Source organism: Anopheles coluzzii, chromosome 3 (assembly GCF_943734685.1).
Source record: "Anopheles coluzzii chromosome 3, AcolN3, whole genome shotgun sequence".
Classification (NCBI taxonomy): domain Eukaryota; kingdom Metazoa; phylum Arthropoda; class Insecta; order Diptera; family Culicidae; genus Anopheles; species Anopheles coluzzii.
In genome coordinates this window covers 5,079,282-5,200,502 of record NC_064671.1, presented here as the reverse complement: position 1 = coordinate 5,200,502, position 121,221 = coordinate 5,079,282, and the positions used below count along the sequence as shown (strand labels likewise).

The window sequence follows — 121,221 nt, the reverse complement described above, 5'->3', positions numbered from 1 at the left end:
GCCACCGAAATCGGAGCTGACCAACGGAGGGGACGGACTTCGCTGCCTCCCCGTTCTCTTGCTTCGGCGTGTGGATATGATCGATGCGATATTTATGCTGCGAAGGGGGAGCATCTGCTTTTTTTCCCATCGCTCACACACAAACCATCGGACCCGTTTTCGGTCATTTAAGCCACCGCTGAAGGTGAGTAATTATTGGATCGATCGGGACCAGTCCGGTTGCGGAAGGAAAACTCAGGCAGATCGAGTTGCGGGTGCGAGTTTCGATTTTCACATCGTCAAGTGAAAACCGGCATGCAATCGCTTTCGAGGCATATTATTTAAATAAGGTGTTGGAGTATGAACAAAAAAAAGCACGTGGGTCAGTTTTTTGTTTCTGTGTTACGCCGTGTGAATGGTTGAGCTATGTTACTGTTTGAAAGGTTGCCTGTTTTTGTTATGGGTGCATATTTTAGATCATTTGTTTCGATGCACCTTTAAAACGACGACTTTGGGACGACTCGGCAGGCCAATTTTCTATTCATTCCGGTATGCGCTTTTACATAACAAACGTCATGTCGTGAGCACACAAATGATCAATAAGTATCAGGATTGCATGTGCATTTGGTATGCAAAATTGTTGTAGGAGTTTAAAGCGTTTTATGATGATCGTATCTGGTTGCGACACACGCGGAAGGCTTTAATATTAATACACATTTGCTTCATAAGTAGGTTGTGTGTGTGTGTGTGTGTGTGTGTTGTTTTTGCAAGATTTAGCCAATGATGCGCGTTTGGCTATCTGAAACTAATAGGTATATGGGTATATGGGTAGGAACGAATAGGGGCTTGGTTTAAATGAGGCTTGAACCCATGACAGATATGTTGTTTAGTTGTACAATTTGATGAATGACCACGGGATTGGCCAAGAGCCTCAAAATGTTTCAATTATTAACGATATGTAAGTAAAATATGTATATAAGTAAGACTAAGATTAAGTAAGATATTAGTAAGATTCCAATAAATATATAAATTGAAATTGACAATGAAAATTTTTCATCAAAATGTAACAAAACCAATTTGCATATTTGGACCGTTAGTCCTGAATAAAAAAAAAATGTATATTAAAAAAAACGGTAAAGAGCATAGTTTTGCACAACACTGTTTTCATGCGATGTTTTTGAGCGATGAAGTTCGTCTACACTGTTCAACACCTCACTTAAAATCACAAGGATTGTAATTATTTCACATAAAACAACGCTTTCTTCTACATCATTTCATTAACACGATCAATTCTCTCGAAGCTAAATAATAAAATATATGATATATATTTCCCAAATCTGTAAATTGCCGTAAAACTCGTGCAAAGATACTACGCACTCTCGGCTGCTTGTCGATATCGCGCTACAACCGAGACGCACTGTACCCTTGTTTGACAGTCGACATAGCTGTCACTCGACGTTCCATCGTTTTTGACCAGAGTGACCAGAAATACCGATTTATCTGTATTCCTACCGATTTTTTATATGCCTAACGATTCACAGATGACCGCCCTAAAACTACCGATTTTCCATTTATCCTACCGAAAATCACAGATATTTCATTTTCCTATCGTTTAAGCTTAATCTGTGGCGCTTGGAATGCTGTTTCAAGGATCGCTATCCTTATTTGTTACTTATCGCGCAAATGCACATTTGTTTGCCTGGCACGTGAAAATTGATACATGCGTTTTAAATTCAAAATGTTATCCATTAAAATTTCACAATAAATTAAATGTTCATCATAAGCAGCAAATGCCAGTTGTGTGGATTCCGAGAATTGCTCTTCAAAGAAAATCATTTAAATTTGAAATTGAATTTCACCGTTGGCGGATAAAGCTTAACAAGAAATTGATCATTAAAATAATTGATTAAATTTAAATTGTTTCGTTCTCAACAGTGCTCCTGCCGAAATCTGCCAATATAATCTGGCCACACTGGTTTTGACAGCTGCAGAAACCTCACGTCGCAAGATCAACAACAAACAGTGTGGTCTTTCTCTGCGTTTTACGTCCGTGTGCATTCACTTTTTGTGTGTTTGGTTTCGTGCATATATTGAAAGTATAGATCCATCCCCCAACGAGAATCTTCTACGCACGGTTGAGTGAACAGCAGCGCGCACACGAAACGCTCCCTTTCGCTCCGTCCGACCTGCCCCGTCCCGTCCACCGAGCACGGCAGCAACAGTGGCGCTGACGGTGGTAGCTGCGGTGCAGCCGATAGCAACGTTGCTGACGGCCGAGGAACAGCAGGAACAAGCTCGCGCTCCAACGGCAGGTCGCCAGCGACAACGCAACATGGTAATGTGTACAGTGCTTTTCCATTTCCACAGCAGCGAGATGCAGCTGCACGGCGGCTGCAGTTGCTCTCGATTGATTTGTGTCAGATCGCGTTAAAAATAACGCATGCTCTCATCGCCACAATGTGCTTACACGGGATTGTTCTTTTTGTTGTCGTTGTTGCTTTCTTCCCTTCCCTTTCTCCGGCGGCGGGTGTGTGTGTGTGCGTCGTGTGTCCGCGACCCTTCGCTTCCGTGCGCAGTCAATCACCGAGTTTCTGAAGGATCTACCGTGCCACAATGAGGAAAACTTTTCCCTGTTCAACACGGAAAACGGCGTGAAGACATCCTCGAAAAGGCCCTCCGTGTACATCCCCACGGTGGATATACCTTCGGAGCAGGGTAAGTGGGTGAATTGTGGTGGTGTTGCTGGCTGGCTGTGAATAATGGTTCCCGTCTCTTCCGCGTCCCACACAGTGATAGTTACCGACAAGAAGAATATTCTGCTCCGCTACCTACATCAGCAATGGGACAAAAAGGTAAGTTGTAAAGAACCGACTACGCGAAACAAAGAAACATTCTAATGAACTTTTTTTTCCGCAGAATCCACCCAAAAAGCGTGAGCTCGAGAATGCTTCCAACGATCTGCTACGGAAAAGACCCCGCCTTGAGACGCGCGACAATAACAACACGTAGATGGGGCGGTGCGCTGATTTGCGCCAGGAGCGAACACACGTTACATTGGCGTACTGGAAATTTACCAATTAAGCATGGGTGTCAGGTCAGGTCAGAAATGGAACGGCAGAAGAGGGGAGATGTGGGGTTGTCTCATACGTTTGTTGGGAAAATATGGGTGGGGTGATCAGCCAGGAAATCAAAGGTCCCATAGTAAGATAGCTTCAAGAATGTCTCACTCACAAGCAGGAAAACTGGATGGAGTATTTCCATATGGAGTTTCCGTTGTGTGTCCGTAGGAAAGCATGAAGCACCACCACGCTCGCTGCAGGTTCGATTATTTAATATCAAAAGATCAAAACAACAGTGCTCCAAATTCATCAAGAAACCCAAAAAATGAAGCATTTACGGTAGTAACGCCGTTAATTGTAGAACCAAATCTACAGCCAATTATTTTCACATATATATTTTATAGGACCTTGATGCAGGCTCGCGTAACATTTCGACGTTTGTCCCATTTTCTTTGTGTGAGTTTAAATTTCGGCAAATTTAAGCTAGGTTTCTCAGCTTCGCAGAACGAGGCAAAGCGTGTCTCACCTTGTATTACAAGTGTTTCATAATTATGTAGGAAAGTGAACGATAAGATTATTACACTCCAGGCTAACCCACCCTCATACCACCTCCCTGTGAAGTGATGCGTTCCCCTTTTGTTCGTAGCCATGTAACTGTCACTCTGAACCCTACAGCAAATATCCACCCATTTTGTGCGATTACAGAAACATTTTCTCCCCTATCGGGTGTCTATATCTTAGCGTAGAAGAAGGAACAAAAAATGTAGCCGTAGCAGAGTCCCCCCCCCCCCCCCCAAAATGCCCGGAATGGATTTTTTTTGTCCTGTTTATGTAAAGCTAAGTTTGAGCAGAAAAACGTTGCTAATATCCACCGGCTGCCAAGCGCAATGCTGCAAATGCTGCAATTGCAAACGGTTTATTTAGAAAACAAAACCCCTCTTTTCAAAACCACCACAACACAAATGTTTCATCGAGAGACCGTAGAGTAGAGCGGGATGGAAGAGTGTGGAATGATGAACACCTCCAAAAATGGGCGTATGTGTCACAAGAAGCTCTTCTTCAAGCTAACTCATAAATAAGAAAACCTCGAAGCATCGATACCCTATACTGAAACTGAAAAATGCGTTTTTGCTTACCTTTACACCGAAATGGAATTAAGAATTTGGTACTTCAAAGTTAAGAGGTGGGTGAAGCACACCCTGTTCGCCCTTATCGCTGTACTGCAACGTATAGAGCAAAGCCCGGAATTAATGCTACAAATTGGAGGGAACATTACTTCAAAGCGCGTGGAAGTTGTTAATGAATCTGAAACTGCATCCAATGTGCAGATGAAGTATATCTAATCCTACAAAAGTGTTTCATATGCTTCCCTACTTCATCAACCACAGTTGTAAAGCAGACCGGACAACTCACTCACAGACAAGTGGAAGCCGAACGAACGACACAGCCGTCCTGTGTGTGTGTGTACACATCAAAAGCAGTGCTCGAGTAACTTTTCGGTGAACAAATTTGCATCGCGGGTGGTTTTATGCATGAAGCGCAGGGGCGAACAGTCGCTACCATCCAAAACTTTCCATCTCCAATGTGTGCGAGTCCATGTGTGGTTCGGTTTGTGCGGCACGGTGCTGGTGCGATGAATTCGTGCCGATAAGTGTGCCGTAACCGCTCACATGCTGCAAAGGTGGTGTGAAGTGTGTGGGACAAGGAATGATGAGTACGATTTCCCTTTTACAAAGCCATTTCCATTCCCGGTCGCTGCGGTCGCTTACGTAATGCTTTTGCCGCTAAAACCGAGCTGCACGTGAAGGAAACCGAGCGCTCAGAGTTTAAGAGTTTGATTTCCGCTGGAAAAAGACACCATCCACTGCCGCCCGTCTGTAATCGGAGTGGTGATCATCGCCTGCGAGCTCGAACCGCCAGCAGTTTATTTGCATATTCTCATTACACAAAAGCCCCAGCATCGGCTTTTCTCTCATTTACAGGCGGCGGAGTCCCACTTGAACAACACTGGAACAAGTGGAAATAAAGATGAACCGGGCACGCGTACTCTTCCCGCTGTCGCCGCGGCTTGGTCGCTTGGTGTGGAAGTTTCGTGAACACAGTGCCACACATCCCGCCCATCGCAGCAGATGTAAAGCAGAAATGCCGCCTCGGTGAAACTCGGTGCGCAACACAGGGGTTAACGGACACCGCTCTGCGGTCGCTCTGCTCTGCCCGAATTCGCCCTGGTGGAAAACAACGCCCACACCCAGTTGAAACTGAACTCTCGGCGCGGGGAGGGGTTGGGTTGGTGGACAGCATGATCGGTTCGGAAGCGTAACAAAAGACATAAACATATGCTCTCTCTCTTTGTCTCTCGCGTTTATTGGCCCCATCGAGCGTTCGGTGAGAGAGAGAGTCACTCATTTTCTCACACTGTCGAGGATGTGGCACTCATTTTCTGCAATTATCTTGTGGCATTGCTCTCTTGCTCTCTTTTCTCGCACACACTTTCTTTCTTGGAGCTCACGACGCACACACACCGACATGTGGAATTAGGTTCTTTTATGCTTGGCTTTTTTGTGTATGAGCTTTTCTCGCCAACTTTCCGGCATTGGAGACTGGTTGGTTGTTTGTGTGAGCAGCGTAAAGATGACGACGACGACGACGGTTATGGGTGGCCTCTAACGAGTGACAAACAGGTGGTTAATAATAAATACCGACGCGTAGGGCAAGGTTTGGGAGTGCGTGTTATGGGGGAAAAGGTCTCCTCCTTTGCTCGGTTTCGATGTGGCATTGTCCAAAACATAAACCAACATAGAGTTTGTTTTGGTTTCGAAGCAGAGATAGAAAGCGAGGGGGAAATGAAGATTTTTTTCTTTCCTCCCGAAATCAAGCAGATTATTGTTTTATGTGTATTTTATTTTATGGCTTTTTAATGTGTTTTTTCTGTCTCTTCTGCATGTTGATGAAGCAATCTAATTCCTCGTCGTTGTATGGGTAAATCCTTTCCGGAAGAAACCGATGCGTGCAAAGCTCTCTTTTACAGTGTGGCTGTATTGGTGGTCCCGATGCCGCTCGCGTGCGTTTACGGTGGAAATCAGCTGAAAGGCGTACCACAATTACGTATGTATGTTATTTATTTTACTTCTCGAACAATTTCCCGGAGGTCATGGTTTCGCGTGAGCAGAGTTTGAGCTATGGTGGGAGGGGTGTAGGAAATTTGAGAACGCTCTGACGGTGAATGGTGTCTTGCTCCGTGACGCAGATTACCATCATAAGCATCTCAATGGACAAAAATTGTAACAAATTGCATTTGGGAGTAATTTGAGTAACTCCATCCCGGACTTTACAATTGATACTGTCAATGACCCACAAAGTATAGCTTTTGTTGCACGAAATAGTTCAAACTTTGACCTAGATCATGTGCATACCGAACACCACTCCGATAGCGACATAACAAAAAGAAGGAAGCGCTTCCTGTCCCAAATTCATGCGCCAGCACCCTCACCATCCCCAACCCGCTTCTAACTGCTCTTCGCGACGGACTGTTTCGCGACTGGCGTCCACGTGTCGCCTCCGGTCCACCGAACACATATACACTCCCAGACAGAAACCCACGACTGGTGTCGCCGATTTTTTTTTTGTGTCCTCCCCGTTCGTCTCACCCGTCCCATTTATTGCCACCCTCGCGGGCGCACATTCATAATCATTTCTCGGACGTTCCACAGGCACGAAATACGGAACACGAGGAAAAGGATTCTCATCCAACGGGGTTTTTGTTGTTGTTGTTGTAGTGAGCACCAGGCTGAGCCAGCTGTGTGTGTTTTGAGAGCGCGTGGATGTCCTTCGCACGGTGTGAGCAGCATCTCTCACACAAAAACCGACCGATCGAGACGGTTGTGCTCTGTACTGAGAAAGAGAGCGTGAGAGAGAGAGAGTGGAGCAGCAGCATGCTCTGATGCTGGTAGTAGTAGTAGTAGTAATAGTAGTGGTGTTTGTTGGACGGAAGATTTTCCCGTCGCGTTTTCTGGTGATGGTTTCGGAATCTTTTTCCACGCACTCCGCACACGCTCACTCAGTAGATCGTGAGTGTTTCAATGCGTCGGACGTGCATCGCAGTGTCGCGTTACGCCATTCCCGGCACTCGGAACAAGGAGCGTTAGCCACTTGCAATTGTCATCCAGCAGCAGCAGCAACAGCAGCAAGGAAACGGAGTGTACTTACACAGCAAAGCGAGGCACCTTTCCTCCAAAGCAGACGTTGCCTCGGCAGAGTCAGAAGAACGAAGGTGAACGAAGAAGTGTTGTGGCTGTCTATGGGATGCTTTTCTTCTACCAACCGAGAGTGATTAGAGCAGCGTAGAATCCATCTGCGTACTGTATGCGTGCGTGTATGTGTGTGTGTGTGTGTGTGTGCGGTAACAGAATCAGCCAGTGTACCTGACCACGGACTCTCCGATATTTACGGCTCAAGGATCCCGGCTTGCCAACAAGGGTCTAGTAGGTGTTGTTTCCTGCACACATCATCGAGAGACGCCTTACGTACTAGATTGAAAGTAATTTTTTAAATGCAAAAATGAGAAGAAGTACCAGGTCACACAGGAATTTGCTCTCGAATTGCTGCCTCCCGTCGAGCTGCTCTTCTGCTTCTGTTCTGGTTGTATTCTTCCCCAGGCTCTACCAACCTGCTTGCGTGTGTTGACACGTTTGACTCGTTCTGTTATGTGGCGGCACCATGTGGCGGCACCTCATTCGTTCCGCAGTTGGCAAGAGCACATTCCTTGCGGTAGAATGCTGCCTGCAAAGAGGGGTTTTTTTCTTCCTCTCCCTTGAATGCGTGTGTCGGGCGCGTTGAGCAGTGCGCTAACATACAATACGAGGGCCAAATGGGTGTATTAATATGTACCATAGCACGTGTGCGCGTGTGTGTGTGTGTGTAGGTGTCCGTGCCTGTTAGAAACACTTTGGAAAACATCTTTCATTCATCTTCGTTCCCGTTTTGGGAGCGGAAGGGGGTGAAAAAGATGGTGACACGATTTAAGCAAGTGTTTGCGTGAAAGCCACGGTGGAAAAAAGCACACTACCCGGTAAACTGTCAAATACTGTGCTAGTGCATGTGTGTGAGTGTATCCGTGCGCGACAACAGGGGGGGTATCTTTGTGCAAGACGAGGATTAGTAACCATCCCCTCCCCATTCGAATGTTGTTGTAATTGTAGTAGTTTAGTAGAAATGTCAAAACTGACAGCTCACAGTTCCCAAATGTTAGTGAGATACACACAGATGGACTTTATTAGTGAACAGTTCGCAAACAATCGATCGAGTATTCGTTCGTTCGTAACCGATCGTACAGTGTGGTGCATGAGGAAGATCTCCTTTACGGGTGTGTGTGTGTGTGTGTGCGTGTATTTCGTTCGTAGTACACACCGAGTACGAGTAGCTGGTGTTGTGGCCCGGTTTGAATGCGGGGGGGGGGGGGGGGGGAAACACACAGAGAATGAGCAAACCGTAGACGCGCATTTCTATAAATACCATTCGGCCTTTTCAAGCGTGCCCTGTCCCGACCATTTTGCCTAACCGTTCTGCCGCGCTGCTGCGAATGCTGATCCGAAGTGCCAGATACATCTAAAGGCACAGATCTTGTTTGCCCCATTAGTCGCTTTTATTTATTGGGAGTTTTATAAAGCCAATAACTTCCCGTTGGATGAGTTCAATATTTGCGCTGAACACTTTAACTTACTGTCGACATGAATTGTTCAATGCTGAACAATGTTTGAGCAAATACCTCTTGAAACATGTTACAAACAATTTTCTCTTACTATATTTACTATCACTTGAAAAAACGTCCACTTGATAGCATCATCTCTTTGGCGCCAAATGTGCGTAACCCTAGGCATTGCCATCTTTCTCTGCCTTGTCTTTTCTGAATTTTCATAACATACACACTAATACCCCGCATGCCACCCCGTTCTAATACTTCCGCACAGTCCTCCCCCCCCCCCTCAAAACCATCGGAAGCAAACTTTGATCGAATGAAAACCAGAACGACGACGACGACAACGACGATGTTCGCTGACGATGGCGATTGCAATCGAAAGTGAAAATATTTGTTTTTACCCCCTGTGTCCCACTTCCCTTGGCATGGCTGTGTTCCCTCCCCCTTTCAGTTCACGGATTTTTTGCTAAGCCCCTCTTCTTCTACCCACCATCTCTTCCTCCCTGCTTTTTTCTTCTTCTCGTCTTCATCTTCCGCTTCGTGTTGGTGGGAAATCCCCGGGAAAAAATATTTTCGCGATCCGTTCATCCTCAGCCCTCCACGATGGCGTGCGGTTCGTTCGTGTATGCTCATTTTTCCTTTTTTACCACCAAGAGCAAACTCTGTGTTTGCTCTTTCGGTAGTTTTGCTTTTCTTGTTTGTGCGACCACCTCTCGTTTGCTCTCTAGAAAGAGAGAGACATGGTTGGAGAAATCGTCGCTACGAACGATCGCGTGAAGGGTAATTAATGTTATTTTCCCTAGAATTGTGCATGAGTATTAGATCGAGAGCTGTCGTATGGTTTTGTACTTTTGTATGATAAATAATCAAGAATACGTAGAACAGGGAAAGGCACTCAACGAAAGGTGGAAAACGTTTCCAAGAGAGCTGGGACGTATCAAAATTCAGAGAAGAGAACGATCGTACGCCAAGAGCGAAGTGATCTTCGCGCGCTCCGCATCGTTCTCCGGAGAGTGTCGGCAAAGGTTTCGGTGTGTAACATCAGCTCCCATTCGAGCAGTAGTAGGGTTTTGCTGCTGGCTGGTGGTGTGTAAAGTTCACTATTCGAAGCGGGTGAGTCGCGTGGTCAGTACATTCGCTGAATGAAAAATTAGTTGGTGGCGCTTGCGGCAAAAAGGGAAAAGTGTCCCCCTCATTTGTCGACCTAACAGGGGCGTCACAGGTGTTTAATCGGAATTTTATCTAACGCAGGCCAAACAACCGTCAGTGCAGTGAGGTGACAGTGGAAACAAAAGAATACAATACTAAAGAAGGTGATATAGAAAAGAAAGCAAGTGTTTTATATATATTTAACACAAGAATACTACTGTGCGTGAGTGCAACGTTTAGTGAAGCTGTTTTTTCCCCGCGCGGTGGTACGTGTCTTGTGTTTGCCTTTAGCACTCACGCTCGCTCCCCAAGCTGAGTGTAGTTAAATTAGTTTCTGGGGGTTTATTTGTCTTCAAACCCGTGCTTAGAAGTGTCCCACCAGCAGGTGTGCAGCGAAGTGTGTTTGTGTTTGTGCGTGCAAGTGCGTGCTAGTGCTCTCCGTAAAGGGGAATGGGCATTTTAGTTTGCATCTCAGCGTCGGAAGTGAAATAGATTCGAAAATAGAGTGCAACCAGTTGTGTTAGAAAGCAGTCCACAGAAAACGGGGAGGACCACCCTTCATTTCATCACCACACTCTAGGCGACGTGACTGAGCGTCGATCAACGGCCGAGCAAAATGTATGCAAAACCAATATTGTGTTGTGAAAGCATTTCACCTCCTTTCGTCACCTTGTGCTTTTGTTTACTGTTGTTGTTTCTTTTTTCCTCCTCCCCCTTTTTTGAATTGCTTTCTTGTCGTTCGTGATCGTTATTGTTCTTTCGTTTCTTTTCTTTATTTCTTTCTTGTTTTAATTGATTGATCTCCTTTACCGTTTTGTCATGTTCTACTTGTAGCCTTTTCGATTGTTTCATTACTTCCATTCTGCTACTTCAAGAACGTTCACATTATGATGTGTTCAAGAAAATGGCCACCTTTTTCCACTCTTGAATGGAAATACGAACCTGTGCATTCCGAGTTACCCAATGTTTGCAACACATGTTACGGTCTCGTTCGTTTGTTTCTTGTTGTGCCCGAAAGTGCTTTCCCTCTTGTTGTTATTGTCTGTTGCTTTACTGGTTCCATATTGTTCCCATGCTGGGTGTAAGTGTTAGGTTTGGAGGTGCTTTCGTTATAGTTTACTCCTTCCAGAAGCTTAGCTTGTGTCAGTTTCATTTTCATATCTTTTAGTTCAAATTTAAATATTTTAGTTAAGAGTTTGAGACCACTGTCAAGAGAAAAATAGTCTATTAGAGGTTATAAAGTATACTAGAGGTTCAAACGCAGGGAAATATCCTATGAAAAAAACCATACATAGGATTTCCCCCAGGTTAAGCCTGTATCAGCACTATCTGCAGTACACTTTATCCTAAAAGAGCGACCTTTTGTTCCATCTACATTACCATAATACATCTCGTGCCTACCGGGAGCCCCAACGATGATGCTACCCGTGGAGTAAATCCTGACAAATGTTCTGACAGCTAATCGAATGATAATGTGTTCCCATCGCGGCCTTGATCGGATGAAAGCTTTTTCGGGAAACTTTATCACACACACACACAGCGCTGCCGCGCCTTGGGGCGAAACGATGGCGACCTCCGTCCAAAGCAGCGACCACATAATCCTACCCCAAAACAATGCGCTCTGCTTGTACGTTCGTGTTTCATCCGTGAGCACCACCGTGTTGAGGTTGGTTGAGCCTCCGGATCCTGTCCGCTATATGTGGCTGTCCTTTCCCATCGATACGGCAAGAGGACGGCCGAACGGAACAAACAAAAAAAGCGAGCCAACGGCGAATGAACGGTGAACCCAACCCCAACGGGTTCGATATATTCACATGCAAATGTTTCCGCTTACATGTGTCGTAAAAGAGCATAATACGAAATCGATCAATTTTGTCGATCCGCGCTCTCGCCCCACACACCCGGTGGCCGGTAGCTTGGTCGCGTTCAATGAACTCGTCGTGGGCGCGAGGGTTAAGCAATACACAGAGACCCGCCCGTCCCGCCGCCAGCTAATGGCCGCCCGGTCGGCCCCCCAGGATCGTGTGAAGGCCACCCGATTGAGTCATGGAAAACTGGTTTCGATTTTCCACTTCACGTCGTTTTGTTTAGAGAAGCGATTGGTGAGGGGGGGTAAAGTTGTTTAGGGACCTATGAGTGTGTTTCGATACATGGAAAAATCCGTTTTCCAGCCTCTCACTCTCTTTCTATCTCACTCATGCTCACACGAAGGTTCGTTCTGGCGGTGCTGGCCAATTTGGGTAGCCAAATTCGGCAGCGAAGATGGCATCTTGAATCGCTCAATTTCGACGAACGACCATAAATCTTCCATTTCGGTGCGTTTTCGTAGCACGGCGGCGGCGGCGAGTCGACATTCCTTCCGGAATGACGCAACGGACGGGGCAGGGTAGTACTACTGGGCAGAGAAGAAATCGCCGAACCGCGTGGTGTTATGAATGTAGATTGTGTCTGTTCCTGGAAATGGGGGAAACGAATAAATTCTGTTGCAAAAATTGTTTGCAGTGAAAAATGTGTGCAAATAACTGCAATTGGAGGACAATGGATAGGGAGAATTGTCTTTCCACTTGCCGTTGTTCTAAATCGGCAAGATTTTTCGGTGCTGACTTAACGTTGCAAAGCTCGTGACTTGCTGTTTAAAAATGAGAAAAAAACGCAAATGGCAAAGTAAAATTAGCATAATATTTGCATGCCTTTCGTAAATAGAAATAACACATTGACTTCGTACCTTAGAGAGCCGTTTTTGGAATAGATTTATTTTTGGAACCACTCATTTTCATCGTCAATGGATGGCTCGATCTTTCCATGCCCATAATTCCGATGTGTTCACATATTTACATAAGCATAAAATTCAATTTATTCTCCACGCTTGATAGCATTTTATTTTTCCGATCTTTTTTGCTGTTTACTTTTCTTTGCCACTATCATGTATGTGTGAGTGCGTGTGTTGCTTTCAATCCACCAAATGCTGAGCTTGATCTTTCACAAAATGTCAGAAGCCGCTTTTGTGCAGTTTATTTGCTTTGCGGAGTGGATATTGCACATTTCGCCCTTGCGCGTATGATGGTTGCGCGTGCTGCGTGTCATCCACCAGGCGTCTCCATCGGCATGCTGGGAGCAGTGTTTGGGAAATTTGTTTATTCCCTGCACACAAATAAACGCTTTCTGTATTGTTTATTTATTTCAACTTACTTGCTTTTTGACTCAAAATTCTAGTCAAATTGTAAAACAAATTGAAACTGTTTTTCCACGTGCGATGATACAATTTGTGCGCGCAAACGCTCACAATCGCCATACGGGTCATTATGCTGCTTGATTGTTCTATTTTCAACTACACGTTTTGCCTCGTTTTGAGCACCCTTTCCTCTGCGCTTCAGCACACACACACACACTACAGCACGCAGTGGCAGTTGTGCTAATCAAATCGTTCCCCGGATTCGCTGATGGCTGTCACTTGTCACATAATCTTTTTCCCCTGATTTTCCGCATTCTTAGACCCGCTAAATGTTGCCTTCCCTTTTATTTCTTGCGCTTCTGCTTATCTTTCCTACTCACTCCTTCTCTCTTGCTTGCTGCTTGTTGATTCAAACGGAGAGAAATGAAACAGGAAAAAGAAACGTTTGATGCTAGATATTCTACACACAGACACCCGTGATGCTTTCTCTTTTTTCCCACCTGCTACGCTATTATTTTCCTCCTAACTAAACAACATGGCGAGTAATGATTTGAGGTGGTGCTGTCGTGTGTTGAGGTTTGAGCGATAGCAACAACACCACAAAAAACACACAACCCAGTTGCGTGTCGCGCACACGTTTGTACCCTGACCTAGCACGCTCAAAGCGCACATGCATATTTTACAGCACAGCAGCTACGGCACAGTTTCGTACGTCCCTACGGGGCGCAGCCGTTTGGACAGCCGGTTGGTTGGAATTTGATTTTCCAATCGGTCATCGGTGTGATGGCGTGCTGGTGGAATAGAAGCGCAAGCGGACATGGCAAGCGTGCGGCAAAACGTGACATGACAAATTTGATCAATGTCAGGATCTGATTAGCTTATTCAGGAAGCAATTGTTGTACGGCAATGGGGGAGTTGCATAGGGGTTACTACTTTTTGTTGTAGTATTGTGCATCCCAAAGCAATTCAAATTTTGGTCAAAAGTGAACGAAATGGTTGTGACGGTTTTCGGGGCAATATTGTTGTGAGATATGTCGGTGCGGTTGTTGTGGGGCCAATTAAAATCAGTGACACAATTGGTACACATGTTAGGGCGTTGGGTTGTGATTTGTTTGCTGAATAAGAGAGTGAGAAGAGCCACCATTCCCAAAAGCTTTTTACTAAAAGGTTATAAAATGGCAGCTAAAGCAATCAATAACATTCACCTTTACCCATTAATTTCTCCTTTCAATCAACGCCTGTCCATTGAACTCTACTGTGTAGCTCTTTCAACGTAAACAGTTCATCGTCTTGTGTGGCTGTGTCGCTTGATTCTTTGTTCCACGTCACAATAACTTGTCCGCATCTTATCTTACCATCCATCTGCTCCCCGGCTGCATAAGAATGTCACCTTTAAGCTCTCGAAAATGGCGACGATGAAAATAAAATCGCCATGAAGGCATCTCCCTTCTTTACAGTACTTTTTTATCATAGACCGAAGAAGACAAGCGACATTCCCTCCTGTACCCCTGCTGCTTCCTGTAGCGTAATTGTTTATTGTGTGTTTTTATTCCCACCTGCCCCTGGCCCCCGTTTTGGGCGACGTGCGTTCTCGTTCGGCAAATCCGTTTTCACTGATTTCTCTCAACGGCGAAACGCAGCGCAGTTAAATCGTTGGCAAACGGAAAGCCTTGCAAAATCTCCCCCGTGTCCCATCAGCGCACGCTGTTCGATATTTTTGTCAAATATCATCAGAGCAATTTGAGCAGCAGGGGAGGGGAGATTTAAAACAGCAACAATCCTTTCCTGCCCGTCTCACCATCTAGAGCTGGTACATTAACTACTACCAGTAGCAACACGCAGGCAAACCGGCCCACTGGGCACTGGGCTGGCTGGCTCAACAATAGGCGGGCAATTTTGCAAAGATTTATTTCGAGTTGTTATTTTTAAACTCGGCTTCTTGGTTTGTTTTCCCTCTTTTCCTTTCAAAATAATGTCGCTCGTCACTCGTCAGCTTGTTCTTTTGTGATTGAAGTGAATGAGTGTGTGATCTTTTCTCAACCGGCGAGTAAATTTTAACTACATTAAACCTGCTCGTTCTCTATCCAATTAGTAGTGTAATCGTAGGATAAGTTGAAGCACACACAAAAAGGGCCATCTCATACAGCAAAGACCTATTAAAGACCGATTTAGTCATTAATCCGCTTTTAATCATTATACGTACGCTGCCGCTTCAATGGATTTTGGTTTTGGTGTTGGGCTCAAAAGTCAAATGGAAAACTTTGTCATCTTCTCAATCTACATGCACACTGTGTATACATGTGTGTGTGTGTGTTGGTAAAAGGGAGTAGAGCAAGGATTAAGGCTTTTCCATTTCCATCACCCTTACCCCTCCTCCTTTCGGGTGTGCATGACCCGAGCAAAGCTCAACAGGTGGTTGTATTCTACTGTGCCGTGCGCGGGGCTTTTGCACAAAATGTCGGCCTATTCATAACGCCACCATCACCACACGCCCGCCGATTCATTCATCTGCCCGGGAGCAATTGTTGCTGACACACACACACACACACACACACACGCGGAAAATGGTTCGCCTCCCGATATGGTTCTGCCAAAACTCGCCCATTCAAGCCGAATGGTTTGGTTCAAGCCAAGGTGTGTTCTTTTGCCAATATTCAGAGGGGAATCAGGGCGGAAGGTGTGTGTGTGTTGAATCGGCACGTCTGTAAATGTGTATATCAGGTGGCCCAATCAGCATTATAAATTTGTGTTTTGCCTGTGCACGAACGCTTCCAAAGCACTGTGCCGATTGTATTTGTAATGGCATTTGTTTGAGTTGGAAAACAAATACGGTTTGTGGCGAGGTTTCGGATGGCTCCTGTTTAATGTTGTACTTTTAAATTGAGTTGATAACAAATACTATGCAATCAATGTGATATTTTATTTGAAATTAATTCTTAATCATCACGAGAAGTTAATTGGACGAATTAAAACCCTCCCTTGCTCGCGAGATAACAACTCAACTCATTTGAAGCGAAACAGGGCCAACCGGGCGGCACTTGAACTCGCCGTATGGACTGGCGGAAGGTCTTTCCCCGAGTCGGGGTCACATCCTGCACTGCTCCCTCTAGTACAGCTTCCTCACATGCACGGTACGCCGGCCATAGTTACTTGCGTGGCACAAGGATTTGTTGTCGAAACTATTTTTAAACTTGCTAATCCCACGAATTATTCACCCTGCCGGCTGCTGCTTGTTGGACCGGATGCTGCTGCTACAAACCCCCCCCCCCCCCCCCACCGTTGCGACATCTTCCACTCCTGCTGCTGCTGCTGCTGCGGGAGAAGGTGTTCCGTTCTTGTTGCAAGCGATGCGATTTTTGCCCGTGCGATCGTAGTGTGGAGGTCAGCGTGGTTTTTATGCAGGTGGCCGCTTGCGGTACATGGCGCACCGTTTGCCAACTCGTACGACTACACCGTCAGTCGTTAAACAATGTTTTCCACCAATCCACCAGGGAGAAAGAGAGAGAGAGAGAGCTACATACGCTTTCATTATTATTATTATTATTATTATTATTATTATTATTATTATTGTTGTTTTAAGACAAAATCTCTCCGTTTTTGCATCATCCGTCACCGCGTCGGTGCCGTGTTTGTGCATCTGGGTTGAAGGATGGATTGTTGTCGCGTTGCGTTGCGTTGCACGGTTTCCGAGGACCGAGGGTGTCGACGGATTGATGTGGAAACATAGTCCCCCCCTCCCCCCTTCCTCGTCGCTGCTGTTCCCGTCCGCCCCACTGGTTGAACGTTCTAAGAATAGTCACGGGGCGGTTTGTCTTGGTCAAAAAGACCAGACAGCAGACCCAAGGCACCTGCAAAAAAACCTCTTCTCTCCGCCCCAAAGAGGGTAGGCTACGGGCGTCTGGGTTTGATTATTTTGCCTCGTAAGCAAATAAAACCGCGAATGCGTTTGGGCGGAACGACGCTTTGTTTTGGTGTAAAAATTGCCCAAGACCGATCGGCTTTTACATCTTGCAAGTAATTAAACGCGAAGCAAAATAAATAGCGCAGCAGCGCAAATGCTTAAAGAGTTAGCTCACTGATGAAGATCGTCAAGGGAAGGAGCCCCTTTTCTAATGCCATTGACCGTGACCTCCCGGTGTAATATGTTCCTAGCAGCAACGCAAGATGATGCGTCTTTCGCTTCTGACGCACACCGTTTCGAGAGAGAAAACAAAACACATCCTTTGTTGTGTGCTGTACGTGCGCTAAGGAACGGTGTCTTGCATGCGCTGGGCAGTAATGCTGCACAATGGGTGTACCATGACGGAGCACTGTCACCTGAAACTACTTGAAATGGGCCCTACCCCCCCGGACACAGACCTCCCACTGGTGCAGCTCCTGCTTAATGTCTATTCCGTCCCACCAGCAGCACAGTTTGGGTGGGACAGTTTTCTCACCTGTAAATGTTCACACTTCTCCACCGGTCCGAAAGTCCTCGAAAGGTGGGTTTGTGTCTGTGTGTTTGCACATAGTGTCCCATCGTTGCTTCAGGTTGTTTTCGTACATCGAGCCCCCCGTGGTCCTCGCATCCTCCTTCGCCCCGCAGGCTACAAGCTCTTCCACAAGCGCTACCATCGACTTTGACTTCCTTCCGCTTCACCAGCGCCGTTGTCGGTTCGGCGGAAGGATGAGTGCCCGTGGAGGTGTGAAAAAGGACTCTCTGGCAGGGGATCCACCCACCCACCCAGAGTTTCAAAAGTCGGTGCTTGGACACGGAAAAGCGACACACACACATCCATGGTCTTACCAGCTTGAAGGGGTGTAGCGGTGGGTAAATTGTTGTTTCTATCGCAGCGTGAGTTTTGCTGCGATGCTTCTGGGTCGCCCGGTTTTTTGGATAAATTATGAGCACCGCACCTTAACTATGTTGTGTACCACCATTTTCTCACCGTAATCAGTGTGGGTTGGCTGTTTTTGGGAGCTTTTGTGAAACGTGGCACAAAGTAATGTAGAGCATGGGGTTTGAAATTGTCATGTCGTCTTCTATTTCACTTCCATCGATGCAGGAGACAGTTTTGATGAAAGAATATGCCATTATACTGTTGTGTTTTAAGTTCACAGCAAGAGCATAAAATGTTAAACATCAGCACACACACCTCTCTAAACCCGGCGCGAGTGTTCACACGAAAAATCAATCTGGTGCCTGTTTCGCGGCAAAACGATTCACTCCGATGCTACCAGCCACCCTCCAACGTGGCAATATATCTCTTTCGCCGACAGTAACAATCTTCCCTCGAAGCCAAACCCTCCGGGGACCTTTTAAAGGGAGTTGCGAATAGTTGCGCCGTTGTGTGTGTATGCCGCACAAGCCACCTTTGCCATAAATTTGCAGCCGGCCAATGTTTGCTGCTGCTGCAGCTGGAAAGTACGAAAGAAAATCACGAAATACACACGTTCGCTTCGTTTAGTTTTGGTGAGACGTGGTGTAGCCGAGAAAAGGAGAACGGTTGGCGAGAATAGGGCGATAGGATATTTATGGGGCGTGAGTTTTTTTTTCGTTATTTTGGAGAAATGTAGACAAATTAGCAACGGCCTTGTTTCGACGGCCAAGCGTGGGACTCATTTTAATGATTTACTGTACATGGGTATCTGCGAATGGGGTGGATTGGTTCGACTGGGTGGTGGGGCATGTCTTTTGAACCGTAATGAGGGGTTCTTTGTCTAGCTAATTTAACGATTTACCACCAGTGCTTATTGGAAGCTAAGTGTTTGATTTATAGCAGTCAAAGCAGTGTTTTTTTTTTCAATCTTAAAGCGACGAACTTTAGCTTTAAAAGCCCGATTTTTTCCCGAAGTCGCACACACCTACAAACACCCGTCCCAGCAAGTGAAAAGTTTGAAGCTTGAAAAGGCTGAGTTTGAGATATTTTTATTACATTTTCATAAAGCCAACTTTTGTTTGGCAACTCCTCGAGGCAACATTTGCTTCTCCTTCCTCCTTTTCTCCATCATCGAAAGCTCATATGGAAAGTTTTGCCCGCCGCTGCACAAAATAAGTCTACACCACTGGGACAGATTAACCTAACGGTTTGTACTTGAACCCCCCCCCCCCCTTCCCTCCCCCCCCAAACTTACGAGATGAGAGCTGTTTGCAATTTATGCGCGCTAACGCGATTGTAAACTGTCATTTTCACAAAACTCCACTGCAACTCCCTATGGTTTAATGCGCTGGGCAGGAAAACGGCAACACGCACCACCGCTTTTAAGTGCAGGCAAACAAGTAATGGATTTAAAATAGTGATCAAATTAATTCCCATTTCCCATTCCCGTGTCAGCATTGCTTACATTCAATTGCCCATTGCGCAGGGTTCAGGGGCATTTCGCACCGGATGCAACTGTTCGGCGCGCTCAAGGTGCATCGGGTATGGTGCATTGCTGATATATTACCTGTCCGAATGCGCTTTGGAAGCTCGAAAACAAAAAGGCTAACAAATAAACCATCCATTACACCGAAATCGGATACATTTCGTTAACTGCTTTCAATGTAACTCACACACGCAAATGGGCGAGTGGAGCGAGTGGCAATAATCCGATTAAGCTTAGTCGTTGAGTGAATTGAATGTTTTAAGCGAAACATATTTCCATCAAATCGGATAGTTTGTTACGTGGGAATGATGACCTTAACCGATCTTCTAAATTGCATTAAAATATTAGTCAAATAAACCCGTTTTTGCTGCAACAACGTTCATTTTAACACATCAAGCAAATATACCTCTTCTGCCTTACATTAGACGAGATAAATGATGTGAAAAACATTTGCTCCCCGTACTTGCAATGGGTTAAGGAAGACATAGCAAGGTCTCCTCTACCAGCTCGCTCACATGTGTTTGCATTCAATCTAGCGCCGAGTGAGCAAGAATAAATTCAATAGAACTTGTGTTTGCTCAATTTCACGATCCATTTCGTAAAAATAGCATCCCTGCACCTCGATACCCTCGCCATCCTTACTCGGCGGGAATGATTCACTTGACGTACGTACAATACGCAGTATCGATTGTAGTTGTTTCACAGCAGGCACAACAAGCAGCAGACAAGTATGAATGAAGCAGATTAGATCTTATGCGGTAATGCGTGTGTGCGGGGAAAGATAGACGTTCGAGAATTCGAGGATGAATAGGAAACAGGATGAAGGAGCACTACAAGCAGAGAAAAATAGAACGGAACAAAGCAGGGTCCCTCCCGTCTTACAGAGATAGATTTATTCATACATAAGCAAAGCAACACATTTGACTGGATATTGAGGCGCACTTATTGGCAAAACAAACAAACGATCGAACTGTATATTGTTCTTGTGACTTTTCCCTGGTGGGAAACCTTTCCCGGATGCCTCTGTTTACGTATTTCTTCTCCTTCTGTGCCGCCTTTGCTCTTGCATTCTCATTTCGAGTGTTTCGTCTCTTTCTCTTCTCTTTGTTTTCCTTTGTTTGGTTGGATCGTTTCCGGTCACACATTCCTTCTGTCGTTGCGTGGAACACTCGGGCGTCGTTGCATTAATTGAGAAGCAGTTTTAATGGAATAATTTCGCTCGGAATATCTTCTAAAACATTCCAATTTAATAGAAGTAGAGAGTTCCAAAAGGAACAATACTTTCTATACGAAATGTATTAATTATTGCCGCTAACAAAACGCTGTAAATGCCCCGTGTCGTGTGTAAAATGAAGCACAAAGATAGCGATAGAATGCGACGAAAACTTCCGCCCCGCAGTTTGGCCGACGTTCAGGCTAGACCAGTGTCGTAATAGCGCCAGTAACGATAGTTATTAACCGGTTGTCCTAATTTTTCGTTCCCCGTTTTCTCGTTCCCCCCATTTTGCATCGACCATTAGCGCCGCGCTAAACGAGCCAAACCGAGGAGTGCCAGAGAGGTTATAGCCCGAACGGTGCAAGCGATAAACGGATTCGCGGAGGTTGCGTTGACTCGTTGACCTCTTTGTCGCTCGTGGATCGGGCATACGGTGCACCGAAGAGTCGACCGGTAAAACACACACACACAGAAATTGCACATAACACGAAAGCACACAATCGTATCCTTTCCTTCTGGTAGGTTGAAGGGCGGCAGTGTACAATAAAGTGTACCGAAAACAAAACCGAAACGATTTAAAACGGAAATAATCCAATCCCAATCCCTGCAATCTTCGTCCGTTCGGAAAGCTTCGGAGTGGTGAAAAAGCAAAAAAGGGAAAAAATAGTTGATAACTCTTTAACACAAAAGCTCCAATAGTGGCCAACGGGCCACTCTCCCGCCAGACACGTGCAGTCGACTTCCCCACGTTTCACTTCACCAGCGTGTTCACTGTAGTGAGTTGCACAGAAACCACCGAGTCTCACACATATACAGTCTTACACACTCACCCATAGACAAAAGCGCGCGCGCTCGAGCCCTCCATCTCCACCTTATCTCCCCCGCACGAACCATCGCGTTTCAAAATGTCCCGCTCGACGGCATCCAATCAGCAGCGACGGCAAAGATCAAGGTAAAGGAATGATTCAATTTACTACTTTTTCATATCATTTTTTGTTCATTTTGTTTTGCTCCCTTTGCTGTTAACTCGTTTTTAATCTGTTTTTAAAGTTTTTTTCTTTCCTGCTTTCTGAATGTCTGTCTATTTCATATTTTTGATGTTTTTATGCTCGTGCTTTACGTTTTGTGTATATTTCGTCGACTTATTTAACAGGTTCATGTGTGTTTTTTTGCTTGTTTCAGCTTGCCTTTTGTAAATATTATGTGTTTAGTGTTGTATTTACAATCTGTAACACATTGAAGAGCTTTCACATAAAGTTTCTTTTTGTGACCAAAAACCAAATAGCGAACCCTTTTTAAAGGGCTTCTTAAATCACGAATGATTTATTCATGCCTGGTTTTGGTGGGCCCTTTTGAAGGTTTTTTGCCCTGCTAGCTTTCCGACATACGTTCGGGCTACTTAAAAAGACCTTTTAAGGGCTGCCGATTAGAATCGATTAGGTGTGAGCAGCTCATGTTGCACAAGCGAATGGTTAAATGTATTGCTGCCCCTCTCTTTCCCGGTTATCAGTAGACCGTCTAATCGTTTCTTTCCCGTGCCTTTGCTACGCTCGCAACGGTTCAATGATTTTCACCTTACTTTAGAGCACGAAGCACGAAAAGGGAAAATCAGCATCAAACAAACCCTACGATACGATGAAAGCGAAACGAAACATCATTGGATGGACGCTTTTTCTTCGCGTTGTGTTTCAGCCGTTCCCGACAATCAAACGGAAGTTTTGTTTTTTGCCTCTACACCTCTGGCCGGCTGATCAAATTTCGGCTCGCATACGCAGAGTTTAATGGAAAGTTAAAGAGAACAGAAACCGTAAACTAGGACCCAATGCACACAAAAATGGAGGTATTCGAATCAGATCGAACAGTGGCAACGCTTTTTCATCTCAAGCATGGCATGCGGCATGAGCCTGCCTGCCCGCAAACAGCAGTTAGTGCTGATTTGCAGCGGAACACAGCATTTTCACTCCACCGGATATCGATTTCGATCGAAGGCTCTTCAGCGTGAAGCTAAACTTTCACTTTACCGAACCGCTTCCATGGTCCTTAGCCAGCGCGGCTCGGTGCGGCTGCTTCCCTTCGATCGATGGTTCGATGCTTTCGATGTCCGCTCATCCATCCGAGGGCCATTTCCGGTTCATCGGATATTTTGCAGCACAAAGCCGGAACACCGGGACGACGAGGGTCAAGCAATTCACTGCCATTTTCCGCTGCCGCCACGCCTTCCAGCCTTGACTGTCCCTGGACACGGGACAGGCGCTCCAGAAACGCCTCTTCTCACCACGGAGACGCAGTAATGGGGCAGAGAGAGAGAGAGTGAGAGTCTCCACGGTAATAATATTATTGTATCATTTTTCAACTCAAACAAGCGAAAGCGTCCGGGAAGAAAATGGCTCCACACCACTCGACTAGATACTTTCTATCGAGACCATCGAGACTCTACGGGGTTTCCCTTCGCGTACCGTATAGATATAAAATCATTGTCCCTGTCCGTTGCGTCAACAAATTCTTGGCCGTTTTTTCTCTCCTCTACCTCCATTTTTCCCCACCAATAGTGTCGGCTCATTGCCCAGCAGCTCCATGCTGCTTGGTTTGGTTGCTGCTTTGCCGTCCATTTTTCTCCCGGCGCCTTTCGCACTGCCAGCCACACCATGTTGCCCGTGACGGTGACGCCAAACGAACGAATGAACGAACGCTCTGCTTTGATAGTCGATAGTTCCGGTTTGGGTAGGGGAGATCGAAAAAGCAGCAAAGAAGAAAAAAAGGCATTTAGTAATGAATGTGTAGGGCGTAGAGAGAGCGAACGCGAAAAAAGAGCTAACTTTGGCGGGCTTAGTTTGCCCAACATAAATACTGGCAAGTGGTCGAAATGCAAAAAAAAGAAAACGAACAATGCACAGGAAGAAAACACATTGCACTCCGCGAGGAAGCCTAGGCAATATGTGTTGTGGGGCGAGTGTGTGTATTGGTTTTTGCTCAATACACTATGAAACATATGCGCCAAGAACAACAAACGCCGTCGAGGGAAAAGTGATGAGCGTGTGTGGGTTTGTTTGCATCCAGCGCGATAAAGCTGATCGATGAGGCGTTCGCTAACGCACCTTGCTCATTTCATCCTCATGAGAGTTTCGTTATTCACGTTCATTAATTTTTCATAGAGGAAAAGATAGAGAAAAAGCTTCGAATATTTCTTAAAAGTATGGATTTAGGAGAAGTGCTTTGTTATGAAGACTTTAATGAGTTGCTTGTGTTAAAACCGTAGCAGGTTAGCTTATATCCTAATTGAAAGGCTGCACGGTTTGACGCCTTTTTAGTGTGATTGTCAACGCGTAGTGCAACAACAAGCAAATCATCGGTTCGATTCTCACGTAAGCCAGATCTCCTTTACGCTTTTCTAGTTTATACTTTAACGGCTTTTGTAGTTCATACACACATACATACTCTTTGATGACTGCGTCTCGGTAAGCGTTACGATCGTAAATTCAACGCTGACTCGACAGAGTTACCTGGAATTACGAAATTAAGCTGTCTGCCACTACCCCGTGATCATCACGGGAGTTGAGGGGCTTGGGTGGGACTAGATGTTATGGCTGAATTCAAAGGAAGCATCGACGTTCTACAGCCGTCGGCGTGACAAACATAACTCCCCTGCAACGGGCTAGTAGATGATGTCATATTATGGCGTTTGCCGCTTTGAACGCTCGATTGTGACACAATCAATATCCTAAGCCAAACGAGTGCCTTGATGACTACACACAAACACTTACACACACACACTCACATCACACAAGCGCACACCGTTTGCTTCAAATTATCATCTTTATCCGTCTTCATTATTCATAGCTCGGGAACAATCTTAAACGACTTTCGTCCCGTTGTTCGATCACGGATGAACCAGGCAGTGCAGCAAGGGCCGGATTCTGGGGCCTGAAAGCGACCAACATTTCATATCGATCGTAATTTAATATTTTCACTTCTGAAGATTGGAAAAGTTTGATGCTCCGTTGGGTGAAGCGATGCTTTTTTCTACTCTCGTTTGCCTTGATTTTCCTCCAACACACACACTGTACGCGAAGCTTTGTTTTTTCGAAGCGAAGCTTTCCGAGCGAGGAACCGCTTTTGGTTTTCCTTTTAAACCTTAACTCGGCTTGCCTTGAACCACCGACCTTGGCGAATGGCTTTGTTTTTATATGACAATGTTTTCCCTTGGCTTCCGCCTCTTAACACTCTCGAGCGCGTAGCGTCAATTTCACCGCTTCCTGTCCCAGCTGCGAGTCCCACGTGCCTAACCTTAAGTGCTTCACGCAAACTGTGGATAGTGGCAGAGCGTCTTAACGGTTTTACCAGGGCCCAGCACCGTGGAACCCCCGGATCACAGTGCAGTGCGTTCGGATAATGGAAAATTGCGTCTTGTACCAGGTAGCCTGCGGCGAAGGACATGAGGCGAAGACTTTACGACCGCACTGTGCATTGCCGTGCAAAGCTCCCGGTCGGTCGTCAACGGCACAGGCAGACACATTGTACTAGCTACAGCGGTTGGTTCTGCTGCTTCTGCCGCTGCTGCTGCTGCTATGCCCATTGGGTATTGTAAACGGGTACAGTGCGGCATAATTCATTCGGAACTGGATTTAAGCGGTCGCTCGTAAGTGCAGATACTACAGAAACACCTGTGCAGATGGCATAAACAATCCAAAGTGAAAGTAATTGTCGCTCGTGGATCGGGCATACGGTGCACCGAAGAGTCGACCGGTAAAACACACACACACAGAAATTGCACATAACACGAAAGCACACAATCGTATCCTTTCCTTCTGGTAGGTTGAAGGGCGGCAGTGTACAATAAAGTGTACCGAAAACAAAACCGAAACGATTTAAAACGGAAATAATCCAATCCCAATCCCTGCAATCTTCGTCCGTTCGGAAAGCTTCGGAGTGGTGAAAAAGCAAAAAAGGGAAAAAATAGTTGATAACTCTTTAACACAAAAGCTCCAATAGTGGCCAACGGGCCACTCTCCCGCCAGACACGTGCAGTCGACTTCCCCACGTTTCACTTCACCAGCGTGTTCACTGTAGTGAGTTGCACAGAAACCACCGAGTCTCACACATATACAGTCTTACACACTCACCCATAGACAAAAGCGCGCGCGCTCGAGCCCTCCATCTCCACCTTATCTCCCCCGCACGAACCATCGCGTTTCAAAATGTCCCGCTCGACGGCATCCAATCAGCAGCGACGGCAAAGATCAAGGTAAAGGAATGATTCAATTTACTACTTTTTCATATCATTTTTTGTTCATTTTGTTTTGCTCCCTTTGCTGTTAACTCGTTTTTAATCTGTTTTTAAAGTTTTTTTCTTTCCTGCTTTCTGAATGTCTGTCTATTTCATATTTTTGATGTTTTTATGCTCGTGCTTTACGTTTTGTGTATATTTCGTCGACTTATTTAACAGGTTCATGTGTGTTTTTTTGCTTGTTTCAGCTTGCCTTTTGTAAATATTATGTGTTTAGTGTTGTATTTACAATCTGTAACACATTGAAGAGCTTTCACATAAAGTTTCTTTTTGTGACCAAAAACCAAATAGCGAACCCTTTTTAAAGGGCTTCTTAAATCACGAATGATTTATTCATGCCTGGTTTTGGTGGGCCCTTTTGAAGGTTTTTTGCCCTGCTAGCTTTCCGACATACGTTCGGGCTACTTAAAAAGACCTTTTAAGGGCTGCCGATTAGAATCGATTAGGTGTGAGCAGCTCATGTTGCACAAGCGAATGGTTAAATGTATTGCTGCCCCTCTCTTTCCCGGTTATCAGTAGACCGTCTAATCGTTTCTTTCCCGTGCCTTTGCTACGCTCGCAACGGTTCAATGATTTTCACCTTACTTTAGAGCACGAAGCACGAAAAGGGAAAATCAGCATCAAACAAACCCTACGATACGATGAAAGCGAAACGAAACATCATTGGATGGACGCTTTTTCTTCGCGTTGTGTTTCAGCCGTTCCCGACAATCAAACGGAAGTTTTGTTTTTTGCCTCTACACCTCTGGCCGGCTGATCAAATTTCGGCTCGCATACGCAGAGTTTAATGGAAAGTTAAAGAGAACAGAAACCGTAAACTAGGACCCAATGCACACAAAAATGGAGGTATTCGAATCAGATCGAACAGTGGCAACGCTTTTTCATCTCAAGCATGGCATGCGGCATGAGCCTGCCTGCCCGCAAACAGCAGTTAGTGCTGATTTGCAGCGGAACACAGCATTTTCACTCCACCGGATATCGATTTCGATCGAAGGCTCTTCAGCGTGAAGCTAAACTTTCACTTTACCGAACCGCTTCCATGGTCCTTAGCCAGCGCGGCTCGGTGCGGCTGCTTCCCTTCGATCGATGGTTCGATGCTTTCGATGTCCGCTCATCCATCCGAGGGCCATTTCCGGTTCATCGGATATTTTGCAGCACAAAGCCGGAACACCGGGACGACGAGGGTCAAGCAATTCACTGCCATTTTCCGCTGCCGCCACGCCTTCCAGCCTTGACTGTCCCTGGACACGGGACAGGCGCTCCAGAAACGCCTCTTCTCACCACGGAGACGCAGTAATGGGGCAGAGAGAGAGAGAGTGAGAGTCTCCACGGTAATAATATTATTGTATCATTTTTCAACTCAAACAAGCGAAAGCGTCCGGGAAGAAAATGGCTCCACACCACTCGACTAGATACTTTCTATCGAGACCATCGAGACTCTACGGGGTTTCCCTTCGCGTACCGTATAGATATAAAATCATTGTCCCTGTCCGTTGCGTCAACAAATTCTTGGCCGTTTTTTCTCTCCTCTACCTCCATTTTTCCCCACCAATAGTGTCGGCTCATTGCCCAGCAGCTCCATGCTGCTTGGTTTGGTTGCTGCTTTGCCGTCCATTTTTCTCCCGGCGCCTTTCGCACTGCCAGCCACACCATGTTGCCCGTGACGGTGACGCCAAACGAACGAATGAACGAACGCTCTGCTTTGATAGTCGATAGTTCCGGTTTGGGTAGGGGAGATCGAAAAAGCAGCAAAGAAGAAAAAAAGGCATTTAGTAATGAATGTGTAGGGCGTAGAGAGAGCGAACGCGAAAAAAGAGCTAACTTTGGCGGGCTTAGTTTGCCCAACATAAATACTGGCAAGTGGTCGAAATGCAAAAAAAAGAAAACGAACAATGCACAGGAAGAAAACACATTGCACTCCGCGAGGAAGCCTAGGCAATATGTGTTGTGGGGCGAGTGTGTGTATTGGTTTTTGCTCAATACACTATGAAACATATGCGCCAAGAACAACAAACGCCGTCGAGGGAAAAGTGATGAGCGTGTGTGGGTTTGTTTGCATCCAGCGCGATAAAGCTGATCGATGAGGCGTTCGCTAACGCACCTTGCTCATTTCATCCTCATGAGAGTTTCGTTATTCACGTTCATTAATTTTTCATAGAGGAAAAGATAGAGAAAAAGCTTCGAATATTTCTTAAAAGTATGGATTTAGGAGAAGTGCTTTGTTATGAAGACTTTAATGAGTTGCTTGTGTTAAAACCGTAGCAGGTTAGCTTATATCCTAATTGAAAGGCTGCACGGTTTGACGCCTTTTTAGTGTGATTGTCAACGCGTAGTGCAACAACAAGCAAATCATCGGTTCGATTCTCACGTAAGCCAGATCTCCTTTACGCTTTTCTAGTTTATACTTTAACGGCTTTTGTAGTTCATACACACATACATACTCTTTGATGACTGCGTCTCGGTAAGCGTTACGATCGTAAATTCAACGCTGACTCGACAGAGTTACCTGGAATTACGAAATTAAGCTGTCTGCCACTACCCCGTGATCATCACGGGAGTTGAGGGGCTTGGGTGGGACTAGATGTTATGGCTGAATTCAAAGGAAGCATCGACGTTCTACAGCCGTCGGCGTGACAAACATAACTCCCCTGCAACGGGCTAGTAGATGATGTCATATTATGGCGTTTGCCGCTTTGAACGCTCGATTGTGACACAATCAATATCCTAAGCCAAACGAGTGCCTTGATGACTACACACAAACACTTACACACACACACTCACATCACACAAGCGCACACCGTTTGCTTCAAATTATCATCTTTATCCGTCTTCATTATTCATAGCTCGGGAACAATCTTAAACGACTTTCGTCCCGTTGTTCGATCACGGATGAACCAGGCAGTGCAGCAAGGGCCGGATTCTGGGGCCTGAAAGCGACCAACATTTCATATCGATCGTAATTTAATATTTTCACTTCTGAAGATTGGAAAAGTTTGATGCTCCGTTGGGTGAAGCGATGCTTTTTTCTACTCTCGTTTGCCTTGATTTTCCTCCAACACACACACTGTACGCGAAGCTTTGTTTTTTCGAAGCGAAGCTTTCCGAGCGAGGAACCGCTTTTGGTTTTCCTTTTAAACCTTAACTCGGCTTGCCTTGAACCACCGACCTTGGCGAATGGCTTTGTTTTTATATGACAATGTTTTCCCTTGGCTTCCGCCTCTTAACACTCTCGAGCGCGTAGCGTCAATTTCACCGCTTCCTGTCCCAGCTGCGAGTCCCACGTGCCTAACCTTAAGTGCTTCACGCAAACTGTGGATAGTGGCAGAGCGTCTTAACGGTTTTACCAGGGCCCAGCACCGTGGAACCCCCGGATCACAGTGCAGTGCGTTCGGATAATGGAAAATTGCGTCTTGTACCAGGTAGCCTGCGGCGAAGGACATGAGGCGAAGACTTTACGACCGCACTGTGCATTGCCGTGCAAAGCTCCCGGTCGGTCGTCAACGGCACAGGCAGACACATTGTACTAGCTACAGCGGTTGGTTCTGCTGCTTCTGCCGCTGCTGCTGCTGCTATGCCCATTGGGTATTGTAAACGGGTACAGTGCGGCATAATTCATTCGGAACTGGATTTAAGCGGTCGCTCGTAAGTGCAGATACTACAGAAACACCTGTGCAGATGGCATAAACAATCCAAAGTGAAAGTAATATTTTTGAAGTTATCCCTGTCGTTTTGCATGCACACCGACGTAAGGGGCTAATATCAAAAGCCATACTTTACCAAAGATTAAGGCTTCGAGTATTTATTTTCCTATCAGAAGCCACGCTAAATCGTATCCTTATAGTGCAAACAGATTCACCGAATGGTGGGAGCGTCTCTAAAAGAGATTTTCCGAGTTTGTTTCAGCGAACAACAAATCCCAATATCAATCAAACGATTTCTCTTCCGGCAGTTGTTTTCTGTCACTGTGCCGCATATCCGCCGTCCTCTTGTGGCTGGCACAGATGTGTTGTCGCTAAAAGCTTTGCTATGCTAGAGCATCAAATTGCACAACATTTGCTACGTTTGGTACGTTGAAAGCTGTGCAAGTACGCGAATAAGCAAACAGGGCAGAGCAAGAAGCAACTGCCGCCGGTCTGTTTGTGTGTGTGTGCTTGTTGTGCTAAGGTTTTGCTCGCGGTTATAAGCCCAAGGCGTGCTGGGCAGGCATGCGAACTCCCATTAGCATTCGACGATGGGGTCTGGGTAACGCTCGAGCTCGCCAGCCGACAACCGATGATGACGGTCTTAAGACGATGAGAAGGACCCTTGCCTTACAGGACACACCACGGCAGGCAGGCAGGCAAGCAGGCATGGTCATATGTTGCGCTAACATATGGTTCAGTTTAATACAAACAACAACAGCAAGCTGCTTTTGCCGAGGCTTTGATAGTACTTGGAATGTTGCCTACTGGGTTGTCCAATCTCGCCACTAGTGACACTCGCATCACGATCAAGCCCGCCGAAAGACGGGCAAATCAAAACACTGCCAGACGACAAACGCACACATACACACAGTTATGAGTGGGGTTCAATTTGCATGCCGGTATTTGCGAGATGTCGCTTGTCGTACAATTCTCCGTTGCGTTTTTGGAAGTAACCAAGAGAAAGAAGGCCCACATCAAAGGGCACCTTCAAGAGAAGGTGCTGTTTCCTGGCCGGCCTACGGTCCGTGTCTGTGCGGTGTCTCGCAAGCATTGCAAATAATACAGCTCGCAAGAAAGGTTGCTTCATCCATTATTGAGCAGCGACACATTGTTTGCGGTTGGTTTGGAGGCCGCCGTGTGCAATATGTTTGTCACAAGCAACGAGCTTCAATTTATCAGGGGAGTGCGAACGTATGTAAATAAGGGTACAGATTTATATGCTTCCTTGTGAGCACAGGGTTTCTGTGGAGTACAAATCCACAACAAAATACGAAGCTTTAATGATCCTTAGACAACTTTTCATATGCTTGATGACTTTTTGGTCCAGAAAACCTGACAAATCATTGAAACTCCTTGTGAGATTGAAGCCTCAGTTGGGATATTGTGTCAAGGCTTCCTGGAGATCGAGCTGCTACCGTTCCGTGTTCTAAGAAATGATAGCTATAAAAATTTAAATGGGTTCTACTTTTTCTATTTAATTCCCTTCGCATTTCCTGCCCCCCCCCCCCCCCCCCACAACCGTACACGATAGCAGTAAGGCCCAGATTTATTTTAAGCTTTCTAGGCACAAAAACCGTCCCCACTTTTTACTAGATTAAGCTGGTTCAATTTTCATGACGCATTACCTTACGCCACCACAACCAAACAGCTTGCCACGCTTGCCAGATGTTATCCGGGTTCATTTATATCGTACACAATGTGTCCTACTACTGTCCCGTACACAGAGCAGCGAGGGAGAACAAAATCTGTCCCAAATTCGGTCACCCGTTTCCCCCCTTACACAGCGTCGGCTCGGTAGTATCAGGTGCTTTGTCATTTTCATCCCGCTCATCAGTGACAACGGTGAGAACATTACGCGACAAAGCCCCACCGCACGCCACACATACCATCCATCGTGCGGGGGGTTTCGGCATGCGTAAATCATTTTCTTTTCACCCGAGTTACTGCGAGGAAGTAGGTTACTGCTGGTTGGAGTAAAAAATCGCGCCTCATTACTCGCTTTCTTGGGGTCGGGGGGAGGTGACTTTGGAGTTACTAGCGATGAACTTATCATGAAGTGAGGTGGCAGCGAAATTTGTGGCACGCTGGGGATCGATTGCTGGCAAAAAAGTTGAAATTGAGATGAGGCTCGGTGGTGTCGATTATCGGGTGTCACAGTGATAATCGGTGAAATGACACACATGTGCTACGGGTACAAATTTATTGAGCGGTTGTTCCGTGGAGCTTTCGAAAGAACGAAACAATAATCTGCTCTGTACGATTTGTTTTTCGACTGCAACATGTTCCGTACAAGAGGACACAGAAAGAAATCGCTTTCCAGGCAACAACTTCACCGAGTTGATTTAGTACGACCATGGAAACAATAATACAGCTGTTTTCGGAAGTGTGTTCCTGCTCGAGTACGCACGAAAACGAATCATCCCCCCGTGGAGGAGAGGCATTGGGTTTCCGATTTAATCGACACGCCGAGCGTTGATAGACCGCGCGCGCGAGAACGTTCGGTACGTGTCTGAGAAGTAATCCACTTATTTAGAAAGATATTTCGGCACTCTTGTCGGGCGAAAGTTGTTTGTTGCTTTTCCGTTGACTCGTGACATTTGCCGAGTGGCGAAGATTCAGTCCCCCTTTCCACGCTCCAGCTTCTTGTGGGGCGGGTCGGAGCTCAAAGAATATTGAAAGAGTAATTCCGCCAGGAATTCTGAAAGCTCTTGCTTCGAACTCCTCCGCAACAGAGTAACCTCGTGAATCCTGAAATCCAGCACTTCGAATCTAAATGTATACAATCAATAACAACCGTCGTTCGTCACATCTCGAGGCCGGAAGTCCTCGGACGGCCGGTTTGTGTGTGTGTGTGTGTTGTCCCTGGAGTTCAGAGGTCCGGATTGGGGTTGTTTATCTTTCGCCGATTCTTTCCGTGGCACGTGGAACGTCACGATCCGGTGACACACCAGACCAACGCCCCCCGCGGCCCAGAAGCGTTTGCCTTGAAGAAGGATTAAACGAAACTGGCCCCCCGCACACCCCAAAACGTGCCCTCTTTGACCGATGATAATGTGGTCCGCGGGGAGTTTGTGTTGCTGCTGAAGGCGAGACGGACATCCTACACTCGCTCAACCCTTCGAAGAAAGCATTCGAGTACCCGTGGGCGTTCATGTTTACACTCACAAGCTTCAGCACTCGTCGCTCTTTCCCCTTGCTTGTCACTGGGTAAAGTGCTGAAGGCTTTATAAAAGGTACGTTAATATAACCGGAGCCGTTCCATTGCCTTTCCGGACACTCGCACAAAAAGCCTGAGCACAAAAGCGTAGTAGTGTTTCTTCGATTCTGCTATAAATCCATGACCCCTTGTGCCCCGCGACCTTTTGCCTAATTCCCAGCTCGTTCGCCATTCACCGGCCGGCTCGGGAGCGTTTGAGGTTTCACCTCACGTAACACATTTCGTTCGGTTTACTCTTCACTTTCACGCGCCGGAAGTTTGGCTTCGGCTTCGGCTATGACAATGGAACACACGGGCACGCACCACCTGTATCCCACCATTCCACACCTGAGCAGTGGCACATCCGTGTGCCAATCGAGCGCCAATGGTTTGACCTGTCGACCGTGTGTGTGCGCGCGCGCAAAATGAATGTTACATTTGGGGTCTATTTAGTTAAGAAGCGGCATCGGTGCGGTTGGGGCGAGCTAATATCCGGAAGAAAAGTGTACGGTCACTGCACAATCCTTGCCCCGGTGCGGACATGGTCTCTCCAGTGACACACAGACTCACGCGCACGTCAATCTACAGCTCGGCAACGAAAGTGGTCGAAAGCCTTTTAAAAAGGAAACCTGCGAGTCAAGTTTGCCGCAGCTCTGGGGACCTGCCCGGCGACCGGAGGAAAACCACTCACCCCGAACCAGTGCGGTGCGGTTGTTTCATTTCCGCAATGCTAGAAAATGCTCTTAAACATTTAAACAGGTCCAATGGGCGGGCGAGTCAGTAGCGACCATGTGCTACCACACACTCACACACACTGCAGACCGGTCGCTGCAATATGAAAACGTGTGGTTGATTGCTTTGCGGTTTGGTGGATTTCGGTTCATCAATCATTCATCGGTTTTCGGATCCGATGTACCGAGGCCGCCGAGCGCCGGAAGTTTGCTGGACATGAACTTTGACGTACGAGAGCGTACTGGGGACGAACGCTTATTAGATTCGACACGCGCTTCTAATTGACCATTTACAATCAGTTCGATCGATTGCAGGCGATGCTGACGAAATAATTCCATCAACAAAGCTGAGTTGGAAACGTTTGATAAGAATGCAATTAGCGAGGTGTTTCAGTTTAAGAACAATCTAAAGCAATCATGTTTTAGCCCTACGGGCAATATATTTTTCATTTTAAGCTCTTCCTTGTAAAGCACACTCCAATTTCAATTTATCTTCCACGAATCGTGAGAAATCACAGCACCTGTGCAGCTAGATTGCTTGTTGTTCCGTATTATAATAATTATAAACGGCTGAAACGGTTGGCTCTGACTACCCCCACGAACGATGTGCGCTGGTTCTGACGGCGTTCAAGTTAGGGCGTTTCATGCAAGGCAAAGCGAAATGAAAGTCAAACGTACTTAGGATCATACCGACGCTTTCTAAGAATGAAAATCCTCGCCCCGCTGTCTGTCGGTGGCCAGGAAGCTTTCCCGTACAGAGCAGTTTGATTTTGCTTCCCGGTTGCTGCTGACGGTAGGTTGCGTTCTATCAGTGCTTTGAACTACGATGTAATGAAAATTTATTATCTTTATCTTGAACGCTTCCCCCCCCGCTTCTTGGCTCGAGCCTCAAACCGTTTGCATTTTGCCTGAAATCATGACGATGAACCATATCATCCCCGTCCTGCTGTGCGCTACCAGTGCAGTGCAGTCGGTGCGGTTGGCGAAGGTAATAAAAAGGCCAAACAACATGTGAGTGGGAAAAGCCCGTGTTACACGGATCGTGCTGTCTTCGCAATACCGTGCACCATACGCAACCGAGGCATCATCGTTGGCGGATTTGTGCCCACGTGTACCTGCGCTTGGGTCCTTCTATTGGTCGTTTTTTAAAAGGCGAACATTTTTGTTCTTCGCAAGTCTGTGCTTACGGAAGGCACAAATCTTTGCACATTGCTGTGGAGTGGAGTGGAGTAGCCGAGCAAAAGAAGAACCATGAAACATGGCACGAAAGAATTGATCCAAAATGCGGTTTTTCGCGGAAAACCACATCACATCATGGGAGGAATTTTTCGCTGATGTAACAGCGTTGCAAGCAAACGAGCACAACACCGGGCTACCTTTGGTATGCGGGCAGGCTTCAAAGTAAGCGTTTCTTTCGGGATATTGGGTTTTGGCGAAGGAGCCGGTCTACCATTCAATCTGTAACCTGCGCATTTGAAAGCAAAAGAGTTATTGCTAGGAGCAGCCCGAACGGGGGCGGAAGAGGATTTGCATGCACTTTGTTGAAGCGCAGTCTTGGAATATCTCCGATCGTTCCGTTTCTTGGAAAGGATAGCTCCGTTCATTGCTGGAATAGTTTAGATACTTTGTTGAAAAGACCCCCGCTTAACGCTGAACTCCATCAGTTTACGTAACTGCAATGCTCTAATCTCCGCCACTGTGATCACCGCAACAACGAAAATAGGAACCCCCGAACACAAATTCGTGAAAACATAGACACGAAAAAGAGCTTCCTACGCCAGGGACGAGTTATATACGGAGGCCGAGGTTATGGGGGTCAGATAAAATTTACCCCAATTGGATTACGCTAAGCGAAGGCGAAGCTACCCCTGCTAAAAAGAGCGAGAGAAAGAGAGAGGATCAGCTCGGTCGTTCGGTCCGGTAGCCATTGTCGTCGCTAACCACATTAACTAACTCGTTTATTGTAATGCTCGACGCAGTTGGTCGATTTCTTCGGATGGCGGAAGTACCCGGGCCCGGGATTTGCCCGCTCGTTGATGTAGTTATTGTTATTAAGATCATACCGGGTTTGCTCCAATTTTTGCGTAACCTAGCTCCCCCCAGCCCGGCATGCCGTATGAAGATATCAGTAACGCAGCTAGCAAGCCTTCATGCCAACCACCGTAGTGATAACGTTTTACGAAGATTACAATCGTGGTGCGACGATATGTGTGCTTCCCCGAGTAACGGTAGCATCCTTTCGAAGCTTACTTTGAGGATTTGCCAGGCATGGTCGGTTCATATTTTGGGCCCGGTCCTGTTTCTTCATCATTCCATTTAGCCAAACGATGCCAACTTTATGCGTAAATGCAAACGCAATCGTCCTAACGCAGAAAAGGCTGTCATAACTGACTGTTGAGTGTGATTTGGGAAGCGACCGAGCGACCGAGAGCAATGAATGCGGTAATAGGCATGCACTGACGTACGGCGCTGACACGCCACCGTGTGATATTGTGACATCTTGCCAGCTCCAGTGGCCCCGGTGACAATGGAACGACGTCAGCCAGCAGCAGCAGCATGCTAATGACATCGGGGTCGCTTTTTTGTCGCAACCGAGCGTACACTTGTAGCACGTGAATGGGAAGGTTGCGAAGGTTAAACCCAAGAACGTACCGGACGTATACCACACGGCGAAGAAGCGAATGTAACGGGATTCCCAAAATTAACCAAGTCAACGTCAACGGTGGCGGCTTACGGCGAGGCTCACATCCGGTGAGCCGTAGCCGTAAGGACGGTTTTGCACTCTAGCCCGCGTGTGAGCTGTGCCGCCTGTACAGCGGCAAACATTATGCTGTGCTGTCGCCGTCGTCTTTTCCATTACTGTCAACTGTTCTTGGCCTGCAGGCGCTGGATGTAGCAGAGCCGAGAAAACACGGAAAAGTCACTGTCAGCATTGTCCGTCTCCGTGCCCCCTCCTTAGGGACCGGTAGTGAAGTCAAGAACAAATCTCCACCCGAAGCAAATCAGCACAAGGCTTGTTTGGTTGGATGGAGCGTTTGGCATGGGCTGGACGCACCGTAAGGGACGTATTCCGTGTCCAAATTTAGCCTTGATGAATTTTTTCATTCAACGCCCGCGCCCATTGTACACCGAAGCTCAGCGAAGGAAGCCACATGTGTGTGACTAAAACAGTAAGACAGTGGCACCAGGAATAAATATAAATAAACACGAAACAAAAGGGAGCTCGGTTTTGGGCACAGAAGGAGAAGAAAAAAGAAAGAGGATAAAGAGAAACTGAACTAAACTGGCAAGGATAATCACACAAACGAGAGGACGCAGCTGGCAAAAAGCTGTCCGCCTGCTTACGGATGTGCATTTGATCATTGGCGGGCGGAGTGGCCGGGTGGAATGGCTTCACTGAAGTCAGCAGATTTTGCCTTCAGGGCTTTCATTCCACTCGGCCAGAGCAATCACGTCAAGCGGCAGCTCCTTTGAACTACATAAATAGCAGTGATAAGGAGCCGGGCTGACTGGTACAGCAGCCAAACCCGACCTGCAAAGCTAATAGAGAGGGTGAAAATTGGTTGAAGATAGTTTGTGTGTATTTATGTCTCTTTTTTCTGACATGATTATTAAAATTCCTGCTTATCTGTAGTCGGCAGTGTACATTCAAACAAGACCTGTGCTTGCAACTTTGATGCCGCTCGCCACTTCAAACGAATCCATTTCCCGTATCTGGTGGTCGATACGGCATAACGATAATTCGCGCCAGTAGCGCCTAGCGGCAAAGCGGTGTGTGAATGACAGATCCACTAATTAACTTACTTCGCTTGTTTACAGTGCCCGATTGGTGGTGGCTTTTCAGCGCAGGTGGTAGCGCACCACACCCTATCAATATGTATGCGATCGGTGGTCTGGTTCGGCAATGGCAACACTAATAATTTGCAGCTGTGGAACAGTGTGTTGGCTGCGACGTTCCGACCAAAACAGATATTTATCATATTTGTCGATAAACATTGCTTCCTACTCGATCAAACCCGGAACGTTGGGAGCTTGTAAATTGAGTTACAAAACCTCGACGTGTGCAGTAGATTGCGTCGCTGCTCACACGGTGCAACTATTTGCAATCAAACACGAACAGTTCGCTTGATTGATGTTTACATAGCAAATGCATTTAACCGGTCTTATTCGGCACTCGCGTTTCCCGGAAGTGGCAATACGTTCGAAAAAGCATGCATGCAATTAAATATTGCTCTATAATGTCTCATTTCATTTCGGGAGGTGATATTAACTTTCGAACATGATTTTTCCTCCATTCGTCAACTGATAATTATCGTATTCATCGAATCGTGACGCCGTTCTACGTTGTTGCGTTTTGAAACCGACCGACGTTACTTACACACTTACTGCTTCCGCTCTTCTTGCGCCATATTGCTGCTGGGTGAATCCAACGGCAGCAATCGTAAGCAAAACACAGTGAAGAACTTCCTGTGCGTCATTATGGCATCATTAACCATTTGCGATGAGATACGGTACGATCATCGGCATCATTAACAACATCGTCCACGGTGGATCGAAATCAACAGCCTCCAGTCGTCGGCGGACCGAAGTTATCTGCCACTGAAGAGCTAGGTGGAGAGCACAGCGAAGAAGGAAAAGGGACAGGATGATAATTTTACCCAATTTCCCATTCGTCATGGTTGACATAGCTAGTCGCATAAAACACACACACACACATAAACATTATCAACACCGTATCATGTTCACTACATGAGTTTGTGGTGGGAGAAGTTTCCTGAGGACACTAACAGGATGTCACAAGAAAATTCCACCACCAGCAGTTAGGAACAACATGTTTCACTTTTTTCGAGCCGTTTCTTCTTTTTTTTCCTTTCCTTTTGCCCCGCGGACAGATGGGTCCCATCTTCGAGCAGGAAATGGGAGAGAGAGAGAGAGAGAGTAAGATACCACATCGCCCACCCGACCCCTATGAGTGATGAAGGTGCAGGAAATGATCGATGGAAATTCTGTACAGGCTGTTCTGTCCCATTGGCGGGTTTTTTTTCGCCCCTGTCTTTTGGGTTCCAATGTCCACTGGTCTGAAGACGTCAGCAAAACCACAAAACTGATAGGTACAAACTCATCCAAACGTTGTGGGAAGGTAGGAAGGAGCCCACCGCACCTCATCCGCTACCGATTTTTGAATGACGGAGGCTTGACTCGAGTTTTGAACGACAATGAACATTCCGAAAGCGGAAAAAAGCGGAAATGCAAAAAGGACGAAGGTCATACAGTGTTGAGATCGCGCTTGCTCCTTCGTGCTCGCCGTGGCCGTCCTTCGTGATGGCGCCGTGGTGGCTAATAATAGAAGCCTCCTATTTTTAGGCGGTATCCTCCGGGTATTGCGTGGTAGGTTTTGCTTTCCTCCAGTAAATTGATACCACTCCGGCTGCCAGGTGTGTGTGGTTGTGTGTCTGTCTGTCTCTGAGTATATGTAATGAAATGTGTCTACACGTACAGACAGTAGGAAGATCGCTCCGGTGGTGATGATTATAAGTTATTCCAGGGAAAATGAGCCTCGGGCCAATGCGGATGGGCAAAAAAAAAAGAAAGGGAAAATGTCGATCACCCATAGGGCTAGACGGGAATGCAGAAGGATATTAACAGAGCAGACGGAAAATAAAATGGATCGTCCTACCGGGCGAAATAGAACAGCAAGGAAACACAACAAAAAAAGAAGAAGAAAAACGCGAAAAATCGAAGCGACTTAAGTGCCAGTCGGTGGTGGTGCCTATTTTTAGCCCAACCTATCAGGCTGCCGTTTGCTTACATGAGCAGATTATTTGCTTTCGTGTTTGCGAAGAAGCGCGAACTGTTGAGCTGCTGCCGTTGCACGGGAGTCTTGAGCCTTTTATGAGCGGGTTTTTTTGTTGTTGTTGTGTGTTGCTGCTGCTGCTCTCCCTCAGCCCCATTAGCTTTTGGACCCCGCCAGTTGGGTCCGATATTACTTGGCGTTTATTTTCGGTTTCGTGTGTCGATGAGTTGAAAATTCGAAATGAAGCTCACTGCTCAAAGGGGCTCCCATCCCGTCCACCATGGCCATCCCATAGGCGCAACAATGTTTTGTTTCAGGGTAGATTTGTTTCTCGCTTTGCATGACCGTAATTGTGATTTTAAGGCCCTATAAATAGCTCACAATGTGTTTCCTTTTTTATTGAATTCGGATTGATACCGTTTCGCACAGTTATTCAATTTTTGCGTTTACATCGAGTGTCTGCTCTTCATGTTCGGGGCAGCCAGCCAGTCATGAAGTGGCTTTGTGTTGCCTACGATGGGACGTGTATGTTTGACCGGGTGCTTATATTCTATTTGCCACCCGTTTTTATGGTTTTGGGTTTTATTACCACACGCACCGCTTTATGTCGTGAGAGAAGAGCGGGCGCAGTTAAACTATGAGTGGCGTTGGGAGTGAGGAACTGAGTGTGAGTTGTTGGGTGAAGGAAAAAAGTGGCTCAATTTGGGCGATGGAATGGGCAATTTTCAATGAGATTGTATCATGTAGCAGTCGTGAACGAGATTCCAATGAAGATAGACGATTATTTTTAGCCATAAAAAGGCTCTGCAAGTGCAACAGTTTTTTTCCCATTTCAAGGAGGGAACCGAAATCAGAAAAGAATAAGTTGCTACTGCTGGAAATAATTAATTGACACGGTTACTTCTATTATTACTCTGCCATATGATTTATTTTGCTCTCCATGACGAAAACCACCAACCTCATCGCGTACCTTTCCTTTGTGGTTATGAACTGAGGGAGCGCATGTTACCATGTTTTTTCATCGCCATTATTCGCCCTGTTGCTTCCCGGCCAATGGGCGTTACGCACGAGTGAAGTGGAGCAAAGTCATAGTCGAAATTATACCTTCAAAACACCCCCAAAACTCTTCCCAGCAGCGAACCCCCGAAGCCAGCCAAGCCATCGTACCGCGTTACGAACATTAGCGGAAAAATGTCCGGAAAAGCGGAAGCACAGCCCACCTGTCGGACCGGTGGAACCATTTTCCCGATTTTCCACGCCGTGGTGTGTTTGTGCTCTGTTTTGCTGTCCTCTATTGGTTCCTTTCGTTTCAGTGATTTCACGGCTTTACCCGATTACGGTGTTAGAGGCAAGCAGCACGCTGGGTAAAATTCAAATTATACAAATTAATGCCACGAGACAGGGAGTGAACGAGCGTCGGGTTATTGAAGATACAATGAAGGGTCTTTTTCTTGAGCGTTTCGGTTTGAATGGCACCGCATCGAATGGCGTAGAAAACGACGAAGCTCTAAATGAAGCTTACATTTTCTGATAGGATAGAAAAGATAAACCAAATATGGCGCAGGAAACAGCATTGGTTTTGATTCAAGCGCGCTGTTGTTGTGCTGTGGCAAGTGAATCAAATACTCGGCCAGAGTAATTTCATTTCAGTAGCATATTTTTCGTAAGCCGGTTTGTACCGGAACGTAGAATGCAGACTGGTACTGCTTTTAATTTCAATTACATTTTTCACCACAAAATAAGCCTTGATTCAATTTTCCCGGAATCACTGGTCTTCTGACATTGCATCACAAATTGGTTGCTGGGTGAAATGGAAAATTGAAATGGGATAATGAATTTGAAGCCTTGTTTTACTTGTTTTACCTTTAAGTATGAGCATTAAAGAACGAAAGGAAGTAAAGTAATGTTTACTTCTGTTGATAGTAAAGTTATAAGGCTGTACTGTTTTCTTACACTACAACTTTAAAGTGTCTTCAAAACATTCAACACCGCCGCCAAGGTTCATACATTATCAATTTAATAAATTGTTAATCCACGTAGCTTATCTGCTTCACAACGCAGCTCAACCGTTGCCGGTCCGAGGACCTTTTTCATCCCGTAGGAAAAGTTTCCGCATCCATGACACCTAACAAGGATACGTCGCCCTAATTAATCATACCGCATGGCAACTTTAATACCCGTCGCTTTCAGCGCACGAGTAAATTAGGAAAACTCTCATCGCCATGGCCCCCCTTGCTCCGTGAATGCTTCACTTAGCTTTCCGCTTTACTGCGTCTCAGAAAGTACGGGGCGGCTCCATCGCCTTGCGAGCAACAGCTACACTGGGCGCCTCCACCATCAACAGCAAGCAAAAGAATTAAACCGTTTCCCCGCAAGCAGGCAGACAAGCAGGCATACAAGCAGTGCATTCATAAAAAAGACAAATGAAAGGGAAAGTAGGAAAAAGTAGGAAAAAACGTACGAAATAAAACATCTAGACGCACGCACACACAAACGAAGAATGGTATACGTTAGAGTGATGTTTTATCATAAAGAAAAGCAGTAGACATTAATCTGCGCCATTGTTTAACCTTTAACGATTGTTTTGTTTTTGTTTTCGATTGCAGGCCGTACTTTTTGTGTACCGTTTGCTTACACTGCAGCCGCGTGACCAGCGTCATTCGAGCTCCTTAAATTTACGTAACACGCCGTGCCGTGAATCCTATTTGTATTCCCGGAGACAAGCGAAATGTGTTGTTCTTTAAAGCCAGGGAACTCAAATATTAGCGTACGAAAGTACAAGCTAAATTGGTACTCATACTAATGTTTACTGGACCAGGGAGAGCGAAACTGCTCCTAGGGTGTTCTGCTTTGTGACTAGAAAATGAATGGAAGGACCGTGGTTCCGAATGCTGCGGAAAGCGATGTAACATAATGAGCGTCATCAATCGACTCAATACTTCAGAGTTCAGGGAGTGTTTGACGAGAGCTGTTTGTTTTGTCCTTCTTTTAAATAACGAACCATTCGCGCGAAATGATTAAATCTGGCAAAAGAAAGATGAGCTTGAAATGAATGGTTTCGGTTTGGTTGCTTTGCAGCTTATGTTTACCCTTCCTTTGTGCATCCTTTACATCTTTTTGCAACTGTTGAAGTGTGGCAAATACTGTAATCAAACCTAAAAAGTGGAAGAGATCGCAAAAGGTTCTTACAATTCTACACTTTTGTTAGTCTTTTCGAGCCAAAATCAATCATGCCCAGCTTAGCACCGATGAAAAGGTAATCACACACATAAAAATGAACCTCTAAATTAGTCGTCACATCCAAGGAACCCTTGGCATCTTGCACTCCTTTTTCTTTAAGTAAGCAAAGGTTAAAATACGCTCAACTTCACATAATCTAGCGTGCGTCATTGAACTCTGTCAATAATGCATCAGAAAGGGGTCGAGAGCGACCAAACCATGCAGTACAAAACAATAAAATCACTTCAAAATATCAAACAGAGGTACAATATGGCGACCTAAAAAAAGAAGAAGGGACAAGCAAAAAGTGTCTGTGCGTCACAAAACCCGTTTACGGTCTGTTTCATCTACGGAAAACGATCATTAGTCGTTATCGGGAGAGTGCCATCGGGCAAGCAAATGGGACAAGGGCTTTCAATTGGGATGACAGTTGCGAAGGTAAAATAAATAAACACACGACAAAGAGAGAGAGAGAGATAGAGAAAGGGAGAGAGAGAGAGAAAAGTGTCAGGGTAGGTTCCAACGAACGCCAGCCAATAAAGAAAACTTGTTCCCCCCGTCTTGCTGTCGATCGAACATGACCTTCTGTCTGCAAGGTGCGTGGAATGGGAGAGAAGTTACGAGACGGTGGGCACCCTTCGATCAGGGTCGTCCGATATCGGCGGTGTAATTGAAAAGGAATTAGAGTAAAAAAGTGTCCCCAGCGCGTTATCGCGTTTGTTTGGGGCGGTGGTGCGTTAAAGATTGTTTCTTTCCTTCCGTTTCGGAGCGGCTGGAGCGTTGATCAAACGCCTAGGGAGCCTTTTTATCGATTGTTGATTGCATTTCTCTAGTAAAGCTTTAATAGAATGATTTTTCATCCATTCTAAGGTTAATCGAAATGGAAAAGTTTTTCCGATTTCCAACACCAAAAGCCAAAAAGCCCTTACTGGATATACGTTTGATTAACCACTTTCCCTTGAAACACAATCGATTGTAGCTTCTAGTTTAAACATTAGTCCGAACCCATCATCTTGTTGTCCTTTTGTCCCATTCTAAACTCTACCCATAGCCCACAAAATCAACAGCCTAACGATGGAAAAATCATCTGTTGCCCTTCATAACACCAAGCTCACATCCACGCTGTCCGTAGACGAAACTCACCGACACCCGACCGACCAGTGTCGATAATGACGAAAACAACGACTACGTGTCATGCGACCAATAATGGAAAATCACCCATTAGGGTGGCCAAAAACGCCCCGGACCCCACACTCCACCACCCTACTTTCCAAGATTTTCGGCCTGTCCAACCAACAGATTTTTGTGCTTTCGTTTTATATGATAGACTTCGACAAGAACGTCAAGTTTGACCAGTGCCGCCGTGGTGGTAAAATGGATGAGCAAATGGATGGTGGTGTGGAATAACCTGTGGAATCTCGGAAGTGGTGGTAGTGCCTGATGTTTATGAACACCGGACACGTTCACGCGCTGGCAGTTGAGTTGTAGTTGAAAGGCAAACCCTCTTCCTCGTAAAATTGTTTTCTCATGGGCTTGCCTTTTTCTCTTACCACCACGACGCCACGCCAAGAATTATTTATGTGTGTACGATATTTGGGCTGCGCTTAGCACAAACCGTTCTGCTTAATAGTGATGATTCATTTTGTACTTAGAACAGTGGTTGAGCGGAATGGGAAATGAAACTTTTGAAATGGAAACAGAGTGGTCTCACATATGCTAACATCACTACGCAACAATGTACCTTTTTTCCTTTCAAGAAATGTACCCAGAAATAAGCTCAAACCAAGCGAACAAGAAAAGCTTAAACTTATGCAAATTGTTTGGCTGCCACCGATGTCAACCATGCATCATCCAACTTCCTGGTGTTGTGCAATTTCAAATCACAAACTCTGTCTGTGTGTCGGGAGGAATTTTTGTCCGCGGAATTCTGCGAAGAAAATGGCGATTCTTTGCTACGCTTGCACCACATGGGACTATGCCGCAAAGCTCACACCGACACTGCAGTGCGAGAGATCGATGGCTGATTTCAATCCCTCGCTGTGGTGAAAATGCAGGAAAAAATAGCAAGGCTTAGACAGAAAATATGATGTGAAAGGGTAGCGAATCGTGACGTTTTTTGCCTGACAATCCCGGTCTGCTTCTGCGTTGCACATAATACCATCTTGTACCGGGAGGAAAGCTTCGCTAGCTTAGCTTTTTCTCCGTTTTTTCAACTCAAACACAAACGGTATGAAGGCACAATGCGTTACGAATATCCCAGAAGGTGTCTCCGTGTGTGTGTGTGTGTGTGTGTGTGTGTGAATAGAGGGGCATTAATTTCCTGTTTCGTAACGGGGCCTTGTCACTCTGTTCGGTGCGGTGTTCGCTTGCGTACGCGACAAGCTTTCGTGCGAGGAAGCTGACGTGGGTGCGAATAAAAATCGTGTAGGTTGAGAGTAGCTATAAAACATTCTGTCATTCCTTCAAACCAAACACTCAACGCGCCGCGGGAGGGTGTGAAGAGAATGAAGCAAAACTACCCGGAAATAGAAAGAAAATAAGCTTGCCACACGGGCAGGAAGAAATAGCGCGCGGTAAAGCAGCATATCGCTCTTACAAGCATTTCGAAAGCATTCTTTTCCCTTGGTGCATCGTAGCATCTTGGTGAAAGGATCGCACTATGGTTGGTTGGCTGGGAATTGCAGAGAAAAGCTACATTGCATGTGAGCGGGGAATGATTTTGGTTTTCCCTTTGTACAGGAAACTGTTCCTACAGCTCCGCTTTCCCGAGAGAATCATTTCCATTGCGATGTGAGCAAAAGCACACATTAAGGCCGGGCTACATTGATCGTACTCGCACGCGTAATTTTGATTTTCACTAGCGCATCTGGCGGCGGCTGTCCGAAGCATTTTGCCTAACAATTTGGAGCCGCTCCAGAAAATACGTTAATTTTCCATGTTTTTACTTAAATCGGAGGAGAAAAGTTTTGTAAAACGTAGATACACATGTCTTGCACGCATTGCATCCATTTTTGCAATGGAAAACGATAAAAAACTACTTAATTTTGAGATCCGGCAGGTCCATTCCCTCGATGACCAAAAAAGCTTCCACCAGCCGCCGCCAGATGCGCTAGTGAAAATCAAAATTACGCTTGCGAGTACGATCAATGTAGCCCGGCCTTTAGATTTTTTCGATAAGCATGCCATGATTTCCCAATTCAAACCGGAACCACAGTGAACCATGAAAAATAACGCTCGCCGCGTGGTACCCTGGTGAAGATCGGGAAGGTTATCGTTCCCATTATCATGATTATGCCGATTATTAGCCTCGATCCGTTTTTGCTTCCCATTTCCCGTGTTACGCTCTCCACTTTGTACGGATCTGGTTGCACGTCATCGCTGCTACAGATTGACGTCATGAGATAACGACAATTTCGGTGAATAAAAAAGACGGCTTTCGGTTTTCGCTAGAACACGAACCAACGGACAGTTAAGTATCAAATTAACGCAAAAATGTTTCACGCCGTCGTGGGGGGGATGGGTTCCGTTTGAAACGCTGCGAACCTTATCGACCGTGTAAAAGGAACAGAAAAATAGATCCATTCCAGTATGCTCATCAATGGGTCGGCGTTTTGGGAGGGACGAGGGCGTGTGAGACAAAAGGGCGCACCCCGTCGTACCCGTGAAGTTGATATTAGCATGGTCAACTTTTATGAGCAGGTTACAATTTTGACGACAACGAAAATAGGAAAATAAATATGGGCCTCACACTCCTCCCCCACCCTGCAGGAGGGCTTGTCTCACACCGTCATTCATATTGCTCACGTTGTTTGTTCTGTGCATTGGGGCGGGTGGGTTTTGGGTGTCAAAAAAAAGGACCAATTAATTTCCGTTTATAGCGAAGAAGGGCCTGTTATCTCGGTGTTTCGATCGATAGTGAGAAGCTGATTAAGTTACACGGGAACTATAGCTTTTCAAGGCAAAAAATAAGGCATTTCGCGTGAGCTCAGGGGCAAAGTTCAGTCGGAACAAACCATACCGAGAAGCTGCAGCAGAAATTATACAATAATCACTTCGGTTCTGGCAATTTGCTGCAGGTAATCGGAAAACTTTTCTAAGTACATTAATGCTATGGAATGAATTATTGGTTGTTTGAGCAGCGCTGCTGTTTTGCTTTATTTGTAATGTTGCATTGTATAACTATGAGTAAAGTTTCTCCAAAACTTGTATGCCTTGTCAATACACCTGCTATCTGAATATTATCATTCTTAGTAGAAAGAAGAACGATTTTCCCAGATTAAAGGAAAGCTATCCTTTCCCGTAACTAGTTCGATTATGCCTGGCAGCAAGAAGAATAATTCCAGGAATTTCATGGCATCCTGTCAGCATTTGCAATCAGCATGAGCAACTAAACCGGTTATATGCATATGAACATAGTCCTTCCGAGTAGTAGCACACACAAACTTCATGTGTAGAGCTTTTTAGAATCTTCAATAAATGTAAATGTAAAAGGGCGTAGAGAGGAAGCTGGCACTAATTGTACATGAAAAGGCTTCAGCTCGCTTTTCACGCATAAATGAAACGCTGGATCGTGTTCCGGGGCATGGTTCCAAATTCTTGGTAAAACACGCTTCACTTGTTTTTGATTGCATGCACGTGCTCTCTTGCAACAGTAGCTACGGACCACCGTCTTCTCAAACGAACACGATTGATTAAACCCTGTCTAAGGGTGCAAGTGCAGATTGCACTCCCTTCACGCGCGCACGGAGCCAACATTTTCAGCTCATTGCTGATGTAAATTCAATTTTTGTCCCATAAACATCACTTTCTAGGGGAAAGGGGGAGGTGAGAACGCGTAAGACCGTAACCCACGCAGCTTGCCACGGGTTGGCGATGGTTCATAACTTCCGCTTTGCTTCATTTTCATCGACTACAGCTTACTGCGGGAGGTGGGAGGTGTTTCGCAGCCACTTGAGAATTACTGCTGCAGATGTGTCGTGCGGAAGACGTGCATCCGTTGCCAGGACAGTTGCTGAGAACGCTTTCATTGCTTACTAGATTACTGTTGCCCTATCTCGGTGGATTGAAGCATGTCGTAGAAGGTTTGAGAATGTGCAGTAGTGCTTTCCTTAAAAAGCTTGCTTTCATCTTGTTGCTTGTTTTTTGAACCGTTCTTTTCAATTACACTTGATTTTGATTGCCCTCAACGGCTGATTGATTTTGCATTTGCAACAAATTAAAGTTTCTCTTTTACTGTCTCATTTCAGGTACGTTACAACTCACTTACAGCAACTTACTTTTAACTGAAAATCTCTAAATGGACCTCACGCTCAAGTATGTTAAAAGAGAACAACAAATCCTTAGAAACTGAAAAGGAACAGCGTTCAGTTTGTGTGTGTGTGCCTTTTTTCTTCGCTCCTGAGAGACACAGTGAACAGCAGACGGATAGGAAAGATTAGACGCTTGCCATGTTCAATCACTCTCGCCACACATTAAGCCCTCTTTCATGTCAGATAAAGACGAAGACCGTCGGAACTGACTTTCGATTTCGATGATGTCGAATCTATTTATCCACCTTTTTTGCCGGAGGGTCCGATGGTGGATTTTCCTTCTATTTTTTCTGCAGCCCTCCCAGACACACGCACACTTCATATCAATCATACAAAACCCCTTTTTCCAGGGGGATAACTTTCGCTCCTCTTTCTAAATCATACGCCTTTTTGGGTAAATCAAATCGATAGTCCCTTGCCTCTCCTGCGCCGCCCTCCCATTGTGTTCCAATTCCCGGAACTGTTCCAACTTTAGAGGCGTGGAAAAAACGCTCCCACCAGGCAATATAACAACAACAGCAAAAAAGCATCGCTCGTTTCACATCCATTTAGCCGGTGCCGGGGCCCCCGGGTCCGTAGTCTAATCTGACAGGCTGAGCGCGTTCGATAGCGCGTGCTGTTTGCGCGCCCTCTAGCGCCAGCGTGTCGAGCGGTTCAATCAGTGTCGTATTTTGGGGGGTGTAAAGCCTCTCTCCTTCCAGTAAGAAGCCAGAAGCCGTCTTGACGCATCAATCGCAGTTTCACGTGGCGGAACTGTGATTCCTCAAAACTCGCACATTTGATTTTTACCACTCGGCCTGGTTGCGACTGAAAAATGGCAACCGAACGAATTGAATTTTCTCATTTGCCACCGTACCGACCGGCCGGAGGAAACCTGTTGTCCTGGTTCTTACCCTCCTGCTACATCTTTTCCCTTGCGCCGCGACGTTTACTGAGGCACAAGAAGCGATCTCCTGGAAGGTGAAATGGTTGACAGAGAGAGAGAGAGGTAAAAAGAGAGCGAGTACAAATTCCACTAAGGATGGGTAAATTTCCACTTTCCCAAATTGAATTGGGCCGACGATGCCGATGGCAGCGACACTCACACACACACACACGAGCGTCCGAAGTGGAGAAAGAAGTCAAGAAGTGGCTTTCGATTTCGACACCGCGATCAATCCTTGGGCGCACAGGAGCAAAGCAAGAGGAAGCGAAATAGGGATCCACCGCCGAAAGCTTGGACAAAGAACGAGCTTGTACCAGAGGTCTGTGTGGATGTGGGTGTGTGTGTGTGTGGTTTCGAGTTACCGTAGATTCTCCGGTTGGATAACAAGAATAATTAAATGAATTTTTAAACTGCGTCCCACGTACAGAGACGACGCTGGCGGTTTCTGGTAACTACCGCATGCGGCAAAATGCGAAACCGAAAAGGTTAAAAGAAAATGATGGAAAAGGTCCGCAGGAAAATGATTTCTGTAGCACACCCTGCCACACAAACACACACACACAGCCTCACAAATCTTCTCGATCCATTGTAAATTTCGATTATCTTTCTCATTTTGCTCCACTTGACCACTTTGGAATGGAGCGAATGGCAATCCTGTGCTACATTTGGCGAATAAATTGGTCACCTTTAAGTTTGAAGTGACCTACTTCACATTACAAACGGTACATCTTAAGGACGGAAACAATCTCTACAGCGGCTAGCTTAGGTGGTCTGACTGTGGCGCCTACAAATGAAGTTCTAAATTGCACCGATTTTAATAATTGGATCGTAAAACAATTTCACCCACACCTACGGCCACAGAGACTGTGTGGTGTCGAAATGCTGCACGGATACTGCTCCATCCCCTGTTTCCACCCTTCCTCCTTATTGCTGACACTTTGGTACACCACTGCAATCGGGAATACCCCAGCACAGAACGGAACACCCCCATTGGTATGCTGATGGTAAACCATATATAATTCGGAAATCGCTTTTATCGATGCCGAGTCGGGGATTGAACGGGTTAATTTATGTGCTTTAATGTGCAACCGAAATGGTCGACAGTGGGATAGGTACGCTCGAGGTGGGATGGAGCCGATTACATAGCTACTGACCACCAGTTTCATTAGAACGGTGAGTTAACGGTGTGTGCGAGTGGTATTCCGAATTAAGATAGCATTGGGTGGCCATAATCATCATGTTTCGCACTATTAACGCAGGGAAATTGAATTCGTTGTAGGAATGTATGGTATAGCAGTTTGAAGATGCACTAAATATTGCTTTTTATTATGTTTTGAAATGGAAATCTAATGTATTTTCCTTCTACAAAACTTTCCACCCAAACCAACGCAATAGAACGCTGTGTGCACCCGATGTGCATATTTCGTTAGGTTTTTAGCAGCATAAAATGTCACTGCCAAACACCACCAATAAATGTTCACCCATGTGTGTGCGCGTGTATGTTTGTCTGATTGTACGTGCCGTACGATTTGTTCGTACTCTCATATGAGAGCGAGTAAGAGCGAGAGAGAGAGAGAGAATGAAAATGAAGGGGTTTTGTGACCCTGTACAACGACCATGTCAACATTCTTGAATGTCCTTCGGTGCCTGCTCCGCACAATGTCCGTCTAGTGGTTCGTGGTGTGTTTGTCTGTGTGTGTGTCCCAGTGTGGGTGTCAAGATATGGCCGGCCAAGCAGCATAAAACTAGCAACAGACGCAGGAAGCGTAATGGTAGGTGTAGCGGGGAAGACAAGCCGAGATAACTTGTGTAAGCTTTCGGTTATGTAAATTACATCATTGCCCCATAAAAGGAATGTGTACGCTCCCACTAACCCTCTCTCCCTTCCCTTCTCTACAATCCTTTCCAATGCTCTTTCGCCTCGCTCCTAAATTGACGCTTTTTCTGCAGAAGGGAACAAAAAATCTTCGCGAAAGCCGTTCCGACAGCACTACGAAGCTACGAATCGATCGTGTCCGGTGCGGTGTGTGTGGGTGAGAAGGATTGCCCGGAGTTCTCGGTGGGGAATTTCATTCAATAAATTATATTGATATTGTTGGTGGAGCTCCAGGCCAACGCTTGGGTGGTGTGAGGAGGGTCTGTTTTTTTGTTTGTTTGTGGTGTGCTGTTAGTAGTTTGCCGCATTTGCCAATATCTCTTCGCTTGTGTGTTACGCTTTCGAGGGAAAAGAAGCAGAATGTAAAGATAGTGCGAAACGGTAGTGTGCGATTTTGGAATGATCGAGCCGAATTTCTTTTGGCTCTGGTGAGTAGTAGAAGATACAAAAAACGCCGCGTTTTAGTAAAATCGTTTGGCATCTGGCTGGAGGTGGAGAAAACCCCCGAGAGAACCACACAGACGATGTGATTTGCCTCGGCTGCCGAGAAATAAATCAAACTTTCTTTTTGCGCATTTTATCGTTGTTTATTAGAAGCGCTACATGTAATCAGCAGCAAATTGAGCGTTTTTTTGTTTGCTTGTTCGCACTCCGAGCTGTAAAACTTGTGTCGCTTTCGTTATCGTGTTGCCACGTCTGCTTCGTGTGGTAAACTCGCACAAAGAACAAATTGTATGCTCGCTTGCGGTTGCATTTCTTGTTTGTGAAGTTGCAAAAACTCTCCCTTTTTCGCTTGATTATTACCTTACAAATTTGCTGTTATATAAACATTTCCGAGAAATAAAACTCATTAATGTGTTTATGTGCTAGCGGACAGTTCGCTTCCCTATGCACCCTCGAATGTAGGCCAACTACCAACCGCTCGCTGCAACGAGATCGCACGAGATTGCATAACATACTGCATCAGAAAATGCATCGTCAGATATGAAAAAAGAGGGGTTTTTGCAACCGGGTTGGCACGGTTTCCCTGCGCGCCTCTGCACAGCAAAGTTGTGGCCAGATTTGACTAAAGTTTATCCTTCATCGCTTACCAGCTCGGTAGCCCTTCGCTTGCCTTTCCCCTTCCCCACGTATTTCATTGATCATTAGATTTATAACGGTCGAAATTGTCGTTTTCATCCGGCGCGCTTAGAACGGAAAAAATAAATTAAAAACTCGCTTCGTCCTTGCCCTTTGCTCTGCGGCAAGCGTGTCCGTCCGGGCAGTTTGCGAATTTGTTTCTGGTTTTTTTTTCCACTGGGGCATTCACTGCAGGGATGCTCTGTGTGTCCGGCTGTGGAGCCGGCTTTAAATGGGCAATATTTTTCCATTTTATTTGCTTCCGTTTGTTTACTGCGAGCAAGTCTAATGAATGCTGGGCGCTTTTGGGGCGCTTTTGGGGAAGGCGAAGAAATCCCAAAGGGAAGGAAACATGGGAAATAGTTTAGAAGCTAGTCTGTTATCTTTCATCAGTGATTTAAGTCGTAATTACTTTTGTTTTAAGGGGGGGTTGTGAATTGCTGCGTTGACATTGAAACTGGTTAAAGGACGCTTTCGATGGCAGTTTTCGTAACAACGCTGATTGTACCTCACTTATTACTACTTCATTTCTGCAAGGTTTTCGTGTGAGCAAAAGATCAAAACAAATTAATTTTGCTCCTCTTTTCTAATACGCAACGAGCAATGAGTCAGATGGTTTCAACATTCTACGCCGTCCTTTCGAAAACATTCCTTTGCTTCGACACTCAAAACACGCTGCCTGTGAAGTCACCGTCATATTGCCCCTCAACAAAAACCCCCACATCAACCTGATGCTGCCCAGCCTGAGGAAGGCAAATTTTTGCGGCACAGCAACTGCCTTTTTGCAACGAAAGAAAGAAAAAAAAAATACCCCCCTAAAGAAACAATACGTCCGGGTCCGAGCGGAGTGAACCAGCTCAAGCACACATCATTGTTGCGGAAAGTGCTAAAGATGTCGCTTGTACCATTTTGCCAGCCGCTCGCAGCGCACACATTATTTTAACCCTTGTTTGTAAACCGACCCGAAACGCGTCCCCCTTCCTACTGCCCCTAATCCTTTCCATCGTACGCCCCCCCCCCCCCCACCCCCCTCAGCCCATCGATAGAAGTTAGGCGAAACAGACGGAACAGTTGTGAACAGTAGCTCGCCACAGCGTGTGCTTAGGACGCGAGGTTGTTTCGGTTGCGCGCGAGTCAGCGCACGCTATGAGTGAGGGCACTATTTTTAAACATTTTCACACGCGAGCTGCGAGTCGGAGGTCAAACGGAGAGAGCAGAAGCGCTCAAAATCCCATCCCGTACCGAACAAAAACTCGACCCGGTCGAGACGCATTATGAGCAGCACAGGCAGCATCGTAACCTTCATTGGAGGAAGAGGAAAATGGTACGAAATTCTAAACCATCCCTCTCTGCGAAACCAATTCCGATAAGTGTGGGGCACTAAATCCTTCCTGAATGACCCAAAAAGAAAAGGGGAAAGACTCTATTTGCGATAGCACCGAAACGGAGCAGAAGAGAGATGGTAGTCAACCTCTAATGAAGTTATGACGTGCAGCAGTGCTACCTGGCAAAACCAGACTCAGCTTCTACCATTAGTCAGCTCGAGCGGCTGTAAAGGCGGACGTTGTACGTCATTTCCTGTACCGACCACACTGTGTCTCTTCTTTTCCTCTCTCTCTCTCTCTCACTCTCTGTCTTTCTCACCCGGTCCTCATTCTCGGTGATTTGCGAAGGAATGCCCCATCCATTGACGCCAGCGAGCGCGCGAAACGCGTGCAATCAGCAGGCAGCGAGTGGCAGCCATTCGCAACGTGAAAGGAATGCTGGAATTTGTGTGAAACCCACCCTTCCTCCTCCTCGTCTGCACCCAGTCCCGTTCAAGCGGGGTTGCAAATGTTAGATTACACGTGTACAGCAGCAAGGGCCCGGAAGTTTCGATGGACGTCATCGGTGTTGGCGGACGTGATGCAACCCATTGTCTTCTTCTGGTGGACGTGTAAATGCACCCACCCTAACCTCTGTGCTGCTGGTGTACATCGGACCTAGGTGCGGTGCACGATGCAATTTTGCAACCGTAATTCCGGTGGTCTGGGTGGGACGTTTCTTTACCGTGTACACAGTGTAATCGCTGATGACAGTGTGCATCAGCTAAAGTTTGGGCAAGCGTCGTTACCGAGGTAACGCTTTCTTTACCTCTTCCTGGTAGCGGGGGATAGTGGGGAGTGGACCTTAATTATAGCGCCCTGTTCCCGTCAATCCCACGCGTGTTGCTGGCCAGTGTGTGCTTCGATGTGTGCTGACTATCATTTGTGTTGACTGTGTTTCGTGCTCTAATTCCTCTAATTTATGTCTTTTTGGTTGTGTCGTACTTCGGCAAGGGAGTGCTCGCTTGATTAGCAATAGATGGCGCCACTGTCATTAGTGTCCAAATGGTTTATTCGCGATTCCACTTATCTCCACAAAACACTGTAAAGCATGCAATGTGCACCAGACATTTCGTTAACAACAACTTATGACATGAAGCTCGTGATTAATTCGTGCAAGCCACAATGAATGTTTTTGAATCGTTGATCGATTGTTTATCATCGAATTATCTCTCCGCCCCCGCCGTTCGGAGCAATTTACTCATAATTTAATTGCATACTAAGATGCTAAAGGCTCCATAATTAGCACGCGCTCTTCTCGCCCCTGCCAAACCACCCAGTTTTGCTAAAGCTCTCCCAAGCAGCATATTGCACAAAATCATAATTATTTCTGTTTATCTCGCTCATTGGAGTGCTCCGTGCGGCCGAGCGATTGCAGCCTTGCACAAACAAAAGAAGAAGGTGAAAGCGTTCGCGGGGGGAGGTTTGTCCGTTTCGTGCGCTAATTAGTGCCCGTTGTTTGATTGATTGCCTTCGTAGCGTAACGCGAGAAGAGGATTGGATTTTATTGCTTTCGAGCATGCCGCTTCACGAACGTCCGCAGGTTCCGGAGGGCAAGCGAACCGCGCGCGCGCGAGATCCTTTATGGGGTCGTAAATAATGCACCACCCCAAAACAGAGAAGATCGGTTTCGAAGCTAATGTGGGGGGTAGGGTTTTTAAAACAATCTTTTTTGTTTTTTTTTTTGTTCGTCGAGCGATCCGAACCATTTCAATGTGTTCAATGCGTTGCCAGAGCAAACGAAACAACGAAAAAAACCTTTCTCGCTCATTAGAAAAGGATAATGAGACAAAAGGGTATTATGTTTTGTCTATTTAAAAGCGGTCGTATTGAAAGGGTTCATAAAGCAGAAGAAAATGTATTCTTTTTTTCCTTTCGCCACCGTGGCAAATTCAACTGGTTGTGTAGCATCTCTGCTTAATGCGGCTTCACTTTGCAACTCTCGCAACGTGCAACTTTTTCCACCACATTACAAGATTTAGCACTTTGCAGCAAAACGCTTCCTTAATGCTGCTTGTGGAAGATTATTTTCCGTCGCATCTGTGTGTGTGTATGTGTGTATGAGTCGCTGTATCGTTATCGCAGTGTCTGATTTAATAACCGAAGCTTACCGTGTGTAATCCTTCGTCCCCCGAAATGTTTCCTCCTAGCAGCAAATTGGTAGCGCGTGCATATGCCGCAACAGAAATACGCAGCCTGTATGTGTATGTGTGTGTGTGAATGTGATAAATTTTCCGGACAAAAGAGATATCTGCCTTTACGCGTTCGCCAGTCGGCTGGATAAAGTGGTGGCTGGATGAGACGTACCGTGCGGTGCAGCGAAAATTCCGCTAATCCGGATATGAATGCTTTTGTGCAAAAGTTTTTACCGAATGGCTCAGCATCCTTGCGTAGGAACTGATTTGGCGATGGGTGTATGCTCGTGTGAGCCCACGGTACGGCGAAGAGTATGAGCTGAATAGCATTATTGTTCCAATTCTCCGTACGCAGATGTATGCATAATTCCAGGCATTCTCCACGCGCAATGTACAGATGAAAAGCGTTACAGCGACTAGCGTTACGGTGGCTTAAAAATTAGTAACATTTAATGGGAAGTCACTTCTTGCTTTTCGATGCCATTTCCCGGGAACGTGTTGAAAAACATGCATAACGGTTAGATACAAAGCTTTATATTTTCATTCTACGAAGCATTGCACAAATATGACAAAAATTCACTTCTTAAAGTATCGTTAGCTATTTCCTGGAATGCTTCATCTTTAGCATAAACCCACCACCCCACACAGTTTGTACAGCATTTAGAACGCCGACCAAAACCAAAGCTCGCAACACCGTAGCACCTTGGTAACTACATTTTCTAACCTCATTGTAGCGCCATTTTCAACAAGCGGAAAATGACATTTTTACTTTTACCTGAATGTGATTTACAGGTCCCATTGCTTTATGCTACACCGGTTTTACCGCCACCTTCCTTCGATCGGCTGGGAGAAGGACGGTGCAGGGAGTAAATAAATACACACACACACACACACACACACACACACACAGACCCTCTCCATCGCTTCCCCCCCGCAAAAAAAGGTACAGACATAAACGAATCCCTCGAATTTCGGCGAAAATTTCGGCCCACCAAAACAGGTGCAAAGAAAATATGAATGTTTAATCCGGAAAAGGTACTCTCCTACCGCCGACGAGACCACCCACCCACGCTACCACTCAAATCATTCACCCCCCCCCCCCCCCCCCCGTTTGGGGTGGGGCGGCAGCCACTTGTTGCCCGTCGAACACCGGGCAGGCTTTTGTGTGCGCCCACTCACACTAACACCAGCAGGAACCAGGCGACGGTTGGGTTTTTCTTTCCCCCCGCATTCCCTTGCGTTTTGATTTCATTCGGTGTGACACACCACTCTCCCGACGCTCCCGTGAGCGTCTTCGAGGGTTTTGCTCAGGGTGGCTCTCAGTTTCGGGGAAAAAGCTCAAGCAGCAGCACACCACCGAAACCAAAACACAAGCACCAATATGCCGGTGTGTCGATGTTGCCTGTATGTGTGTGTCGTGTTTTTCTTCTTTTGTCTGTGCACGGAATGCTTCGAAGACGTGGAAAGGGAAATGGAGCTAGCAGTCGCCATGCGTCACACGCACACCATCGCGACGGCAAAGTGCCGTGACGCACAACGTGTACGCAACGCTGGCAGAAAACGCCAACCGCCGGTACTCGGGGTTGTAGATGCGTATCTATTGAAAATGGTGCAAGGGGAGGATGGTGCAAGTGCTTGCTTAGAAACTTCTGAGAGTCGTTCTCCGCAGGGAGGCCAAAACCTCCCCCCCCCCCCCCCCCCTCGGGTCGATGATGAAGGGTCGCAGTACTTACTGTTTTGGCAAGCATGACCCCGTCCAGTCCGGCGGTCCTTAGGTCGGCCTATTATTTAGCGTGTTTTTATTATTGCTCTTCGCTCTGCACGTCACGGGACTCGCTCGAAAAGGTTCACCAAACTCATCCACCCTCTCTGCCACAAGACACACTGACCTTGGGGGTTTTTGTGCTATTCTTTTTGCTGATGCTGTTGGTTGGACGAAAGCAAAATCGACATTAAACATTAACACTTGCGCGCGTAGGTCCAGCAGCTTGGGGCGACTCCACTGAACCGCGCGTCGCAACATTCGGCACAAAGCACTGCACCATCCATATTTTAGTGTGTCGCTGTTTCCCTTCTTTTGCTTTTTCGCCGTTCCACCCTCTCTACCACTTACCATCGATTTGCCACGATCAATTTCATTTTCCGAGGTTTTTTTTTTCTTTTTGCTGGTGCTCCACATCGACCGACAGACACAGAGTGGATAAAATTCCGGAAGTTTGGCCCGTCACACGGTCAAGTGCGCTCGTTGCGCTCGGTGGTTGGTCGTCGCTTGAGTGAAAGTAGGTCCACGCAGGCGGACCATATTTCACTCCTTGACAGGTCACACATGGAAGGGGTGGGGGTGGGGCACCATGCAAACGGAGGGAAAAGCATGTTAGGTAGGCGTTTTTATGACAGCCCCACTGATTGAAGCGATCGCGGCGTTCCTCACGGTGACGGTTATGATTGGCCCCAAAATGAACGACTAATCGATGCGATTCAAACCGGAAACTGAATTATAGCGTTCTTCCTGTGATGTAGGTGCCCGTATGTGGCAGATGGATTTTTTTATGAGTTTTTTTGGGGATATGTGATACTTTTCCTTGGACGGCAAGTAAAAAAATAAACCGCTCAAGCACTCAATTGCGCTCTATTTATTGAGAGAAACTGTTGTTAACACCGTTGTTTGTTGCGCTTGATAAATCACGTACACACGCAACTGCACGCTGCTCTGTTCTATCCGGCAAGCAATCAGTCCCCGTCTTCCGGTGAGCAAATGCATTCTTCCCCGTTTGGTGCATAGCATAGAAGACCGGATGGAGCAATGCACTTACCGTTAATTGAATGCTTTAAAGGTATTTTCTAACCAATTAAATAAGAATCTACGACAGCCCATGCCTTTCGACGCTGCCGTTACCCTCATCGCTCTACATCAAACGTGCGAATGTTCTCGCACTCCAGCTCTCCCTCCCTTAGGCCTTCAAACCTTCCAACCGGACATGCACGTACCGCACAAAGCGCTCGCTTTTCATTTATTTCCAACAAACCCTCCCCGTCTCGAACCCGTTTTCCCGAGCATGGAGGAAGGAAATTGAAATTTGTACGTGAGCAACCGCAACCATGTGTGTGCTTGTCCAAGACAAGCTCGTACGGCTGCAGCACTGATACATTCCCGTGCCTTTGCGGTCGAAGGAAAACAGGAGGGTCTCGTTGCGTCTCGAACCGCCAGACAGCAATCATCTCATCGAGCGACGATCGTGTGCAACACGCAAGAAGTGTGTGTGTGTGTGCGCGCCTGCACCTCTAATGGAAAGTGAAGCGAGTGGCGAATGAATACACGGAAACCATGGTCGCGAGCGAACCTCATGGGTAGGGGGGAAGAAAATTGCAATTTCCTCATTACCGGGTAAGAACGTATCGTTGCGGGTGGCGCTGTCTCGATCGATTTATTCCCTCCCCCCAACTTCTATTTGAAACTTACGACACGAGCGTCCGGACACAATCGCTCGGGAAGCGGATTTTGACACCCCTTTCTTTAACCATGAAAATAAACCAAGAGTGGTCAGAGCTTGCGTGTGTGTGTGTGTTCCCTCTCCCAGTCAACAAGCCTGCTAACAGTATTAGCTCAATTTCCTGCCATTTTGCCGGCCCGTGCACAAAACTTCAAACGCGCCACACAAACGTAAAGTGACGTCTAGAGCAGAAGCAGAAGACAGGCTCGAAAGGGAGGGGTCACACGGAGCGGAGGTCCTTTCAACTGCTCTGCCCCCGAGCGAAAGACAATTCCATCCGCTCGACAATCGTTTGTTGTGACGTTACGTTCCAAACGTCGTCACAAAGCCGTGTAACTGGGAGTGGGTTTGTGCTGTGGAAAGGATTGTCTCCCGGATTGTCACTCTGCACTTTGAACCACTCCTTTCGAGGCGCGTCCTTTGCTGACGTCGCCCTCCGATGGAGTGCGCTTCTGCTCGAACACTCGATTGGATCGATGATATTAATTAAATTGTGTGAAACTTTCTTTCACTTTGTCACCTTTTACCCTCTATAGTGTGTGTGCGTGTGTGTGGAGGTACAGAGTGCCTTTTCACCGTGTGTGTTTAGGGGCGACGGCCTGGGATGCATCACCGTGTTTGTCCATGTATACACTGGGCAGGATGAGTGTTAGGTCCCTCGTGGAAAATTGATTGATACCATGAGGGGGGGGGCCAACGAACCGTCATCAAATTCAGGCGCAAAAGAACGAGAGTCAACTTTTTACTGGCACAGGACGACGACGACGACCCTTCTTGCTCGGCGACAGAGCAACATAGAAAGGATGGAGTATTCAAAACAAAAAATCGATCCACCACTCGAGCATTATTTATTCAATGCTTCTCGGTGTTCTCTCGTTCTCTCTCTCTCTCTCTATCTACCCCTTTCGAGACGATCCTCGAGTTATGTTTTCGAAATGACGGAGATGGAATCATATTTCGATGACCCGACCGGGGAAGACAATAAGCAACATCTCCATCGTCGTAGGAGGTAGCAGAACTGATACTAACAAAAACAGACCTTTACTGCTTTGGGAAGCGACACAACGACAAGCGACAGAAAAAAAATGGGCAAACCATCCATCCTGGAGACAAAGTTTGCTTTAGACAACGGGATAGTTGTCCAGATTGGCTCACACCGTTGTGACACATGGACGCAAAACAAACGTGTGAGCAGGAAGGGAGACAGGTTTCCGAGAACACAAACTCGGCTTGGGTGAGATGTGTATGCTTTGGCAGGATTATAAACGTGCAAAGGTACACACTGCAGACTTGTCATCCATATCCATCCAACCGGTCCAGACGGGTCCAGGTGATCCATTCCAAGCGATGACATATAAAATATGAATCTTAATTAAGTGTACTCCAATGGATACTGACGTGCTCGCTTTTTCTATCCCAGGCACTATGCGCTCTCTACCTTCCGTGGCCTCGTTTTGTTGGGAACGCATCATGGCAGCCAGGCTGCTTCAATGGTTTTTGTGTGCAAATAAGCAGCTTGATGTTTCTTTCATTTTCATTCCCGGTACTATCCCAATCACTCAATTTCTCTACGACACAGACATACACACATACACACGTAACGCTGACACTCCTACACGTAGCGCTATCGCACTGAAAGTTATCTGCAGCTGTACTTTGTGACATCATGGTTCGATTCGATGTTGGTAGTGCTCGTTTCCCTGCACGGAGAGGAAATTGTACCTCCAAAGGGCAAGCCACAATTGAGACGGTCGGGGAAATGATCTGTTGCTTATGCAATTTCCACTTACGGGAAGATCAGGTGATGCGCTCCACTAAGGGCTTTAGCAGATGTAATTTATTAGATCATATTTAATTAATGAGCAAATGTTGATGCCAGATCGTCTTGTTGGGTACTTTCAATGATAGCTATGTGAGGGAGTTTGCTGTAATGAGTAAGTCCTTCGAATATTCCTTAATAAACTTCCTTAATAATCATTCGTTTAAGCATCCTTACTATAAACCATCATTTAACACGTTGTCATCTGCACCATCCGCTTCAGGGATCGATTTGAATCAGTCACTTTTTGTACAGTGCAAGTGGCATTTAAACTGTAAACGATCCACAGTGCATCCGGGTGCGCTAAAAGGGAAAGAGGGAAAAACACCTTTTCCTTCCGTCAGCAATTGTCTTTTCGCGCCTCCGCAAAACCTCGAGCCTCCGGGACACGGTGCACTCGAGCGGTAAGCGAATGCAACCGAGCGCAGCGCACGCAAAACCTAACCGCAACGCAAGCTCCAGCTCAATCGATGTGTCAAATGCACCCGGCAGGCTTCAAAACGTTAACTGCCTGCCTGTTTGCTACTGGCTGTAGCTGTAGTTGTTTCAATTAGTCGCCTTTCATCGTATGCGTGTGCAGTTGTGTGTGCCCACAATCGATCGATTTAACGACGATGAGCGTACGGCGAAGGAGAATTAGAAGTGCTTCCCTGCGGTGGTTTGTGGTTTGCGACCTGGGAAGGATCGGCTTCATTTTATTGTATTTTTTATATGAGTGGAACAGTGGATTAACTACCATGTTTGTTCATTTAAAAGAACAGAAAAGGTCTTCAAAAGGTCTATTGACATATGGGTTTTTTTAGTACAATCACTCATTTTGTTTTCCAACTTCACCTTCACTCAATTATCCTTCATAAAAAAAAGCTTTTTTGCACCTTTCGATCGAAAATAAAACCGGTTGTACAAAAGTTTTTCACAACACGCGCCTCTGCGTCAAACTACAAAGCTCAACCGTTGTGTGAAAGTTATTCGCTCTTGTTTTTGCTCCATCCCGTCCATCCACACGCTGTTTCGCGGCAGAAGGTGAATGAATTATTGCCCTAGTGGTGCTACCTCGGGTACGCCGCTGCGGTGTGAGCCCTCGTGCGCATAAAATCCACCCCAGGGAGCCGCGCCGACCACGTCCGGCCAGCCAGGGATTATGAGCTGCGGCACAAACTTACTTCTGCGTCGACGAACGCATTTGCGCTCAATCGTTAAATCACCTCCAATCCGTAGGGCTTCACTGCCGTCCCATGTTAAGTTTGGGTGCGTGTGGTGCAGAAGTGCGAAATTGGGTTTTCGGTGATAATAAATGGTTTATGAATATAGGCCCCAAAAACCCTTACACCCATTCCCATCGGCAGCTGCAGTACTGCTCCGCCTGCACGTGGAGCATAAATCAATGGTTCGAATTTGAGCAAATCGTTCCTTCCCGGCCTGCAGAGGGGAAAGGTGCCACTGGGATGCGTTTATATTGCGCACAGGGGAGGGATTCAATCGGACAGATCGCATGAAAACCCGCGTGCCGTCAATGATGTGTTTGTGTGTGTGAGAGAGTTGAGCGATCCCGATTGAGTGGGATTTGCTGTCGGACAGCTCCAGTGTCTCAAAGTCAGTGTTCGGGCACGCACTGGCCCCCGGGGTTGAAAATTTATTGCCTATCAACTTCGCGGCAGGAAATCCCGCTGGACGATGGTCGTTTATCATCGAAATCGAAACCATAGCCCCTGTGCCTGTAATGTGTGTGTGTGTGAGTGTTGTTCAACCTCGTTTGTGTGCGTGATGAGCTGCACCAATCGACTTTTGGTTTAGTTGTTGGGGCTTGCAAACAGCGGCGCACTGTGACGCTCACTTTAATTCCCGCACACAAGCAGTACATCAGCGGAAGCGGAATGAATAACATTGATGAGAATGCATTAATTACGAACAATATACACCTCGCACCGAAAGATGATGATCGTGGTGTTGAAAATGTAAATTTGCTTTTTGGTGTGCATGCGTTTGAGCATTATACGTAAAATATAATTTAATTCCGCTTTATTGATTTTTCCAATCGAATTCCGTGCTGTGCGAGCGGCGAATCAAGCTACAAATTGTAACGATATTCATCATCGAAAAAAAAGGTAAAATAAACGCCTGGTATCATTAGCAACGCTGACAATTTATGAGTTGGCCGTTCAATCGAACCGATAAAGCAGGCAGCTCGCAGCGCGAAATGAAAGCAATTCTAAATATTCCAATTTTAACACCGGCAACACCAGCCATCCTTCGTACCAGCAATCAGCATCTCATCAGTTCTGCTTAAGCAAAACTCATTTACCTTGCCGCACGTTCGCCTTCCGCCGCGCCGCACGGGGCCACAGGGCTGACAAACGATGACATCTGCCTTTATTGAGCCAATTTGGCGTTAATTTATTGACAGTTGATTGTGTTGATTGAACAGCCGGCGCCCGCGCCGTAAGGAACTTGAGGAAACCTTCCCCGATGCCGAAAAAAGACGGAAAGCCCGTTCCTATTGTGCCCGGCCCGGTTTTAACTACGCAAGCAAAAACACGTTGCTTCGAAAGTCGCCCCAAGGAACCTCGGATCGTAATAATGGTAGCTAAGAAACGGCAACGACACTCACACACACACACACACACACACACACACATCTACCCCGGAATCGATTGGTGTTTGAAAATGGGGAAGCTAATGAACTGCCGTGGCACTGTTTTGTACCGGCGAACGACGATGACAACGGGCGTGCATTGATGTTGGGCTTCACGATGGCTTCGGGCGCATTTGGAAATTGCCACCAACCAGTCCTGCACGACACCGCACCGCCCACCGGAACAGGAACCACCGGAACCGTCGGCCGGTAATGTTATCTACTTTTTGGAGAAAGACAACCGCACCGTTGATCTCCTTGCTGGCTTGCTTTTGCCCCAGGTTCGAGAGGCAAGCTTCGGCAAGACACAGTTCAGCTTAAAAGCGCACAATCAGGCTTGAGAAGCAGTCAATGTGGCCCGGCAGCTATTTTGCGATTTCATCGACGATGGCAACCGACGACGGATGCAGCGTAATTGATGGTTCGATCGAAGGTGATAACTTGCACGGGGCGGGCGCTAGCCATTTCGGTGTGCCGCTTTCTCGTGCCACTTTTTGCGCACGCAAGAAAACAACTTCAAGCGTGCAACGGGCAGCGTCGATCGTCGAAAGCTAATGCCAGTAAAGTGCCTATTGGTTGCGAGCTTAGAGACTTCCCACCGGGCGAACGGACGATTCTAAATGGCGAGTTATAGAGAGCCCAATTTTATGTCCATGCTGTCGCAGCACCATTTGACTCGAACATCCCTGCAATGCATCGAACTTCTGCTGCGGACGATGCGCACTCGTTAATTTATGCTAAATAATGCCATCGTTCTGCCGTTCCCGGATGGTCATGTTCTAGGCGGCTTCGGGGTTTCGGTGGCAAACAAGCGAGAACCGCGGTCCGTGTGCTAACCCTTTGGACTGCTGTCGCAGTAAATGGGGCGCTGGGATCACAGTGCCTGGAGGCGTGTGGATTTAGAGTGAACCATACGCATGACAGGGAGATGTTCAGAGGAATAACAGCAAAAAACTATAAACGAGAGCAACATATCCGATGCTCGAGAGCTTTTTTATGGAACTTGATGGGCTTTAAAATGTCACCGTGTCGCTTCAAAAGGCAATCGTTGTGCAGCGCAGCCCAAGGACTACCGGACAGAACACAATGCTTGGACCGGTTTCATGAACTGATGGTTGTAATTCGATAGAAACATAAACTTTCTAGATTCCAGCTCCAAAAAAGCTCTTACAAATCCAATGAATGCAACGAGCTTCTTCATTGTTTATGACATTCTTGTCAGTTGTTCGAAGTCTGCTGCAATGCATTTCAACTTCATCAAACTCTTGAACACGAACGACACGATTGAATGTGCTTATTACCAAACGCCATCCCCAGCCATGTTTGCCTTCCCTAAACGTTCTCCCTTCGCTCACTCTATATCGCGTACCAAAACTTTACTCCCCGTCCGGCATCCCGTGATCCTGACCGACTATTACCAAGCTATTCGGTGTCTTCGCCTTCCCATGCCGGTTGCATAATTCGTTGGGCGTGACTTCCGTCCACAGCCGGCGCCCTGACGGATGATGCCACCGCCGCAATGGAGATGGACTCTTCGGTAAATAAATTCACATTCTCAAGGCGCGCCCGCGCGCACGCTTTACGTGTTCATGACGGGCTACGGTGAGAGTGCAATCTTCGCACCAATTGCCACCAGCCGCTAGGTTCTTCCTCTCCGTCCGCCAGAACCCTGATAAGAAATGTCTCCATGAGGACGGTTGAAATTGAAACTGCAAAGCTCTTGCTCTTGGGTTTTCTTTTTCGCTTGCGATGCTGCGGCGTGTGACTTCTAGACGAAGTTTACGTTACGTCTTCCTACAGCATCGCACCCAGAACGCTCCAGCACCTCGCTCCAGCGTTTGCTGGCAGAAAATATCCCAATGGAAGGTACCACGTTGACTCCCTGACCTACAATTGCAATCGTTCTCGGAGTTTCCCCCATTTTCTCGGTCATACACACTCGTCGGGACGGTCGTCTACCGCGTACAAGTCGGTGGCGCCTCGGGCAAAAGTGTGCAAACATTCCCGCACCACACACCACCATCATCCAGCCGTCGTTGTCTCGCCGTGCAGGAAAGATCACCCAAAAAATAAACACAACCCATCCGCGCGCCCAGGCCCCCGGCACCGCTTGGGGTATTGGGAAAGCAGGGGAAGATTATTGCGGTGGGTAAAACAGAGCGAACTTGCTTCATAATTCAGCATCGGAAACTTTTACCTCCCCCCCGGTTGCAAAACCTCAACAATTTCTACGTTGATGCACACGCGGCAGGAGCGTCAAAGTTTCTGCACCACCGTTCTGCCGGAGAAAAATGAGCGCCCGGTGAAATCGAAGAAATGCGGAAGCGCTAGCAAATGGGGAAACAAAATTCCCTATCATGAGGTTGAAGTTTTCTATACGCTTTGTGTTCGTGTGGTAGATTTGTTCGTACGCGCTACTCAACGTTTACAGAAAATCCCCACATCTTCAAAAGTGAATTGATGTCATATACGGTTTGCTTTTTTTTGTGTTTGCTCTCCAGCTGCAAGCCATACCCGTGCAGGAGAATTGGGTTTCAAAATAAGAAGAAAAAAAACTTGCTACCTTCCACATATTCCAGCTCGCTTAGTAACACAAAAAACTAGGTCAATCATTTATTCCACATGATGTACTCATTTAATACCACTAAAGCTGAGCACCATAAAGGATTGCTGCAAAAACAACTACTACCCACTATCATCATCGCTTTAAGCATTAAAGAACCTTTTGCAAATTGGAACCAGGTTTCTGGATGGTAGAGTTGAGCAGTTTATCGAAATTTAACAACGCCACTCTTTTATATGCTCTTAGAATAGCTGCAAAGCCACATTTTGTAACTGTGTGAAGACGGTGTCCTACATGTGGCTCTCGTACCTGATTTGGCTGCGCCATCCTTGGCACACTGAGTTCCGAGATTTAAGCTGCACAGGGGAGCGACTGCTGCTGCTGCCCGGGATCAAAAGCATTCACAAAGTAGAACCTAGATAGGGGGAGACAGAGGGATGAGTATGCTACAGGAAGTGGTAGGACAAACACTTGCTCAAGCGTAAAACTGTCAGCTACAGGTCGGGTAGTGGATGTGGATCGGGATGTTTTGTCCCAAAGAACGAACGAGAGTGGAACCGGAATGACACCGAAACGATGCAAAAAGCTGGTTGGTGCGGTTACGCAATAAAACACTGCACAATATGATACACACGGCATACCGGTTATGATACATCCTCCCCAACGACCTCCCCCATCCAGCATTTTGGCGAGAAAATGAATGTGAAAAACAAGCCATTTTCCATCATTGCAATTTAATGTGTGGCCGTGTGATGGCAAGCGCGAAACAGTTTATCACAGAGAGCAAGAGAGAGAGAGGAGGAGGTACATAAGGTGCGGGACATGCACACACACGAGGTCGATGTTATCCACCATTAGCAGCATTATAAGCGAAAACGTGCCGTCCTTTGGCAAAAGGTGAAAGTTAAGTGGTTTAACTTGACATAGCGGCACAAAGCGTGTGTGAGTGTGTGTGAGGGAGGATCATTGTTTATGTTCGCTAAATGATAGCGTGCGATGTTCGTGAAGGGCATGGAATAATTGGGAGTGATGTTATGGTTTCGAGTTCTTATTAAAACCGTGGAAATTTTCAGCTACCAAGAGTTACCATTACATCAGAGACAGAGGGAAACTCGATTCTGTGGCAATACTAAAACCGCGAAAACAGCAAGATTGAACATGTGCAAAATTAAAATGTAAAGCACATATCCTATCCAACAATCACTTTAAAGAGCGTACCAGCATTGGCGTGTCCTCGATAAAACCCGATTGGATCGATCAATCGGACTCTGCGTCCAAGGTGCTAGTCCAATCTCCCAACGGATTACATCACAGACCGGAGCCGGATTGTGCTGTTGGCTGTGCTGATGCTGTCATTTGCATCAACCTTTTTTCAAAGCAACACAAAAAGGAGCATTAAAAAAAGCTGTAGTTCGAACCACACACACACACACAAGCCTTCCGATAAATACTGTTCCGGCCATTACACCGGATCGGCGGTGAGCTGGCGACACCATTCGTTAACGTTTTATGTGATTACGTGAAACAATGGAAGCGCGTGAAATAGTATACCTTTGTGTGTGTTTGTGTGCGATAAAATGCAATGGAAGCAGCAGTGCCGATTTAATAGCAGATCCATTTCACGCCGTTGTCTATGCCATTTTCTGGATGGATAGTTTACAGCACGAAACCATTATACGGCTGTGTTACGCTTTTTGAGCGTACAATTCTAAATGGAATTTTCGATTATAATTTACTGTCCGCACAGTAACGTGTTGCTGTACAATGTAGCAAGAGTGAAACTCTTCCCGGTCCTGGTGGTGTTCTTTTTCATTCACTAAAATCGGGGCCAAAGCGCACACACACGCGTGCCGCTCCCAATCGCCATGCGAAAATTACAAGGAATTCCATTGAAAATTAAACACATTTTCAAATTCTGTAAACAAACGTCCACTCCCAACGAGCCGGCCCTTTACCACGTTGATGTGATTGGAAGCACACTTTGCTTCCGTTGGATGCTGGAACGCGTTGGAACGTTGTGTAGCCTGGCCTCGATCACACCGACCTTGGGTGCGCTGGTTTTCGCGCCTGGTCGATGCTCGATTTACGACCCTACGGCTGGTGCTTTTGCTCCGAATTCCGAATGATGGCATGTGGTTCCAAACGGGGTGGTGGGTTAACATTTTCATTTTACACAAAACACGTGTCACAAAGCAGCCCCTCACAATCCCCCAGATGCCCTTGCATTGGAAGTGGAGGAGCAGTTTTGCCCTCTTCGTTCTCACCATGTAAACACGCCAGCGCAACCCCGGATCTGAACTCTGAACGGGGTTCTAAATATGTTTCTTCGCCATGTCGATTCTGATTGCGTTCCAGCATTTTGCGCCGTGGTGTCGTGGTCCGCCAGGGTCGTACCTCGATGAAGGGTCGATGTGCGCGCGTTATGAACAGCAACGTCACCGGCGAATCAAGGCGAATGTACGAAGGGCAGTAGCAGGTTTTCGAGCGAGCAAGAGTTTGCAGGCCCAAACACCGACAACGTCAATGCGCATCCGTGCGTACGTAGGAGATGGCGAAAGGGATGTTTGTGAATCATAATTTTCATTCTCTTGTTCGTTCTGTGTTCTGTCTTTTTTTTTTGTTCCAAAACGTCAAACAAAATCAATCGTGAGCTGCTTCCAATTCCGATGAAATGCGTTACGGTTGCGCTAAAATACAACAGTTCGTGCCTTGGTTTGCGTAAACAAACACCTAGCTGATGTATACAAACTTGAACAGGATGAACATGAAATGGATGCGAAAAGGGGAACATCCGCCCTGTGAGTGATGGACGTGCGTCATGTGGGTTGCTATTTTTACGCACCGAAATTCCGCACGAAACATCATAAAACAGTAATTGTTTACGCGTGCAGTTTTAAATTTTGCTTTGTGCTAGCGGACACCAGATGGCGCCCCGTAGCGTTTCCAGCGGGCTTGGAATTGCTTTCTTGGAATTGTTTCTAGCAGCTTTAAATCAAACATTTCACCACAGACGACGCATATTTTCTTTGAAATTGATATGTGAGTACACTACAACACCATCTCCAATAAAGCGACTCACACCTCGATGAGATGCTCCATCCAAACCACACCACATTGACACCTTCAAGCGCTCAAGTGGCCTGGTCGATTCTTGCATCACCTCAAACCACCACCAGTGTGACCAGAGCTTTGACACCATCAATCATCTCTGACAAAACAAAATGACACAAACAAAAAAACAACTGTTGACCAAACTGTTCTTCACCAACACTGCAGCCGGAAGTTGTTTGTGTGTTTTGCGCCAGGGAGCAGCGGGTTGGCGGGGCCTTCCAATCGTGCGAAAACACGTACAGCTCGCGCAGTGCGTGTCACTAATTTTATTTGCTAACTTGTCGCCTCAACTCGTTGCCGTGCTGATCGATTAGTCGATTGGCGGTGCCGGTTTTCAAAAACAACCAATCAATATGATAATAAATCATTCATTACTTTTGCGTCTCTGTGCGATAAGCACTTCCCGGGCAGCGTCGGTCTAACGACTGTCTGATGCGACTGTTTTTAAGCACGACCTCGGGACGAAGTTTGGTGGCTGGCATTTATAGCATTCCATGCCACGCCTTGTCACTTTAATTATTAACTCAACGTGGAGGACAACTGTTTCGTGGAACTGTGCGCTGTGTGGTAGCTTGGTACGAAAACTTCAACCCCCTCAAACGAAGCAAACGACGTCAAGCTCACGAAGATACGAATTACCTTCGCCACGGACACGTAAAATGAGTAATTTGATTGAAACCATCATTAATGACCGTCGTGGTACGAATGTCTCGGCAAATTTTGCCCTAGCTCCTGATGCAAACCCGTACAACATCAGACCTGGGGTAGTTGTGAAGAATGGACGGAGGTGATGGATGTCAAATGAATGTCCAGCAGATGAAACGACCTGCATCGTGCAGTGCAATTCCGTGGGAAACGGCACAGTGTGCGCTACAGTCTCCGGGGATTGATGCAAGGGCTTGAGGCGCAAACAAAAAAAAAGTTATACTCTACTCAACCATTCCGTTTACATCGGTGCAACCCATCCGCTTGCCTTCATCGTCGGTGTACCGGATGCGTCGTTGTCCGGAACCACCGGACGTCGGTCGCAACATGAATGAGCGGGAGATGGAGAGCGAGATCAGCAGACAAAAGGATAACAATTGCACCAGCCAGGCAATGAACGCGTGCTGCTGCTGGTGCTGCTGCTGCATCGCGTCAGAAGTAGGTCAAACGCCGTCACCTACTCCCACGCAATCCGGGAGCACCCGGAGACGGTAACAGCATGGTTGAGCTAGTGCCCAAACCATCCCCGCCTAGTGCCTAGTGCCTGCTGGTGCTGGTGATGGCGATGATGACATTCATCACGAAAGAAACGGGAACATAAACTCTCACGGTCCAGCTTTTACACACTTTGGCACACCGGTGCTTGGAGACGTCCACAAGTAGAACTGGCGGGGTAGGTGCCACAGTATCAGGCAATAAACTTGTGCCCGTTGCCATACGCTCCTTTGAAGCTGGGAGTGTTCAGTGGAGCAAGTTATTTTTTTAAAGTTATTTTGTACAAATTCAACACCGTGCCGGTCTGTGGCTGGTGGTACGCTTGCAAGCGTAAGCAGTAGAACCTTTGCCAACCTGCTCTTTACACTGTCCCACTGGCACGACCGTTGAAAGTGGATTATAGTTGGATGAATTTTTTATTGGCCGATTTCAGGGAGTGGTGTCGTTGCTGCTGTGGGCGTGCCGATGCCCGGGAAGGTGTGATAGAATGGCAAATTAACCCACGCTGACATTGTTTGTTACATAACCTTACTTCGAACGAAACTTTGCACGAGCGCCGCCGTCCTCCCAGCCTTTACATAACGCAGTTTCACAATAAAACGGAAGAATTTCCCAAACAAAATCACACACACACACACTTATAACACTCAGATACAGGCAAGCATATTGTTGGTGAGCGGAATGTGTCATCCATTTCAATTTCAAACTTTGCAAAAAAGCGGCCCACTTCGCAAGCAGCTTTTGGCACACGTTCAACCATAGTTGGGGCTGTAGAAACCTTTAAACACCTTTCGGCTTGCGAGGCGCCCCCACCGAAACCGGCGCTCTAATTGGTGCTCGTAATTGAATTTCATAAGGTATCTTATGAGTATCATAAGGTATCATAAGGTATCTGCCGTTTGTGCACACACACATACCGATGGTCACATTTGGCACCGCACACATTTCCCGCACAGGCACACGGTGGTTTAAGGCTCTCCGGATGAGTCCAATTTGGAAGTGTTTCAAGCGCGCCGGCCAAGCTTCATGCAACAAGGTATGATGGGTTGGGGTTTTTCACTCGACCGTTCTGCAGAAAGCCTCGTACTATGACCATCTTCTAAAAGGGATCTGCTCTGGGTTTTGGTTAGGTGATGGTTTAATTCATTTATGGGACACACTCACCACTACACAGCGAAAACTTCTACTCTGCCCAGGCAAGGGAAGAGGACCCGCTTAAAGATTATCAAAGCTTCCGTGTGCTTGAATGATTGTGTGGCTTTTATTGGGTTCATTGCGATACATTTCCAGAAGGGAAGAAGGGAGCAACCTGAAGCAATGGGGGGCAAATCTGTTCCGGAAACCTGGAAACATACTTTGTACATATTGCAGTAGTGGTAAACTCCGTCCCTGGTTCGCCAACTCTCTTTCAAGTTGATCGGCTTCCACCACGAAACCCGATGCCCTAATGCGATCACTTTACGGGCGGCTGACCTTTGCCAACTGGTTGCCCCAACCGTTTCTTCGGTCTCGAACCATCCTCCGATATATCGTCAATCTTCAGCTCAATATACTTCCACACCTTATCGAGCAGGCAGGCGAAAAGATCAACGAGAGAAGATGGCCCTTGCAGTGGAGCCGCACGTCGAAGACGTGCTTCAGCAGGCCACACAAGCTTTAATCATCCTTCTGCACAAGTCGACATTACCATCGGTATCCACAGCACATACGTTGTTGCTTACCCCGATCGATTGCAATCCTCCCTTTTTTTAGCGAGCAGGAGCTTGCATTGGACAGTTCTGGTTGTTTCTCTCTCTCTCTCTATCTCTCCCAGCTGATAGCTTGAGTTTTCAATCGTGTGTGTCTGTGTGTCGTTATTATGCGAATACATATTTTTACCACCCCGCAATTGGAGCTGGTCGGAACGGGTGAGGGTAAAAACAACGGGGGAAACGCAAACCTCAACTACATGCACACAAGATTATCTCCTTAACCTACATTTTGCAGCCTTGCTGGCCAAGTGAGCAGCAGCAGCGCATGGCCTTGGTAAGAGTTGCTCATCCACCGGAGGGGACCGGAAGCGTGCCCACATTGGCCTTTCAAGTAGATACCGCTGCACCCTTTCATCCCTCCTTCCTGAGCAGCCCTAGCACTGTCTATTGATGTCGTTGATGATGTAACACAAAGTGGTTGCTCACACTCAAAATGACATTATGGATCACTGCTATTTTGCCGAGGTTTTTGTGCTGTTTTTCCAGTGAAACAGTGTGCTGCACTTTAAAGTGAGGGAAGAGTTTCTTCACGTTGATTTGGTTGCATTGTGGGAAGATAAGGAGAAGCATGTTTTAAGGATCACATTTCTCGGAACCGTTCAATTGCTCTGAATGACCTTTTTGCACTGTGTAAAGCTCCATTATGCATCATGGCTTGCGGACTGTGTATGACACTGCTTTTCTGGTTTCATATTTATGAAGGTATTACATTTACAACAAAAAAACTCTTGTTTGTGCGTGTATTCTATCGATAGGGACGCATCGCACAACACTGAATTTTAGCATCATTTGCAATTCCGTGCACGTTCCGTGGCGCGGTGCGAATGAACTAACTTTTATATACCACACGTTGCTGAAGCGTCCCTCGGGAATGCAAGTTTTCCTCGATGTCACTCGTGGGAAGCCTGATTTTACACACACCAAACACCAAACCTTGTCGTAGCAGTGGGTGATGGTGTTTATCTTGCTTTTGCGGGACACCCCACATTGCGCTCGCTGAGCACACGCTTTGTCGCTCTCTAAAACGTCCTTCCGCAAGCGGGCAAAAGTTGCGCGCGTAATGCGAAAAAGGCACGTGTCAATATTTCCCTCCCCGGCCCGATGTATTCCCGAAAGTATGGCCACACACACTGATTGCATACATATGCCATGGTGGGAAGGTTAACAGTGTAAAGCATGGGCTGTGTTTGTTGTGCACAGCAACCGGGGCAAATGCATCCCTTCCATGTCCCATGACACACACACACATTGAAATGATTTGTTGTGAAATTTTTCTTTCCACTTTTGGAGTGCACGGGAAAGAACTTTTCATTCGATTTCGAAAGCTTTTCATGCATACTTGTTTGCAGGCGAGCGAAAGAAAGTTTGTTTCTTCCGCTGGCATCGTAACACGATAACCTTTGCACTCGCGGAAAGTTGGCCGATGGAATGTGGAAGATATTTTTATGAATTTTGAAGCAATTTCTTGAAACTGTTAGAATGTACTTTGGGTTTTGTAATGGATTCAGTTAAAATTGTTCTTCTAAGTGTACTTTTAAGAGCATTTTTAAGCAATAAAATGGAGAAACAGCTGCGAGCAAGCGAAAGCTCCTGTTGCAATACAAATCAATTTCACTCGCATTACAAACAAAGGTAATGGTTACAACTTCTCGTTAACGTTGATTGCACAGTATTCCAGCCAAGAAAGTACACACCGACCAGAAGAAAATCAATCCACCCTCTCGCTCTGCCGATTGGACACTTTTCCTTCCGGAGGCAATTTTTGGCATTTTCGACCGACCGTCCGTGAATTTCGTGCACGTACAAACTTTTCCCTTCCGAACTTTCGTTTCGTTGGTGCTGGCTGGCCATGTGGGGCCGGTGCCCTTCAGCCAGTATGCGCGGTGGCAAGTGTCGGTTAAATGCACGGAAATGAAGTGAAACTCGGGCAAAGAAATGGACGAGCAAGAAGGTTTGAGAAACTTTTTCCCCTCCTGTCAAAGCGTCTAAGCGAGCGAGCGGAAGTTCTTGTACGGTGAGCTTTTTTTCTCGCTCTTCGCACATTGCACATTTCCAACTGCTGTTTGCTCCCGGGAAGGCATCAAACAGCTCGGAACCTGTCCGCCCAAATGATTATCAAGATTCAAGATGGAAGAAGCCCGCCGTGGTCTATGGACAGACAGCTAGAGCCTCACGATTACTTCACGATTCGATTAGCGGGGAAACCAAATCGAAGAGCATCATTGTCTGATTACGCTTTTTCGTAATAGGTGCGTGCGTCTGTATATTGGTTTGCGCATTAATTTAGTTTTCCGCTACCAAAAACCAATGAGCTTGTTCACCTCCTTTCGCCAGAAATCAATTATAACTCCGAGCAAAGCAAAACCAAACGAAGCAATGATTAATTTCCACCGAAATGTTGTTGTGTTTCTCTCTCCCACACTCAACCCGTTTACAATCGTCGCCGGCGTCGACAATTTTGGCCGCATGTTACATGTCCATTGTTACTGTCAGCCATCTCCCGTTTGACTCTGCCAAGCGATTTTCCTGTTTTGCCATTGTGCATGTACGTTTAAACCAAAGCCAAAGCGAAACAATATGGTGGATTGTTCGTGTATAAGTCGTAGAGGTGCAGGGTGGACGAAAAGAGGCCTTCAGCTCAACCATGAGATGAGCTTTCCTTTGTCTGGACATCTTTTCTGAAGTTCTAACTAAACAAAACGGCTACACAATGGCGAACCACTTCACCATTCACCGTTGGGTTGGACTCGTCCCTCCTGCTGGGTCTCCTCAAAGCACAAGACACCAGACTGGCGGTAGACGGGAAAGGTTGTATGTGTGTGTGTGTTGTTGTTTTTTTATCTTTCCGGAATCCGGTAGACATCAGTCACTCCAGTCAGTCCACCAGTCAGTTAGGCAGCTTTTCGGTGCCACTCAGCGCTTGTCAGTACCCCATGCAGTCTACCCTCCTAACCTGTATAACGTTCACGGTGGCATACTCCATGCTGGTGGAACACTTTCCTGCTCCACGTGCACCAAGAAAGTGTCTGTGTGTGTGTGTGTGTGTGTGTGTGTGTGTGTGTGTGTGTGTGTGTGTGTGTGTGTGTGTGTGTGTGTGTGTGTGTGTGTGTGTAGTAAGCTTCTCCTCTCAAGGGAACGATCGTGGAAAGCGAAAAGAAATAGACAATAGCGTCAAGCGGGTTTTGGGGTACTTTTTAATCATTTTCCTTTTTGCCCGTACTAATAGCAAATAATAATTCATCCGGCACAAAAGTAATGATAATCCGCCCTTTTGAATCACAATATAAAACGAAGTACAACAACCATCATTTGACAACTCACAAAAGTGCGGTAAAAATCGCTTAACTCAGCATTGATTCCCGTCACAAAAAGGCACGGGACACGGGAAAAGGCAACCATGTGTTCATCCGCGTGCACGTTTCACGACCGTGGCGGGTCTTGCGAAAGCACTTTTCATGAGCCATTTTTATCGCCCAACAGTGAAGGGCACCATCCATCCATCCGAACCGCGATTTAGCACGTTTGCACCCGGCTCAACCGACACACATACGAAACAAGTACTCGTTTCTCCCTAAAAAACACGCTCTAAATACAAAATGCGTTCACGGTGAAACGTAGAACACAGGGTTTTGCGCTGTCCCGTGCGCGTGTTTTCCCGTGTGTAGTGGCAGGGCCTCTTCCCTGCTCCCTAGCAGTAGCAACGAGATTGGCACGCAAAAAGATAAGTCAAAGCGCACACCGCACCACACACCTTACGCCGTACCTTACCGCGTGTAATTGCACGCGGTGTGTTGGCGCGTACTGGGAGGGAAATTTAACCGCCTTCTTCTCCACCCCAGGAGGGAAATTTCGGCCACCGTTTTCAAATCCGCTTTCGCAAGCAGATGCCGACGGGGCACATCATGAGTGGATTGTTTTTTGAGACACTTGATGGAGGGGAGGGCGGCTCGTGGAGGGTAGGAGCAAAGCTAAGGGAAAAGGAAATTAATAAGATGATCTAAAGGAACTGCTGGGAGCGCTCGGTGCGGTTGGACCGTCGTCACAAGTCGCTTTGTGAAGGAGGGAGGCCATCGAATTGTTCGACCACAAAGAGCCATGCATTAGCCAAAGCGGGACGGAATGATTTAAACCTGGGCGTACCACCGGGCGGCGTTTCGCTTCGGACGGATGAATTGCAATGGTTGCAGCTTATTCGCAGCTTAATTACACCACGTCCGAACTGGCGTTTTAGTCTGGCACATTTTCCTTGAATTTTACGTTAGCGCCTTTTGCCACGGCCAACCACCACGACGGGGGAGGAAGGCGTGTTCGGTCTGGGTATACGTTTTATAGGTGGCCGTTTAAAAAATAAAAAAAAACAGCACCTTTCCGTCAGGGAAACAATGCTTTCTTTTTGGCTTCAATGCATTTAATGGCCAATTCCGTAGCTTCCCGTGCACACGAGTGAAGGCGAGGATTGTTTGCTCGGAAATAAACACGCCATGACTCGGCAAATCGCTCTCGGCTGGGAGAGTAATTATTTGCAACGTATAAACCGTGCACCGGGACAAAAGCATCATGCATGATCATTCAATAGGATCAGTTTTGTTTTTCAATTCCGCTACCAACTGTGTTTGCTTCCTTTGCCATCCTCACCCAACAGACGAACGTCTCGCGATGCTAATAGCTGGCAGATAAACATTAAATACAGACCACTTACTCCGAGGCGCGGACAAACCGTTTACGCTCATTCGATCGTTGATTTTTCTGCTCCCATTCCTGCGTCTGTATGGAAACGTTCGATAATCATCACAGCATGGATCCGGATCTTTTTCTCCACTCCACCGATTTGCATTCATCTTTTCGTACTGCCTCGTTGTCCGCTTGGTGGACGAAATGGAGCACGGTTGAGTTGGACGTTTTATTATATTTTTTGCATTTCTTTTTTGCCCTCCCGCCGACAGCCAGAAGAAACCTAACGATTGCTTTACCAATTATGCGAACAAAAAGCTTCGAGCGACGGCTATCTCCCCCCCCCCCCCCCCTTCTCCTGCATACCTTCTTTTCCTCTGTTCAATTGTAAAGGAAAGGAAAATCATCGGGAGGGAAATTCCATCCCGAAGGTAAAAATAAAACACAGCCTCAGCCCCGCACGACACTCGACTTGCTGCTGCGGCTGTGTTTTTTCTTTCGAATCTGAGGCAAAGCAAATAAAATAATTGCGCTACCAAACGAAAACAGATCCACTCGCGCAAACAGAACTCGCCGAAGCCGAAACATCGATGACCTCTGAACAGAGCCGGGGACGGCAGGATGGTTTCGATAAAGCATCCCCCCAGCACACCACCCGGTGTAGCCGTTTGTGCGCTTTTCTTCCTTAACTCTCTGTGGGTTTAATTAACGAATCGCTTGTAAGTTTATTTTCCCAGTTGAAACTTATACTTGTTTATTGAAGTATCTTTGCCTCCCTCTTGTGCCTTTTTTTTCAACTCCTCGTTAGCTTGAAGTGCTTGAAGCTTGTGGAACTGTGCAACGGGAAACTATTTCGAGTAAAAGCGAAACAGAGCACACAAACAACGAAGCAGCTCGGGCCCCAAACCGCTTGCAGTGAAACTATTGCTTGCTAAAAATAACATTCAAAATGGATGGAATTTTAAAAGGGGTTGTGAAAGAAGCCGAACCATGCTTCAACAGACTTGGGGGAAATTTCAAAGGCCAGTTTTGTGATAGCATCACTTCTCCAGCTTAGTTTGACCGGTTGTAGTAGTGTAGTTGCTGTTTTAAATTGATGCATACCGTGCTGTATTAGAAGGCAGCTCAGCACTAACGGATACTTTGGGATGAAATTCAAGATTCCTTGACTACCGAGAGAGGGAGAGAGAGAGGGAGCGAGAGAGCAAGCATCTCAGAGGGAAATGATCAAAACTTGATGTCCTGTACCACACCACCACCCGGAATGTTGTTTGAAGTTTAGCAGAACCGTAGGAACTCGGAAGTTTGCAGCTTCTCCACAGAGGTTAGAGGGTCTTCTTCTTTCTAATGCTCTGCAGCTCCAAGACGATGACCACGAACTAAGGTCCAACATGTCATGATCTATGGATGCCTCTACGGGTATGCCCTATCCCCTGGTCTCCGTTTCTCTGCCCTTAGCTCTTCGCAACGCTAGTCCTTCGTCAAAGTTTTACCCATTTCCTTCCACTGACCTGCTGCTGTGTAACCCTTTTCACTCTCCACTCCTTCACTTCCGCCACAGAGCACGAGCAGGCAGTTTGGCTTCGGCTGTGGCGTGTGCCATTACCGAGGCCGCATAATGCTGACGGTGCAGGAACAACAGCTTCTCGTACAGGCCCGTTTTTTTTTGGAAAATTGCCAATCATTTCTCATGACTAATAGGGTCGTCGCTCGTTACCAGCAAAGTACCGTGCGTGTGTGTGTGTGTGTATGTGTCCCCTAGTGTGTTCGGTTTCGTGCTGCTGCAACACTGATATCGAAACCCATTTCGTTCCGTTTTTTTCCCGCACTACACACATGCAGCTTCCACAGTGTGTGTGTGTCGTTGGTGACTCCCTAACAGGGAACGAACACGCCAAAAATACACGCTCGTACTCTCCAACGCACGCTGCTGCTGAATCACCCTTTTCGGTTCGCTTGTAATGATGATAAAATGTTTTCATTTCAAACTGATTCTTCCCGCCATGCGACCGATGCGAACCGGGCGCAGGGACGGCGGGTGAGCCGGGTGGGCACAATAATTGAAAGCACAGGAGACAGGGCAAAAGCTTTTTGAGTTATTGAATTATGGATTTGCCGTTACAGGCGTGCCCGCCTTCGTGGCGGAGGAAGCAATATGGAGACTTTGCAACTCATCATCGAACGCGATTCGTCGTAGCGAAATTGTCTTGTTAAAATCCATCAGCCTAATGCATCAAACCCACTCACTCCACCCCCTCATTCCTCTCTCGAGGCCACTCATTGCAACCACAAAAGGTCACAGTTCACACCGGTGAGGTAGAGCGCCGGTGCGATCGAAGCGTGGCATTCGCTCGTGGGAATAGAGATTGGCTTTTGCCGTTTGCAAAAATTCCCTTTCGGTTCCAGCCTCCAGCGCGCGAAGCAACACGGGCGAGTATGATGCCGGAAATTGGGAAAATTAAATTTCCCACGTACCGCGCATCCCGCACCGCAGAAGGGGCTTGCTGCCGAGTGCTGCATAATAAACAGGAAACGGGTCGCATACGTACGGCGTGTGTAGGTCATATGCAACCATGCAGCTGGCCTCCCAGCATTTAGTACATCCTACAGCAGCCCTTTGCGGATATGATACTATGGAGGAAGAAGGGGAAGCAAATTAAGTTCAGCTAGTAATAATCTACATTCACTGGTGTTGCTCTGTTTCATGTCGTCCGGACGTCCGGCGGACTGGTGGAAATCATTTCCGATTCCAGTCCAGTAATTAAGTATTATCATCGTTCATATTTCATGAGCATATTATAATCATTCCCATTGCTGGGCGGTGTTGTAGAAGCTGCGATGTTTTCGCTCTGCTGTCGTAGAACGCTCACAGTGTTCCACCAAAGAGCGCAAGAACGTGCTCGCATCGCATCCTTTCCGTCCAGTTCATCTGGCACTCCTTACAAACCATCCATCCGTCCACGCCTTTTTAACCGTTTCTTCCCGTTCACACGGCCGGTGCGAACGACTGACCTCCCAAGTTTTCGCAGGAAAAAGATGGATACTTCAGCAACAAAAATGTATCACCAAACAAACAAGCACCAGCAGCCGCGGTGGAGAGTGCTAGTATGAAATTAAAAATTAAAACGTGCAGCGCCATCCATCTTTCGCTTGCAGCGCACTCCAACCAGCGTTTCAAACCGGAACCCGACAGTCGGACAGTGGCCGGAAATAGCTGGCTTATAGGGGCGGGAAAGCAGTAGCAGCAGAGTAGTACGTGGAAAATTGACAGCTTACACAGACCTGTAGAGCAGAGTGGCGAGTGCCGCCACGGAGCACGAAGCAGGAAAGTGGCACCATTTTAGGGTGGCAGCACAGGATGCAACAAATCACCGGACTGCGCGCACACACACACGTATCCGTTGCAAAACGCATCCAGCCTCGCCACCGAGGGGCAACAAAATTAACACAAATGCAGGGGCACAACATGGTGCAAATTATGCCGTGCAAAAAGCATCGCCCTGAACGGAGGAGAAGTGGGGGAAATAAATAATCAAAAGTGAAAAGCTCCCACCAGCGTGTGACGTGTGTGCATGGTATCGTTTTCAGTTTTGTTTTGCAACCCCGAGAGTGTCTGCTACATGCTACATACAAGCCGGTGCGCCGGTTGATTAAAATGCAAAGAACCATAGGAGGTAATGTTGACGGAGTGTGCTTTATACGTACGCAATGATTGAGTAAGGGGGGGGGGGGGGGGGAGGGTGGGGGGTTTGATGATGGGGCGACTCATATGGTGTACACCGGAAAGCCAAACAAATGCATCATTTTAATCGTAAGCCACAAATGGAATGGCATTTTACTGAAGCGTGCTGTGAATAAATTCCTCCTTTTGTTTGCATGTGAAAGGAATGGAAGGAAGCTTTTGATTTGAGTTTAACAATCCTTGATTATGGAAAATGCATGTTTTATTAGCTAAAACATCAAAAATTTACTTCCGGTTGCTTGAATCTTTTAAAAGCTACAACAATGTTTAGTTCGTTTGCCATTTTATATCATGGCTTTCATGGCGAAAGAAGCTCTGCGAACGAAACAAGTTCATTAAAGGATTGGACCGGTTCTTGGAACACAGCCCCCTCGGGTCCCCTGGGCGCTGGACAGTAAACATACACTGTAACCAAACAAAGCGTTGAAGTAATTTTAAAGCACTGCTCATAATAATGTCCAACGACGTTCTCGGCTCTCCTGAGGCAGTAACGGCAGCAGCAGCACATCCGGTTCGAAGGACCAACCCTTGCTGAGTTCTCCATGCTGTGTGTAAGACCACCGGCAAAATGCCGAAATGGCAAAATATCCCGCTTACGTGTGTGTGTGTGTTTGCATTCGTATAAAGAACTAAACACCGACAATCCTTACCGGAGAGGGAAACAGATGCTGACCCATGTGGATTCTTTTTTTATTATTTGTCTCCCTCTCCCTGCTAAAGATGCTGTGTAGTAGTGCTTGGAAACGTATTAAAGCTCTCGGTTCGGAGATGCTGCACCCGACAGCAGAAGCTAAAGATATGGTCCGTAAACAAGGCAATGCCTCGGCTTCGGGTGTTTCTTTTCATGCTGCAAAGAAGCATTGCCACCCAACCCAAGCAGCCCAAGCAGCCCATGGTTGCTGACAATGTGATCATCCCTGCTCCTTACCAACGGGTGCAAATCCCTGGCGATGTGGGAGGTGTTGGTGTGCCGCGTTCAAGTGCCTGTAAAACACTCCAGTGCAACGACATCATTAGTTTTAATGCGGTTAAATGCAGCATATAAAGCAGCCAACACAATCCAGAGCCGTCCAGAGGTTGGTGCATTGTTTGGGGCGGCGATGAGAGAAGGTGGTGGTGGTGCTTCCACTGCAACTGGTTCTGGTTTACGTAACCGGCGTAGTGGGACGTGGCTGGTGCAGCAGTGCATCGAGTGGCTCTACGTCTTGTGGAAGTTGTGCCATTAACTGCAGCCACTACAACATCATCAATCAGAAAGGTGGTGGGAAAGAAACCAGAGCAGCAGCAAGAGTTGTGTCGTTGGATGAAGTTCATTTGCAAAGCAAGGTCGATGGGGAGCAAGTAAAACCAGGCTAAATGAATAATCATTTGCACTACAATAAACACGATTATCGATCTGTCAGTACATCGTTGCAACATAATGTGGGGTTTTTTCTTCTTCCATAACAATGGCAATTAAGAGCATGACTGCAGTCTCTTACTAATACTCGATGCTATAAAAACAATTAAATCGACAGTTGAAATCAAGATCCTCAGCGCAAAGCAATTACACTTGCTATTATCTTCCACCAAAGAATACCCAAGCTCCTTTAAAGATCGCATCATAAAACCGCTCATCGTCGAAAATAAAGAGTCGCGTGCAGTAAGCCCTACACCATTTGCGGAGGAGTGAATGCGCTTACAGCACGATAGCAATCAAATCGAATCCTATTAGCCGTGTTTATTATGAAAAGGAAGCACGGGCATCGTGGAGAACGAGCGCGCACACGTGTGTGGGTGTGTGATGTGGGAGCATCTTTGGCAATTAATTCGCTCCAATCCGACGGTTCGCGCTAGGGGCCACGAGCGTGTCTGAAGACGATTTGCAGCCCGTGCTGACGTCGGTTCTCGATTCCTTTGCTCTGGATGGTGTTGCATGATGATGCCTTCTTGCCATTAGACTTACCCTCCCGAGGCGATGTTTGTGTGGACGATAAGCATGTTTATTGAACCGAATCGCAAAAGCTCGAAAGCTTGCCCGTTTCGATTGCACGGCATGGTGATTGTTTTGCTTTCACTTCGGAGCGCAAAGCACACCAACCACTTGTGCGGTGAGCGAGTGATTGGTGCTGTCGTCGCCTTGTGCACAACTGGCAGACGGGGTGGCATCGAGTCCCCACTTGACCTGATTATTGTCGTCGCGCGTAAGCTCAAGCTATTAGAGAGTGCGAAAGGGGTTTAGAGACTTAGTTGGGATTAGCGTAGACGGAGGACAGGAACTGAAGTGGCACGGCAAAATACACGAAATGCAATGTAATGCGGTTATTCTAAGCTGATGTGTCGTGTTCGCCCATAATGTGGAAGAAATCTCATTACACTGCAACCACTTGCTTATCTAGCAGTACAGCTAATCTCTATCACAAAACGCTCCATTTTTCAAATTGATTCGTCTCAACTTGATCCCGTTTAAATATTTTATCCCGCTTAAAATAAACTCAATTGACACGAGCACTCAGGCAGATGGCAGAAGACGTCGCTCGAAGGAATCATTACGCTTTGCTGCAATTAGCGGGTCCATTTTTAGCACCCTGTCACCTGAGCCTGAGCCGATGAACACATTACTTGCAACGAGCAGCTGCTTCGCGTCCGCCACCGTAATCGATAATTTATTATCGCTTTCCAATGAATGGCGGTCGCTTGCCCAGGGGGAGCCCGCATTTGCAGCTCTGGCAAAACATTAGCGAGGCGAACAACGTTGCCGAGTGTTTACAAACCCCCTGTACTTGTCTCGCGGCTGTCTTTGCACGGCTCTGTTCGTCTTCACTTACTTTTCCATCAATACACCGTTCCGTTTTGCCTGCACGGCTCGGAGGAAAGAGGGAAGCTTTCGCTAAGTTTTGTAGCTGAACAGCTATTAATAATAATGAAGAAAAGTCTTAAGCTCCCGCACGGCCGTAATAGCTCGCGGGGCGGAGGACAGCTGGCGAAGCACAGAAACAATGCAAAACACTCCAAAGAGTGGAAGAGCAAAGAAAGCACACAGCGGAACGGGTTGAAAAGCTCGCAAGTTTATCCACTTACACAGTGCACCTCCCCTGGGCTGCACAAGAAAAGGGTGCTTCGGTTGGAAGAAATGCTATTTGCTTTACAGTTTGTACTTCCTCGGACACTCGGCCACACTCGAAATAAGCTGCTTACAGTGGCGGAGTAGATGGCGAATCATCATCATCATCATCATCACTCGAGCGCTCATTTCCATTATACATCATGCCGCGGACGGATCTTGCCAAAACCCCGTTCGCACCACTTCGCCGGCCATAAAGCTCCCTCCCAGCAAAAGGGGTCGGAGGAAACTTTGAATAAATTTTAAATTTTCTGATCTGAGTTAATAGACTTGAACGGTCGCGCGACTCGGGTGAGTTATGGGTGAACCGAGCCGATGAATGATTGGAGTCAGCGGGAAGAAGAAGAATAAGAAGTGTACGCCCGACGAGACGCTGAACGAGGCGGAAAGTTCGAACGGAGTTTGGATTGTGTTTCAAATTAAAAAACTCCCAACTAACAACGGCGCTGGCGGGGGTTGATTATCATATTTTCTAGCAAACAATCAGCGACGGCCACGGGACAGTACGGCTAATTCGTTCCCAACTCCCCGTCACCTGGGTAAACGTACAAATTTTGCCCGGACGGTGAAAAGTCACAGAAAGTAAACCGTTTCTCGTTCCAATTTCCTTCCCCTTTTGTACTGAACCGCCCAGTGACTTCCGGTACCACGGGGATACCGGATACTGGTGTGCTGTATTAAACCACAACCCGCAATGGAGACGCCCAGTGTCGTGTAGAATTTCGTGCGAAATGGCCTCTGCTAATTAATTGTTACTCCACCCCCCTCCCCCCCCCCCCCCCACCGAACGCTTGTACTGTGACCGGATCGATCATTCATCGGAAAAGGCAGACGAAACGGAAGAAGTGAAATTTGTCTGTGAAAATAGAGTTTAAGGAAAAATAAAATTAAATCCCTCTTTCCTGTTTGCTGAATTACGTCGAAAAGAAGTTAAGTTACTTACGAGTTTAGTAATTCGACTTAAAATCTTTCGTTTTCACGGAACTGATAGTTGCTTGCTCTTTGGGAAGAAACTGCAAAAAGAAAGTCATCACTAATGGACCAGCTTAGAGTGAGCTTCCGATACGGTCCAGCAGGATTTTTCGGCATACATTTGCATAAGTTAGGAACACGGCCCAGAGAAAAGAGAGAGAGGGAGAATGAGGGAGAGAGAGAGAGAGAGAGAGAGAGATAAAAAGTAATTTTATGCACAGTCCCTTTTACCATTTCGGTGCACCCGTTCAGAATTCTGCGAAATTGGTGAGAAAGATAAACTTAACTAGCCTAGATTGGTGGTGTTTGTGTGTGTACGTGTAAGGTAAAATGCTAATTCCAATCCTACCCAACACAGCAGCACACCATTAACTTCAGGTAGACCAGTATCATACCTTATTGAGTGGGCACGCACTCCCCGGTTATCTGTTGCTTGACGATCTTTCACGCTGCTTCCTTCCTTCCCCGAGTCGAAACGACCTACCAGTTCAATTGTTTGGCCGTAATCAATCAAGCGTTTCAGATCTAAATCTCATCATCGTCGACTGCCCTTCTCCCTAGTGCACGATCGTTCACTACACAGCAGGGACAGTGGTTGTTGCAACAGTGTCCACTTTCAGTATCTCTTCTCCAAACAAACATCCGAGCTGTACCCCCGGACCCTGTTGACGAATATTTATTCAATGTCATGCCCGTAATGACTTTGGGAGTACAAATTGTTTACACAGTGCAAGGGAACAGGGGGAGGGGAGTTTGTGCAATCTTCGCTGCTGACTTCAATTTGTTACACTGCTGCGCTTCATCCATCATTTTAGCCGGTTTAAACCCAGTTGAAGATGCCAATCGATAAACTAATCATCATTTGTAGAATAATTTAAGAAGACAGAAATCAATAAAGGTCAACTGTGAGATAATTTTATGTGGAACTTTTACTAAAATACTGCTTTTCCTTATCTCCTCCCCCGCAGGTCTACCACACGCTATGCCGACCTAGAGAAGCCGAAAAAGAAAAAGACACTCAGTTCGACGAGTTTAGTTTCGATACCCAACACAATCAAATTAAGCATGTTAAATAGCGGTTTGCTGTCACTAGGTAAGTGTCATGTCTGGTTCTTTATTCCACCAACCGGTTTTTTCCTCTCCCTCACTACGCACATTCCCTTTTGCGCGTTCCATTATTATTTCGTTTAATGACCGTTCAAAAGCGGCACAGATAATGTAATAAAACCAGCTCAGTTCGTTGTGTAAAAAAAAAAGAAACCAACGGAGGTTTAGTCCGGTCAAAGCAGTTGAGATTAACAAAAAGCTTCCCAGTGGTTGCTGCTGCTCAAGTAATCTCTATCCAATTAATAACGCTCTTCCCGGCTGTTGCTGCTCTCGCTGAAGAGCAGACGCGGGCGCGCGCTCAAGTAGTCCTTCCTAGTAAAAGTAGCAAATGATAGTTGAACGCACAAAAAGGGATATATAATCACCACTCTTAGCGTCTCTTACATTAACGATGCTATTCTTGAAGCTCGTTGGAAGTTGGAAGCGCGAGTGAAGCGAATGGCAAAAAGGAGTGTGCTGTATGCAAGTTTGCTGCAAGTGTGCCCCGTAGAAGAGTCGCTTGGTAATTTAATTTCTTCACTTCACGTATTTTAATTCTCTATCTGCATCTTGTTTCTTCCATTACTTATAGATAAAGTAAAACTGTCAGCACGAGGTAAGCGCTCCCTGAATATGTCTCTTTTTGCCTTTAACTGTTTTTCTCAACAGCAAGACATTCACACTCTCTTTCTCACATACTTCCCACCCCAAACCGATGGGTGTTTTGACGTGTTTGTGTTCATTCTACCTTCCTCCCTCCGTGCAGATGAGAAAAACCCACTATCGCAGACGATGCCCGACAAACCGACCGAACTGCGACACTTTGCGAAGCTGTGCGAGCAGCGGCGCAAGTTCCCGATACTGTACAAGCTCGAATTCCAGACGGCTGTGAAGGTTGAAACCAACTCGTGCAAGCACGCCCTGCGCAAAGCCAATGCACTCAAGAACCAGAACCCCAAATGCATTCCATACGATTACAATAGGGTCGTTTTAGACAAGTACGACAACACACCGGACTCGGACTACATCAATGCGTCGTACGTGGATGTAAGCAAACTGCTGGCACTGGCACTTTCGCTTCGTTTCCGACATAATCGTTTATGTGTGTGTGTTTTTCTTTCCCCATTCTCTCCCTCCCCCACAGAGTTTACTTAAGCCAAACGCGTATATCGTAACGCAGGGACCAACGGAGGACACGGTGCTAGATTTTTGGCGCATGGTTTGGCAAGAGAACTGTAGCTGTATTGTGATGCTAACGAAGACGTTCGACTTTACGAAGGTAGGTGTGTGGCGTGCTGGCCCAATTTGCTGTATGCTAATGTTTCCGCCCCCCCCCCCCCCCCCCCCCCTAAATCACCACTCCTGCCATAAACGGCTCATGCCACTCTTATCTCGCCTCCCGTGCATACGTCATCACAGTCTGCTGCAAAACCATAAACGTGACACCTTATCGTCTCTGCAGAACACAGACAAACCTGTCCGAGATTTAGTTTCACCACACACACAAACACACCCAAACCGGACCCTCTTTGTACGATTTTATGGCGGCAGGATTTAACCAAAAGCAAGGAAGGAATAAAGTTAATTCGATAAATTTACACCACCACCACCATCAGCAGCAGCAGCAGCAGCGGGAGCGATTCCCGGGAAATGGTTTTTCGCTTAAGCAAATGGTGCTGCCTCGCAGCGCCAACTTTTAAATTGCAATCCATCGTCAATCATATCGTGGATTTAGAAAATGGTTCGCAAGAACTCTTCGCCACCGTGTGGCCGGAGGAGTCGTTCGCTGTTCATTGTTCGGAACGCGCACATTGGAATCGGAACGCGTTTTTACATGTTTCGTATGCTGCAGCATCGACCGACCAACCAGACCGGACCCGACCGTCCGTTCCCACCGTCGCTTTTGGCGTTCAAGCTTTTGTCTTTGTTTCTTCTTTTTCGGACGTGCTTTTACATCAACTTCATTCGCGCTCTCCCTCTCTCTAGGGAAAGGTAGAACGCTGCGAAGAAAATTGTGAAAATTCATTCAGCGGCTGAGAAAATATTTCCCTCCCACTGCCGGCGTGGCGTATAAACCGATTTGCCGAATGTGTATTTTATGTGCGCAAATCGTTCTCGGGGGCTTTCTTATTTTTGTTTTACTTTCCACTGCCATCACACTCCCTCTCCCCTTTCGATTCGGGCAGAAATGATGGGAAAAGCATAAATTCCACACCAAATGAAAAACGGCCAGCCATGAGGCTGGATCAACCCACCAAAAAGCTTATGCTGTTACGCGCTTCACCGAACGCGTGGCCCACCCGTCCAACCTCCCATCCCCGAGGCCCCCAACTCTTCCCAGGCTATTATTTTATGTCTCGAGACATTCCTTTTCCATTACCGAGTGTCATCCGGGCGGATCAAACGGTGTTGTGGTGTTGCCTTTACGCTTTTTCTATTTTTCTCCCAACGAAGTCTATCGCCTATCGAGGCTGCCGCTGCCGCTGCCGTGTGAAATTGTGATTCGAAAGGAATTTAAACATTCCGCTTTTTGTGTGTGTGAGGAGGTGGATGTGGTTTCGGGTTGATGTGTGCCCACTGCTCGTTAAGCAATCGATGGCAAACAAAATAGCTCCGAGAGAGAGTGAAAAAGCAGGAAGCACCTTTGCGAAACGAGCCCGTTGAAGGCATAAGCCGCCACATCATGATTGAGCTGATTTAGCGAAAATGCTAACATGGCATCCTTTGCTAAGCTTGAAAAGTATTACAAAGGAGCAAATCTGGCACAAATAGAGGCGAACAAACCAGCGCACAAGGCGCAGCACATTGATTGATAATAAGACAGCAAGCTTCGATAAAGGGAAAGAAGAACGTTGATCTATTTATGGCCGTGGTTTTTTAGCTCCCGAGTTCCCGACCAACTCTCACCACAAAAGCAGTAACTGCCTCGCCGTAATCAACTTTTCACTCAAACACTTTCACCCATCATTAATTCCAGCTGCCTGCTCTCTCTCTCTCTTTTCTTTTATATTTCCTTTCTCTCTCTTTTTGTCTCTTTATCTACCTTTCAACCTTCCCTTTAAACGACTCCCACACTAATGCAATTGTTGTGTAAATTAATGTATTCATCTTCATCTATTTGTACTGCTTCGAGTTCGAAAATCGGCGTTTTCTCCATCGATCCCCATCGTTCACACTTTTCCGGGAGCAAATGGCCCAAACAGCGTGCAGGTTGATGATGCTGGTAACAGTGATTGGCCACCGAACAAGTGCCTACTTTTATTTACTGATAAAACTCACCCAACTCCTCACCTTTCCCCCAAAAGGCAAAGTTAAAAGCTCGGCGTGCTTGAAAAGGCGAAGCAGGCGACGAACCGGCATTCTGATTGTCTTTCGCTCGCCACGCAAACACAACTTCCTCGGCCCAAGGGCCAAAGTTTCCATTCAATTTCCATTAAATCTAGTACCATAATTCTGGCGCTGCAACTGCTGCGCGTCTCTGTGGTGAACAGTTTTGTCGGTGGGGGCCAGCCAGTGCCATACGCCAGCAAACGCAGTTTTGTTGACTACGTTTTTTGGTTTACTTTCAAGCTTTTGCTTTACAGGTTTTATTGCCCACTTGTCGTTTTTCTACGTTTACATTTATGTTTAACTTTTTTTGTTTTTGGGACTGTTTATTCTCTCCATTACTGCGTTTCTTCCGTTGGCTGTGTTTGCGTGTGTATTTTAACTTTAAACGCGCTTTCTATTTCCGGGTGTTCCTTGCTCCATTCCGTGACTGGACACTATTTGCTGTTGAGCGGGGCAAACTGCACGAGAGAGTTTGATTAGTTGCAGTTAGAGGTTGTTTCCCCTCCCCTCGCTATCAGCAGCTCCCCTTTCATGCTCTTTTGTGAGCACTTTTTTGTTTTTGTTTGCTTTATGACAAACTCCATTAAATGAGTTGCATGACTATCCCGTTGGCGTAAGCTTTATCTTTCGCGCCGCGTCTGCTGCTGTCGTGGACTGCTGCGTCGTTCGGCTAACGAGCTTCATCAGAATCGCCCCGTAATCATCGTTGTAATCAATGTTCAAACTTTTCCCCTCTCCCTTTCCTCACATGCTCACACTTACTCACATTATTTTGTGCTTAGAGTGTACTCGTGTGTGTGTGTGTGCAGGCTAATAAAAGTTTGGCGTGGCAAAAGTGGCCAAAGTAAGGCTCACGCGCTAAAGCACCGATCGAAATCGACAGAATGTAGGGCGATAAATACGTTATCTTTGTAGGGAAAAATAAGCATTACGAGAGGCGTTGCATGATAAACACATTTGTTGTAAACCATAATTAACGTGTTTTCTCTTCGTTCCACTTTTTTGTTATTTTTTTTTCCTCTCATTTCTTTAGGTTATGTGTGTTCAGTACTGGCCACCGAACAAGGAGAAGGAGGAAATCTACGGCGACATGCACATCACGATACAGTCCGAGGAGGAGCTAGCCAATTTTCACATAAGAACGTTTAGGCTGTTTAAACTCAATAAAGATAACGTAAGTAAAGTACAGTACAGGCTAGTGCTGGTACATGGCATGTTAATTAATGTAAAACAAAGTGAAATTTTAGCAGGAAAAAAGGAATTATTCCAGTCTGGTTAATACTTAACGGGGCATTTTTACCCTCCCAAAAAGCACCAACACGTCCACACTGGACCTTCACGGTTCGTGGAGTAACTTTCAAAGAAGACAAACACACACACACACACACGGATGGAGCTCCATCCTTTGTGGTCTTGACATGCGACGCAACGACGCGACGACACATTTAAGCAGCACATGTTTCGTGTACTTTTGTGCCCCCTGTTTTCCCGAGCATTTCCGTCATTGCGAGCTTCCCTCCTGCCTGCATAAGTAAACTTCTCGTACACGTGTTCCAAAGCGCCCGGTACACCATCACATGCCGACACAAACTGACGCTGCACGTGGCTGTTTAGCTGTGTGCCTGTGTGTGCCTGCGTGGTGCACATTTTATTTTACACGTTTCGCTCATTAACTGTGAGATGAATGGGACAATTACACTAAGCAATGTTTACTTTCTACTTCTGGTACCGGTAGTGCCTGGAATCCCCTCTCTCTCTTTCTCTGATGATGCCACTTTCTTCTCTCCACTCCTAGGGAAAATGTGCATTTTTCCTAGCGTGTATCGGTCCCCTCTCTATCCGGCACACTCCTCTGTTAGCACACGTCCTCAGTGAAGACGTCCTCAGCTCACACTGGAATGTTGTGCGCCTTTGCGGCCCGAAGCGTTTTACTCTTTACACACTGTTTCGTTCCGTTCCTTTCTTCTCTATCCCCACCGACAGGTAGTTTCCGAGGAGCGATTTTTACTACAGTTTCACTACACCGAATGGCATTCACATACCTGCCCTTTTTCCAATGCAATTCTCGAGTTCCGCCGGCGGGTGCGCGCCGTCGTGGGGACAATCATCAAAGCGAACAGCCGGATCGGTCCGATGCTGGTGCACTGCAAGTAAGTGGCGGGCGCAGTGGATTGAAACGTTGCTAGAAAGGGGTTAACGTTCGCTTGTAACAATTTAAATTGTTATGAAAAGGGAATTCAAACTGTTTCAATTAGCATTCAAAAGACAACATTGGCCGTACAGGATGGTTCAAATAAACATATTTATGTTTTCCTTTTTGTTTCTCATTACGTCTCTCTCTCCCAACCCAGTGACGGTGGTGGCCGATCGGGCGTATACCTGGCCATCGATGCCAACATGGAGCTGGCCGAGGAGGAGGACTCGTTTCACGTGTTCGGCTATCTGAAGAAGCTACGCCAGTCGCGGAAAGGCCTTATAGAGAACGTGGTAAGTTGCACACTCGCTGCTGCTGCTCCTGTTCTGCATTATTTTGCATTCGCTACACAAATCACCCCGAAGGGCTGTCCGCCATAGCTCATCTAAATAGCAAAAAGGATCGTTATGGACGAAGAATGTTTCCCCGCACAAGGAACAGCATAGCTCAACGTATGCAAATGAAAGCTGCTGCACCTTAATGTCCATACTTCGATGCTTCGATGGGCTTGCATTTCGCCAAACCAAGCACTGCATCCGGCGCATCCATCCATCCCCTTCGTTCTCAAAACAAATCAATTTAATTTTACTTCCGTTTGACATTCCAATATTTGACCCCATCACCGCCCCTTCCTTTTTTGTGGCCTTCTTTGCGACATTTCCCAGCTGCTGCTGCTGCTACTTCTGCTGGCGCTGTTTAAATATTTCATTTATCACTTTTTCGCTCGATTGCTCCCGCGTTGCTCGGTGATGGGGTGTTTCAACAATTCAATTACTCTGTCGCAACAGTCGCATTCTACTCGACTTTTTTTCCCCCCATCCCCGGGGTGTATGGCCTTCTCTATTTTGCTCTGTGCTGCGGTGAGGATTGCGCTTTACTATTACTGAAATGTATTCCGCACGCTTCCGCGCAATAACCCGTCCACCGCTCGGTGGTACACAGCTTGCGGACCAGTAATGGTATTGCTCTCTTCCGCTCCGCTAGACTGCGGCTTGACATTCATTTCGAGAATTGATTGGAAGCGCAGTTTCGATGAATGATCTATGGGATAGGAGCAAAAAAAAGAGGGGGAGATTTCAAAAATGGAGCTCTTCTGCTACGGTTGCTGAGGCTAAATTGATGAGATCGATGAATTAATATGACTTTTATTGCGCTCCCGCAATCGTAAAGCACTGCAGAGCTTCAGTCGCACTAAGTGTCATTAAGGTTAAATTAAATTAATATGGATCTATTTTTGCGAAATACTGTTTTGCTCGGGTTAAAATTGGTATTTTGTTGAATTTGCTTCGCATACAAATGGTTTTTCCCTCTCCATCGACGGAAGCGTAGCATTTATTTAAATAAGTTCCATTTTAAACACACACTCTCCACAAAACACCATTCCACACACACACGCACACTGTTCGTACCGTCCTAAACACTCCCCAGCGGTCGATAACGTTTTACACTTTCGTTCACGCCTTCTCACCCACCAAATGCCTTCCCATTTACGGACACAGGACCAATACAAATTCGTATACGACACGCTGGAGGAGTTCATTATCTGCGGCAATTCGTGGTTTCCGGTGAAGGAGCTGTCGCAGCGGCTGAAGGAGAAAAGCCTCAAGGATCCGCTCACCAAGATGAACTCGTACCAGCGCGAGTATGCCCAGATCTGCAAGCAGACGCCCCGCTTCACCATCGGCGACTGTGCCGGCGGCCACCGGGGCGACAATCGGGAGAAGAACCGCGACGTCCTCTGCGTACCACGTGAGTTAGCAGTGGGTGGGAAGGGGAAGCGCAGGTGCTACCGTGGCTGGCGTTTGGGCTTAACACAAAAGCTTCATTCAATTATCAGCACTGTCGACACACACAGGCGCTGTGTTGTAACAGTCGTATGGTGCGCGTAATGCTAATGATTTTCTTGTTTCTTCTTTCGTTCTTTCGCTCCCCGTGGTGGTTCCGGTTCCGGCGGGCGCTACGCTCTCTGTACCTAAAACGGGATGATAAAAAAAACAAATGGAATATAAAAACTGACTCACCACCGACACCTGCCACAGCTGATAACTTCCGTCCTTACCTTAGCTCGTTTCAGGGAAATTCATTTACCGACTACATTAACGCCGTGTTCGTTGACGTAAGTACACCTCACCTTTGTTTGCCACGTTGGGTTGGGAAGATGGGGACGCCCAAATATATTATCATACATTTGTGTTCGTTTGCCTCTCGCTGCCACACTACAGGGCTACACGAAACCGCGCGAGTACATCGTCACGGAATGGCCGCTCCAGAAGACGTGCGGTGAATTCTGGTCCCTCGTTTACGATCACGAATGTGCCGCCGTCGTCGTGCTCTGCCAACCACCTCACAATTCGGTAAGGAAGCGTCACCCACGGCTGTCACTGGAGGAACTTCATTCTTACCGAATGCTTCTTCTCTTTTTCTCCCCCCCCCCCCCCTCCCTCAGCAACAATATCCTGCCTTCTGGCCCGAGGGTCGTCACTCGAAAAAGTACGGACCGGTGTTCACGATCGATCACATCTCGCACCAGCACTATTCCAACATCAAGTCGTGGATCTTCCGGATCAACAAGAAGGTCATCTCGCTCACCGAGCTGATGGCGGGCGTCAAGGCACCGCCGAGAACGGTGCAACTCTTCCAGCTCACCTGCTGGCCGATGGGCCACAAGGTACGATTGCCCACTATCCCACAAAAGACACACATAAAGCTCGAACAGATAATAATCAAACCATTTCTGGGACATTGCATTCATTCGTGCAGGTACCGACGTCGACCAACTCGCTGGTCGAGCTGATGAATATGGTCGAACGATGGAGGCAAAAAACGGACTACGGTCCCGTCTGCGTGGTGTCACCGTAAGTACAGAGAAAAAAATTCCCCCCCCCCCCCCCAGTTCAATTAGAACCACCCACTCGCAACCCCTCCCGCACACCGATTGCAACATTGTGTGCGAGGTCAGAATTTTCTCTTTTTGTTATGCTCCTCCTCCTCCTCCTCTCTGGAATCGGTTTTTAATTAAAACCCTTTGGTGCTTTAAACTTTGCTTCCCAAGTAAACAATGGACGGGGGTTTTGAACCAAACTATCGTTTTTGTCGTCCAGTTTTTTTTTTATTTCACTGAATAGTATTCAGGTGCGCCATACAAACGAGGGGGACAAGAAAGAATGGAAGAGAAATGGTCGAGTACCGAATTAATTGAAATCGATTGTATGCCGGTTCGGACTGTGTGGAATCAATCGATGACTTTGAATTTCCATTACTATGGGGCTTCATTTATTGCTGTGGTTAATAGGGAAATTAATTCAAACATTTGCAAGTAACATCATTTGCTGTAGGCGTGATGCGATCATAATAATTAAGCTTTTAATAATCCTCTTTCATTCCAGCGATGGTCGCAGCCGGGCCGGTGTGTACTGTGCCGCCAACGCCTGCATAGAGCAGGTCATCCAGCACGGCGAGGTGGACGTGTTTCAGGCTGTCAAAACTGTGCGAAGGCATCGGCCGCAACTCGTAGACAATATGGTAAATGGAGGAGCACACACAACAGGGTGTAAACCATGCATTTTTGAACAACTTTTGCCTTTTTCACTTGACAGACTGAATACAAGTACTGCTACGACCTGGTGCTGCACTACGTGTTGCACTATTTGAATAAAGACTTGAAAGAAAAGAAGTGAGAAAGCGATTTACACGATGATCTGTGGTGAGTACAACCGATGAGACTGAATGTTCCAGCCCATCTCCTCAGTGCTTAATGCTTTCCCTTCTACCACTCCACTGCAGGTTTATTGAATTTGGACGAGGGAAAAGCATCCCGCTTACGCCCGAGTACTCAAATTCCGAACTCTCCAAAGAACTATCGAACGCAGGTCGTGTAATCGTGGAAAAGAACATCAGAAAGCTACAGAAGGGAGAGTCGTACGATCACTGTCAATCGTTTGACGACAAAAAGTTTGTAATCGACAAGAACGGACGCATTTGTGAGCGCAAGAAGAAGGGCCGGCTGTACAGCCTGGGCGGTAACGAGCCGCCGAAACGGTGCACCCGCGGCCGGCTCGACCGCCTCAAGACGGTCGGCACGTTCGACATCACGAACGAGATATCGCGCCTGAGCCAGAAAACCATGAACCTGAACGAACGCATCATCAACACGCAGCTGTTCGCGCAGACGATCGACGAGACGGCCACCACGACGACCTCGGTGGGCAGCAGCGTCGGGCTGAGCGTGGGGTTTGTACCGTTCGTTGCGGCCGCCACCGCCGGGCTGGCCGGACCGAGCGGGACGTCCGTAATGCTGCCGAGTGACGCCACGGCCGCCGTCGCTGCTACCTCTACCGCCGGGCTCGCGAAGCAAAGTGCCGAAACGATCCACCACTCATCGCCGCACCATCTGCATCCACTGCACACGGGCAGTGTGGGGAGCAGTGGCAGTGTGGTCGTCACACCGCAGGGGATACTCACCACACAGCAGCTACCCGTTCACTCAGCGACACCACCCTCGACCAGCAGGGCGGGAGCGAAAAGTCGTAGCCTAAGCACGGGCTCGTACATGACCAAAGACTCGAGCGCAAACTCAAGCGCCGAACGGCTCACCAAATCCAACAGCCACACGGAGGTGCACGTAAGCAGTGAGGGAGTGGCGCAAGCGCTGGCCTGCAAAGATCCGGCCAGCATAATGCCACAGAACAAATCGCTCGAGGAGGGTCGCTCCATGATCCCTTCGGCCAGGAGTTCGCCGCCGGTTCGCAAACCCATCCTGCGCAAATCGAAGAAGATCGTTCGAACCGACTCCGAGTTCCTGAAGGGTAACATCTACGAGAAGGAGTCGAGCGTGTCCAGCTCCCAGTACACACCGACGCGGGACCGGCGGCGGGAACAGTTTGCCGACTACCGCAGCAGCAATCCCTCGTCCGAGACGCACAAGTCCACGGACGACAGCTCGAAGAACATATCGACGGACGAGATCGATACCGTGTTCTCGGACACGATGGATCTCGAGCAGATGGAGCAGGACTATCGGATGCATCTGAAGAACAACTTGCAGCGGGAGTACAAGAGCGATAGCGACACGCTGGACGAGGTGGGCAAGAAGCGAGCGCCGGACTACAACGCGTGGAAGAACCAAAGCTACGAGAACACGTTCGATGTGTACGGGAACGAGATAGGTGCACAGACGGCGAACGGAAGATCGCATACAGCGAACGATCGGCCCCCGGTAGAGGCATCACCCAAGGGAACCGAGGAACATCCCGAGCGTCCTTCCACTTCAGCACCCACCACAAAACCCGACCGGCCGACCGATCTCGAGCTTGGTTCCGCGTCCGACGGTGGGGGGAAATCGTCCACCTCCTCCACCAACGACGGCCCGTTTGGGCATCTGTTCGAGAAGAATTTGGGCCGGTTCAAGCGCATGAACAAGCTGCTCAAGTGCAAGCGCTTCAGCACGTCGGCCCTGTACGAGAAGAAGTCCACGGCCAGTGCCAGCAGTGCCGCCGCATCGGACGGTAAGCCCTCGTTCACGTCGCCCACCAAAAGCATTCCCAACGCGACCCGCTCGCCCGTCAAATCCATACACTCGCAGTCGAAAGCATCGATCAGCTCGTCGAAGTCGTCCCTGTTCGGGAGCAAAAAGTCGGGCTCGGGGTTCACGTTCAAGGGGAAGCGCTTTCTCTTCACCGGCAAGACATCGCCCAACAAGTCGAAGTCGAACAACGAGATCAGCTACTATCGCACCAAGTCGACCAAAAGCTCCAAGAAGGGTTCGGTGAAGAACAACAGTACGGCGTGTTTGAATCTCGAGACGACGTGCACATCGCCCCTGTCGGAAGCGTTCTACAACACGACGGGCAGCGTGCGGTTGAGCGCGATGGAGCTGTACGAGAAGTTTTGCTCGCAGGACTTTAGTGGACTGTACAAGCATGAAACGGTGCGGACGGACACGGACAGTCATGGCAGTGGGACGGACTCGAGTCATTACGAGTCGCACCGGCATCTGGGCGCGATACGGAAGTATAGGCGGCGCAATTTTAAACTGTTGCGGCAGAAAAGTGAACCCAAGTTCTCGTTCCGAACTGATACACTGTACGAGGACAGCTACGATGGGGTGTGCTACCACGACGAGAAGGACGAGGAGCAGGAGTACGGTGCGGAGGAATACAATCAGTTCCTGTACGACGAGCAGTACTACGAGGAGGACATTGAGCACTACAGCATCGAGAACATCTACTATCAGCGGAACGGGTTGATAGCGCTGCCCGACGGCACCTACGTTCAGCGGTATCCTTATCGAATGGAGGACGAAGAGGGCGAAGAAGATGAGGAGGGAGAGGAGGAAGAAGAAGAGGAGGGCGATGAGGAGGAGGAGCTGGGCGAAGAGGAGGAGTATCAGGGCGAGGAGGAGGACGAGGAAGAGTACGAGGAAGAAGAGGACCCAGCGGATGAGAACGAGTTCGACGAGGAGGACGAAGACGAGCTAGCGCTGGCAGAGGAGGAAGAGCAGGAGGAGGAACGGCGACGGTTACAGCGGTTACAGCTGCCTCCGCCCCCGATCGAGCTCGTCGCCTCAATGGATTCGGACTGTGACGAGATCTATCTGATGCCACAGAACGAGTCCGACGGCAAGAAGCTGATCATACAGGACTTTCTGTTTCATCGCAGCAACAACGACTTCGAGGCGAGCGTTAGTGGGGATGACTTCGATCTAGCGGATGTGGATGAGGAAGCGGAAGAAGTGAATGAGCCGACGCAAGTGAAACGGGAAGATTTGGTGGGAGATACTTGCGAAGCGCGATCAGAGGATGAACAGGACTTCCGGATGGAACGGTACGCCGCGACGGACAAGGAAACGCTTACGATCTACAAGATCTGCTCGAAGGAAAGCATCCTGGAGTCGATGCGGGATGAAACGCCCGAGAGGACGTCAGACAACCTACCCCACAGTGCCTCGATGGAGCAGTACTTTCTCAAGTCGGACTGTGTCAGCACGCTCGAGCGGACGGGCTCGCTGGATCTGCTGAGCAACTCGAGCGGCACGCTGAACAAATCCACCCTGACGGACTACGCGTTCGACACGGTGCGGAACATGAACCTGGACAGCTGCAGTACCTCGCGGTTAAGCCTCTCGATCAAGAGCGAAATCTTCGAGGACATGACGAACGGAGGTGGATCCGGGGGTGGTACGTCGATCACGGCGGACGTGGGAGTGGCTGGAGGGCAGCAGGACACTGGCACTGGTAGCGTAGACATGGCGGGAGAAGCGGGCTCTGAAGTTCCTCGCATCAAGAGCTGGAACATTGAGGACTTTACGTTAACGCCTGAAGAATCGTTTTCGGATGAGCAGCTACCGTTGGATGCTCCGAGCGAGGAAGAACCGTCGAAGGTTGTCACAGACTGTGCCTCCGTTCAACTAGCAGAACCTCTTGAGCTCGATCATCACAACGGAACGGCCGAGTACACGATCGTCGACCTAGACGAGGAACCTTATCTGCACGATCCAACAATTTCCGAGTTCACGTCCGAGATCACGAAAGAGTTTGATCTGTTGTTTTCCCGCGCCGAGACGGAATCGCTGCAGGCAGCGGCCGCTGCCGCCGAACAACCACCCTTGCCACCTCCACTACCGTCCCCCTTGGAAGGACCTTCTCATCTCGGTGATGTGCTGAAGCTACTGAGCGATCTTCCCACCCGCTACTCCATGCAGATGCTCGAGCACATCAATCTCGACACGGACGACATCTCGATCCCGGTACCGGAGGAACCCCAGCAGGAAAATGGCACAGTGCCAACCTCTACATCGACCGTGCCATCAGTCCCACCATCACCACCGGTTATGCCGAAACCGGCCACATCTTCTCAGAACTCTTCCGTCCCTCCTATCACTACTGACCCGCCAGAAAGTGCCAAACCGCGTACACTCGAGCCGAGCGGAAGCGGACGATCGTTCGCCAAGATGAAGCTCCGCTCCACACGCTCTAGCGGCGTGGTGGCGGTGGCAAAAACCGCCGCCACTACACCGACAGCTCCCGACCCGCCAGTCGACGGGGCACCAGAAGCTACGGGTGGTTCGGTTTCGGAGGCCGACCGGTTGAAGAAGGCGCGCAGCCAGTCGCTAGGTAACTTGCGTAATAAAACCAAATGTTTTCCATTATAGAATTTAAGCAACACTGTAACAATAATCCTTACACTATCGGTGCTGCCAGTAGTAGCAGTGTAGCGCAAGGCAGGCAGCGCGCGTTGAGGTTACGCCACAAGGTACACCACTGCTCTGTACGCAACGGGGAGCATTCCGTTTCCGTATGCGCAGGCAGCTATTTTATCCAGTTGTTGTAGTAGGTCGATGTGCGTTGTTGGTGCGTGTTTGTCCGTTGCGTGCCCGAAGCGCGATACTTTTTTATACGATTTCCTCCCCCTACCGGATCGCCCGGATCCGGGATGGGAGGGGAATCCGTTTGGTAGTCAGCTGTCGTCGGCCCATCCTTTCCCACTCTTCTTTCGAAGGCGCCCAGTGGCGCCTGTGTTCCACGATAACCACACGCGACGGCTTACGTATTTATACACAGATCCAAGTAAGTAGGATTAAGATTCTAGAGTAACAAATTGGCTAGCATGGTAGGGTTTTGGGTTTTGGGTCGATCGATCCTGAACGTCCTAGAGGGCCTTTCTTTCCCTCCCGTTTCCAGCCTCCGTGCTCACCCGTTTTCGCTACCACTTTTGTTTCCGTTGGCCACCGTTTTTACCATTTTGGGCCAGCATTTTGAAGTTGGTTTTGAGGTGCGCGAGGGGTGTGTGTGGTTTGTATTTCGTGTTTGGATGTGAAACGGACAGAAACGGTAGTAGATAGATGGGGGGAGAGTAATTGTAGAATAGATAGAGCTCAGCTAACAGGGAAAACAAAAACAGGGGAGTTAGTGTTAATGCCGAGTTTTCTATTCCGATGGGACCACGAACACATGGAGAGAAGATTTCATTTGCCGTTACATATTTCCACCGCAATGTTGTGTAGAAGAGGAAGAGAAACATAGTCGTTTAAGCTTAACCACTTACTACTAGTGCTACTACTACTACTACTATTACTACTACTACTCCTTATCCAATGTTAACGCTATCGTGTACGAAGTCGACTTCGGTTTGTAAACACATGCGCACCGATGTGCTATTTGCCTTTGTTACTGTTATACACTACTAAGGATCGCGATCGCGATCTTCGGTGGATTGCTGTCGTCAAAAAAAGGAAGAAAAAGAGAGAGCAAGAGAGAGTGTGTACATGTTTTTGTGTGTGTGGGTGTTATGTGTTACTGTAAGTGATGCGTGTATGATCGTACTTAGTAAACCCACTAGACTTACCGTAGAAGAGTTCGATAAACAGTGTATAGAACAAAAACCCCCTAAAAAACGAAAAGCATCTCGCCCCACATGTGTTACAACCACAAAGGCATTGTAGATAATATTGATTGAAGAAGCAACAAAACAAAAAAAAACACACACACAAAAACAAACCAAAACAACCTTGTAAATCGCAAACCGAGCAAAAAGATGAAACGTTCTAAAACTTCAATAGGCTTACTTTCTGGAAACTGCAATCGGCACACCAAAGCCCGGGCGTGTCACACGCTAGAACGCCCGGGTGCCATTGTAAGCGGAAGAGGAAATGAATAAGCAAACATATTAAGTCAACCTAAGCTAAGTAAGTTTCATACATGTAATACACATGTTACATACACAGAGAAAGAGAGAGAGAGAGAGAGAGAGAGAGAGAGAGAGTTAGATGAAGAGAAAGAATTAAAGGTAAATATTTCCTGTTATTGTTGCTGTTATACCGATAACTTCCTTTGCGCCGATCGGTCCTTGTTGTATGGAGCATACATTTACTAATCAACATACTAGGAATTCTTCCATGAAATGGTTTAGTTGCTGTAGGAAAAAATGAATCTTAATTTGTCTTTTGCTTTTTAGTGATCATTTTGAGATGATATGTTGATCATCGATAAAATATGAACTTGATCTTCAAATTGCTCACCTGACTAAGGTGAAGCGTTTCCTTTGTTATTTTGTTCTGTTATACAAACACTGTATAAAACAAACCCATCCTCATACATTACTTAAGCTAAGCCTAACCGTAAGGATCTTAACATACTGAATTAAACCAAACCGTGATACAGTTTAAATGTGTTTGATGGAATGTATGTGAAAACTCGCCCGAGAACAGTGTGTATGTGTGTGTATTTATGGTACGGGAGGCGCGATATACTGTTATAATAGTAATTTTTATGGAAACCCCCCAAACCAAACATCCTCTAAACAAGATGTTTACGTGTGTGTGCGTGTGTGTGAATTTTCGTGTATTTGTAGAATATACATGTGTTACAACTGGTTGTAAAGATGTATATGCTTTGTTTGCCATGTGGTATAAGAACGATCGTAAGGAGATGAACGATCGCGAACGTTATCGTAGTGTAGCATAAATTGGAAGGAATATATACTACAAAGAGTAACACCGAACACGTTACAGAAAGCGAGGCTCATACGTTTGTAGACACACAGTTTTAGGGACACACACACACACACATACAAAAATTAAGCTCGATACTGCTGTAAGCGAGATCACGATGGGTAGTGAGGGAAATGAAAGTTAACTGGTAAAGAAACAAAACAAAACAAACCAACAAGACAGAAAGTAGTTGTACCAAGCGAGCCGCCAAGCGATCGTGTTTGGCTTTCGATAGTTTTTGGACTGTATTTCCTACTGATCATTTTCAGTTTTTATTTTCAGTCTGCATCTCGAATTGAGGTGTGCTGTTTTTGGAAGCTTTTTCTCCTCGTGCGACGATCGTGTCAGCTTTTGCCTCTTAGGGTGTGTACCCCTGTTGCTACTATAGCTCAGTTTCGGTGCGATCGTACTCGCGAACAACTATGCACCGTTTCGAAACTCACACACATTTTTGCAGCTTTTTTTGGATAAGCGATGTACCCGCTCTTTTTGCACTCAAACAATCGAATGGCCTTAAGACAATGGAGCGAATACGGGGAAGCGATTTATGGAAGTGAGATCAGGGCAATTAGGGAAAGGATATCAGGCACTGCGTTTAGAATGCATCTTGGGGTTGGACGTCTGCCAAGCGGATCATCTACGCCTTGATTTTGTAGTTTCTTTTGTGCGCGAGAATAGGATAACCTACAAGGCTAATGAAGCAGCAGGAAGCGCAGGAGCGCAGGAGGAATTGACAAGTGAGTTAGGCAGGCTCCCGGCTCTTATCCCTCTCCTACCTACACGTGTAAATGCTGTTCTTATTTGTGTGCCACGTGGCATGTTTGATTCCCAATCTGTTTTTGTTACCGTAGCTAATATCGATCCTGAGTCGAGGCCGCTGAAGCTGCCCGCGTCGGTTCGTTTTTGTTGTTCTTAGCTGGAAAGATTTTAACGAGCAAAAAAGGGCAAATGTAAAACATAGAACGTTACTTTAAATAAAAATAAAGAAAACTATAAATGACCGTATAAAAAAAAAGTCAAGCAAAGGCAACCATCAAGGATACTAAACGTGTAACGTGTAGGCAAACTCCTCGTACACGGCAAGGAATTAAACAAAACCCATTAGTCTAAAGATAAAAGCGTAAAACAAATAAAACCAAAAACAAAACAAAAACACTCGGTAAATGTTAAGTATTAACGTGATAAAACACAGACACACGAGACAAGTCAAGCATTATATGTTGTATTTAGGTACCAATTTTCGTGACCAGATAAGAAGGGAAGTTCGGATTAGTGTCCAGAATGGTCGGAGTATAACGCACAGCAACTAAACAAGAAACTCCTCCACATCCTATAGCTCAAATAACTAAAACAAATCATAATAGAACAATATATACAACACACACAATGACACACACAAATGGTTATGTTTTATTTTTGGATGCTTAACGTTTTACTTTCAAAACTGTTATACACGTTTTCGTTACCCTTTGTACAGGCAATCGAAGCCAAAGAGTCACTCCAACTCATCCGTGCAAGCGCATCGAAGCGCATTGAGATGTGCTGTGTAGGATAAGCATAGCGAATGCCAGTGTGTGTAGATGTCATTGTTAAAAAGTAGATAAATTAAACAACAATAGAAAGGGGATCGAATGGTTCATGAGATCGATCGTGAGGTTCATGAGATCGATCACATCACAGCGAGACTCAAAAGGGGAGACAGGTTTGGTTTTAACCAGTACTACACACCTCTTCAAATCGGCTAAAAATCGATGGAAAATGAGAAAACAGGATTTTTGTATGTACGTGCTGTAGTTACGGAGCAGAAGCAGAAATACACACTCACTAGCACCAACTCAAGACAGACCGAACGTAATTGTTAAACAGTAAGATTGTACAATATCAGCTCCTAGTTGTGTAGACTAATTTACAACTTGTTGTGTTACGTTTTTACGTTGAGTGGTGTGTGGAATAAACTAAACACATACATACCACACCAAGCGCGTAGACCGTTCGTTGGTGGGACCGAATAGTAGAGGCAAGAGCGTAAAATATCAGCGGTATGAGTTTTATGTTGTACTGTAAAATTGTATGTTGAATGTCTACCTTATTTCGTTAACAAGAAGCTCTTTGTATAACCCAGAGTATAAAATTATTTTTATATTTGTGGAATCCAGATACATCCAGCATCAAAATAAAAAGAAAAAAAAACATCGTTGGAATATAAACGGTTGTTTATTGTTGCACTGAAATATTTCACATTACTTTCTGGGCCCCATGAGCACTTCAAAAGAGGCTTAAAATGCGCTGCAATCAATGAATTGTTCAAACTTGAGATTATCGATAAACTACGCTCGTATATTGTGCTTTTAAATTGGTGCTCTAGGTCTTGCCTTAAATATTTCACCAACAACCGTCGATTCAAAATATGCGTTGAAATATATCTCATGATTCACCACCCAATTCACCACACTATGGAAGCTCATCGCATTTCATGGACAACAAAATTGCTCCAGCATATTCGATGAAAAGGAAAGAAAACCAAACGTTTCGTTCAAAAAGAAATCCGCAGCTCGTTTTATAATAATTATATATATTATTTTGACTAATTGAAATGAAATTCAAGCTCCGTTCTTTCGTTCCTGTTTCAAATTTGTTTAAAATTGAAATATTTCACAATACCATTATATAGGTAAAATTTCCAATGATAAAACACATAGCATATAACAATTCGTATTTTTCCTTTTTATTCGAATCCCCGTTTCTAATAGAACAACATAAAATTAATTTATTATTTCATGTGTAAACAGTTATCATTCTCATCATTGACGTGAAAGTGATTCGTTTGAAATCGTTTCATTCCAAACTGAATGTATTATTTCGATTGAGCATCCCTGACATTCCTAGCGATTGTGTACCGCCGCACCATCGGTGTATCAGTGTGCTGCGGGACTACGAGAGTCAGTTGGAAGCCTCACTCCAAGGCGGAAACAGTGGCACAACCATCGGTCCATCTCTTTCCCAAGCGCACAAGTGTGAGCGAGAGCGATGGATGTGAAACACCGCACCAGCACTGCCGGCGGTACCCGTCGCCTGTGCCGAACGCCGACAATCAACCCAACGACGACTAGACTCAAAAGCGCTTCCGTGAAAATTCTGCACACGCCGTCTAATGCGAGTGTCCGCTAGAGTGTGCTGCACGGGAAACGGTTGCAATCAAAGCGAGTGGAGCAGTCGTAGCAGTCGAGTCGCAGTTTTTGGTGTGGTGTTGGAAAAGCAGTAGTTTTCACAAAGTGTGGTCGGTTTCCCAGTTCTGGAGGAAAAGAAGTTAATTTGGCTGAAGGCAGCAGTGCAAGAGGAGAGAGGAGCGTGAAGAAGGTATGGATGAGAAGTGGGACGTGGTATTGGCTCTGGGTACGAGACCTCCGTGAACGATTGAAAAAAAAGATGGAACGGAGAAAATTAGAAATCTTTTCCTAGCGAAGCGTGTATCTTCTCTGGCTATAAACCTTTTTCCCCGGCGCGACCCAAAGAGTTGAGGCGATGGCAAAATCGATCGATGGACCCGCGCTACAGCACAGCACACTGTTGGCAGACATTTTTCGTGGGAATATCAGGCACAAGGTGGTGGCAGGCGGCGGCTGGCTGCACACGGAGTCCGGTTCCGAAGTCTTCCTTCGTATGGCGGCGTGATAGATATGAAATCGATATTGGTTTAGCACACCATGTATTTGCGGAAGTAGATTTTCTATGGCACATTTCTTGCAGCGCCGGCTGTGATTCGAGCCTGGGTGCAATAGCGAACCGAGATGCCTGAGTAGCCCCCCCAGAAAGGACAAGAGAAAAAGAGGCCCATTGCGCTTATTACGCATTTCTCGGTCGAGAGGAGGAAATTTGTTCAATTGATGGCTTTAGAGAGTGTGAGGTATGGGTGAGCGTGTGTGTGTGTGAGACACAGAGAAGGGAAGAAGAGGGAGAAGAGGCTGAGTGAGGGCGAGCGAAAGAGAGAATGTGAGGGAGACGAGAGAGCGAGAAAGAGAAGGTGACATTGTTCTAATCGCAGTTTGCGGCGGAAAAAAGCAACTGCAAATGGAGGCTAGCGAGGAGGAGCGTGTTCCGTTCGTTTGTGTGGTTGAAGGTCATGGGTTTCTTCGTAGCGAACCCCTCTTTGCCTGTAGCAAGCAACTGCGAATAGAGAAAGGCACAGCAGCAGCAACAGCAACACAACTGTACATTGCATTGGAAATATTGAGGAATTTCGCGTACAACAGCATTGAAGCAAACGCGGTGCAGCAGTCTCTAAAACAGTTGCCATGGCGTACACAAACACACTCACATGCAGGTGCCGATCATGATGAGGCTGGCACTACTACAACTACCCCATCGACACAGACACAAACACACATGTGCCTTGAAAATGCGAATTTTGATCCTGCTTCAAGATGGCAGCGCTGGTTGTGTGGCTGCGTTAGGATGATAAGAAAATTGCCTATTTCGTACTCTTGGATCAATCGGTGAGATGAAAAGTAGTGAGTAGAGGAGGGAACTGGCGCTAAAGAGAGAGAGAGAGTGAGAGAGAAAGGGAGAAGGCAGAATCGCGAGCAATAAGATTAAAAGAGACAGAGACAGAAGGGCTCAAGACGACGATCGACGACATCTTGTGGAGTTTTCATCGGTGTTTGAGGGGATGGAAAATCCCGCATACATCATCGCCTCCATGCAATGGAGCTGAAAACTCCATTGACTTGTGACGTTGGTTTTGTTAGAGGCAAAAACGCGTTTCACCCAGCAGCGCGTCCAATTACCCGAGCTAAGATACAGCCGCATAATGACAAGGGCAATGAGAGGATAATATACCATCAGCACCAGCGGCGGCCGATCTCCTGTTGCCGTTCCTGAATGTGTGTTTAGGCTTTGTTCCCAAGCCGCGCGCCGCGTCTATGTGTACCGTATGTGTGCGTGTGTATGTGTATATCTTAAGTTGTTCCCTCTAACATTCTGTCCCCAAACTCGTCGTCTTCGTCGTGAGAAAGATTTTATTTTTCCGGTTCCCGTTTTCCTGATCTTTTCCGTCGCATTCGGCGGACACGTTTGGCTCGCATCGTGACCAGAATCCAAAAAAAAAAATGCCAACTCGCCACCAACGTCACCGTGTTTCATCTATGAGCAACAAAAAAATGGTGTACCTAATTTTTATTCCGCAGAGTGTGCGAAAGCGAGAGAGAGAGAGTAAGAGAAGAGAAGAAGTGTTGATTGCGCGTGAGAGCGAGAGAGAGAAAGCGAATTTTCCCATCTTCTAAACTACATTACCAACAACAACCGGATTCAAGATGATGTCCACCAACACTTGCTTCAAGTGCGACCGTCCCGGCCACTATGCCCGTGACTGCCAGAATGTCGGAGGCGGCGGTGGCCGTGGAGTCGGTGGACCGCGTGACCGCCGGGACTTTGGCCGTCGCGAGAAGTGTTACAAGTGTAACCAGATGGGTCACTTCGCCCGTGACTGCAAGGAGGACCTGGACCGGTGCTACCGTTGCAATGGTGAGTAAAGAGAACCTTTTTACAACAGCATACATACAGATTCTATATCTTATTTCATTTCATTATCTTTTATTCTCGTCATCTGTAATGGCGGCGCCTCGCGCGCGCATGCTAGGGAAAAGCGTATGAAGATGCACATTTTATTGGTTATGTTGCCTTCGCAACCACGTCGTGGCGGCGCTGGTACAGTTGGCCCCGATACGTCTTGTATTTGTGCCGGTGTATGGGTGTATGTGTGTGTTTCAGTGCGCACACAGCACGTCATCCCATGCTTCTTTCCGGTGTGCAACGCAATCATCGAACCGTTGTGTCACCCATGTGCTTTCAGGAGAGGTGCTTCCATTTTGCTATTTTCGAATTCTAACTGTATTTCTATCGCTTCGGTAAGAAGCGATGAAGAGAGCAAGAAGACAAGGGGCCCTCTTTCATAACCTAGCTTCCGGGATTGTGGCACGAAAAGCCTGCTGCAGTGGCGTATGCGCGCACACACACACATACACACCCAGTGCCGGTAACCGGCTGTGCATCGCACACAAACGAACATGCGTTTTGCCGGCGTGCGTGCGAGTGTGTGCGTGGACGGTAAAACTCACCGCCAAGAGAGATCGTACCGCCGCCATTGACGACACGCACACAGCCAACTGAGTGCGTTAGATGAGAAACACACAGCCAAATGGTGTCGCTGTGCTACACACACGTTTTCGTTAGGGAACGTGTGTGCGTGCGTTCGTCTAATGGCGGCAGCTGCGGCTACTTCGATCGTCAATAGCACACCTTTTCGCCGATTTTTTTGTGAAACCACATGTGGTTTTTTTTTGCGGCAGAAAATATATTGCGTCGTTTGCAATTCTGTCTCTCGCTCCGAGCGTTGATTGTACTGTGGCGTACCCATTTCGAACATTTTTATTCAGTCAATAAGGAAAAGACGGGCGGCCATTTCTGAATTCTACTGATTGATGATTATTTTCTACTGACGACTTCATATGAAGCCTATTTCTTGACTTAATTGTGTGTAGTAAACCCTTTGGAATAGAGTGTTTTGTGACGCACGTACAGTACATACTGCGTTTCTACTTTCCTTTTTTTCCAAGGTCTCTCTAATTACACATTCCCCGCGCGCGCGGTACCATTTTAATCCGTTCCCATTGACTGACTGCTGTTTTTCGTGTGCCAACGTGTACACTCATCATCACCACGACACTGCTGCTTCCCAGCTAGCGGTTTTCTTACCACAGGGGGGTTGTCTTTTACATACTTTTCATCGCACTGAAGCAGAAAATTACAGCTGCGGTAACCATGTCTCTGTCCCACCACACACACTCCCTTCCCTTTGAAAATCGCGCATTTGTGCTGCACAGCAAACGATCAATGAGATATTGATTATGCATACATAAGCACAAGCAATATTTTTTGCATGGATGGTACAATTTAAACCGGCTTTGAAAAGAAAACGCGGTAAATGGATGAAGGAGGAGAGTGAGGGACAAGTAAGTTCCAGTTTAAGCTTTCAAAGCTTCCGTTCTCCATTTTTTTGTGTGTGGTGAGTGATTGTGGCGATGCAATTAAACCCTGATATTAATCGGCATAATTTAATCAATCATCACCGGCACGAAGTAGGCGTGTGTGGTTAGTTCCATTAAGGCCGGGCTACATTGATCGTACTCGCAAGCGTAATTTTGATTTTCACTAGCGCATCTGGCGGCGGCTGACCGAAGCATTTTGCCAAACAATTTGGAGCCGCTTCAGAAAATACGTTATTTTTCCATGTTTTTTTACTAAAAACGGAGGAGAAAGGTTTGTAAAACGTAGATACACATGTTTTGCACGCATTGCATCCATTTTTGCAATGGAAAACGATGGAAAAACTACTTAATTTTGAGATCCGGCATGACCATTCCTTGGATTACCAAAAATAGCTTCCACCAGTCGCCGCCAGATGCGCTAGTGAAAATCAAAATTACGCTTGCGAGTACGATCAATGTAGCCCGGCCTTTACACTTCTTTTGCTCTGACCGCTTGGTAAGATGGTGGTACCTTTAGCAAGGAAAATGAGATGAACATTCATGTATATGCCGTTCGCTTTTCCCATTTTCCCCGGTCTAGCGATACTGTTGGGTGTGAAAAATACGTGGGCATAATTTTGCTTCGCGACGGTGACGCGCAAAAGATGGCTCTACGGGAAGGAGTCAGAGAGTGGGCGCGATAATAATGTGGTGTGTTGGTGTGTTGATGGTAATGGTACATGCGCGCGCCATGCGAGAGGCGCAAGCAAAAGCGCTACGCCAGCAACATAATACCGAACCTCTCGGTCGATCGGCAGGGTCTCTCCACTACTACCACACACACTGCCAATAGCGTACAATGACGTGCTACATTTTACACGCGTGCCCGAGAGCGCGATTGTATTTGTGTGGGAAATTTTCTCTTGCTCAATTGAAGGAGGAGGAAAAGTGGACGAGATGACGATGTTTTAGTGGGAAGGTAAGAGGTTGCTCCTCATTTTTCTTCCATCGAGGGAAGAACTTGAAATGGATGGGAAGACCCGAGAGAGATTTCATTTAATGCATACAAATTAGAAGCATCGTCTTCCTGTGTGCTTTTGCGGGTCGTGCGGTGTAATTGCTTCCTTGAAGTGTCATGTAATATGCCCCCGACGGACAAACGGTTATCAGCAACGAAACTAATATTTTGCGTTTCTTTCTGTTGGATGGCGATAACGAGAGCCTGGTCAGAGATAGTACAATCGTTGTTGGTTAGATTATTTTTGCACACGAGGGTCGCGCCTACTGCGCCGCCAGTTCCCAGGGTGTACGAGGGTTGATAAGGAAAAAAGCGATGAAGAATAAAGATCGAAAAACCACCCCCCGCAATGAAAATCATTCATCATGTTTGTTTTTTAACGTACAATTCGTGTATTTCGATTGACTTTTCTTTTTCTAACCAATGTTACCTTTGTGTTGATGTTTTACAGGCAGCGGCCATATCGCGCGCGACTGCAGTCTGTCCCCGGACGACTCGTGCTGCTACAACTGCAACCAGAGCGGCCATCTGGCCCGCAACTGTCCGGAGAAGAGCGACCGCGACATGAACGTGTCGTGCTACAACTGCAACAAGAGCGGCCACATCTCGCGCAACTGCCCGTCGGGCGACAAGTCTTGCTATAGCTGCGGCAAGATCGGCCACTTGAGTCGTGACTGCACAGAGAACAAGGGTCGGGATTAGAAGTCGGGTTACTCGTCGTGGTGTGGCAGTAACAACAACACTGCGGCGTATTTCCGCTTGCCACATCAGTCCTCCTCCTCCTCCTCTACAACGGCAGCAGTAAATGCATCATCATCTCCGCATCAGCAGCAGCAGCAGCAGCAACCGCAACCGCATCACCACCATGCGCAGCAACAGCACATGCAGCAGCAGCAGCAGCAGCAACATTCGCAGATGAACCACCATCAGCATCAGCAGCAGCAGCAGCCTCCGTCGGCGCCGCCCCCACACCACCATCATCATCATCATCATGCGCATCATCCAGCGGCGTCGGCCGGCCCACTGCACGGCATGCCCCATGGCGGTCCGCCCCATCTGCATAATCTTGCCGCGGCCCATCAGCAGCAACAGCAGCAGAACCACCATCATCCGCAGCAGCAGCAGCAACAGCCACCGCCGCAACAAGGTGGCCCGCATCAGCAGCATTACCAGCAGCATCCGCATGCCCAGCAGCAGGCGCAACAGCAGCAGCAAATGACCTTTGCCGAGACGACCAAGTCGACGATTCTGAAGACGGCGGCTGGCGGCGTCGGCGGTGGTACTGGAGCCGCTGTAGCCGGTGGAGGGTACGTGCTGCAGGAGAACTACTACAACTCGGCCACGGCAGCGGCGGCCTCGTCACTGATCGGCCACTCACCGTACGGTGTGGGAACGGTCGTTCCGCCGATCGGTGCCGGGGCGGCTGGCGTTGGTGCGGCATGTGCAGCGGCTGCTGCGGCCGCCGCTATTTCGGCCAGCAAGCCCCGCTTTAAGCTGTAAGCAGCCCCCTTCCCCTCAGTCGTAGTCTCGCCAGTGACCCCTCACACACGTATGACAAAACAACCATGATGTGTGTGCAGCAGAATTGGGAACTTTACATGCATGATGTGTACGTACAATGGCTGATGATGCCCCCGGGGGATGATGATGGGGACTGAAGAAGAAGAAGATGAGACGATGCCGTAAAGGAGAAAGAGGAGGATGGACTGTTGTGGACACAGTCAGGAAAGAACAGAGAAGTAACACGCGACAGAAGCAGAAGCAGAGGCAGGAGAACGGAAGAGTAAACGGAAACTTCATTTATTATAAACACACCTATCCTTAAATATTATTGATTATAATGAAACAAACAAAAAAAAGGAAGAAGAATACAAACACACAAAACAAATCAACAAAATATGCATTATAATTATACAAACACACATACATACACTACTCTCTCTGATGTAATTGTAACGAAGGTAGCGCAGCAGCACAGAAACACACGCAAATTGGAAGTTGGAACGAGAAATGATGGCAAACAACATACAAACAAGCGCACGCGTTTCACACGTGTATCAGCCATCTTCCCGCCTCCCGAACTCACCCGAAACAAGAGGGAAAGAAGGATCAACAAGCTCTTAGATATTATGTTCTCAACCAAGACGGTAGGGCGTGTCTGGTTTTGTGTACCTACTTACCCAGAAAAGAAGAAGGGTTTTGAAGATTACTGGTCGTGTTTGTACCCTGACGCGCGCAATATCCATGAAAATTGTTCCTTGTAGATACACTTACGAGGGGTTGAGTTTGAGAGAGGAGACTACTAATTTAGGTTAAATCTCAAGGAATTTCTCAAAGACAAAGAGGCAGAGAGCAGAGTTTTTGGGTGGTTGTGTTGTTATAGCATTGTTCCCTCTCGCGATAGTTTTTCCCGGCATTTTTGGCAAAACGATTCCACACAACCACCACCGTGTCTCGCCGCCACAACTAACAGCAAGCACCTTTTAACTGATCACTTCAAAGAGGAGGGACGAGCGAATGTGTGTGTCTATGTGTTGAGTCCGTATCGCAGGATACTGGCTCGAGCGACGACACACTTTACCTATTATTATTGCCTATGTTTTGATGGGCACCACCAGGTCGAAGAAAAATGAGGCTTTTAGATTCGGACGGTCGGAATTGCGTGGTGGAAAAGAGGGCTCTCTCAGCTGGACACTGGGAGCGGTAGTGCCGTGGTACCACCCGTGAGACGATTTTTCGAAGGAGAGAAAAAGAGAGAGTTCCAGGGTGGAGGAAGAATTGTGTAACAAATGTTGGTCATTTGTCTGTTGTATGCCACGTTTCTATTATTAAGAGCTAGAGCGAACTGCAATGCGAGCGGCGCGTGTCAAGAGAGAATGTTAGAGGAGTGTTCCACACAAATCCTTATTGGAGAAGTAGTAGAGTAAAACCACAGAATCAATAATAATCCCCCCGCGGTGTGTGAAAAATTTGATTTTAGAGAGTGCATTGAAGAATGTTCTTAAAACTCGATAGCCCAGGAACCAGCAGCAGCAGCAGCAAGTAGCAAGTATATAGCGCCAAGTACAACATGCATGCGTGCGCGCGTGCGCGCCTCATGCACGTGGTAATTGTGTAGTAAGCGAAGGCTGAGCGATAGCGCGCGCGCGGTAAAAGGACCGATCTCCCTTAGCAGAGAGAGCGCGGGGACTGATATGATCTCTCTAAGAGACGCACCGAGGTGTTAGTAGTATGTTGTGCGGCGGCAACGTATCGTTGTTCGAATGGTGTTGCCGTTTGCGGTGGAGTAAAGGTGCGCGTGTATGCATCCTTAAGCATATATGCTGACGCAGCGTTTGGCCGTAATCGCGCCACCATTTGGAACACCGCCGCACAACAGCGAAGATGCAGCGGAGGAGGAGGAGGAAGAGAAGTGTGTTGTCGAAGGCAAACAAACAAGCAGAGACAGAGAGAACATAGTTGATGTGTTTGTGTTTGGGTAGTAGTAGCAGCAGCAGCAGCAGCAGGAAGATTGGAAGCAAAAACAAATGGAGAAAAAATTGAAGAATTTTGTAATAGTGATTAATTTGAATTATTATGGAGATGAAGAAAACAAAAAAATAATCCTAACACGATACAAAAAACAAACAAACCCCCCTTTTCGCTGTTGATGTATTCGTTGCTTTTTTGGCGTTGGATTATGTTTGTTGTTGGATGATGGGCCATTGTGTTCGAGATGATAATGGCGTTTTTGGAGAGAAAGTCGAAAAAGAGAAACACACGAACGACGGCGATGAACGGTGGAGCGCGAGGAGTTTCGACGACATTTGAATGATGATGGATGGGTGAGTGGTTGGAAAGAAGCTTAATATGTGTTTGATATGAGTCTGATTTTGCTATAACAAAAATATCTAATAAGAGAGCGGCGATGTAAAGACGCTCATTTTATGAATATCCTTTTTTTTATTTTGACCTTATTATAAAAACATTTATGGTGAAATATGACGTATAATTACACACATGTAATACACACACACACATCATATGTATCAGAAACCGCAAACTGCGGCATTTAGCCCTTCTGGAGGGGTGCGGCGGAGTAGTAGTACTAAATGTGTTTGAATAATGTGCTTAAAGTATCGTTTTAGGTCACCGTTTTATGCCTCAACACTCGCATGAAAACTAGAAATGATGTTGGTTCCATCTCCCTCATCCCGAACCAAGCTTAAGTTTTCGGCTATTAATGACCCCTATCTGTGTGAAGTGTGAAAGAGCACCATACGACGATAAAAGTCTCCTTCAAAAACAAGAAAGCTCGCTTCTCGTCGCCCCCTCCATATAATATAAGACGTAATTCACAATGTTTACCCGTGATATATAAATGATGCTGATTGAAAAGCAGGACGGAGAAAGAGCGGATTATAAGAAGTGTATTAATGCAGCAAAACACACACACATACATATAACAAGTAAATGAAGTAACACTGATGTTGTATCAGCCTTTCTTTTTAGTGTGTCGATGGACGTCTACAAGTAAAACATACTCTCTAAATGAAACACAGTCACGTAAAAAAAGTATTTGAAAAAAACGTAGAAAGGAGTGAAGTAAATAGAACGGAACCAGGTGAGTTTTGGAGATTTAGAGGCGCAAAAAACACACAAACACGAGGAGTGCATCGTACAAAGACAACCCCAAAAAATGTGGTTGGAAAACACGTACGTAATATGTTTGTGGTTCGGAAAAAGCTACGCAGAGAACGGAGAAGCCGCCGGTGAAAACTAAGAATTTAAAGTAGAAGACCAACTTTTATCCCTGCCCTCACGTTTCCCTCACACGTAGAAAAACTTCGCAATGTATTTTCCACGGAGGAAAAAATAGGAAAGGAAGGAGGCAAACGACGATGTAATAACAGAAGCGATAGCAAGGATGTTGGTTGAATTGGTTTTAATTTTGCCGATGCAAATGGTTGTTTAGGGATGATTCTAAGTTTGCGAAGCACTTTGTATTGGGTAACAAAATCGAGTTTGGAGAGAATAGTACGATGGCACGAAGGAAAGGAGGAAGAAGGAAGCGTTACGATCATCTCTCTCTCTCACACACACACACAAAGCATCAGTGTAACCCGGGAACAGATTCTTTGAAGAACATTCCGAGTGCCGTTTTTCAAGTGGTCAACCAGGAGGTTACAAGACTTACAAGAACGAAGAAGACGAACGATGCAACTGTGATAGGGGTGGACCGAGCACGGGGCAGCGAAAGGAAAGAAGATGGAAGTATTAAGCCAACGACGAGGGGAAGAAGGTGTAGATGTAGTGTATTCGAAGCAAAGTTTACAATTAATAGAAGACAGCTGTGGGGAAGGTAAAAAACGTTAGTGTCTCTCATCCTCTCCGGAGGATTCCAAACGGGTTATTATTTGTTTATTTAGTATGATTCGAATAATACTGTCGATGTTCAAGAACAAAAGCAGAGGAATAATTTTGGCCATAATCATCATTCGCTTGCTCTTTCAATCTTGAGTGTGAAGAAGAGAGTGAGGTAAAGCAGATCGGTTTTTGCACATTGCGCAAAGAAAAGGGATGATATCCCTTACGAAGTAGCAGCAGCCCGTCCTTGAAATGAAGCACAGGATCAGATTGAGCAGCAGCAACGCACGGTGTCTTGTGCAGCTGCGAACGGAAGAAGCATGTAAGATCGTACTTAGCAATGATCTCTTCTATCTTTAGGCGATGATGCAAAAAACAAGGCAAAATGGCGCCAACATTCTTACTAAAAGACAAACCGTGAGCGTTTTGGCATTAAAAAGAAGAAGCGAAAAAAAGGGGGCGAAGAAGCAAAACTGCCCAAAAGGTGCGAAACGAGGAGAACGATTCTCACACACATACACACGATAAATTGTATATTTTTGTCACACAGCGTAAAGGGCGAAGAGAGAAATGCGGAAGACGTGAGAGATGGCGAAGAATGGGAGATGCGCGCGCACACAAACCCGTTGTTTGGCCTGTTGGTCGGGATGAAGAAGCTGATGACGATGATGATGACGACGATGATGGGTGGTTATGGTATGAAGGCAAACAACAATATGAACCTGAATTTAAAAATTACAAACCAAGTCACTTTTACACGATCGAAGAAGGAAGGAGGACGAACACGGAAGAGAGGGGGATGCTTTACAATTGGGTGAAAAAGAGGAGGGAGACACGCATTTATTGAAGAAGATGAGCGCACGCTAAACGTTTAGTAGGAGAGTACGCCTGTTGAGGATGTTTGGCGTGTTTCAGCGAGAGAAGAAATCAGTGATTTTCCTTTTAAAAGAAGAGGAACTCCGAAGTTCGGCGCGACGGTGGCGCTAAGGAAGGAGGAGGAAGAAAGGGCAGATAGCGTGTGGTGTGGATGAGGATTATCGTTTTATGATAATCACGCATTATTTTTCATAATATTTACCGTAAGTCGAGAGCAGCAGCACAACTCTGCCGCCGGAACGACGAAGGAGGAGGAACAAAGTTAGAAGAGACAAGCTGCTGAAACTTGTTCTACCTTCCACACGTGTCGTGTCGATTGTTGTGAATGCGCGCTGCGTGCGTAGTAGTGCGCGAGCGCGTACTCTGTCACGTGTGGTTTGCGGATTGGACACACGTGGCAGGTTTGGGGGAGTTAAATGTTTTAAAAAACAACTACGCAACACGAAAAAGAAGGGTATTTAGAGCTATTCCATTACCAATGATGAAATTGATTCAAATTCAGGAAGAAGAGAAGGAAAGGATGCTGAGATGAGAAGAGTAAAAAGCTCTCTAAAGACCACCAAGACTTAAACGCGAATCGGGCAAAGCCGCAGAAGGCGCAGAAGGGAAAAGGATACGGTTGATCTCGTGCAAACGGCCTTAAGTTTTTAGCTGCGTGTATGAATTTCTACACGAATTAAATCCCTTTGGTGCGCTCCCTTGTCGGGTGATTTCGTTCTAAACGATCAAAGGAATGTTACGGAATCTGTTTCCAACTGAGTGTTAAGGATCAGCTCCTAGAGCCAGTGACGCATAACGGCGAAAGAGTGTAAAAGAATGGATCGTCTCGTTAACGGTCTCCGATGTGTGTACCTCCTAAGGATAATTCTCGGTTCTGTTGGTGCCCAAGGCCATCAACCACACGAACCTAGTTCTCTACTTGAATGGAAATCTTCATCTCTCTTCCTTCGGCAAAACCCAATAAACAAGTATTATATGCTGCGTAAGGCAAGCAAGCTCTCTTTTAATAATATTCCAACATCTTTTAACACATAAATTGTATCAGCAAGGAGGGGGGAAGTAGAAGACAAATTGCTTAAGGCAAGCGAAGCAACAATATTAAGGTAATAGAGAGAAGACCCTCTCGGATAGGGGACAAAAGCAAGCAAAAGGATAGAACAACAAGCCAATTTTACTCTACACGTGAAGGAAAAGGAGGAACCACGAGGGAAGATACCGGTATTGGTGTATTTTTTGAGTTTTGTGCACTATGCTGAGGTTGTAGTACCTTTACTTACTCCACGCGCAGACGAAGAAGGATAATTTTTAAAATCGGTTCGCCACGATGTACAATGACCGGCGGCGGCGGCGGCGTGTGCGCGTTCTCACGCCCTCTCGCTGCCACCGATGGGCTGAGGATCCTTCCCCAGAAATGGAGGAAACGCGTGTGCGTGTGTGTGTGCACCAATGATAATGAAGAACAAACGAGATAGAAGAAGGAACTCAACTACAAATGGACTATTAAATTATTTATATCGATTAAAATTATTGCAAAACAAGCACGCGTGCGGTGTGACGCAAGGATTGCGCACGCGGTGTGTGTTGCGTGTAGTAGGAAGGAAACCGGCGGACGGAATGCGAGTGAAAGAAGGATCGCAAATGGAGAGAGAGAGAAAAAGGAATACGAAAAAGAAAGACAACGGATGATGAAGGGACGACAAAAAAAATATATAAAAATATGTGAAAAAATGCAAATGCTTTTTATTGGAATCAATAAATAAGACTTGTGATCAAACTTGTGCGTTATCGTATTCTTCAGAAAGTGGTAAGAAATGTGCGCCATTTGGTTACTTTGTGGGGGGGTGGTGAAAATGTAATTTAATTTATTTGTTTGTTCTAAGCTTTTCTTTACAGCTGCTCTTATCCACCTCCCCTGATGGGTAGATTGATAAAACTGTTTCATTTTAATACTCCAGCGTAATTCGTGCCTCCTTTCCGTCCACGAGCACACGAATGCCGTGCTTCAGACAGAACTCTCGCTTGATGTACCCAAAGAAGAGATCGGTTATTAGGAAAATCTAATGAAAGAAAAGCATAATCGTTATCGTGAGAAACTCTCCCCTGTATAATTGTCCCCCCCCCATGCATGCTATTTACCTGCGCGGTGCAGAAAATCAACGTCACGCCAAAGTAAAAGTTGGCGTTGGCCGAATTGTTGTAGATCCACAGATGCCACACGGTGGGCGCAAGCACGCTCGTGACCAACATTGTCGCGCCGACGATAAAATTGTTCTTCATGACTGGAAAGGAAAGAATGTGAATGAGTGTCCTTCTGTTCTCAAGATACTCCCACTGCCTATACGCTTACACATAGAGATCGATTTCCACAGCGGTATGAGGGCGAGATAGAAGCTAACGTCTCCGATGCAAGGATACGAGCGAAAGACGGCCCCCAGACCGATCAGCATCGTCGCAAGCATGATCGGTTCCTTGTGCAGCTTGAACGTGAGCGGAAACAGATACAGCAGCGTGGCGTTGATCTGGAACGAGTACAGGAACAGCGTCCGGAAGTGATCGAACATCTCGGTGAAGAAATACCAAAACAGCCCAATGTTAGGCTGCAAGCTGCGGCAGTTGATACTGTTTGATGGTGCATTAAAACAAAGAAGAGAATTATGTATTAAAAGTTGAATGTTTGCTGTTCGAACCCCCAACTCACATGAAACCATACGTTGCATCTAGGAAACTCCAGTCGCCACCCATCAGAAAGCTGCCGAAGTAATTAACGCCTAAAAATAGCGCCACAAACAACACACTGCTGCTCGCTATGCTACGAAACCGACTGCCAGCGCTGCCCCCGTTCTCCCTCAGCTCCTGGTTGGCAATGTGTAGGGCGCCCGGGGCGAGCAGAACAAACGGATACAGATTGATCTGTGTTTCGAGAGCAAGCGCCAAAAAACTAAGCAACCGCTGACGGCGTGACAGCCCGTAGAAGAATGCGGCCAGCAGGAAATTGCTCCACACGGTCGTCGTCTGTCCAACGCAGTTCAGGATGGTGTAGGGATTGAACAGGTAAGCGAACCCCACGGACATCGGTACCGTGTACATGTCCGTCTCGACTAGATGTAGCTCCTCCGTGTCCTTTGCGTAGCTATCCTTTTCTTTTCGTTGTTTTTCGTACATTTCGCGGATGAATACACGCGCTGCCAGCAGGAGAAGGATGCCGGTCGCTACGTCCAGCAGGATGAACAGGGACGGTATGGCACTGGGGACGTTATCGAGCAGCCAGCGGGAGGCATGCAGTATGAGCGGGTTTTTGTGGTACACGTCGCCATCGTACGGATTCACTCCGTTCGCATACAGATAGGCACCTTCCTCGACTGGGGAGCGAATACGGAAGGAATGTTATTAGATAAAAGTGTCCGATTCAATGTGCGAAAAACTTACCCCTCTTCCACGAGTTGATGGGTGTGGACACCTCCACCCGATTCTGTATCCCGTGAGAATAGCGGGAGTTCATCAGCAGGAACCGCACGGCCGCGGCCACTCCTACACTTATTGCTAGTTTCATTTTTTTCCCCTATCGCCCTTGGTCCGAGTTCAGCTCCAACGAGACAGTTCCAGCGCTCTGTGATGTATTGTTTAACATGTAAACCTAATGTTCAAGCTCGCAATTCACAATTCCAGCCTCGCAATAGTCACATTTCAATCCACATTCTCGTCAATTTTGGATACAAGCCCGGTATTTATCGTAGAAAAGGGGCGACGGAACGGACGTTGTTTATCTTTTGTTGCTATTGCTATTGTTTGTTGCTTTCGGCAGCTCAAAATTTGACAGATGTTCGTTTGTTCATATGCGCCGCTTCACTTCTCCACCTGGCAACCGCATGAAGAGCTGTCAAATTATCTAACACGGTGTTTGTTTACAATTTTTCTCCGGCACAAAAGTTGCTCCGGCTGTGTTGCGTTCGTTTTGCCCGGTTCGCCAGGTTAGTAATAAAATAAGCTGCAAGTTTACCTCTTTCCTCATCATTTTTTTGCCACCTTTTAGCTCACCCAAGACACACACACCAACCAAGCCGCCAAGATGCGTATGGCCAGCGTATTGCTGCGTACACGCAAACCACAGAACGAAGCGGACGTCCCGTTTCAGGAGGTGCTGCCGCTGAAGCTGAAAAACCATGTGAGCGGCAAAACGGACAAAACGAGCGATGTCGCCTGCCTGCAGGAGATGGCGGTGATGTTTTCCTGCCTGAAGACGAACGACTTCAACGAGAGCCTGTGCGCGAAGGAGGTGGGCAACTTCCAGCGGTGCTACAAAGTGTACCTCGACAAGAAAACGGCCAAAAAGGAAACGTCCAGCAAGGGTGTGCTGGTGGCGGGGAAGGACCTCAACTACAAGCAGCTAAACAAGGTGCTGAAAAAGTATCCCACATCGGCACAGAATTAGCAAGTTGGTGGAGTGGTGTGTTGGTGGATAGAGGAGCATTTGTTGGTTGTTCGGGAAGTTCAGTTTTAAGCATCCGGTAGTGTAATAAAACACATTTAAAAGGATGCGTGACTAGCTGCAATAAGTATTCGAAACAAAGTGTCTGATTTCCGTTGCAATAACATCACGTTTTTCAATTGCACAGACTGCACGAGTACCGTGCCGCCTTGCGAATGAAATTGCGACTGGCGCCATCTAGCGGTCGGTCCTGTAAATCGTTTGAAATGCTTCCGTTTGAATGGCAGTGTTATTGTCCGTTGCTGCAATTATTTCAGATAGAAGGAAACGCAAGAAAAATATGTTCCAAACTAGCTTAGTTCTCGCCATTTGCTGAGTTGATTCTTTATTCTAGTACAATAAATATAGCTGGGTGTTGTATTTAAAAACAAACGATCCTAACATGCGGTTGGCAGTGCTTGAAAAAGGGTGCAAAATTTACATGACTATTTTCAAAAAACGTTTAGCTCTCGCCGTTTACGCAAACCTAATGAATAAATTAACACGCTCGATAGAATCTCCGAAACTCGACGAACGAAACGATAAATTAAATAGCAATCGCAACGTGTGTGGATGATGAAGGGAGAAAAAAACAGGACAAAACAATCAAACTTGAACAATGAAAGAGACACGGGGTACGATAAATAAACCACGCTAACAATCAATTCTCCTCCCCATCAGAACACCTCCTTCCGGAACTGGAACCCAAACTGGTCGCACTTGTAGCGCAGCGTCTTGGCAAGCTGGGGCGGCCCACAGTAAAACACCGTCACCTTGCCCTTCTTCTGGTCCTGGATCTGTTTGAACACCTTGTCCCAGTTCGGCCGGCCGGCGTTCGTGCGCGTCTTCAGCCCCGTGATCAGATCGCGCTTCTCCTTCTCGTGCAGAAGGTCCAGCGCCAGCTGCAACCCGACCGCCTTCATGTCCGTCTTCTGCAGCGCGCTCGTAATGTACATGTGCATCTCGAGGAAGCGCTCCATCGCGCTGCCCAGCTCGGCCTGCTCGATCTCGAGCTGGGACAGCAGGTTGACGAACCACTCGAACGAGCGCTGGTCGCGATTGATCCAGAAAAAGTCCACCTTGCGCAGGTTCA

At 46.9% G+C, this 121,221-nt stretch overlaps 7 protein-coding genes across 8 annotated transcripts in view; 5 read left to right on the top strand and 2 right to left on the bottom strand.

The window, feature by feature from the left end:
• Positions 1-1,952: 1,952 nt before the first annotated feature.
• On the top strand, positions 1,953-4,151 carry LOC120957802 (DET1- and DDB1-associated protein 1). Its single transcript, XM_040380165.2, has 4 exons — positions 1,953-2,314; positions 2,556-2,694; positions 2,770-2,831; positions 2,896-4,151. Exons 1-4 carry the CDS (start codon positions 2,312-2,314, stop codon positions 2,986-2,988), a joined length of 297 nt encoding a protein of 98 aa, XP_040236099.1. The 5' UTR covers positions 1,953-2,311; the 3' UTR covers positions 2,989-4,151.
• A 2,947-nt stretch (positions 4,152-7,098) lies between these two features.
• On the top strand, positions 7,099-94,814 carry LOC120955202 (receptor-type tyrosine-protein phosphatase kappa). Its single transcript, XM_040375824.2, has 18 exons — positions 7,099-7,308; positions 9,985-10,500; positions 20,920-21,567; positions 85,274-85,398; positions 85,984-86,007; positions 86,158-86,438; positions 86,536-86,670; positions 89,755-89,895; positions 90,705-90,871; positions 91,073-91,208; positions 92,415-92,664; positions 92,955-93,031; positions 93,138-93,269; positions 93,362-93,583; positions 93,676-93,770; positions 94,302-94,437; positions 94,512-94,618; positions 94,699-94,814. Exons 3-17 carry the CDS (start codon positions 21,521-21,523, stop codon positions 94,590-94,592), a joined length of 2,049 nt encoding a protein of 682 aa, XP_040231758.1. The 5' UTR covers positions 7,099-7,308; positions 9,985-10,500; positions 20,920-21,520; the 3' UTR covers positions 94,593-94,618; positions 94,699-94,814.
• Positions 94,815-95,037: 223 nt separating this feature from the next.
• Positions 95,038-103,608, top strand: LOC120955201 (uncharacterized). The gene has a single exon (XM_040375822.2). The coding sequence runs from the start codon at positions 95,039-95,041 to the stop codon at positions 99,062-99,064; it is 4,026 nt and encodes a 1,341-aa protein (XP_040231756.2). The 5' UTR covers position 95,038; the 3' UTR covers positions 99,065-103,608.
• Positions 103,609-104,384: 776 nt separating this feature from the next.
• On the top strand, positions 104,385-110,237 carry LOC120955347 (CCHC-type zinc finger nucleic acid binding protein). The gene is made up of 3 exons (XM_040376170.2): positions 104,385-104,758; positions 106,585-106,921; positions 109,893-110,237. Exons 2-3 carry the CDS (start codon positions 106,711-106,713, stop codon positions 110,141-110,143), a joined length of 462 nt encoding a protein of 153 aa, XP_040232104.1. The 5' UTR covers positions 104,385-104,758; positions 106,585-106,710; the 3' UTR covers positions 110,144-110,237.
• A 7,262-nt stretch (positions 110,238-117,499) lies between these two features.
• On the bottom strand, positions 117,500-119,433 carry LOC120955336 (phosphatidylinositol glycan anchor biosynthesis class U protein). The gene is made up of 5 exons (XM_040376156.2): positions 119,090-119,433; positions 118,362-119,022; positions 118,011-118,282; positions 117,800-117,942; positions 117,500-117,720 (listed from the first exon to the last, which is right to left on the bottom strand). Exons 1-5 carry the CDS (start codon positions 119,211-119,213, stop codon positions 117,607-117,609), a joined length of 1,314 nt encoding a protein of 437 aa, XP_040232090.2. The 5' UTR covers positions 119,214-119,433; the 3' UTR covers positions 117,500-117,606.
• An 87-nt stretch (positions 119,434-119,520) lies between these two features.
• On the top strand, positions 119,521-120,196 carry LOC120955348 (uncharacterized). The gene is made up of 2 exons (XM_040376171.2): positions 119,521-119,631; positions 119,694-120,196. The coding sequence occupies exon 2, from the start codon at positions 119,730-119,732 to the stop codon at positions 120,090-120,092; it is 363 nt and encodes a 120-aa protein (XP_040232105.1). The 5' UTR covers positions 119,521-119,631; positions 119,694-119,729; the 3' UTR covers positions 120,093-120,196.
• Positions 120,197-120,444: 248 nt separating this feature from the next.
• LOC120955335 (NADPH oxidase 5) overlaps positions 120,445-121,221 on the bottom strand; it is an 88,177-nt gene continuing 87,400 nt past the window's right edge. For both annotated transcript variants that reach the window (XM_040376154.2, XM_040376153.2), the window contains exon 16: positions 120,445-121,221. This exon is cut by the window's right edge and continues 587 nt beyond it. In XM_040376154.2, the coding sequence (XP_040232088.2) occupies positions 120,806-121,221 (416 nt within the window). In that variant the 3' untranslated portion in view covers positions 120,445-120,805.

Coding starts and splice junctions, on each gene's coding strand:
- LOC120955348 (XM_040376171.2), top strand. CDS start 119,730: ATGCGTATGGCCAGCGTATTGCTGCGTACACGCAAACCACAGAACGAA.
- LOC120955347 (XM_040376170.2), top strand. CDS start 106,711: ATGATGTCCACCAACACTTGCTTCAAGTGCGACCGTCCCGGCCACTAT. Junction 106,922..109,892: donor CCGGTGCTACCGTTGCAATG/GTGAGTAAAGAG, acceptor GATGTTTTACAG/GCAGCGGCCATATCGCGCGC.
- LOC120955201 (XM_040375822.2), top strand. CDS start 95,039: ATGAACCTGAACGAACGCATCATCAACACGCAGCTGTTCGCGCAGACG.
- LOC120957802 (XM_040380165.2), top strand. Junction 2,695..2,769: donor GGATATACCTTCGGAGCAGG/GTAAGTGGGTGA, acceptor CGTCCCACACAG/TGATAGTTACCGACAAGAAG. Junction 2,832..2,895: donor ATCAGCAATGGGACAAAAAG/GTAAGTTGTAAA, acceptor TTTTTTCCGCAG/AATCCACCCAAAAAGCGTGA.
- LOC120955202 (XM_040375824.2), top strand. CDS start 21,521: ATGTCCCGCTCGACGGCATCCAATCAGCAGCGACGGCAAAGATCAAG. Junction 85,399..85,983: donor TAGCGGTTTGCTGTCACTAG/GTAAGTGTCATG, acceptor CATTACTTATAG/ATAAAGTAAAACTGTCAGCA. Junction 94,438..94,511: donor CGCAACTCGTAGACAATATG/GTAAATGGAGGA, acceptor TTCACTTGACAG/ACTGAATACAAGTACTGCTA.
- LOC120955336 (XM_040376156.2), bottom strand. CDS start 119,213: ATGAAACTAGCAATAAGTGTAGGAGTGGCCGCGGCCGTGCGGTTCCTG. Junction 118,283..118,361: donor GATGCAACGTATGGTTTCAT/GTGAGTTGGGGG, acceptor ACCATCAAACAG/TATCAACTGCCGCAGCTTGC. Junction 117,721..117,799: donor TGATTTTCTGCACCGCGCAG/GTAAATAGCATG, acceptor TTCTTTCATTAG/ATTTTCCTAATAACCGATCT.